Here is a 135,951-nt window from a genome sequence, read left to right as displayed (position 1 = left end):
TCCCAGCGTACTCCAGTGTCTCCCAGCGTACCCCAGTGTCCCCAGCGTACCCCAGAGGCTGAATCAAATCGTCCATTCCGGCTCTTTTGATCTCCTCTCATCTCTTCTGTCTACCTGTTATACTTTTCCTCTTCTCTCTGTTTTCTGGCCTGCTTTCTGCTGTAATGAATACTGAAGATGTCAGGCACATTTAACGTTTATGCAGTGTGCTTGTTTACTAAAATAACCTCCTTTCCCCACTATACAGACAGAAAGACGCACGCACGCACACACACATTCAACAAAAGTCTCTCTAAATTCCTAGGGTTTGGGTGGAGCTGCCTCTCTTGTTGTTTGCAGTAGCCATGAAATGATCAGCCTCAGCTAATGGCTCTGTTATCTCTGCAGCAGGACTAATCATGGCTGTTCAAAGCCCTGCTCATCCAGGTGGGACTTATCTCAGGAGGCATTACAGCTCACTCTGCCCACAGTAATGAGACCGATATGGGCTGAACGAGAACAGGCGGGGGGCATAAAGGCCAAGAGGGATGGAAGTATGAACCTACATATTAGAGAGCGATTATGCATGTCTTTGTACATGCCGAAATGGCTGGTGTGTGTGTGGTGTGTGGTGTGTGTGTGTGTGTGGTGTGTGTGTGTGTGTGTGTGTGTGTGTGTGTGTATGTGTGTGTGTGTATATCTGTCAGTACATGCATGTATATCATGTACTAATGTATGTAGGCCCTCTTGCCTGCAGTGTTTTCATAAGCTCAGTTAGACTGACCTAACTGAAAGAAGCTTTCTTTACTCAACATGTTCTAATTAATAAATTGCACTCTGCTGAACTGTGGCAATTCATTCATATTTATACAGAGGGAACAGGAAAGACAGAACCCTACGGGGAGAGAACCAGTCACGCTACACAGCAATGGAACACGGCAACGGAACTCGGAACAAAGGCTCTGGCCAGAGCATTCCAAATGGTTTGAACCACATCTCACAAAGAACCAGAGAAGGAGAAAATATATTAGAAGAGACCTGAAGGAAAGAGAAACACAGAGACAGAATTCAACAGAGAGAGACAGAGGGAGAGAGACAGAGAGAGAGAAACTGAAATACACAAAGGAAGAGAGAGAGAAATTAGATGGAGACAGAAAGAGCACAAAGAGACAAACAGCAAAAAAAGAGCGGGAGAGATGAGGCCTCTCTTTCAGCGAACGGCACGCGCCCTCCTTTCATCCCTCCATCCTGATTGGAAGAGGAAGACAGGAGCAGAACCAAGGGCCACCGGCCACAGCTCTCTACCATCATGGGCCTGGGGGGCCAGAGAACACAGAATGCCCGTCTGAGTAATCTAACCGCACTCTGCATTAGAATATTAAAACACAAACATGGTTCAACTGTTCATGCACAGGGCAAGCATCGACCCAGCAGGGCTTTAATCAAGCACACACACGCCCCAACACCCCACCTCTCATACACAGACTGACAAAAAGGTAGACATGCACAAACACACACACACACACACACACACACACACACACACACACACACACACACACACACACACACACACACACACACACACAGGTGGCGAGATTCACAGGGTGCCAAAGGCTGGAGCAATTTTGATCAGAAAGACCAGAGAGAGTCAACATGAAAAATAAAGATGAGGAGAAGAAATACATTTGGAGAAGGTTTGGATGAGGAGTCAGAGTTGGGACAGGAGGAAGTGGGGGGAGGGAGGGGAGGGACTGTTCTGGCACCAGAGTGGCATTGGCAGTAGGACGGACCCAGAAATGAGAGGAACAGGAAAGAGAAGCCGTGTTCGTGTTTGCAAACAGTTTCGCTTCATTAGGATGAATAGGAAAGAAAGGATTAGCAGGGGAAGAAAATGAACGAGTGAACAAAATGTGTATTCCATAAGTCAAAACTACATCCAGATGAGAGCGGGAGGGCGGCCTGGCCGGGTAACCTCTTCCAGATGACGCAGTCCTAATGTCTATTCCTCCCTCACAGTTCACTCAGGCCTTAAATCAACTGCTCCTTCCATTCAATAAACACAGATTATGGATATTAATACACACTGAGAAGGAGATAGGCTGACATAGGAGTCAGTCTTCCTCACAGGGAGATGCTGGAATGTTAACCAAATCACATAAGGACAAATACGTTATAGAGATAATGGACGAGTGGGTTGGGGATGAACTGGGCACCATAAGCTTGGCTGCTGGCACAGTAATCACAGTGCTATTCAGATTTACCAATTTAACATTAGTCATACTCAAGTATACCAACCAAACAGAGCTAGCTACAATATGGACCACGCACACTAGACAATAAACTGGGATTAGCATCTTCACTGAGCTGAGGACCTGCAGTACTCTGCTCTGGTCTTGTCTAATGTCCTCCCAGCCCAGCAGTAGCACAATGGCAGTGCTGTGTTGTTGGATGTTTGTTGTCAGGAGGATAGTTGATGTTTTGGTGTGGGGGAGCTCATCTGTATCTGCGTGAGTCCTGGCTCTTCATCACCACTCATTTCCATGGCAATCCTTCACCTCGCCGTCTCCACGACGTCTGGCTCATCTGTTACTTCAAAGGCCCTGGCAGACGCCTCGGACCTGCTCCCAGCGATAAGGCAACACCTCATCCGTAACTTCAAACACCTCCTTCAGCTCTCACCGCTATCCTTTCGCCCCATCTCCTCAACACTGGAGCGGGTGGCGCAGGGGAGTAGGGTGGGAGACTTGTTCTCAGTCCCACTAGACAAAGCTGTCAAAAGCCACAATCAAGAGCAAGGAGGTGGAAAAGAACATTAATATTGGGCTGGGATATGGCTGGGCTAATGCTCGACCCCATCTTGTTTTAGTGGCGAGGAGGGGGTAGGGGACACTCACTGTCTGGGCCTGCTTTACTGTCTGGGCCTGCTTTACTGTCTGGGCCTGCTTTACTGCCTGGACCTGCTTTACTGTCTGGGCCTGCTTTACTGCCTGGGCCTGCTTTACTGCCTGGGTCTGCTTTACTGTCTGGGCCTGCTTTACTGTCTGGGCCTGCTTACTGTCTGGGCCTGCTTTACTGTCTGGGCCTGCTTTACTGTCTGGGCCTGCTTTACTGTCTGGGCCTGCTTTACTGTCTGGGCCTGCTTTACTGTCTGGGCCTGCTTTACTGTCTGGGCCTGCTTACTGTCTGGGCCTGCTTTACTGTCTGGGCCTGCTTTACTGTCTTGGCCTGCTTTACTGTCTGGGTCTGCTTTACTGTCTTGGGCCTGCTTTACTGTCTGGGCCTGCCTTACTGTCTGGGCCTGCTTTACTGTCTGGGTCTGCTTTACTGTCTGGGCCTGCTTACTGTCTGGGTCTGCTTTACCCACATACTGTCTGGGCCTGCTTTACTGTCTGGGCCTGCTTTACTGTCTGGGTCTGCTTTACTGTCTGGGCCTGCTTTACTGTCTGGGTCTGCTTTACTGTCTGGGCCTGCTTACTGTCTGGGTCTGCTTTACTGTCTGGGCCTGCTTTACTGTCTGGGTCTGCTTTACTGTCTGGGCCTGCTTTACTGTCTGGGCCTGCTTTACTGTCTGGGCCTGCTTTACTGTCTGGGCATGTGAATGTGGATGGAGACCAACGGTTCTGTGTCTACTCTGTAAGGGGATCTGAAATGTCCAAGCCGTTCCATCTCCCCATCCCTAAATAATCCTGATTCAACACAAAAGCTATACGGTAATAGAAATATTTCCACCACGACATCCCACTCCCACACCTGGGCTGCCGTGGGGGCTATCCTGTCTGTCCCCCAAATCATTCCCAAACTTCAGTTAGTACCCCCCCCCCCGCAAAAAAGGAAAAATAAAGGAGATAAATAAATAAATCATAAAATCTAATGGCTCATTTCCATGGGACACTACCCTGAAGCTCTGAGACTGACTGTAGTGGAGACCCAGTTTAACCCACTCCACAGCGCCCCCCTCCTTCAAAGCCCCCAGTCTGTCCATCTTCCCCCAGTCCCCCCGTCCCCCCCCCCCCCGGTATGGAACGAGAATCTGAGTTGGGAGTGTGACTAATCTGATTTCCTCATTGAATTTCCCTTCCCGAAGAACGAACACGCAGTCTGACCTGGCTGTATAAAACACACTAAGGTGAGGCTGGATCCAGTTCACAATATTGATATGAATCTGTATCAATATACACCATCAAAAACAAGAGAGGAGGAAGATGGGATGTGTTTCTCCTACATCATCACTCACTGTCTTCTGCTCAATGTCTCCCTCCTCCTCCTCGCCGTTGTCTCTGCCATCCCTCGCTCCCTCTGTGTGCCCACACGCGATAAAGCTGTGCACACACACCTGATTAAGATGCAGAGATGAAGCGAGGGAAGGAAAAAAGAACAGAGGGAGAGAGAAAAGAAAAACAGAGAGCGAGAAAAAGGACTTCTCAGCAAAGTAAACACTGAGTGAATGAACCTATCAGAACATTGACACAAGCGGGCGCGTTTAGAAAACAGGTGGGGAGAGGAGAGAGGGAACGAGAGAAGGAGAGACAGAGAGGTGCAAGGAGAAGACGGAGAGCTCACACTAAGTAAGAGCAGTGCTAGTAGACTGTGTGTGTGTGTGTGTGTGTGTGTGTGTGTGTGTGTGTGTGTGTGTGTGTGTGTGTGTGTGTGTGTGTGTGTGCGTGCGTGCGTGCGTGCGTGCGTGCGTGCGTGCGTGTGTGTGCCTGTGCGCTTCCTGTGTGTCCACAGAGAGAACAGTCAGCGAGCCATGCCAATCAAACAGGATTGTAATTAAAAGTTGCTGTGAGAGGGAGATGATTGGGAGGGAATCACTATCAGTCCATTTTCACATGAATGAGCTTTTAATTAAACTGAACAGCTAATGAGAGGCCTGTATCACAAACGATGGAGTGTTTTACCAGACAATGGGCCATTTACAGGAAATTAAAACATGAGAGAAGATGATGACATAGTGTAGACAGAGAGAAACCAAAAGGGAGAGACAGAGTTAACAGCAGAGAAGGATTAATTATAAAAAGTAAAACATGTCTATTCTTGAACCTGTTATGGTTGTTCTGTTCTGACAGAAGTTCAAAGAATCAGTGAAAGGACTCACAAAGACTAGATGGAATTACAGACCACTGTTCATAAAGAGAGGAGAGCGAGAGAGAGAACATGTTTGTAATAGAGTTTGCAGACAGAAAATAAAAACAGCAGGAGGGATATGTCAGATCAAAAACTGAAAAACGTTCATCAGTTCTACGTCTGTGTGTGTGTACTGTAACAGTGTGTGTGTGTGTACTGTGTGTGTGTGCCTGTAACAGTATGTGTGTGTACTGTGTGTGTGTACTGTGTGTGTGTACTGTGTGTGTGTACTGTGTGTGTGTACTGTATGTGTGCCTTTAACAGTATGTGTGTGTGTACTGTGTGTGTGTACTGTGTGTGTGTACTGTGTGTGTGTACTGTAACAGTATGTGTGTGTACTGTGTGTGTGTGTACTGTAACAGTATGTGTGTGTACTGTATATGTGCCTGTAACAGTGTGTGTGTGTACTGTGTGTGTGTACTGTAACAGTATGTGTGTGTACTGTGTGTGTGTACTGTGTGTGTGTACTGTAACAGTATGTGTGTGTACTGTGTGTGTGTACTGTATATGTGCCTGTAACAGTATGTGTGTACTGCATGTGTGCCTGTACAGTGTGTGTGTGTTCTGTGTGTGTGTACTGTGTGTGTGTACTGTGTGTGTGTACTGTAACAGTATGTGTGTGTACTGTGTGTGTGTACTGTATGTGTGCCTGTAACAGTATGTGCCTCCCTGCTAATTTTCCAACTGAAGGTTAATTAACGCTAGCAGTAAAAAGCCAAAGGATTCCAAATCAAAGGAAGTAAACAGTATTTCGCCACAAAGCAGCTTCAGGGATTCTGCATATTACAGATATAAATAAAAGAAGCACAAAACAATTAGGGACATTTGAAACACGCTCTTGAACTACATATTGCAGTCATTTCACTTTACTTTTCCCTCACCTCTGTCCTGTTGTACGCACTACTAGAATTTCATGTGACTAAAACAAAGTAGAGAAATAGTAAGGTGGCCTCTGTGGACCTATAAACACAAATACACAGGCCTCTGTGGACCTATAAACACAAATACACAGGCCTCTGTGGACCTATAAACACAAATACACAGGCCTCTGTGGACCTATAAACACAAATACACAGGCCTCTGTGGACCTATAAACACAAATACACAGGCCTCTGTGGACCTATACACAAATACACAGGCCTCTGTGGACCTATAACACAAATACACAGGCCTCTGTGGACCTATAAACACAAATACACAGGCCTCTGTGGACCTATAAACACAAATACACAGGCCTCTGTGGACCTATAAACACAAATACACAGGCCTCTGTGGACCTATAAACACAAATACACAAGCCTCTGTGGACCTATAAACACAAATACACAGGCCTCTGTGGACCTATAAACACAAATACACAGGCCTCTGTGGACCTATAAACACAAATACACAGGCCTCTGTGGACCTATAAACACAAATACACAGGCCTCTGTGGACCTATAAACACAAATACACAGGCCTCTGTGGACCTATAAACACAAATACACAGGCCTCTGTGGACCTATAAACACAAATACACAGGCCTCTGTGGACCTATAAACACAAATACACAGGCCTCTGTGGACCTATAAACACAAATACACAGGCCTCTGTGGACCTATAAACACAAATACACAGGCCTCTGTGGACCTATAAACACAAATACACAGGCCTCTGTGGACCTATAAACACAAATACACAGGCCTCTGTGGACCTATAACACAAATACACAGGCCTCTGTGGACCTATAAACACAAATACACAGGCCTCTGTGGACTATAAACACAAATACACAGGCCTCTGTGGACCTATAAACACAAATACACAGGCCTCTGTGGACCTATAACACAAATACACAGGCCTCTGTGGACCTATAAACAAATACCAGGCCTCTGTGGACCTATAAACACAAATACACAGGCGCAATGCAGACAGACAAGACCATACACAGAGGAAATATCATGGACACAAGATGTGTCTGATGAACCCAGTAAGTGGCATGTAAATTGAAGTGGCAGGTACTTAGCGGTTAGAACGTTGGGCCAGTAAGCGAAAGGTTCAATCTGTCGATGTGCCCTTGAGCAAGGCACCTAACCCTAATTCCCTCCTAGTACTATGGCTACTAGTACTATGGCTACTAGTACTATGGCTGACCTGTAAAACAAAACATTTCACTGCACGTATCTAGAGTGTTCGACAATAAAACATCACTTTTTTTAAACACAGATACATGATTCTAACGATTGTAGTACATTTGTCAATATACAGTACATTGACAAAATATGCCATTGATTACAGAAAGTATAAAAGTATTTCGAAAGAATATACACATTCACCACCCACCCACCACCCACCCACACACCACACACACGCCACACACACCGCACACACACACACACACGCACACACACCACACACGCACGCACACACACACATGCACACGCACCGCACACACACACCCACCCACCCACCCACCCCACGCACGCACACACACACACACACACACACAGAGACAAATAAACGTTCTCAAATAAACATCTCATGCACACAGGAACGGTTATGGGCTGTGAATGCGACTCCTTTTCAGCGATCTGCACACTGCGGTCTGTGGGCTATAGCAGAGGGCACGGAGCAGGGCATAACAACCACAGAATCTCCATTCTGCATGTGCCACTTCAAAGACAAGGGAACTCAGTCAATTGCAGCCAGTGGGCAAGCAATGTAGGAGTTGGGGAGGGGGGGGGGGGGCGTGTCGGGACAACAACGCTATTCTGGCTCCCGGAGAGCCAGGGAAGCAGGATGGATGGGGAGGTAGAAAGAGAGGGGTGGAGCGGGAGAAGTATTGAGAGGAGGTAGATATGGTTGATTTGGGGCAGCGCCGTGTGCGAGTCAACGCTCCCAATCTGTGAAACCAGAGGGAGACCGAGAGGATCTAATTACAGAGGAGAGACGAATCAAATTAGAGGCAGGAGAGGATTAGTGAAACAGACAAAGTTGTGTTACTTCTGTAAGAGAGTTGAGCTTGGCTGACACAGGGAGGGAAGAGGAGAGAGTAGAAACTTGGGAGAGGGAAGGTGATAAAGAGATTGCTACAGAGAATGGATTAGGAAAGGTTTGTCTGGCGCTGCAGAGGGGATATACTTTAGAATAGATTCGCTACACCGAACATGATATATATATTCTCTTTATCTAGTCTCTCATCCTTTGCATTTACCATCTACTCTCTCTGATCTTCTTACCATCCTTTACTATCCCGCTCTTTCCTCCCCACCTCTCTCACTCCCTTTCTCTCTCTCTCCCATTCTCTCCGGTTTCCCGCAGTCCCCATCCAGCCCTATCTGATTGGCAGCGGGCCGCTGTTTTCATAAACACAGGTTTGGAGGGCCAGCATACATAAACAGCTCTCCAGTCTGCCATGTCAAGTCCCCTCTAAACTTCCGTCACTCACTCTGCCTGCCGCTCTAAAAGCCCGCCCCCCCCTTCCCGAGCCCCCCCGAACCTCCTCCTTGGGCCTGCCTGACAGCCCTAGACGGGTCGCGACGGTGCAGAACAGCCCAGATCCAGCCCCATGTTTAGGTCCCCAGTACAGCCTCCTCATACCATAGCCCCCCCTCCCACAAGAACCCTGGCTGGTCTGAGCCTGTCAGGCCAGGATTAACTCTGTATACAGTCTGCTGCTATTACAGTCCATACAGCACAGCCTCTAGGCCACAATAAATATCCTCTACAGCCCTGATCTGATAACCTTCCTGTAGAGTTTCAAACAAAGTCTCTTTCACTATGATACAGTACTGTATCAGGAACACTGTTAATACACACGTACATACTGAACATATACACATAACATGCTATTATATAAATAGCATCTCAGTTGTAGTTTAGAGAGATACATGCAACAGAATATAAAACCCAGGAGGTTGTGGCACCTTAATTGGGGGAGAACAGGCTTGTGGTAACGACTGGAGCAGAATCCATTCAGCCACAAGAGCATTAGTGAGGTTGGGTACTGATGTTGGGCGATTAGGCCTGGCTCGCAGTCGGCGATCCAATTAATTCCAAAGGTGTTCGATAGGGTTGAGGTCAGGGGTCTGTGCAGGCCAGTCAAGTTCTTCCACACTGATCCTCGACAAACCATTCTGTATGGTTTGCTGAATCCACTAATTTGAATGGGTGTCCACATACTTTTGGGTGATGTAGTGTATCTATGGTGCTGCTCTTTTCATGACAGTATTTCACTGCAGGAACATATGAACATATCTCTCTATCCGACAGTTAACTTTGACATGTGGCATAGTAAAGATTATACATTTTTTCTATTTAAAGGACTAATCCTAAAACACCCTCCAGGGTTGCAGCAGGTCAAGAGGAAAGTTGAACAACAACTCTCGATGGAGCATCCATGAGCTACATCTTTCAGAGAGATGCACGTCTAGTAAAAATAATAACAATAGCATGAAGCACATATCTAGAAATGCTGTCATTCTGAGTAAAAGGTTCAAATGAAAGCGAGGTTTTCATGGAGAAGGAGTAAGCGACCCCTAGACGACACTGACGAGCTCTGTGACATCACGTGCGGGTCACAGTGTGCAGCCTACTCCTCTAGGTCATCCAGTGAGGAAGGCGAATTTTCACACAACCTTTCACATCCCATTCTAAGCAGAAGTCTTGCTCCAACTTCACAGCCTTTTGACCACCCCCACTCCCACCCTTCAACCTCAGACCCCCACCCACATCTTGTAGCCTCATCTCCCTCCCCATCACCCACCCAGCTAAACACAGAATACCTTAGGGGCATACATAACACAGCCAGCAAAAGCCCCTCTGTCCACCACCTAACCCCTGACCCAAACCCTGCAGTTTGAACATGGTCAAATAACCTCCACACAGAGTTAATGATGATGATGATGATGAAGATGATGATTATGTTGGGTTAGTAGTTCATTTACTGATAGAGAGGAGGGAGGAGAGCGAGAGAGAAAGAGCTAACACAAACTGCCAACTGTTATATTCTGAACCTTCAATCTGTGACAATGGCAGTCCAGGAGCCATGATGTCACCATGCTGTCATGATACCCAACTGGCCCCCGATCAAAGGTGACATTGACTGATCAGCATGGTGGGTTGCCAGATTGGGCCACAGAATTCCCCCCACATCCCCCCCCCCCCCCTCCCTGAGGCCTGGTCACAGTCTACTACACAGAGCATTCACGGTTAAACTGTGACACTTTGTGCAGTCAATGTGGCATAGGCAAAATTAGGGACAGGAAAGTCAAGAGTTAATGGTTCTGTGGTTAACGAATTTGAATAAAAAACACGAACCGCAGAGGGAAAAAGGAAATCCATCTCTTGTTGTCTTCCTGACAACTGTGCGTAGGGAGGGAAATAATACTTTAATCGGAACTGTGCACACAAACGGCTTAGTGGACTCTGTCAGCAGCTTGTTCTGAAACTAAGTTTGGCTTTAACATTTTTTCATCCCTGTTTCTCTTCTCTTTCATCCATTCCCCCTTTATCTAGCCGCTCCATAACTCTACCTCCCCACAGATCTCTGTCTTCATCTCTCCCCATTTCTCTCTCCCATCACTGTGAGTGGGTAGTGTGCAGTAGTTGGCCCAGGGGAGAGAATTGGTGTTGCATGTCCATGACACATTAACGACATCTCTCTCTACTTGGACAACAAAGAGCTATTTCTTTAGTATGCACACAACAGGGCTAGTGTAGGTGAGACGGGTGGGAGGTGCAAGGCCTCAAGGGGAAGGACAGACATGTGCACCCGGATAGCCAAGGGCCAGAAACGATGGAGGGATGGAGTAGATAGACCAGGAGAGAGGGCGGGAGCAGCATGACGAGTGAATCCTTTTAGCATTCATTGCAGTCAGGATTACATGAAACTTGCATTCTGAAACTTGGTGCCCATTCACTTTGGGTCAGATACACAACAGCACAGTAAACTCCAGACATTAAAAGAGAAAATTCTCTGCACTAAAACACTCAACACTGATAACAGACTTGAAGACTTCACACGCTCTCCATATTGCCCTCATTACACTCAGTAAACACAAACACTCTGTACTCTTAGTCTACGTTCCCTTACCATTAATCTATAATTCTCTCTCTCTCTCTCTCTTGCCCAAACTTCAATTACTCTCTGACTAGCAGTCCTAAGCGGTCAGCAGGCCTTTCCAATGCAGAGTGAGGGTAAAAGATGGGAGAGAGCGAGAGGGAGATATGACAGAGAGAGTTAGGGATGAAGCAGGCATGGTAAGGGAAGAGAAGACAAGCAGAAGAGTCTGACAGAAGGCTACCCTCATCCCCTCCATCCTCAAGTTCGACCCCCCGCAAGTCTGCCAGACTCCACCACCCTGTCACAGAGGTCCCAATCTCGGCTCACAAGCTGCAGACAGATGGGGGGGGTGGGGGGGGGTGGCAGTGTCCATGCAGCCAATCATAAATCACCCAGGGCCAGTTTGGGCGTTCTGGTGGGGTGGTGGATAGGGGGTCTAGGATGGACAGGATGACACAGTGACGCTGGTACAGTGGGGCTGCCTGGCATTTCTCAATGTGCGCTGCCCCCTGACCTCAGTGGCTGGGTCTGCTGCGCTCTGTTCAGTCGCCATGATTGCCGGTATTCTTTAGCTGTCCAGCCCCCCCACCCAAAACCACACACACTCTCTCTCTTTCTCTAAGGCCATCCTCTTCTAAAGCGACGTGGAGAGCTTGGGAATGACAGGGCCGGTAAACACAAAGACAGCAGTAACACAATAACTGGACCTTTGGGTGGGGGAGTTGGTTCTGTTTGTGCATGTGTGCGTGCGTCAGGGATATAGAAACAGTATATCAATACATTGCTGTGCTGGGTGCTAGCACTAATTTGCATGAATGTCTTCTCTGTGTGAGTAATGAGACTGGATAGATATGCAAAACAGCAGGCGGTGATGGGAGAACAATGGTGGCTTGAAGGGTCATTTGCTTTTCTTTCATAAGGGTGTTCTGCTTTTTACCTTGCACCAGTTTTACTGAGGGATCAGCTAATGGGTTTATTATGTATGTAAATAAAACAGAAATGTGGAATTGGTAACTGAACTTCTGAGGGATTCATGCATATGTTATCGCCACAGCCGATTGGAGCATGTGCGATCCAGTATTGTTGAACTCAGTAGCACATGAAAAGCCATCTTTTCCTTTTGCTATTTACATCTAATGATGATATTAAAACACATCAACTCAAATCAGGTACATAAGGAAGGTGATCAAGATGGTTACCATGAATCAGTGAATGTTTAAGCCTATAGGGATAACTGTAGAGGTCGTTCTACCAATTCAGTGCCTTTTGAGATGTGTAAACGCATTAGATTTCACCTCATTTTAACATTCTGTCACAAAGAGTGCATGTTCAAACTTCACAATTTAATCCCGAGGTATAGTAAGTGCCAGGGTTGATCGTAACAGCCATCCCTGAGTCCGGGTCTGCTAACTTGTACGTCTGAAGGTTAACAATGAGGTAAGATGTGGGAGAGGTTAATGCAAGAGGGCTTTATAGACAAAAATATTGCAATGTATCAATCTATGAGACTTCAAGGAGGGCTAGCCTACTTTCTGATACAAAATGCAATGATGTGTACTGAACCTACTTATAATAAAGAGTAACACGTTATGCTAAACTGCATCCAATGGCTTCAATACAGTACAGTGGGGAGCTGCATTCATATAGGCGATATTGCCATAGTCAATAACCGGAATGAATGTTGACTGAATAATTTGTTTTCTGCTATTTAACGAAAGACAGGACCAGTTTCAATAGAAGAAACCTATTGTCACGTTCTGACCTGTAAAGGTGTTATTTGTTAGTGTTTAGTTTGGTCAGGACGTGGCAGGGGGTATTTGTTTTATGTGGTTCAGGGTGGTTGTGTGTATGTGTCCATGTAGAGAGGGGTATTTGATTTATTAGTCCAGGGTTTTGGTTATTGTTCTATGTTAGTTTATTTCTATGTTCTGTCTAGTCATTTGTATTTCTATGTTTAGTTAATCGGTGTTGGGGCCTTCAGTTGGAGGCAGCTGTCTATCGTTGCCTCTGATCGAAGGTCCTATAATTAGGGTGTGTTTGTATTGTGGATTGTGGGTAGTTGTATTCTGTTTTGTCCTTGTCACATTGACAGATCTGTTAGTGTTGTTTCTGTTAATCGTATACGTGTTTAGTTTGTTTCTCCTTCGTATATATTAACAAAGAGAAGATGCAGTATACGCTTCCCTGTGCGTCTTGGTCCTCCACACACGACAATTGTTACACCCTATGTTATTTCTTAATTTCTTAACTCAACACTGCTTTTTGAAAGTGAGCTTTCGTCAATCCAGATGCAGAGATATTTATAAGCGGGGGCTATGATCAGTGAGGGCACCATCCAAAGTATTGTATGCTACAATCATCGACACATATTTTAGTTTTTTTAAAGTGTGGATCAGCTATAATACTGCAATAGATTGTGGCTTCTATCAATGTAATTGTCTGCATCATTTACAATTACCCTTCTATCTTTTTAATAAATATATATCATTTTAAATATATATATATTATTTCCTTTAACCCTACAACCCCTCCCCTAATTGGAGTAAACTAATGGACGACAACACTTAGGCTTCTACTTCCAGAATATATGTTCTATATACATTTTACTTACACAGTATATTTTACATTACTTGTCTTTTTGTTTTTGGTCCCATTCCTTCTGATACATTTTACTTGATTTGGAAAAATAACAACTTGCTATACCTGCAAAATACCAATTTCAGTTCAATAAAGGCTTTCTGCAGGGCAACAAAGGCAAATTGAAACTCTGACAGAGCCTGGTCAGCTGTGGGGGCAATAGCAAGCACCACAATGTCATCAGGCATACAAAGTGAACCCATATTGTAATGTAAATAGTGAAAAGAACCGGACCATGAATCAATCCCTGTGGGACACCTTTTGTTATGTTCAGAAAACCTGATTTAACCATCATCTGTAAATACACACTGCATTTTGTACTTTAACATGCAGCCTGGGCCAGGCCTATTGACGAAAGTCTCTGAATAAGTAATGAGTGATCCACAGTGTCAAAGGCTTTAAACAGGTCAATAAAAGAGACAAGGTGTTTCTTCTTACCCAAACAATTACATGATTTAAAAACCAAAGAAGTAGCAGAGATGGTGCTACACACTGAGTGTACACCTTCCTAATATTGAGTTACCTCTGCTGCAGAGGATAAGTTCATTAGTGTTACCAGCCTCAGAAATTGCAGCACAAATAAATGCTTCGCAGAGTTTCAAGGAACAGACACATCTCAACATCAACTGTTCAGGAGGAGACTGCGTGAATCAGGTTGAATTGCAGGTCGATTGCTGCAAAGAACAACTACTAAAGGACACCAATAATAAGAAAAGACTTGCTTGGGCCAAGAACACGAGCATGGACATTAGACCCGGTGGAAATCTGTCCTTTGGTCTGATGAGTTCAAAGTTTTGATTTTTGGTTCCAACCACCGGGTCTTTACGAGACGCAGAGGTAGGTGAACGGATGATCTCTGCATGTGTGGTTCCCACCGTGAAGCATGGAGGAGGTAGTGTGATGGTGTGGGGTTTGTTTTGCTGGTGACACTGTCGTGACTTATTATAATTCAAGGCACACAGCATTCTGCAGCGATATGCAATCCCATCTGGTTTGTTGCTTAGTGGGACTATCATTTGTTTTTCAACAGGACATTGACCCAACACACCTCCAGGCTTTGTTAGGGGTATTTGACCAAGAAGGAGAGTGATGCAGCGCTGCATCAGATGACCTGGCATCCACAATCACTTGATCTCAACCCAATTTAGATGGTTTGGAAGAGTTGACCCACAGAGTGATGGAAAGCAGCCAACAAGTTGCTCAGCATATTTGGAACTCCTTCAAGACTGTTGGAAAAGCATTCCAGGTGAAGCTGGTTGAGAGAACGCCAAGAGTGTGCAAAGAATCTCAAATATAAAATATATTTTGATTTGTTTAACACTTTTTTGGTTACTACATGATTCAATATGTGTTATTTCATAGTGGTGACGTCATTAATATTTATTTCTACAATGTAGAAAATAGTAAAAATTATGAAAAACCCTTGAAATGAGTAGGTGTGTCCAACTTTTGACTGGTACTGTATTTGTATTCTCGTGTCTTTAACTCTCATCTTAGTTCTTGTGTAGTATTTTTTTCTTACTGTATTTATAGCATGTTCTTATTATCACTGCATTGTTGAGAAAGAGCTGTCAAGGTAAGAATTTCACTGTACTGAGTATACACCTGTTGTATCCTGTGCACGTGGCGAATAAACTTTGAAACTATGACCTGGTCTGAATCTGACTGTTGTACATTTAGAATACATTTTGAAGTTTTAGCAAGGATCCTAGAATTTTGCTAGGCAAGAGAGTTTGGAAATGGGGCAATTATTTAAATCACATGTCCCACCTTTGTGTAGGGGGAGTCTATGTGCTGCCTTCCAGACCTGGAGATGTTACCAGAAATTATATGTAATGTCAAATACGTGTTATGGGCAACAGGGTTGACGTGTTATGATCGACTCACTCAGTCTTTCCCACCACAAAGCAACAGAAAAATGGCCATAAAGACTAGAACCAGCTCACCTGTTTTTATACTATGATTTGACTATTAGATGCTCAATGTTCTTTAGAAAAAATATTGAAAAAGGAATAATTTCACCATTTCAAAACAAGAGTTTAGTTCACATAACAGGGTTGACCTTAAAATGAGGGACAAATGTAATGAATCACCATGAAATAATCATCTTCAGAAATGACTGTCAAAGCAACGATGTAAAGTAGGACTTTAGAATGGTGAAATTTAGAGACATTTTGGGATTAAGTGGGTTAAAAATCTTCCTAGAAGGATATAGGGTTGACGGAGGGACACTTCAGCAAATAAAATCAAAGTTGTAACCTGGTTGTGCACACAGTTTTAACAGATGTTATAGCGGGTGCAGTGAAATGCTTGAGTTACTAACGCCTTAACAGTACGACAGTCAAAACGTCAGAAAAGTATACAAAAAAATAGCAAAAACAAGAAACCACGAATGTCAGGACGAATCAACCACAAAAAACACAAAAAAACACTCCAATAAAGCAAGCCTTTCTTCATATTAAAAATCGGATTTATTTAATTCTCCATGTGGTCTACATTAAAGGGCCCTTTGTTTACAATACAGGATTTTAAAAATGAAATATTGGTGCACAATTCCTACTTAAAATATCAAAGAGATGCAAAAGGCACTCTTTTCGTAGAACAAGCCGTAGAGCTGTAAAAAGCCTCATGGACTGTGAAGATGCATCACCCTTAGAATGGCTTATATGAAGTTATGTTAGTTATAATACAATATTGAAAGTTCTCATATGAAGTTATGTTAGTTATAATACAATATTGAAAGTTCTCATATGAAGTTATGTTAGTTATAATACAATACTGAAGTTCTCATATGAAGTTATGTTAGTTATAATACAATACTGAAAGTTCTCATATGAAGTTATGTTAGTTATAATACATACTGAACGTTCTTGCCTCCCCCACCTGTCATTCTTCCCATTCAACTTGGACCAAATCCTAAACCCCTCCCTTCTCTTCCTATCCCCCATTTAAGGCACTCTGAGACCAGGATTTAGAGGAGGGAGGGTGAAAAAGGCAGCATGCTGGATCCCATGACGACCAGTGCTCTGCTTTATTGAAACCATACTCAGTTCTCATGTTCCCGAAGAAAGCTAATCCAAAACAACATAGTTTCCATATGCATGTATACATTCAGTCAGAAGGACTTACTTTTCTGCCCCATTCTGCTTAGACAGTAACATTATGGGCATTAGGCCTGTTAGCGGGGCAGAGGCCATGGCAACACACGTTATTTGTTAAAACAATCCTATGAGCCCATCATTTAAATGTTTCCCATATGCTACAGTACAACAGTATACATATGTATTTAGATCCATCCTTTGGCCAATAGCAGTATAAACGAATGAACATAAAAGAGAGAACAGAGATGGAGGATTCCGACTTTCCTAAGCTCTTTACTGTTAGTGTCCTTTTGACGGCAAAATAAGACCATTAAGCAAAACAATGAAGAAATTGCTGAATCTGCACATGTGCATTAATGTTCACAATTCACATCAATCAATGTTGAGGGTGACACAAGCAGTAGAGGGAGAGAAGGAGAGAACAAAACAGCAGCTAAAAGGGGAAAGAAAAGGCAGATGGACGGATGAGAAATAGGAGAGACAGGAAATGGAGAGGTAGAGAGAAAAGAGGCGGTGTGGCATTTATTTAAGAATGGCCATTTTAAATCATAGTTAATTACATTTGAAGGCGAGGGAAAGGCGAGAGAGAAGGAGAGGGTGATTTTATCTGCACTCGCATTATTTGATCACTCAGGCTCATCTACACAATGCGGGGGTTTTCTTTTAGATAGAAACAGCAGCCATGTTTCCTTCTTCACATCATCAATAACATAAACATGGAGGACTTCATGTGAATACAGCGCTGTGAGAACAGGACTTTGAGAATAGGCTCATGTACTATAGGCCTGCCATGGCACTTGACAACAAATTCTATCTTCTGAGCGAACCTTTCACAAGCCATGATCGAAAGACGCAGCGAGTGACAGAGAAGAATCCACACATGATCAAAACAAATCATGGAGTTAAAAGACAGATACCAGCGCTACAAAAGTAAATGAGAGAGATTGAGGAAGAGTTAGGAGAAACAGAGGACGTTAGTAGCCTAACCACATCCACACTGTTAAAAGGCTGTTAATTAACCACATGCTCATTTATCAGTCAAACGCCTGCTAATTATTATTTTAATCTCCTTCCTCTGCCTCCCGCCACTTTCTCCTTTCTCTCTCTCTCTCTCTCTCTTTCCCTTGCCAATTACCCTCCTACCATCCCCCTCCCTTCAGCTCCCTTTCTTTTACAACTCCTCTATAGCCTCTCTCTCTCTGTCTCCTTCTCCATCCCTCTCTCTCTCTCTCTCCTCTCTCTCTCTCTCTGTCTCCTTTCTCCATCCCTCTCTCTCTCTCTCTCTCTCTCTCTCTCTCTCTCTGTCTCCTTCTCCATCCCTCTCTCTCTATGTCTCACTTCTCCATACCCTCTCTCTCTCTCTATGTCTCCTTCTCCATCCCTCTCTCTCTCTCTCTGTCTCCTTCTCCATCCCTCTCTCTCTCTATGTCTCCTTCTCCATCCATCCCTCTCTCTCTCTCTCTCTGTCTCCTTCTCCATCCCTCTCTCTCTCTCTCTCTGTCTCCTTCTCCATCCCTCTCTCTCTCTCTATGTCTCCTTCTCCATCCCTCTCTCTCTCTCTGTCTCATTCCATCCATCCATCTCTCTCTCTCTCCCTCCCTCTCTCTCTCTCTCCTCCTCTCTCTCTCTCTCCCCTTCTCCCTCCCTCTCTCTCTCTCTATCTCTCCTTCTCCATCCCCTCTCTCTCTCTATGTCTCCTCTCCATCCCTCTCACCTGTCTGTAAACATGTTGCTCAGCGGTTGACCCTTGGCCCCGTCGTGACCCTGAGGTGGACAGAGAAGATACCAGATACGGAAGACGAAGTGAGACACGTAATTCACTGTTTTTTCTGGTTCAATGAAAGTCAATAAACTAAGTAGACCAGACCAAGCTGCTATTGCATTGGTGTCTATGGGGGAGACACCCATTTAAGTAGACTAGAACTTACCTTTTTTTTAATGGTAAATGGCCTGAGTGAAATATCTTCATTATCCACCATCTTTGACTATACTAGGGTGATTGGAGACCTAAATTTGAAACACGCCCTGTTATCTTTGTGTGGAGAGGAGGACCTGGCAAAAACCTCTCCATCAGATTGATTGTCTCAGTCACTGGATTAAATGTGGTTAAATACAGATGTGGGCATAGATTTACACATACACATCTAGTAATATCACTTATTGAGTGTGGGCGTCTGTGTGCTGATCTGAGAGATAAGGAAAGGGAAAGGTGTGATCGCTCTGTCTGGTGTCTCTCTTCTCCCGTCTGTCCACCTGTCTGTCTGTCTGTCTGGTGTATTAAGAGGGTACTGATCTGGGGCGAGAACGCACCCATAGCCCAAGTCACATCGCCTCCCTGTCTGGCTCCTCTCCTCCTCTTGCCACAATCAGCCATGGCTCTAAAACCAGATTATACCCCCACCCCCTCTAACCCTCCTCACCTAAGCCTAGATGCTCCCAGCACCACACACACGCAATCAGCCAAGCACACACACACAGGCCAAGTTGGCCAACAGGATTAGCATGCATCTTATAACACACACACACATACAGGGAAGAAAGCAGTCAGCCCACACTGGCTTGTCTGTCTTAATGAAGCGCGAAAAGATCTTTATCACGGCGGGAGAAAAGAATGAAGAGAGGGATTGAAACAAGAGGATCACTTCTCCATTTTCTCTCCATCTCTAACTGTTCCTCTGTTCCCCAACAAACGCTGCCTCAATTCTCTACGTTCTGTAGGGTTTCTGTCTTGCTTTGCAAAAACAGAATAGACACACTAAAAAACAGATTAGGTGGTATGAGTATTTAAGATCTATACAGTATGACAGATTCTACAGGGAAAAACCCCTGTTCGTTATTGATGTAATTGACTGATAAATCTGTGTGATAAGCAGAACTACAGAGACCAGCTAAAATGGATGGATGCTGATGACAGTCTGGCGGCCAATGACAATGGTTTATTACTCCTGTAACACTGTTATTCCCCGTCTGGTTGGTGTGCTCATATCTGAGGCGTGTATACAAATGAACACCTAGTCACATTTGTCACATTACCGCACAGATCAACACCAACACAATAAAGCAATATATGTAAAGATTTCCACATTCCCACAATCCTCATTGAGCCGCACTGTCTCCATCTGAGGAAATGTTATTGGGTTCACATACAAACACATACATTAGCTTGCACATGCATCTGTGTACAAACACGCACATATGCACTACATATACACAGTTGTGCAAATAATGTGTATATGAACATACACGCATCCATGTTCTGGTAAATCCTTCTAGTTAACTCTAAAATCTATGTGAGGAGAGAGGTTTCACACAAAGAGCTGTGAGGTGCTACTGAGGAAAAATAGACAGAATGCGAGAGTGGGAAATTAGGAAGACAAAATGTGAAAGGGGGTTGAGAGAGTGACATACAGGCAGAAATAACAAGCTGGATGGAGAGACATGAGCAAGGGAGAAATTGGAGAAAGAGAGGAGTAAGGAGAGGCACAGGGAGAGGTTTTTTTTTACCCTTCGTCTGGTTTTCTATAAGAGGAACAGGAGGAGATAAGACTAAAAGGACTGTCAGTCAGAGGAACAATCCTGGTAGTGTCCCCTTCTCTTTCTCCCTCCCTCCTATTTCCACTGATTCCAGCTCAGATACAGGAAGGGTCCACAGAGACAGTTTGCTGACATCACACACTACATCCTCAATACCCCGCTGGCATACCGCCAAGGCCTGGCGGAAGTAAACACACACACACACACACACACCACACACACACACAGCTGAAATAAAACAGAATTAACCCACGCTAACTCTGTCACCTTTCTATCATGATGATGTCATTGGGCAGGAGTATGGCTGTTACAGTGACCGTATTACCGCCACACTGGCAGTCACGAATCATGACGACAGTCAAATTCCACGTGACCACACAGTCACGGTAATTAGGCTTCTCCAAGCTCTGATGCTGCTGCTGGTCATTAGTAGTCTACCAAACTTGCTAACTGCCTGGTACTCAGCACTCTATTGTCCCTCTAATCACTCTGACATCAATGCAAATGTAATTGAAAATCTAATCAAACACTTCATGAGAGCCCATGAGCTCATGTTGCACAACATTTCTATAGGCTATGCAATTGTGTGAGAAAACAGAGTGATGGCTTCTACTAAAAAGAGGAGGATCCCATCAGCTTTCTATAGGCTAGGCCAACTATATTTATTTCTCAACTTTCCGAATATTAAGCACGTTGCTTCTCTTTACAACAGGAGTATAGCCTACCTGGCTGGCATGAAAATGAACCACGTGAAAAGCGTCCTCCATTTGCTATTTAAGTGCATAGATGACATGTATTTTTTTCTGCTGCCCCTGTTGAGACAAGTGCATGACAATGGTCCATTCTAAAATTGAAACAAATTTCACACATCATTTAAGACAGTGCCTTGGGGTATTAGACTGGGTTTCTGTACAGCTCTTTGAGATATCAGCTGATGTAAGAAGGGCTTTATAAATAAATTTGATTTGAAAAGTATTCATCCCCCTTGGCGTTTCTCCTGTTTTGTTGCATTACAACCTGTAATTTAAATGGATTTTTATTTGGATTTCATGTAATGGACATACACAAAATAGTCCAAATTGGTGAAATAAATAAATAAAATGGAAAAGTGGTGTGTGCATATGTATTCACCTCCTTTGCTATAAAGCCCCTAAATAAGATCTGGGTGCAAACCAATTACCTTCAGAAGTCACATAATTAGTTAAATAAAGTCAAAATAAGGTGTCACATGATCTGTCACATGATCTCAGTATATATACACCTGTTCTGAAGGCCCCAGAGTCTGCAACACCACTAAGCAAGGGGCACCACCAAGCAAGTGGCACAATGAAGACCAAGGAGCTCTCCAAACAGGTCAGGGACAAGTTGTGGAGAAGTACAGATCAGGGTTGGGTTATAAAAAAATATCAGAAACTTTGAACATCCCACGGAGCACCATTAAATCCAGCCTTCCCTGTAGCTCAGTTGGTAGAGCATGGTGTTTGCAATGCCAGGGTTGTGGGTTCGATTCCCACGGGGGGCCAGCACAGAAAAATAATATATTAAAAAATGAAATGAAATGTATGCATTCACTACTGTAAGTCGCTCTGGATAAGAGCGTCTGCTAAATGACTAAAATGTAAAATGTAAATGTAATTATTCAAAAATGGAAAGAATATAGCACCACAACAACCTGCCAAGAGAGGGCCCGCCCACCAAAACCCATGGACCAGGCAAGGAGGGCATTAATCAGAGAGGCAACAAAGAGACCAAAGATAACCCTGAAGGAGCTGCAAAGCTCCACAGCGGAGATTGGAGTATCTGTCCGTATGACCACTTTAAGCCCTACACTCCACAGAGGTGGGCTTTACGGAAGAGTGGCCAGAAAAAAAACATTGCTTAAAGAAAATAATAAGCAAACACATTTGGTGTTCGCCAAAAGGCATGTTGGAGACTCCCCAAACATATGGAAGAAGGTACTCTGGTCAGGAAAATGCTATGTCTGGCGCAAACCCAACACCTCTCATCACCCTGAGAACCTATCCCCAGGTGGTGGCAGCATCATGCTGTGGGGATGTTTTTCCATCGGCAGGGACTGGGAAACTGGTCAGAATTGAAGGAATGATGGATGGCGCTAAATACAGGGAAATTCTTGAGGGAAACCTGTTTGTCTTCCAGAGATTTGAGACTGGGACGGAGGTTCACCTTCCAGCAGGACAATGACCCTAAGCATACTACTAAAGCAACACAAGTGGTTTAAGGGGAAACATTTAAATGTCTTGGAATGGCCTAGTCAAAGCCCAGACCTCAATCCAATTGAGAATCTGTGGTATGACTTAAAGATTGCTGTACACCAGCAGAACCCATCTAACTTGAAGGAGCTGGAATAGTTTTGCCTTGAAGAATGGACAAAAATCCCGTGGCTAGATGTGCCAAGCTTATAGAGACATACCCTAAGAGACTTGCAGCTATAATTGCTGCAAAAGGTGGCTCTACAAAGTATTGACTTTGGGGGGGTGAATAGTTATGCATGCTCAAGTTCAGTTTTTTTTGTCTTATTTCTTGTTTGTTTCACAATAAAACATATTTTGCATCTTCAAAGTGGTAGGCATGTTGTATAAATCAAATGATACAAACCCCCCAAAATCTATTTTAATTGCAGGTTGTAATGCAACAAAATAGAAAAATGCCAAGGGGGTGAATACTTTCGCAAAGCCACTGTATAAGTAAAGACAAGATTAAATCAAGAATAGTGTGATGGGTGACAATGTTAGTCTATTAGAGCTTAAGGCATGGGCATCAAAGTCGCACACCTCATCAACTAAAGTGGCCAAATAACTTCTTAAAATAAAGCACATTAATCCGCTTTACAACGGGTTTAGGGCCTAAATGGCATACATATGCAGCGCGTGAGTTTCAAGTTTGGAGAAGATCATTTTCACCATAAAAATGCACCTTCATGATAAAAGCATTACATGCATAATCACATTTGGGAATGGTGTTTTACATTTACAATTTAGTAGACACTCTTATCCAGAGCTACTTACAGTAGTGAATGCATACATTTCATACATTTTTTCTCCGTACTTGTCCCCTGTGGGAATCGAACCCACAACCCTGGCGTTGCAAACACCATGCTCTACCAACTGAGCCTCACGGGACATGTTGATGAAACATTCACACTTAACTTACTGCCATGTGCGCATTGCTATGCGTATAATGTGAAGAAATAGCCTAATAGTTTATCAACATTTTAAGCAAAAATGTTCTCATCTGTTGCGTCAGGCTCATTGCTTAAAACAGGTTTTTTTATGTTAATTTGGGATCTATCGCATTCCACAACTGTCCCAGACTATGTTTGGAATGTTTATTTCTCCCACAGAATAAGAATAGGTCAACCTTTGTACTACGGGGGACAGTAGATTGACATAGGCTAGTGCTTTTGCTGTTCGTTAGGCCTACTCATCAGGTGTATATATACTGACGAAAAGTAAATGTGGACAGTTCTTCCAATATCTTCAATATGCGCCTTGGAATTGGAAAATGACGCGCGCAGTTGCAAAAAACTCGTTATTAACCACTGACAAATGCACACACACACACAAGTATGCACACATCAATAAGAAGCGGAAGTGGACTTTCAGCATGTGTTTGCTTTATTGAAATCACATGGAGTGAATGGGTCCAAACCCAGAAAGAGATGACCTTTCACCCCAACATGAGCATGAGATCAGGGCAGAGAGAGAGCAGAGAGGTGGTCATGTGTTATGTTTGTAAAACTGATGATTGCTTTGATGACAATATCTCATTTGGTCATTCCCATTAAGACAGTTGTAAGAGACAGAGCAAAAAAAGCAGAAATAGATAGGGGAGGAACGAGAGAGCGAGAGAGAGACTCCGGATATTCTCTTGACATTTGCCACATCATACATGAGCAACTTTCAGGTCAGCCAACAAAACGACGAGGGAGTGGTGTCGGCCATATCTCTGGGCTGCCTAAGTTGACACTACTGTCACAGGGAAAGTGTGGTTTAAACAGACGCATATCATACAGTCTCTGCTTTTCTCTCAGGCTTCTCAGCAGGCCACTATGATGGAGATTCAGGTGAAACCTTTGGGTCCTCAGTCCGAGTGTGGAAGAGGAAGGGTGGAAGCTTACAGTGCCTTCAGAAAGTATTCACACCCCTTGACTTATTCCACATTTGTGACCGACCGCCTTGATTAGGTCGAATGTAGCAAAATTTGAAATTGTGTTTTTTTTTTTACATTGGATGCAGTTGATAAACTTGTAACCCCACACCTACTGGAGAGCTCTTCTTTGTCTTCACCTATTCAGCATAATTTACACCCTCTTAAAACTTAGCTCCACCCATCTCTTTAATGATTCACATGTGAGGCCATGTGTGAGTAAGGTCGTGTAGTAAACAACCAAAGATTTCAAGACTAAAAGTGGTGTAAGTAGTAGCCTACATAAATGAAAATCTCCAGGTAACAATACACTTTATCTCGTCCGTGAGCCTATATCCTAATCTTACCTTGAAAGTGTCCAGCTAAAAATATTGTATAAATATTTCAGAATTATTAGATGATGCTTACCCAGACCCTAAATTGATGGGTCATGTTAAATAAATGCTATAACCACCCCCCAGCCACATCTAGCTAAGTGGATGGATCACTATTGTCTAGACATGTTCATGAACTACAATAGACGGCCGTAATCACCCCCAGACACACCTGGCTAAATTGATGGGTCACGTAAACATTCTCTTGCGAAGTGGAGTATTTTGTTGAGACATGTAGCTAGCTAGCAGAAATAAAGTTATATGTTAGTTAGCTAGCTAAACAATTAACCATAATCCCAACCCATAGCTACAGTACAATATGGATTGTCATAGCTAGCCACCATGCATGAAATGCTGGAGTATGAATCTGCAGGCAGCTAAAGCTAACCAACTAGATTAAATGTTAGTTAGCTAGCTAACATTAGGCTATAACTAGCATTGCTATGGCTTTCTGGTTTATTAATTACATTTGGACGGTGTATCAATACACCCAGTCACTACAAAGATAAAGGCGTCCTTCCTAACTCAGTTGCCGGAGAGGAAGGAAACCGCTCAGGGATTTCACCATGAGGCCAATGGTGACTTTAAAACAGTTACGGCAAGACCTGAAAATGACTGTCTAGCAAAGAATTTTGAAATAAATAAATGGGCAAATGTTGCACAATCCAGGTATGGAAAGCTCATAGAGACTTACCCAGAAAGACTCACAGCTATAGTCACTGCCAAAGGTGCTTCTACAAAGTATTGACTCAGGGGTGTGAATACTTATGTAAATGAGATATTTCTGTATTTAATTTTCAATAAATTTGCAAACATTTCTAAAAACATTTTCACTTTGTCATTATTTTGAAATCAGGCTGTAACACAACAAAATGTGGAATAAGTCAAGAGGTATGAATACTTTCTGAAGGCACTATGTATTCCAGATACAGAGGCCAGCCTTTACACCGTCTCTGAACCACTCTCTCCTCTTTCCATCATTACTGTAACACAGCTGACACACCTTTTTTTATTTTGTGCAAGCATTTACTCACCTATCATGGAAAAATGTATTGAAAATATAGTAATCGTTACTTTCAACTCGAAAAGGAGAACAGTGTAGCCACTTTTCTTTTAACCACTCTATCTCTGTTCTCATTCTCTAGCTGCTGCTGCAAAGGTCAGGGCTGCGGTCAGTACGTTTTTACGTTCTGGAACATTAAATTGAACGGAAACAGTGCTGTAATGAACAACCAGTTTAAAAATGGGGAGGGGTTGTGGGTTTGGGAACGCTGTCAGCATGACCACTGCCCTTTAAATACATCACTCATTGCTTCAAGCCACACCTCGCCACACCCACCAAACGTAGCACAAAGTCTGTTCAAGAACATACAAGAACGTTTTGGGGAAACGTGTTGTTCAGTACAAACCACTCCACAACGTAGCAAACGTTCAAGTGAACTGAACGCACCTCAAGACTGAACCATCTTCTTGTGGGGGTCAAAAATGTATCTCTTGAATCGGAGGCTGATGTTGATTGGCTGAGTGTCCATCTTGGCATCTTCCTCTTTGGCTAGTTCCCCCTTAGCCCCACCCTTTCCTTTCTTCTTGGAGGTGGAGGAGAGGAGCTGCTTAGTCTCTAGACTGAGACCCTCTGAAGAGAAGAAAGAGGGAATGGGGAAGAGATAGGGAGAGATAAAGAGAAATCATATGAGCATTAGAATTGCTGGTAGTTTATACAAGTCACATAGGTATTTAACAAATACAAAAAATAAATCATTTAAATGATCAAAATTGAACAAAGGATTGGACAGAGGTAGAGAGAAAATATAGAAGAGCGAGTGTGCTGAAATAGCAGTGGGCCGGATTCGTACCCATGCTGTAGCGTTATATGTGATCTGGAGGCAATGGCTTAGACCACCCTAGGCCACACCACTAGACCTGTTCTGACTGCTCTCAGTTGGTGAATCAGGGTCAACGGTATATATCTGCTCTTTAGAGTGTTGATGACAGAGATGGAGGAGATGGGAGAGAGAACCTGCTTGTTGAACATCTCATTCCAAAATCATGGGCATTAATATTGAGTTGATCCCCCCTTTGCTGCTATAACAGCCTCCATTGATTTGGGAAGGCTTTCCACTAGACTAGAACATTGCTGCGGGGACTTGCTTCCATTCAGCCACAAGAGCAGCTGAGGCTCTGTGCAGGCCAGTCAAGTTCTTCCACACCGATCTCGATAAACCATTTCTGTATGGACCTCACTTTGTGCATGGCGGCATTGCCATGATGAAACAGGAAAGGGCGTTCCCCCAAACTGTTGCTACAAAAAGTTGGAAGCACAGAATCGTCCAGAATGTCATTGTATGCTGAAATGTAAAGATTTCCCTTCACTGGATCTAAGAGGTCTAGCCTAAACCATGAAAAACAGCCACAGACCATTATTCCTCTTCAACCAAACTTTACAGTTGGCACGATGCATTTGGGCAGGTAGCGTTCTTTTACAGCATTCTTGCAGCAATCGGCAGTCCCGTTCTGTGAGCTTGTGTGACCTACCACTTTGAGGCTGAGCTGGTGTTGCTCCTAGACGTTTCCACTTCACAATAACAGCACTTCAACTTTTACAGTTTACTAGGGCAGCTCCAGCAGAGCAGAAATTTGACAAACTGACTTGTTGGAAAGGTGGCATCCTATGACGGTGCCATGCTGAAAGTCACTGAGCTCTTCAGTGAGGCCCTTCTACTGCCAATGTTTGTCTATGGAGATTGCATGGCTGAGTGCTCCATTTTATACACCTGTCAGCAATGGGTGTGGCTGAAATAGCCGAATCCATTCATTTGAATGGATGTCCACATACTTTGTATATATAGTGTAGATCTGTTGTGCTGGTCTTGTCTCACGGTTCCTATAGTTGTAGAAGAACCGTGTCTCTGTCAGGGTTCTCTGTGGCGGTCCTGTCCTGGCTGACATTTACACTGGTGTCTGACAGTCGTCAGGCGGTTGTGGGCATGCCGTGGATTCCTCTGGGGCATCTATTCCTGTGTGTGTGTGCGTGTGTGTGTGTGTGTGTGTGGTGTGTGTGTGTGTGTGTGTGTGTGTGTGTGTGTGTGTGTGTGTGTGTGTGTGTTTGTTTTTCTGCTCACGTGGAGCTGAGAAATGTTCCCTGAGCAAACCTCTGCATTGGCTGACCTCGCCTACCCGCGTCACACGGCGCCACCGAGGAGATTGTTATGGTTATGCCAGCATGAGGGTTGTTAGGATTACGGGGATGGATATCTCCGATCTATTCGCTTGGCCTTACCCCACTTCTCTCTCTCGCTTTCTCTCATTCACTTACTCACACAAACACTCACGCAAACAATCACACAAAGGGAAGCACTTAGATAAATAGCAGTAAATACAAACTAGAATGAATCATGTGATAGTGTCCAATAAAACGGTCAAATCTAGTTCAAGTTTTGAGTAAAATGCAACTAATTTGCAAACACGCACACACAGTGAATTAGCCTCCTGAAGCCACCTTCACACATGTATAACAAGCTGTGGTATTGATTTAAACCACATAATGAAAACATTTGTTCTATCCAAGCGGACATCACGTACACAAACCACACTACTCCCCTATCTTTCTCTGCTCCTTTCCCTCCATCTATCCCTCCATCTATCCCTCCATCTCTCTCTGGAGAGACAGAATAACTGTCTGGTGCCAGGCTGGTGGCCTTTAGGGGCTTGTAGGGGATGAGTTTGGGGTCAGGTCCAGGGGAGGGCGGATAGCGGGGGGATTGGACAGTAGTGACTGTGTGAGAGGGGGGAGGTTGTGGAGAGGTCTGGAGGGCTAGCCCTCCTCTTTCCATTTCTCCCTCTCTCCGTGGCTTTCTCTGTCTTTAATCATGTGCCATGAAGGGGTCTGAGGGGAGACGAAAAGAACAACAACGAGAGAAAGGGAGCACACACAACACACAACACAACACACCTGGGGTAGCTAGAGGTCAAAGGATCACACAGCACCGTCATACTATGAGTATGTATGAGTATGAGCAATGAGCATACTGAATGTCTTAAGTGACTAGCCAAGTATGTCAGTGTGTATGTAAGAGCATGTGTGTGAGTGTGTACGTGAATGTGAGTGAGTTGAGAGGATATAGGTAGGCTTCTCTTTCTAAATGTTTTTGGTTTCTCTTCCTGCCCGGCCCGGTGTGGATCCTAGCTGTGGGTCGGAGGGGAGCGGAGAGACACAAGGTAAAATAAACAGGGAGCAGACTTCCCTCGGACCCAGAGCTACTCCCAGAGGAATCCTGGGAATGCTGGAGTGGGATTCCCAGCCCACAACTCTAACCACATCCTGATCCTGATAACGAATGTACTGCGAGCACGGGAACCAGAGAGAGAGATGCAGGAAAAACAGAGAAGGCCCCTTTCATGCTTTGGTTGTACTATAAATGTAATTGCATAATTCTGACTAATAAACAGATGGAATATGCATTGGCAACAAACGCAGTAAGAAACTCAAACGATACAGTCCTTATCTTGACTGTTAATGGAGCTTACGAAGGAGAGACACCATAAGGAACGTTGGCCGTGCACAGTAGATCACCTGCTGTCAACGAACAGTGGCAAATCAACATGTAGAATCGCAAGGAAATTAATAGAAAATGATGGGTGGTATCGGATGGTCAGATGTGATAGGACGCCCATCCACTGCAATATCTGATGGTAAAATGTGATAGGACGCCCATGGGTCTGCGGATTTTAATCAACCGTCGGCGTGGTCCTTTTCTTCCTAAACAGATTCATACACCACCTCTACCTTTACCTCCAGCCCCACCACTACTTACCTGGCACCCGGATCTTAAACTTGCCACTTTGTCCGAAGCCGCCCTCGATGATCTCTGCCTCGCCGGTTGAGAGTGACCTTTAACCCCAAAAACAACTGCAGGTTGGTCTACTTCTTAAACAGGTTTCGCCCAATCACAGTGTAGTCATCTGTTACCTGACCAAATCAAATCAGATGTTATTGGTCAAATTCACGTGTTTGGCAAATGTTATTGATCACATTCATGTGTTTGGCAGATGTTATTGGTCCCATTCACGTGTTTGGCAGATGTTATTGATCACATTCATGTGTTTGGCAGATGTTATTGAGGGTGTAGCGAAATTATTGTGTTTCTAGCTCCATCAGTGAAGTATTATCTAACAATTCACAACAAAACACACAGTACACACAAACCTAAAAGTAAAAGAACGGAATTAAGGAAAATATAAATATTAGAGATGAGTAAAGAGACATGAGGGGAACCAATGACAGATACAAAGAAATCATATAAGAAAATATAAAATATAATTATTCTAATGTAATAAGCTTAAATAATATTATTATTCAACGAACAGCTTCCAGTTACTGATAAAAGCAAATAACACACGTGGAAAATATCCTAAAATTATCCAGCATATCCTTGAATTATTTATTGAGTCTGACAGTATAAACTTCCTCCAGCACAGAGAGGTCAGTGTGTGTTTGTTTTCTATGTTCCTCTCTCTGATTTAACAGACACTGGTACATGACCTCGTGTTAACATGCTGCCACTCTGTCGCCATAGTGGGGGGTGGCTGACCCCACCATGACACTGTTCTGTACCCCATCCCAACCCAACGAGCCACATTGCCCTAGGCCTGCCACCAGTTTGTCTGTATCTCCTCTTTCATTCCTCTACACATTCTTCTTCTGTTTGTTGTTTGTATTTTCTCTCCATCACTGAGACTCTCTCAACCGTCACTGATCCGATAAAGGGAGGGCACCGCTCTGTCTCTCTCTCTCTACTTCTCCCCCTCACTCTTTCCTGAACCCTCCCCCTTCGCTCCCTTTCTCTCTCTCTGACGTTGGGTTCTGACTGAAGCGTGACCACAGATAAGCTACAGTTGGTACACATGTCAGACAACACTGTGACAAAGGCATGACTTAAAGACACAGTCATATCTCAAACATTCCAACATCTCAGGTATATGTCCTCTTAGAAAACAAAAAACAAACAGCACTTCCTCATTATGTGAGGGGAACCCACACACACCCACATGAACAGAGTCTGACCTCACAGGGAGAGGGTCAAGGACTGAAGTGTAACTGTGGGGTTGGCTGTCAACAGCCTGAGGTGCTAACAGCAGTAAAACTTGTCCACACACTTGACCTCTGACCTGTTAGCGACCCTGACTGAGGGCGTGTACACACAGACACACTGCTGGCTGCTGCTGGGTGGCAGACAACACTCAAACAGACAGAGACAGACAGGAGCAACGAGAGGCAGATAAGACTCTTATGAGCCAAAAGGGGAAAGACAAACTGAGGAACATAGAAATATATTACAAGAGTGAGATGGAGCCAGGGAGAAAGAGGGTGAAGGTGAGAGACAAAAAAAACATGACGGATCGAGTACACAAAGAGAGAAAGAAAAAAAAGAGCAGAGAGAGAGAACAGAGAGAGAGAACAGAGAGAGAGATCAGAGAGAGAGATCAGAGAGAGAGAGCAGAGAGAGCAGAGGCTAGAGTGAGAGAGAGAACAGAGTGAGAGAACAGAGAGAGAGCAGAGAGAGCAGAGGCTAGAGTGAGAGAACAGAGTGAGAGAACAGAGTGAGAGATCAGAGAGAGCAGAGGCTAGAGTGAGAGAGAACAGAGTGAGAGAACAGAGAGAGAGAGAGCAGAGAGAGCAGAGGCTAGAGTGAGAGAGAGAGAGAGAGAGAACAGAGTGAGAGAACAGAGTGAGAGAACAGAGTGAGAGATCAGAGAGAGAGCAGAGAGTGAGAGAACAGAGAGAGAGAGAGAGCAGAGAGAGAGAGCAGAGAGAGCAGAGGCTAGAGTGAGAGAGAGAGAGAGAACAGAGTGAGAGAACAGAGAGAGAGAGAGAGCAGAGAGAGCAGAGGCTAGAGTGAGAGAGAGAGAGAGAGAACAGAGTGAGAGAACAGAGAGAGAGAGCAGAGAGAGCAGAGGCTAGAGTGAGAGAGAGAGCGAGAGAACAGAGTGAGAGATCAGAGAGAGAGAGCAGAGAGAGCAGAGGCTAGAGTGAGAGAGAGAGAGAGAGAGAACAGAGTGAGAGAACAGAGAGAGAGAGCAGAGAGAGCAGAGGCTAGAGTGAGAGAGAGAGAGAACAGAGTGAGAGAACAGAGAGAGAGAGCAGAGAGAGCAGAGGCTAGAGTGAGAGAGAGAGAGAGAACAGAGTGAGAGATCAGAGAGAGAGAGCAGAGAGAGCAGAGGCTAGAGTGAGAGAGAGAGAGAACAGAGTGAGAGAACAGAGAGAGAGAGAGCAGAGAGAGCAGAGGCTAGAGTGAGAGAGAGAGAGAGAGAGAGAGAGAGAGAGAGAGAGAGAGAGAACAGAGTGAGAGAGCAGAGAGAGCAGAGGCTAGAGTGAGAGAGAGAGAGAGAGAGAGAGAGAGAGAGAGAGAGAGAGAGAGAGAGAGAGAGAGAGAGAGAACAGAGTGAGAGAGCAGAGAGAGCAGAGGCTAGAGTGCGGGTCGTGAGGAATGCAGAGAGCCATGTGGGTATATTCCTGTGCCACTCAGGTGTGTCCAAACAGCACCAGTCTGTCTGGATGGGGCCTCTGGCATCAGGGGACCACACGCCTGTGTCACAGCCCAGCACAGGTCAAGGCCCCACATACCTCTCCACGCTGCCCTCCCGCACCGCCCCAGGGACTCTGTGTGTGTGCGCACAATGGGAGCTCAGTCCCTGCAACACGCTCCAGCACCACCAGCAATGAAAAATCCAAACAAAGACTAGAGAGAGAGAGAAAGAGGGAGAAGAGGGGTGAGAGAGAGGGCAAAGGAGCAAGGACAGAGATCCATGAAGGGTGATGGGAGGGCAGGGTGTCAGAGAGAGGCGAGCAGGGCGTCCACTCACCCTCTCCACCGCTCCCTCCTTGCGTTTGTTCTTGTAGATGCGTAGTCTGGGTAGTGTAGTCTCAGAGTAGCTCTTCTCCTCAAAGCCCTCCAGCAGACGCCCCTGGAACGCCAGCCGGCATGCGTTGGCGTTGATGTCTGTGTCCAGCTTGGAGCCAATCACCAGGCAGAGAGAGCGACACGTGACCGGACGCTCAAACTCCAGCAGCGCCCACTGCTCCGAGTCTGGCCCAGACCCTCCGGCCTCCCGCTGGCCAATCACATACTCGTCCTGGTGGAAGTACTCCGGGTCAACGGAGAAGGGTGTGCTCAGGGGGCTGGGTTCTGGCTGAGGGGAGTGGGGGTCGGAGGGGGATGGCTGGGGGTCCGTGGTAGGGGTCTGGGGGTTCTCCCCAGGGGGCAGACCGAAGAAGGTGACCCTGGCCATGACGGTCTCGTGCCCCACGGTGATATGGAACTTGGCATGGGTGGCCAATCTTTAGCCAATCTTTCTGACGGAGATGAGGGCAGCGGGGAGGGTGTGTAGGGAACCAGTGGTACACACCACCCCCGTTCTAGCAATTTGGGGTCAAACTGGGTCACACACACCCACACGGTCACCCTGCATGGCCCCACACACCGGCTGACGGAACATCTGGGTCAACTTGACTTTCTTGGTCACCTAGGGGTTAAAAGACAAACACAGAGAGACAATCAAACTAACCAACTCTTGTATGTTTGTTCAAGGTTAGTTATGCAATTGGCAAATTACGAGGTATTACCATGTACAATATACAACAGAACAGGGAAAGGGGGTTACCTAGTCAGTTGTACAACTGAATGCATTCAACTGAAATGTGTCTTCCGCATTTAACCCAGCCCCTCTGAATCAGAGAGGTGCTGGGGGCTGCCTTAATCGACGTCCACATCATCGGTGCCCGGGGAGCAATTGTCGTTGGGGGTTAACTGCCTTGCTCAAGAGCAGAGCGGCAGATTTTTACCTTGTCGGCTCAGGGATTTGACCCAGCAGCCATTCGGTTACAGGGCCAATTATCCTACCCATCACTGAGTGTTGTTTTTGTTGTGAGTCCATTGTTGTGTTGTGACTGAGAGTATGGTCGTTGTGGCCTAACCACGATTCTTCTATGCCACTGAATGCTGAGACAAAAGCCTGTTTTTTTCAGGCTTTTGCTGCCACCTGATGGAGGATGTTATAATGACACCAGTTGATAGTAAGGTTGAATACAATAAGCTGGTGTTTAGACTAGGCTGGCCTACAAACAAATGTGAGTGACTGCATCTGGTCTAAATTAGTCAGCTCCTGTACTGTCAACCTCCACCCCTCCTCCCCAGTCTCCCCATCCTGCCCTTTCCAAAACACACACACATCCTCCACCCCCACACTACCATCCCTCTTTCCCCTCCCTCCTCTTCCAGTCAACTTATGAACTCTGTAACTTCTACTCCAGCCTTGTGCTGTCCAGGTCATCTGAATCAGGGTTCTTCTACTGCAACAACGATTCTCCACCTTTCTGGAAGCAGGGACTAAGAGCATGCCATGAAACTAATTCAACTGACTAACGTACTCTAATAAATCAGCAATATCACAAATAATTTTTGTTGGTCAATAGACTTAGCGGGTTGAGAACCACTGACCAGGACTTCTTTCAGTGGTCATGCAAATCAACGTTCTGTGGTCAGTGACCGTAGCTCGAGCGCTGGGATCTCCACGGTGTCATTGACAGCTAGCGCCCCCTGTAGGATGGTTCCGGTCATGAGCATGCCCCGACCGCGGATGGAGAAGCAGTGGTCCACCGCCATCAGCAGGCTCCCCCCGGGTCTCTGTGGTCCACCGCCATCAGCAGGCTCCCCCCGGGTCTCTGTGGTCCACCTCCATCAGCAGGGCTCCCCCCGGGTCTCTGTGGTCCACCGCCATCAGCAGGGCTCCCCCCGGGTCTCAGTGGTCCACCGCCATCAGCAGGGCTCCCCCCGGGTCTCTGTGGTCCACCGCCATCAGCAGGGCTCCCCCCGGGTCTCTGTGGTCCACCGCCATCAGCAGGGCTCCCCCCGGGTCTCAGTGGTCCACCTCCATCAGCAGGGCTCACCCCGGGTCTCAGTGGTCCACCTCCATCAGCAGGGCTCCCCCCGGGTCTCAGTGGTCCACCTCCATCAGCAGGGCTCACCCCGGGTCTCAGTGGTCCACCTCCATCAGCAGGGCTCCCCCCGGGTCTCTGTGAGGGAGGCACGTCTGGCTCCTCAACAGCTCGGGGAGACGTGCATACAGAGCAAAGTCAAAACTGCTGTCATAACATTGTACGGTCATCGTAGGCATGAGTGTGATTCAGGCTAGTCACACACACACACACACACACAGACTAGAGGGCCAGTCCTAATCAGAAGCATATCTTAGTGTTGAGTCTGTGCATCCTGTGGTTTCATAAAGACTTCCTGACAGCGGCTCTTGTGTTTTAATCATAGGGCAGAACCCCCTGACCTATGCCTCTTTGTTCTATGGTATCTACCTTTTACTGTACCGTTTCAATTAAAGGATACTGTAGGTATCATTGAAGCGGTCTTCACACCAGTAAGAAAAGTGGCGTCGAACGTTGAGGCTGCTGCACAGACACTATGGAAGCTATAGTCTAGAGCACCCGGTTCAAATGTGTTTGAGAGCACTTAACTCTCTAAATAGTTAAACTAGTGACAAATATATGGTGATTATTGTAAAAACTGTGAGTTAACTAACTATAACTATAATCCTAAATTAAAATATTGCATTTTTTATGCCACATTTAATTAATTTACATTACGCTACTTTCCATGATGTGGACAGTATGTGTTACTACATTACACAAGCTCACGTTCTGACCACAGGGCAATTCCAAGTTAACCAAATTACTCTTATTTTTCATGACTCCAATTTTTCACTTCAAAATGTATACCAAACCCAAACCATTGATTTCAAAGTTTAACAAACCGTACAACTCTATGCACAAGGACTACTTTAACAATCTCCACTGAAAATTGTACAAAAACACATCTACTGGAAAAACTGTGCAGATGGAAAGTTTGGTTACAGAATTACGGTCAAACCTAAGTTTTATTCTATTACCAAACTTTGTATCAGCACAGTTCTTCCTGTAAATGTGTTTTGGTACAATTTTCAGTAATTCCATTACCGTGGAATTTCCCTACATCAAATTGGGGGGAATTACACATGCTTTTTACCTCAGATGGGTGATGTTAGTATAAAAGTTTATAGTCAGCATGATGGTACAAGATCATTTGCTTAAAACAGTTCAATCTCTTTGGTTTTGTCCTGTGATTAAGACATAAGCACTGTGGGTCACAGGAGTTAGAACTGTGCTCTCATTTTCGAACTCAAACAGCATGGAGAATTTGGGGTGGTCTATATAAAAGTTGCTAGCCTCACACCAGATTCAAACTATCACTGAAATAACAGCCAAACTTTGTCAGTGTTGATATCATATGCAGGGGCGTGATTCATGTAAGTTAAATAACAAAGCAATATGTAGACCGCTGTCTTTAGCAAATTAACTTCTAACCGGTGATATAAAGAAATATCCTCAGACTCAGTGTGGCCTTTGAATAGTTTTAGTTCAAACAGCGCCTACCATCCAAACGTTTGCCTCACTCTACTGATTTCAATGTGATATTGATATGAGTGATTAAAGGGATACTTCGGGCTGTTGACAACTCATCTACTTCCCCAGAGATTTACTGGAAATCTATGGGTATCGACTAGCATGCTATCCACCAGTTCATCTGACTCTGGGGTAGTACATAAAGGACCTCATTGACAAAATCCCGAAGTATCCCTTTAACAAAATAGTGCTGCGTTTACCTTTCCCCATTGGCGATCCACTTGAAACAAAATGCAACAATCGAAAATGTAGCTGGATGTTTTTTTTACAAGTTGTCCTCTAACCAGTGATACAGTATACATACTATCCCAGATTCAGTGTGGTTTTTCAGTAGTGTTCGAACAGGACATGCAACCTGACTCCCCCCTCTCGTTCTATTGATTTCAACGCGATATCGATCATGAGTGATTGGCAAATAAGTGCTGTGTTTCTCTTTCTGTTTTGGCGAGCCCCAAATCAAAATGCATCACTCCAAAACGTAGCAGGCTGTCCTTAACAGCTTGTCCTCTAACCAGTGATGTAAACAATATTTACAGTTCCTGTGTGTTTTTTATTGTGCATATAACCTGATCTCCCCCCCAATCAATATGAGGGATTTATTGCCACTTGTCAAACCAAAAGGGTTTTTGGTGCATATGCAGTTTATAAGGTGCTCACAAACAATGATAATACAAGTAATATATTACTATTGGGCTCATGTACAGTTGAAGTCGGAAGTTTACATACACCTTAGCCAAATACCTTTAAACTCAGCTTATCACAATTCCTGACATTTAATCCTCTTAAAAATTCCCTTTCTTAGGTTAGTTAGGATCATCACTATTTTAAGAATGTGAAATGTCAGAATAATGGTAGAGAATGATTTATTTTAGCTTTTATTTTTTTCATCACATTGCCAGAAGTTTACATACACTCAATTAGTATTTGGGTGCATTGCCTTTAAATTGTTTAACTTGGGTCAAACCTTTCGGGTAGCCTTCCACAAGCTTCCCACAATAAGTTGGGTGAATTTTGGCCCATTCCTCCTGACAGAGCTGGTGTAACTGAGTCAGGTTTGTAGGCCTCTTTGCTCGCACACGCCTTTTCAGTTCTGCCCACAAGTTTTCTGTAGGGTTGAGGTCAGGGCTTTGTGATGGTCACTTCAATAGCTTGACTTTGTTGTCCTTAAGCCATTTTGCCACAACTTTGGAAGTATGCTTGGGGTCATTGTCCATTTAGAAGACCCATTTACGACCAAGATTTAACTTCCTGACTGATGTCTTGAGATGTTGCTTCAATATCCACATAATTTTTCTACCTCATGATGCCATCTATTTTGTGAAGTGCACCAGTCCCTCCTGCAGCAAAGCACCCCCACAACATGATGCTGCCACCCCGTGCTTCACGGTTGGGATGGTGTTCTTCGGCTTGCAAGTCTCCCCCTTTTTCCTCCAAACATAACGATGGTCATTATGGCCAAACAGTTCTATTTTTGTTTCATCAGACCAGAGGACATTTCTCCAAAAAGTCCGATCTTTGTCCCCATGTGCAGTTGCAAACCGTAGTCTGGCTTTTTTATGCCGGTTTTAGAGCAGTGGCTTCTTCCTTGCTGAGCGGTCTTTCAGGTTATGTCGATATAGGACTCGTTTTACTGTGGATATAGATACTTTTATACCTGTTTCCTCCAGCATCTTCACAAGGTCCTTTGCTGTTGTTCTGGGATTGATTTGCACTTTTCGCACCAAAGTACGTTCATCTCTAGGAGACAGAACGCGTCTCCTTCCTGAGTGGTATGACGGCTGCGTGGTCCTGTGGTGTTTATACTTGCGTACTATTGTTTGTACAGATGAACGTGGTACCTTCAGGCGTTTGGAAATTGCTCCCAAGGATGAACCAGACTTGTGGAGGTCTACAATTTTTTTCTCTGAGGTCTTGGCTGATTTCTTTTGATTTTCCCATGATGTCAGGCAAAGAGACACTGAGTTTGACAGTAGACCTTGAAATACATCCACAGGTACACCTCCAATTGACTCAAATGATGTCAATTAGCCTATCAGAAGCTTCTAAAGCCATGACATCATTTTCTGGAATTTTCCAAGCTGTTTAAAGGCACAGTCAAGTATGTAAACTTCTGACCCACTGGAATTGGGATACCTTGAATTATAAGTGAAATAATCTGTCTGTAAACAATTGTTGGAAAAATTACTTGTGTCATGCACAAAGTAGATGTCCTAACCGACTGGCCAAAACTATAGTTTGTTAACAAGAAATTTAAAAAATTAGTTTTAGTGAGTGTAATAAGTGTATGTAAACTTCCGACTTCAACTGTATATGTAGGTAGTACATTTTTTGTTTAGGTTTTCAATATCACAAATAGTTTTTGTATCTATTGATTATTGATTTGGACACTTCAAAACTGTGTTTTGACATTGGCCCATTTATGAAAAGTTCTTGTCAACAGGAATCAGCGATAGCATAATTTTCAATGTATGTTTTAGGAATACAAAATGTTTGCTTTCAACATTAATTTCCAAAAACATTCTAATTAACCAGGTACAAACTGCTGAATGACTCCAAAAACGTGCTGTGATTAATTTATCTTGATGATATACCAGAAATTGGGAAAACGGGTTTGTCCTGTCTAGTCAGAATATTAACCCATACCGCTAATAGTGCAGGCACATCCTGGGGCACCAGTGTGTTCAGGGTCTTTACCTCCATTAGGTCAGGCACTCCCTAGGGTTCCTCTGTTTCAGGGGCCTCAGGACCCCCAGGCTTCGCTGCCACGGCAATCACAAGACAGTCTTTAAATCTGGCCAACAGGGGATGAAACAGGGGTTAGAATGACTGTGTGTGTGTGTGTGTGTGTGTGTGTGGGTGTGTGTGTGGGTGTGTGTGTGTATGTGTGTGTGTATGTGTGTGTGTGTGTGTGTGTGTGTGTGTGTGTGTGTGTGTGTGTGTGTGTGTGTGTGTGTGTGTGTGTGTGTGTGTGGTACCTGGTGTTCTCCAGGGTCTTGTGCAGTCTCTTGGTCATCTTGTTGATGGCGGTCTGTCTCTTGTTGGGCGGCAGCAGGTCAGTCTTGTTGAGAATGACCACCATGCGGGTTGCAGGTCAGCTCTCCTATCAGCAGACACTCTGCTGTCTGGGTCTGGACCCCCTTCACCACGTCTACCACCAGCATCATCAGGTCTATGATCTGAGCCCCTGGAACACACACGCACCATTATACTTTCATTTATGCTATATGACTTGTCAATAATAAACACCGCAGTCCAAAACTACTGTAGTGAAATGATTGTGCACACTCAGCACTGCATGGTTACAGCTCCTCTACACAGGACTCCTGGAGGGCCATATGACCAAATTCATAAGTTGAGCAACCAATGGAGCAACAGGAACAGAAACAGACAACCAAGAATAACAACAGAACAAGAAGAGAGGGAAAGAGGGAGGGAGGGTACAAAGGGATGTAAAGAAGGGAGAAGGGCTAGAGGGCTGAAATTAGAGACCCAGCTCGCTTGGTTGTCTTTCCTCCCTCTTTCTTTCCCTCACTTTGGCAGTCTTTCTTTCCTGTGCTCCCCTCTTTGCTCTGCCTCTCTTTGGCTCCCTTTCTTTCCTGTGCTCTCCCCATTGGGGATAGGAGGGGAAGCTTAGTACATACCCCGTTCCCCACACCTTCCTTCCGCCCTAATCCACAGCATGTGCCATCCACAGAGACACACTGGCTTTATATAGCAAACTACCAGCCATATACACTGACTCAGGCTGCACTCCTGTGTGTGTGTGTGTGTATTCCCCTTATCCTACTTTCCTTCTACTGCGACTCCCCCTGTTCTCTTCTCCCACCAATGCCCAGTTTGCTCACCCTCACCTCTCAGGCCTGTCAAAGCAGTCTCCTCTTACAGGATACATATTGTCAACTCCTGATATGAATAGAAATAATTAAACAAAGTGGATCAATCCTACAAACACTCATTGGAGGGGGGGGGGGTAGTAGCAAGAAAGAAGAGAGGGGAAATGAGTGAGCAGAGTTCAACTGAGCCGTAAGGATAAGGAAATCTTTCTCGTCCTCCTGGAGAGTTCTGCCCATTCCACCTCTCTCCTTGCAAAGCCACAGGATAGTGGAGGGGCCAGTCAGTCAGTGTGCGTTAACCATGTAATGGCTGCTTTGCATGGTTGATTTGAGAAATAAATTATACAGTACCAGTCAAAAGTTTGGACACACCTACTCATTCAAGGGTTTTTCTTTATTTGTACTATTTCTCTACATTGTAGAATAATAGTGAAGACATCAAACCTATGAAATAACACATATGGAATCATGTAGTAACCAAAAAAGTGTTAAATCAAAATAGATTTTAGATTCTTCAAAGTAGCCACCCTATGCCTTGATGACAGCTTTGCACACTCTTGGCATTCTCTCAACCAGCTTCATGAGGAATGCTTTTCCAACCGTCTTGAAGGAGTTTCCACATATGCTCAGCACTTGTTGGCTGCTTTTCCATCACTCTGCAGTCCAACTCATCCCAAACCATCTCAATTGGGTTGAGGTCAGGTGATTGTGGAGGCCAGGTCATCTGATGCAGCACTTCATCACTCTCCTTGGTCAAATAGCCCTTACACAACCTGGAGGTGTGTTGGGTCATCGTCCTGTTGAAAAACAAATGATAGTTCCACTAAGCGCAAACCACATGGGATGGTATAATGCTGCAGAATGCTGTGGTAGCCTTGAATTCTAAATAAATCACTGACAGTGTCACCAGCAAAGCACCCCCACACCTCCTCCACCATGCTTCACGGTGGGACCCACACATGCAGAGATCATCCGTTAACCTACTCTGCGTCTCACAAAGACATGGCGGTTGGAAACTAAAATCTCAAATTTGGACTCAACAGACCAAAGAACAGATTTCCACCGGTCTAATGTCCATTGCTTGTGTTTCTTGGCCCAAGCAAGTCTCTTCTTATTATTGGTGTCCTTTAGTAGTGGTGGTTTCTATGCAGCAATTCAACCATGAAGGCCTGATTCACACAGTCTCCTCTGAACAGTTGATGTTGAGATGTGTCTGTTACTTGAACTCTGTGAAGCATTTATTTGGGCTGCAATCTGAGGTGCAGTTAACTCTAATGAAATTATCCTTTGCAGCAGAGGAAACTCTGGGTCTTCCTTTCCTGTGGCGGTCCTCATGAGAGCCAGTTTCATCATAGCACTTGATGGTTTTTGCGATTGCAATTTTCCGAGTTCACAGACCTTCATGCCTTAAAGTAATGAGGACTTGACTTTTACCAAATAGGGCCATCTTCTGTATACCTCCCCTACCTTGTCACAACACAACTGATTGGCTCAAACTCATTAAGGAAAGAAAGTCCACAAATGAACTTTTTACAAGGCACACCTGTTAATTGAAATGCATTCCAGGTGACTACCTCATGAAACTGGTTGAGAGAATGCCAAGAGTGTGCAAAGCTGTCATCAAGGCAAAGGGTGGCTACTTTGAAGACTCTAAAATATATTTGTATTTGGTTATTTTTGGTTATTACATGATTCCATGTTATTTCATAGTTTTGATGTCTTGACTATTATTCTACAATGTATAAAATAGTAAAAATCAAGAAAAACACTTGAATGAGTAGATGTGTCCAAACTTTTGACTGGTACTGTATTTGTATGGGTGTTTGTGTAGTCTATATTCTGCAGTCCTCATTCGCCCTCTGCTGGCTGGATCGGGAGTTGAACTCTGACAGCACTTCCATGAGTTCACAGGCAATACAGTAAGCTCTACAGTATCGGAAGTTACCACCCTCAATCAATTATCCATGAACATGTTGTCCTTATCTGATAAAGTAATTGTATGTTGCCACTTGCTATTCCTGTACCTGACCGTCAAACTTCAGGGCTAGAGTGCCAGCTGTCAGACAGTTGACTGGCCCGTTTCATTTCCCAACCAAAAGCCATGGATTACAAGGAACATTCACACTGAGCGAAAGCTTCCGCTTTCAACGAGTAGGAAACTAATATGGACGCCTATAATAAATCCCGCTATGACCTCCGACGAGCCAGAAAAAAAAGGCAAAGCGTCAATACAAGACTAAGATTGAATCCTACTAAGTCAGCTCTGTCACTCATCTGATGTGTCAGGGCTTGCAAACTATGACGGATTACAAAAAGAAACCCAGCTGTTCAACAACATAGTGCCCTCCAAGTTCATCACTAAGCTCAGAACCCTGGGACTGAACACCTCCCTCTGCAACGGGATGCTGGACATCCTGACGGGCAACAGCTTGGCGTCCGACCGCAAGCCGCTATAGAGGGTAGTTCGTACGGCCCAGTACATCACTAGGGCTGATCTCCCTGCCATCCAGGACCTCTATACAAGGCGGTGTCAGAGGGTAGCTCGTACGGCCCAGTACATCACTAGGGCTGATCTCCCTGCCATCCAGGAACTCTATACAAGGCGGTGTCAGAGGAAGGTTCTACAACTTTTCAAAGACTCCAGCCACCCAAGTCACAGTCTGTTCTCTTTGCTACCGCACGGCAAGCGGTACTGATGCACCAACACTCGAACCAGCACGACCATGAACAGCTTCTACCCCCAAGCCATAAGACAACTAAATAATTAACCAAATAGCTACCCGGACTATCTGCATTGACCCTCTTTGCAATAATTATTTTGACTCATCACACACGGATCTGCTACTGTTTATTACTTATCCTATTGCCTAGTCACTTTACCCCTACACTGTACATACAGTGCATTCAGAAAGTATTCAGACTCCTTGACTTTTTCCACATTTTGTTACGTTAAAGCATTATTCTAAAATGGCTTAAATTGTTTTTGTCCCCCTCATCAATCTATACACAATACCTCATAATGACAAAGCAAAAACAGGTTTTTAGAAATGTTCAGACCCTTTACTCAGTACTTTGTTGAAGCGCCTTTGGCAGCGATTACAGCCTTGAGTCTTCTTGGGTATGATGCTACAATCTTGGCACACCTGTATTTGGCAAGTTTCTCAGATTCTTCTCTGCAGATCCTCTCAAGTTCTGTCAGGTTGGATGGGGAGCGTCGCTGCACAGCTATTTTCATCTCCAGAGATGATCGATCAGGTTCAGTTCCAGGCTCTGGCTGGGCCACTCAAGAACATTCAGAGACCTGTCCCAAAGCCACTCCTGCATTGTCTTGGCTGTGTGCTTAGGGTCGTTGTCCTGTTGGAAGGTGAATCTTCACCCCAGTCTGTGGCCCGAGCGTTCTGGGACAGGTTTTCAAAAAGGATTTCTCTGTCCTTTGCTCCGTTCATCTTCCCTCGATCCTGACTAGTCTCCCAGTCCCTGCAGCTGAAAAACATCCCCACAGCATGATGCTGGCACCACCAAGCTTCACCATAGGGATGGTGCAATGTTTCCTCCAGACGTGATGCTTGGCATTCAGGCCAAATAGTTCAATCTTGGTTTCATCAGACCAGAGAATCTTGTTTCACATAGGCTGTGTCCTTTATGTACCTTTTTCAAACTCCAAGCGAGCTGTCATGTGCCTTTTACTGAGGAGTGGCTTCCGTCTGGCCAATCTACCATAAAGGCCTGATTGGTGAAGTGCTGCAGAGATGGTTGACCTTCTGGAAGGTTCTCCCATCTCCACAGAGGAACTCTGGAGCTCTGTCAGAGTGATGATCGGGTTCTTGGTCACCAAGGCCCTTTCCCCCCGATTGCTCAGTTTGGCTGGGCGGACAGCTCTAGGAAGGGTCTTGGTGGTTCCAAACTTCTTCCATTTTAGAATGATGGAGGCTACTGTGTTCTTGGGGACCTTCAATGCTGCAGAACATTTTTTGTACCCTTCCCTAGATCTGTGCCTCGACACAATCCTGTTCCGGAGCGCTACAGACAATTCCTTCGACCTCATGGCTTGGTTTTTGCTCTGACATGCACTGTCAACTGTGGGACCTTATATAGACAGGTGTGTGCCTTTCCAAATCATGTCTAATCAATTGGATTTACCACAGAATGATCAAGGATGATCAATGGAAACAGGATTCACCTGAGCTCAATTTTGAGTCTCATAGCAAAGGGTCTGAATACTTATGTAAATAAGGTTCTATTTTAAAAATGTGAATGTTTGTCTTTTTTTTCACTTTGTCATTATGGGGTATTGTTTGTAGATTGATGAAGAAAAAAACAATTTAATCAATTTTAGAACAAAGTCGTAACGTAACAAAATGTGGAATAAGTCAAGGGGTCTGAATACTTTCCGAATGCACTGTATCCACCTCAATTACCTCGTACCCCTGCATATTGACTCGGTACCGGTACCCCGTGTATATAGCCAAGTTATCGTTACTAATTGTGTATTTATTCTTCATGTTTATATATAAATAAAAGTACGTGGCCCCCCCTTCAAAATAGTGGATTTGGCTATTTCAGCCACACCCATTGCTGACAGGTGTATAAAATCGAGCACACCGCCATGCAATCTCCATAGACCAACATTGGTAGTAGAATGGCCTTACTGAAAAGCTTAGTGACTATCAACATAAGAAGTCATTGTGTCACTGTTTTTAATGGTTTGGGGCTAGGCCCCTTAGTTCCAGTGAAGGGACATCTTAACACTACAGCATACAATGACATTCTAGACGAGTCTGTGCTTCCAACTTAGTGGCAAATGTTTGGGGAAGGCTCTTTCCTGTTTCAGCCTGACAATATCCCTGTGCAGAAAGTTTGTCGAAATCGGTGTGGAAGAACTTCACAGGCCAAAACAGAGCCCTGACCTCAACCACATCTGACACCTTTGGGATGAATTGGAACACCGACTGCAAGCCAGGCCTAATCGCCCAACATCAGTGTCCGACCTCACTAATGCTCTTGTGGCAGCAATGTTCCAACAACTAGTGGAAAGCCTTCCCAGATAAGTGGAGGCTGTTAAAGCAGCAAAGGGGGGACCAACTCTATATTAAAGTCCATTATTTTGTAATGCGATGTTCAACGAGGATACTTTTGGCCATGTAGTGTGTGTGTAATATATATTTTTTTACCCAGCATTGTTGGGATGGGCCAGTAAGTAAGCATTCCACTGTTAGTCTACACTTGTTTACAAAGCATGTGACACATTTATTTCACTACATGTCATTAGTGTGAGTGATGGGATCTCCACTATCACACAAATGTCAACACCTGAGCATTTGCTGTCCTGCCACTGTTGTTAGGGAATAGATGTATTTATGCAGTTAAAACAGTAACACGATCCTCATTCGCTTCCTTTTCCCCCAATGAGGGTGCGAATGAGGGACGCGTGTCCAGGACAGTCCACCAGCGTGAACTGCAGATTGTCATAGCCCCGGCACCCGGACACCGCCCGCAGCTGCTCTGGGAGGTCCATGGTGAAGGAGAAGATCCAGGGTGATGCCTCTCTCGGGACTGCGGGTTCTTGTCAAAGGCAGCCGTGGACGCTGTGCTGCTGAGAGCCCTGGCAAGCGACGTCTTCCCGCTGTCGACATGCCCAAGTACCCCCACGTTAAAATTGTGGGTCTTCGGGTGGTTGTTGCTCGAGTCTACCATGACTGGTAGTTTTGACTAACTAGCTATATGTTCCTGTCGCAACCAGTCTCAGCACGTAGCGTGGCTGGTAGCGCGGCTGGACCTTGAACTCTAGTTTACTTTCCGTAATTACACGTAACACAATTGACTACTTTTACGTTAAACTAACCGTCATTCATTAAACTCTTAATCTTACAATTCATTCATATTTTTATGAAATATAGTTTACGTTAGCTGTCGAATTACACGAAACTTTACTGTAAACTGTGTATCAATAAAAACAGTAATTTGGAAAATATGCCGGTTGGAGTAACGTTTTAGTCCCTCTCGCAAGCATAGGCTACAAAATAAATGTGATATGTGAAGAAATATCCGTCTAGAACTTGGATAAGAGATTGTAGGCGATGGAACGCACATCGGGCGGAACCAATCTCAAAGTCTGTACCATTTTCCGTAACGTCAATGTGACGTAAACACAAGCGGAAATAAAAGCCAAAGAGAGGCGTGGTGTTTTCTTATGAGTGAGAGTGACAGTGCTTCTATCCAATCGCTTTATAACAGAAGAGCATAATTGTCCAATAGTGTACCCCCAGAACAAAAAACTTTACGGTTGTACTTCCTTGGTAACCCACATGGAAACAGACCGGCTCTATGTGTGTTTGGAGTTAACGCGCCGATTATAACAGATTCAAACATTGAAGAAATAACGAGTAAGGGGGCATTATTGTTAGATGGTATTGGTTACTTATAATAGTTTAATAAACATAACACAGTCATGAAGATCGAGGAAGTGAAAAGCACCACGAAAACGCAGCGCGTCGCTTCTCACAGCCATGTGAAAGGACTCGGGCTAGACGAGGCCGGGAATGCAAAGCAAAATGCGTCAGGTCTTGTGGGGCAGGAGGCTGCAAGAGAGGTAAGTTAGCCTAGCTAGCTAGTTGCGTGAACGTAAGTATTGGAGTTGGCTACTTTAGTTATTTAGCCACGGTATTTCTGATATCACGTGACTTTGCAGGTCTTTGTCCTTTGGAATGTTCTTTATTCTATGTCTTTCAATATTTTATGTTAATTATGTTTTTTCTGTCAACAGGCTTGTGGTATTATTGTGGAACTGATCCGCTCAAAGAAGATGTCAGGAAGGGCAGTTTTACTGGCTGGACCTCCAGGTACAGGAAAGGTAGACAAAATGTTACTTCAGTACTTCAATGATACCCGAAAGTAATTGTGAAATGTCTAATATGCTTGCTGTGTCTCCAGGGGTGTATTCACTAGGAACCAACTAGAACCAAATGGAAGTGAACAAAATGGGGAGGGACCTACCTGAGTTTGTCCAATAGAAACTTGTTTTTTGTTGCAAAACATACTTTTGGACTGATGATTATACCTTTGGCCTCCACATGAATAGAAATAATATGAGACTTGAGACTTTAACCAACCCTACTTTGCACCATCTCTCTCCCCCTTGCAGACTGCCCTGGCTTTGGCTATGGCACAGGAACTGGGCAACAAGGTGCCATTCTGCCCCATGGTGGGTAGTGAGGTCTACTCTTCAGAGATCAAGAAAACAGAGGTGCTGATGGAGAACTTCAGGAGGGCAATAGGTGAGGGACCACACACAAACACGGGCCACTGGGAATGGATTACACACACACACACACACACACACACACACACACACACACATATATACCTGGGTCAATTGGAGACCAGATAATGCTGCACCCTTCATTCACCAACTACACCACCATCAGAATAGACTCCAGAGCCAGGGGTTCTCCTCCACGCCCCTCCTACTAGGCTGACTAGGGTAGGGGATCAGTGTGGCTGTTGACACTGGGGAAAACGCTTGAAAGGGGCATTGGGGGAAGGGGTTTGTTCGAGTGTTAACATTATGGCAGGTAGCCTCGAGGTTAGAGCGTTGGGCCAGTAACCAAGAGGTCGCTGGTTCGAATACTGGAGCCGACAAGGTGAAAAATGTATTGCTGTGCCCTTGAACAAAGCACTTAACTTGGTGGCCATGGCCGTCACCCCACTCCCTGCAGGTGTCTCGGGGAGAGTTGGAATATGCAAAAAAACTAATTTACATTACACAATTGTGTGTAGCAGGACACATATAAGCACCACGCCAAATTATTATTATTCACTGTCACAGAGAAGGGAATGGAGCCAGGACACAGAACATGAGTGTTACGATGGAGGGAAAGGGCAGGGTACATTCTGAGCATGTCGACACCCCCCTGATAAGTGCACTCTGAAAAACAGCCTTTCCCTCAGAAGCGTGGAGCTCACCCCCCCCAGTCACCTGTAGCCCACTCACACACCGAGAGGCTGTATGCAGAAGGAACAAGGGCTACATTGTGATCACATTACACAGAAAGAGGACCATGCACTGTACACACACTCACTCTCCTCTCACAGTCTCACATTCTCCAATAAATGATCTGCCAGGTAGAATAAAGGATGGTTTTATTGGTTCAAGAGAATAAAGGCTTTACAGAGTCTTCATTCAGTATGTGTGACCCTGTCCTCCCTCCTCCAGGGCTGCGTATCAAGGAAACCAAGGAGGTGTATGAGGGGGAGGTTACAGAGCTGACCCCCTGTGAGACGGAGAACCCCATGGGTGGTTACGGGAAGACCATCAGCCATGTCATCATCGGACTGAAGACAGGCAAGGGCACCAAGCAGCTCAAGGTCAGGCACCTGTCGGAGGCTAGACCAGTCCATGTAGAAGTTGGCCTTAGACACAGATCTAGGATCAGCTTAGCCTCTCCAAATCCCAGCTATAACAGTTAGGGAGAGTGGGGGACACAACTGGCCCTAGCTCAGTGTCTAGGGACAACTTCATTCTACTCTTGAAGGGGCATGACGCGCTCTGTAAAAACACTCATTTTTATCTAACTGTCTGTGTTTGTGTGTAGCTGGATCCCAGTATTTATGAGAGCCTGCAGAAGGAGCGTGTGGAGGCAGGAGACGTCATCTACATTGAATCAAACAGTGGAGCTGTCAAGGTATCAATACACTTCCACCTATTTAATACACTTCTATACAAACGCTCACCTTGAAAAGGCTCCCATACACAAATTACACATTTACAGTGGCTCAAACAATTCAAAGTCAAAGTAATTGACATAGTACAAAAACTAACTAACAAGTACACAAACGAAGAATATTCTTACAAACTACACTAAACGCTGTGCCCTTATGCCCCAGTCCTCCATGCCGGCTCTGTTTCATCTCCGTCAGTCCTCCGGCTCTGTTTCATCTCTCAACTGTACACTGGAATTCTTCCAGCTCTTCATCGGCCCTGGGTTTTATTCCCCCTATCTCTCCATCTCTCCCTCTGTTCTGGTGGACGGGCCTCGTGGCCTGTGTTGACGCGTGTGTTGACGGCTTCTTTAATTGGTGCAGGTGGGCCGAGGTTGCAGGTGGGCCGGGGGGAGGGGTGGTCCTTACATTTGTTGCTGTTGACAGCCCTTGTAGGACCCTCCCTGAATCTTACTCTTTCATCCCCCCGCCTCTTTCATGCCCTCCTCGAGTTGGCATTGAGTCCAATCATACCCCTGCTTTCCCCCTCCTCCCTTCATCTTATTCCCCTATGAAGTGATGGGCCTAGTTTCAGCCACCAGACCACCTCTGATGGGATTGAGCTAGTACACTGAACAAAACATATAAAAGCAACAATTTCAAAGATTTTACATAGTTCAGGTCATATAAGGATATCAGTCAATTAAAATACATACATACATTAGGCCCTAATCTGGATTTCGCATGACTGGGAATACAGATACCTTATAAAAAAAAGTAGGGGGGTGTGGATCAGAAAAGCAGTGAGTATCTGGTGTGACTATGGATGGTCCTGTATTACCGTCACACCGGCGGTCATGAGTCACGAACGCAGTCAAATTCTACGTGACCGTTTAGTCACAGTAATTAGGCTTTTCCAAGCTCTGATGCTGTTATTGTCCCGCTAATCACTCTCCCATCAATGCAAATGTGATCAAAAATCTAATCAAACACTTCATGAGCTCATGTTGCACAACATTTTTATAGGCTATGCAATTGTGTGAGAAAAGATGGCCTCTATTAAAAATAGGAGGATCCCATCAGCTTTCTATGGGCTAGGTCTACTATATTTATTCATCAACTTCCCTAATATTAAGGACATTGCTTTTTTTTGTACAACAGGAGCATAGCCTACCTGGCTGGCATGAAAATGAACCATGGGAAAAGTGTCCTCCATTCGCTTTTTAAGTGCATAGATGACATATTTTTTTTTTTTCGTGCCCCTGTTATGAGACAGGTGCATTATAATGGCCCATTCTAAATCACAACTCAAATATTATACTATATGTAAAGACAACATTACGTTAAGAATAGTCTGATGGGTGATACTATTAGCCTATCACTTGTGAATTATGTATTATCACTTGTGAATGATGCCCAGCTTCTGCATTAAAGCAAGAAACAGCTCATACTTTTTTTTGCTACTTTTTGAAATCATAGTCGCATGCCTCATGTATCCTAGCCCATAGGCCTATATGTTTTGTTAGGTTTGTATCACAACTAAAGTGGCCAAATAACTTTAAAAAATGATGCACTTTAATCCGCTTTCTAACCGGTTTAGAGCCTAACTTGCACATAGGCTGCGCATGAGTTTCAAGTTTGGGGAAGATCATTTTCACCATTAAAAATATACCTTTAAAATAAAGCATTGCATGCATAATCGCATTTGCCGTCACTTTCGAGAACGGTGTTTTCCCGCTAAGTGATTGCATTTTGGAACATTCGCGCTAATAGCCTACTGCCGTATTCGCATTGCTGCGCTTATAATGTGAAAAAAAAATGGCCTAATAGTTTATCAACATTTTAACCTAAACGATCAGCCTCATTGATTTTAAACGTTTTTTTTTTATGCAAGTGGTGGTATTAATTTGGGCTATCGCGCCTCACCCCTGCTGTCCCAGAGTATGTTTGGAATATATATTCCTTGCAGAGGCCAAGTTGACCAATAGAATAGGTCAACTTTTGTACTATACTACTATATTAGATTGACAGGCCAGTGCTTTTGCTGTTCGTTAGCCTACTCATCTTGATGGCTGACGAAAAGTAGGCTAAATGTGGACAGTTCTAACATCTTCAATATGTGCCTGGGAATTCGATAAGAGGGACGCGAGCAGTTGCATCCCGGATGCGTCGGTAGCCTACTTAGCTGAAATGCCTGTGAGAAGGATCCGATCACGTGACTGGCATTGGCTACATCTGAGAGCACCATGTGAGCGAGGGGTGCTGTGGAGCACGGCAGCCGGGAGAAGGGAAATATAATTAGCCTATTATATTCAGCCCAAGGGCACAAGTGGCCGCAAATTTCATGTTTTTTTTAGGAGGCATTTTGGCCACCCAAGGTGGGCCGCCGGGAAATTCGAGGCTTGGTAAGAATATGATCAAGTGTTTGTCAAATTGTGAACGAGAGACTGAAGTATGTGCAGCTTGTGACTTTTCTCAAATCATCATTAGTCTCATCGTGCAGCCTTAGAATGTATTAAACATCAAAACATTTAGCCCAATGTTTGTATTACAACTAAAGTTACATTAATAACTCTAAATTAAGCATGTCGGAGGACCAGTTCTATCTTAACCGCTCAACACAGAATGGCTGCATGTGCACACTTCCTATTGAAATTGTTTGGAGAAAATATCCTTTCTATTTTATTAAGCTATGTTCGATTGTATTCGTCATGCTATAAAATAATGCCACGGAATTCTAAGCAAATCGTGTCTGCTAAATGAACTAGTGTAGCCCACAGTCATATGGCATAGCCAGATCAGGGCCTAACATAAGGACAAGTCAGTATGCTATTCTGTTCTGAAATAGACTACATTTTCTTCATATCCTGTTTCTTTAGAGCTGTCTAAAATAGTAATGGATTTATTGTGCAGGTGTAGGCTGTATTACATGGATTTATTAGACTTTTTAAAATGGAGATGTTCCAAAGGTCTGCATCAGTGGCTTGTAGGCTGTGTGTGGAAGCCAGGAGATTTAAATGTGTTTATGTTAATGGTCAATTACCGTTGAGACAAGCAGTTATCTGCTTGACAATCACCTGCTGACAAATGTCCTGACCACCACAGCCCTAGGTGTGACCACCATTTCCCTCAGGCAGCGTGACACATCTCCTTCACATAGACTTGATCAGGCTGTTGATTGTGGTATGTTGTCCCACACCTCTTCAATGGCTGCAAAGTTGCTAGATATTGATGGGAACTGGAACACTCTGTTGTACACGTCGATCTAGAGCATTTCAAACATGCTCAATGGGTGACATGTCTGGTGAGTGTGTAGGCCATGGAAGAACTGGGACATTTTCAGCTTCCAGGAATTGTGTACAGATCCTTGCAACATGGCCATACATTATCATGCTGAAACATGAGGTGATAGCAGCAGCTTAATAGCATGACAATGGGCCTCAGGATCTCGTCACGTTATCTCTGCATTCAAATTGCCTTCGTTAAAATGCAATTGTGTCTAACTTATGCTTTCCCATAACCCCACCGCCATCATGGGGCACTCTGTTCACAACGTTGACATAAGCAAACCACTCGCCCACTCGACGCCATCTGCCAGGTACAGTTGAAACCGGGATTCATCCGTGAAGAGCACACTTCTCCAGCGTGCTAGTGGCCATCGAAGGTGAGCATTTGCCCACTGAAGTCGTCACAATGCCAAACTGCAGTCAGGTCAAGACCATGGTGAGGACGACGAGCACACAGATGAGCTTCCCTGAGATGGTTTCTGACAGTTTCTGCAGAAATTCTTCGGTTGTGCAAACCCACAGTTTCATCAGCTGTCTGGGTGGCTGGTCTCCGATGATCCTGCAGGTGAAGAAGCCAGATGTGGAGTTCCTGGGCTGGCGTGGTTACACGTGGTCTGTGGTTGAGACCGGTTGGGCGTACTGCCAAATTCTCTAAAAATACATAGGCGGTCAACAGTAGAGAAATTAACATTCAATTATCTGGCAACAGCTCTGGTGGACATTCCTGCAGTCAGCATGCCAATTGCACACTCCCTCAAAACTTGACATCTATGGCATTGTGTTGTGTGACAAAATATGATTTCCCTTTTATTGTCCCCAGCACAATGTGCACCTGTGTAATGATAATGCTGTTTATTATTATTTTTCCAAAGGAGAAATGCTCACTAACAGGGATGTAAACATTTGTGCACAAAATTTGAGAGCAATAATCTTTTTGTGCGTATTAAACATTTCTGGGGTCTTTTATTTCAACTGATGAAGCATGGGACCAAGACTTTACATGTTGCATTTATATATTTGTTCAGTATGCTTGTGTTCTGTGTTTAACCATTCCATCTGTGTGTGGCGTGTGCGCAGAGACAAGGTCGGTGTGACACATTTGCCACGGAGTTTGACCTGGAGGCTGAGGAGTACGTGCCGCTGCCCAAGGGGGACGTCCACAAGAAGAAAGAGATAATCCAAGACGTCACGCTACACGACCTGGATATTGCCAACGCTAGACCACAGGTACACACACACACACAGTCTCCTAGAGCCTGGTTAAAGTGAATAAGACTGCACTGTAGATCTACACTTCGGGAAAATAACTCTTGCTCTGAAAACAATTATGCGCAACAACAACAAAAAACACACTTGATCTTTGGTTGTTAACCACCTATAGTCTATTTCTGCGCCCAATGGAAATCTAAATGATCGTTGGTATGACCCCCACACCCCCCCCAACGCCTTACTCTTAAGGAATAAAGTGTGGTTGCTCTCCTCAGGGAGGTCAAGATATCCTGTCTATGATGGGACAACTGATGAAGCCCAAGAAGACAGAGATCACAGGTAAGACCTGAACAACTAGTCTAACTTGTTAAAAACCCACGTCCCATATCCTTGTTGTACTTTCAAAACCCCAACCCCCTCCCAATAAACATCACTCAAAAGAAACCCATTCTTTCTGCTCTCTCCTTACCTTTTGATTGGCTCCCATGCCTGACCCCTGGCTCTTCATTGGCTCTTCCTGCTGTCCATTAGACAAGCTGCGAGCTGAGATCAACAAGGTGGTAAACCGTTACATTGACCAGGGTGTGGCTGAGCTGGTCCCTGGGGTGCTGTTTGTGGACGAGGTGCACATGCTGGACATTGAGTGTTTCACCTACCTGCACCGAGCCCTGGAGAGCACCATCGCACCCATCGTAGTGTTCGCCTCCAACAGGGGCAACTGCCTCATCAGGTGGGCGTGCTAATGTGCATGCACGTGATTGCAACTCAGTCAGTTTGAATATGAGTCACTGTGACAATCTGTTTGTTTTGGAAGCCAACTTTGCTCTGTTCACTGACCCTTCTGTGTGGTTGGTTTCTCAGGGGGACAGAGGACATCAGCTCTCCTCATGGCATTCCTCTGGACCTGCTGGACAGAGTCATGATCATCCGCACCATGCTCTACACACCACAGGAGATGAAGCAGGTGTGTGTGTGTGTGCGCCTCATGTCTGAGATGGCATTCCTATATATGAAGTGTGTGTTTAAGAGATGCTGTGTTTAGATGTAAAGTGTGTGGTCACTGGTGTAATGCTGACGGCGTGTGTGGTCTCTAGATCATTAAAATCCGTGCTCAGACTGAGGGGATCAACATCAGCGAGGAGGCCCTCAGTCACCTGGGAGAGATTGGAACCAAGACCACCCTCAGGTAACACTCACCAATCTGTTACTCTGCGCATGTGTGCACACACTCCACCTGTCTCGCGTGTGTGTGTGTATTGACTCACCTACCCCTCCTCTGTCAGGTATGCGGCGCAGCTGCTGACCCCAGCCAGTCTATTAGGCAGAGTCCAGGGGAAGGAGGGAGTAGAGAGGGAGCAGGTGGAGGAGATCAACGAACTCTTCTACGATGCCAAGTCCTCCGCTAAGATCCTCCAGGACCAGCAGCACAAGTACATGAAATAAAGAACCAACACCCCTTCTCCAGTTCATCTACCCTTCTCTACATCCCTCAGCTGCAGTTTCTACCACAGGGCTAAGCATCATGTTTGCCCTGGCAGTTGTTTTATCTCCCAGTTCTCCATGTAAAGTTTATCCCGCTTCTTTCTTTTGTCCTGTATTACATCCTTTCTCTTGTTCAACACCCCCCTCAAGCTGCCCCATCTGTGACTCAGACTGTAATGGTTTGTACCGTTCTGATAAAAAAATGTAGGTTCTTTGCTTGTTAATACATTTTTTTCAATAAAGGAAAACATGGAAAATTAGATTTGTCATTGTTGCTCGCAGACTTATTCTCAGATACACTGCTAGATTAACTAGTCTGCACTAGCTAGAGCTAACTGATACTGTAAGGACTGGGAATGACAGATGCTTCTTACATAGCACAATGATGAACATTCTCTTCTAAATGAACACAAGGTAAATACACTGAACAAATATAAACAACATGTAAAGTGTTGGTTTCATGAGCTGAAAAAGAAGATCCCAGAAATGTTCAGAACACACAAAAAGCTTATTTCTCTCAAACTGCACACATTTGTTTACTTCCCTGTTAGTGAGCATTTCTGCTTTGCCAAGATGATCCTTTCACCTGTCATATCAAGAAGCTGATTAAACAGAATGATCATTAACAGTGGTGGGACCAAGTCACTGTCATTTTGAGTCGCCAGCAAGTCCAAGTCTCAAGTCGAGTACCAAGTAGAACAGGTCAAGACTCCAGTCATGCATTCTAAGAGCAAGTCAAGCCTCAAGTCAAGTAAAAAAAAAGAACGACTTGTTTAACTACAAATCTTTGTCTATTTATTGAGGCTGCAGACAGCCCTTTCATTATTTTGTCAACACATGTTATACACCATTTTTTAAAATATCTTTCTGGTCACCCCCAAAGCCAATTCTTCCAGTTCTCTGCTGCCAATGACTGGAACGAACTGCAGAAATCACTAAAGCTGGAGACTTATCTCCCTCACTAACTTTAAGCACCAGTTGTCAGAGCAGCTCACAGATCACTGCACCTGTACAAAGCCCATCTGTAAATAGCCCATCCAACTACCTCATCCCCATACTGTATTTAGTTATTTATCTTGCTCCTTTGCACCCCAGCATCTCTACTTGCACATTCATCTTCTGCACATTCTACCATTCCAGTGTTTAATTGCTATATTGTAATTACTTCACCACCATGGCCTATTTATTGCCTTACCTCCCTTATCCTACCTCATTTTCACACACTGTATATAGTTTTTTTCTACTGTATTATTGATTGTATGTTTGTTAATTCCATGTGTAACTCTGTGTTGTTGTATGTGTCGAACTGCTTTGCTTTATCTTGGCCAGGTCGCAGTTGCAAATGAGAACTTGTTCTCAACTAGCCTACCTGGTTAAATAAAGGTGAAATAAAATAAATAAAAAAAATGTTGATTAGCCTATGTAATTGTAATGGGAACCTTGTAGCAGATTAAGGGTGTGAAATCAGCAGAAGGCAAGGCAGGTTGACATGCTCAGAGTGTACATTTATTTACAGGTCTTGGTGATCCAATAGTGAAAACGCAAATCATGCTAAATATACACGGACAATAGCCCAAAATAAATAGCCTGTGTATAAGGCTTAACCTGTCCTATCTGAACGGACACAGGTAGAGGGCAAGAATGCACAGCCTCCCCTTGAGAAACCAAATGGAATCTGTCTAGCAGGAGCTCAAACAGGTAAGCCTAGATAATATAAGCACAGGATCCCCAGAACCATACAATTACCCAATTGGCAACTATAACCAATAAACTGGTTCTACAATATAAAAGGTAATTTCCACATCCACTGTTACATCGGTACCTTCGTCTTAATCGGACTTAATGATTTTTAAACACCATGGATACATGGAACAATCATGTTCTCCTATTCAACGTTCGGACTCCAACGCGTGTCGCGCCGGCCAAGTATCCTATTTCAATGAGCACTAACGCGCGCGCTCTCCAATTAAGCGCAACAAAAACGACAAAGCGATAGGACACAGACACACGGAACGTTGGATAGCCCTACATAGACATTTCTGTTTCATGTTCGATAAGCCTACAGATACATTTCCATTTAGCAAACCATTTCATTCATGCATGGTTTCCTTTGTTCATATGTCTTGGGTTATGTCAGAGTTCCAACTTGGAAGAGAAATGTCTACCTGCTGCAATAAACGGTACGTTGATGTAATAATGAAACGCTAGAAATTGTCATATTATATGGAATATAGATTTACCACATAGGGCCTATCCATGTGCAAGCAGCAGCAAACGTTTCAAGAATAGAAAAAAACACCCTCCACTGGCGGGAGTTTGGATATCGCATGTGAAGAACCACACGTTTTCTCCACAGTAATAATTAACTTTAACAACAAATTCCAAATGGAAGTTTTATAAGTAAATTGTGTTGATTGACAATTAGTTGGTCCAATCAGAGTGCCAAATGTGCGTTTCACTAGCCAAATTAGTTGCAGGTTTTTGGCAAGAGTGACGCTGCGACTACTGTCTCTGGCTGCGTGTAGAGTAATCCACCTAGACTCTGTGCCACAAAATGAGTGACAAACCGTTACAAAACCTGGACAAATAATCAAATCAAATCACATTTTATTGGTCACACACACATGGTTAGCAGATGTTAATGCCAGTGTAGCGAAATGCTTGTGCTTCTAGTACCCGACCGTGCAGTAATATCTAACAAGTGTAAAGGAATGAATACGAATATGTACATATAAATAAATCATCAGTCTCAAGTCAAAGTCGAGCCTTGAGGCTCCAAGTCAAGTCATCAAATTTGTGACTTGAGTCAGACTCAAGTCCAATTCATGTGACTGGAGTCCACAACTCGGATCATTACACAGGTACACCTTGTGCTTGGACAATAAAAGGCTACTAAAATGTGCACTTGTGTCACAACGCAATGCCATAAATGCCTCACATTTTGAGGGAGTGTGCAATTGGCATGCTGACTGCAACAATGTCCACCAGAGCTGTTGCCAGATAATTGAATGTACATTTTTCTACCAATGTTTTCGAGAATTTGGCAGTACGTGCAACCGGTTTCAGAATCACAGACCATGTGTAACCACACCAGCCCAGTTTCTCCACATCCTGCTTCTTCTCCACATCCTGCTTCTTCTACCAGCCACCCGGACAGCTGATGAAACTGTGGATTTGCACAACAGTCAGAAATCATCTCAGGGAAGCTCATCTGTGTGCTCGTCGTCCTGACCAGGGTCTTGACCTGACTGCAGTTCGGCATTGTAACCGACTTCAGTGGGTAAATGCTCACCTTAGATGGCCACTGCCACACTGGAGAAGTGTGCTCTTCACAGATGAATTCTGGTTTCAACTACCGGGCAGATGGCAGACAGCTTAGCGTGTATGGCATGTCAACGTTGTGAACAGAGTGCCCCATGGTGGCGGTGGGGTTATGGTATGGGCAGGCATAAGGAACGGACAACGAACACAATTGCGTTTTATCAATAGAAGTTTGAATGAACAGAGATACCGTGATGAGATCCTGAAACCCATTGTCAAGTCATTCATCTGCCGCTATCACCTCAAGTTTCAGCATGATAATGCACGACCCCACGTCGCAAGGATTTGTACATAATTCCTGGAAGCTGAAAATGTCCCAATTCTTCTATGGCCTGCATACTTACCAGACATATCACCCACTGATCATGTTTGGGATGCTCTGGATCAACAGCGTGTTCCAGTTCCCGCCAATATCCAGCAGCTTCGCACAGCCATTGAGTAGGAGTGGGACAACATTCCATAGGCCACAATCAACAGCCTGATCAACTCTATGCGAAGGACATGTCGCACTGTATGAAGCAAATGGTGGTCATACCAGCTACTGACAGGTTTTCTGATCCATCCCCCTACTTTTTTTTAAGTATCTGTGACCAACAGATGCATATCTGTATTCCCAGTCATACAATCCATAGATTAGGGCCTAATGACATTATTTAAATTGACTGATTTCCTGATAGGAACTGTAACTCAATAAAATCTTTGAAATTGTTGCATGTTGCATTTATATTTTTGTTCTGTGTATATTTATAAAGAACTAATACTGCCTACTCAACTTGACACCCAGTTAATGCCCACTTAAAGTCATTTCTTGACATTCAGACTCCTTACAGAATGAGGGTTCAAGCTTTTAATAAAAAAGTTAAGAAATACTTGACCAAAACAAGACACATTGTCACACCAGTGTAGTTTTCGATGTAGGCCAGGCTGAAGTATAAGAAGTGGCTTTGCTGCCTCTGCTACTTCCTGGTTAGTCGACCCTGGAGATGGTGGAAGGCGTTCTCTCGCCCTGAATGTGCTCCATTGAACACAGACGGGGCAACTTTACAAGCTCGCTCTGTCAATACAACATACTGTAGATCCATCACCCACTCACACTGAAGTCAAGTAGCTCCAGTCAAATAATGTTAGACTGTGGATATGTACTGTATGAACATCTATAGTTCATGCAGCAGGGAGAGGGGAGGGAGGCACAGTGTTTGACAGTAAAGTGCGTCTCCCTCTGGTCTTTGACCATCCTCAACTGTGCTGTATATGGAGTGGAAATGTAATCATGGTAAGGAACTCTACTCACATTAACTTCTTCTTGTTTTATAACACTTCTCCATACTGTGCATTCGGAAAGTATTCAGACCCCTTGACTTTCTACATTTTGTTAAGTTAGTCTTATTCTAAAATTGAATTGAATCCATCTACACCCAACACACCATAATGACAAAGCAAAAACAGATTTAGAAATTTTAGCAAATTTATTACAAATAAAAAACAGATACCTTATTTACATAAGTATTCAGACCCTTTACTATAGGACTTGAAATTGAGAAACATCAAGGCTGATCAATGGATGCACCTGTTTCCATTGACCATTGTTGAGATGTTTCTACAACTTGGAGTCCTCCTGTGGTAAATCCAATTGAATGTAAAGGTACACACCTGTCTATATAAAAAGATTGAACAGTTGACAGTGCATGTCAGAGCAAAAATCCAGCCATGAGGTCGAAGGAATCGTAGAACTCTGAGACAGGATTGTGTGGAGGTACAGATCTGGGGAAGGGTACCAAAAAATGTCTGCAGAATTGAAGGTCCCCAAGAACACAGTGGCCTCCATCATTCTTAAATGGAAGAAGTTTGGAACCACCAAGACTCTTCCTAGAGCTGGCCGCCTGGCCAAACTGAGCAATCGGGGCAAAGGGCCTTGGTCAGGGTGGTGAGCTCCAGAGTTCCTCTCCACTCTGGAGATGAAAGAATCTTCCAGAAGGACAACCATCTCTGCAACACTCCACCAATCAGGCCTTTATGGTAGAGTGTTCAGACGGAAGCCACTCCTCAGTAAAAGGCACATGACAGCCCGCTTGGAGTTTGGGCACCTAAAGACCATGAGAAACAAGATTTTCTGAACTCTTTGGCCTGAATGCCAAGCGTCATGTATGGAGGAAACCTGGCACCATCCCTACGGTGAAGCGTGGTGGTGGCAGCATCGTGCTGTGGGGATGTTTTTCAGCGGCAGGGACTGGGAGGCCAGTCAGGTCAAGGGAAAGTACAATCAGAGCTCAGGACCTCAGACTGGGGCGAAGGTTCACCTTCCAACGGGACAATGACCCTAAGCACACAGCCATGACAACGCAGGAGTGGCTTCGGGACAAGTCTCTGAATGTCCTTGAGTGGCCCAGCCAAAGCCCAGACTTTAACCCGATCAAACATCTCTGGAGAGACCTGAAAATAGCTGTCCTCCGCTGCTCCCCATCCAGCCTGACAGAGCTTGAGAGGATCTGTAGGGAAGAATGGGAGAAACGTCCCAAATACAGGTGTGCCAAGCTTGTAGCATCATACCCAAGAAGACTCAAGGCTGTAATCGCTGCCAAAGGTGCTTCAACGAAGTACTGAGTAAAGGGTCTGAATACTTATGTAAATGTGATATCAGTTTATTTTTAATACATTTGCTAAAAAAACTAATAATTAAAGGGAATTAAACAATTGAATACATTTTAGAACAAGGCTGTAATGTAACAAAATGTGGAAAAAGTCAAGGGGTCTGAATACTTTCCCGAATGCACTGTATCCACTGGGATTCTCTGCCTCTAACTCTATTACAGGGGCTGAGTCACTGGCTTACTGGTGCTCTTCTATGCCGTCCCTAGGAGGGGTGTGTCACTTGAGTGGGTTGAGTCACTGACGTGATCTTCCTGTTCGGGTTGGCGCCCCCCTTGGGTTGTGCCATGGAGGAGATCTTCGTGGGCTATACTCGGCCTTGTCTTAGGATGGTAAGTTGGTGTTTGAAGATATCTCTCTATTGGTGTGGGGGCTGTGCTTTGGCAAAATGGGTGGGGTTATATCCTGCCTTTTTGGCCCTGTCCAGGGGTATCGTCAGACAGGGCCACAGTGTCTCCTGACCCCTCCTGTCTCAGCCTCCAGTATTTATGCTGCAGTAGTTTGTGTCGGTGGGCTAGGGTCAGTCTGTTATATCGGGAGTATTTCTCCTGTCTTATCCGGTGTCCTGCATGAATTTTAGTATGCTCTCTCTAATTCTCTCTCTAGGAGGACCTGAGCCCTAGGACCATGCCTCAGGACTACCTGGCATGATGACTCCTTGCTGTCCCCAGTCCACCTGGTCGTGCTGCTGCTCCAGTTTCAACTGTTCTGCCTGCGGCTATGGAATCCTAAACTGTTCACCAAACGTGCTACCTGTCCCAGACCTGCTGTTTTCAACTCTCTAGAGACAGCAGGAGCGGTAGAGTGAATGATCGGCTATGAAAAGCCAACTGACATTTACTCCTGAGGTGCTGACCTGTTGCACCCTCGACAACCACTGTGATTATTATTATTTGAACCTGCTGGTCATCTATGAACATTTTAACATCTTGGCCATGTTCTGTTATAATCTCCACTCGGCCCAGCCAGAAGAGGACTGGCCACCCCTCATAGCCTGGTTCCTCTCTAGGTTTCTTCCTAGGTTCTGGCCTTTCTAGGGAGTTTTCCTAGCCACCGTGCTTCTACACCTGCATTTCTTGCTGTTTGGGGTTTAGGCTGGGTTTCTGTACAGCACTTTGAGATATCAGCTGATGTAAGAAGGGCTTTATAAATACATTTGAAAAGTATTCATCCCCTTTGGGGTTTTTCCTTTTTGTTGCATTGCAACATGTAATTTAAATAGATTTGTTTGGATTTCATGTAATGGACACATTCCAAATTAGTGAAGTGAAAAAAATTACTTGTATCAAAAATTTGAAAAATGGAAAAGTGGTGCGTGCATATGTATTCACCCCCTTTGCTATGAAGCCCCTAAATAAGATCTGGTGCAACCAATTACCTTCAGAAGTCACATAGTTAAAGTACACCTGTGCGCAATCTCAGTATATATACACACACAGCTGTTCTGAAAGGCCCCAATGTCTGCAAAACCACTAAGCAAGCAGCACCATGAAGACCAAGGAGCTCTCCAAACAGGTCAGGGACAAAGTTGGAGAACTACAGATCAGGGTTGAGTTATAAAAAAAATATCCAAAACTTTGAACATCCCACGGAGCACTATTAAATCCATTATTTAAAAAAAATGGAAAGAATATGGCACCACAACAAACCTGCCAAGAGAGGGCTGCCCACCAACACTCACAGACCAGGCAAGAAGAGCATTAATCAGAGAGGCAACAAAGAGACCAAAGATAACACTGAAGGAGCTGCAAACCTCCCCCATCGCCAAAAGGCATGTGGGAGACTCCCCAAATATATGGAAGAATGGTACTCCGGTCAGATGAGACTAAAATTGAGCTTTTTGGCCATCAAGGAAAACAATGTCTGGCGCAAACCCAACACCCCATCACCCCGAGAACAACATGTGGGGATGATCATTGGGGAGTGAATGACGTGATCTCGTCTACAGTTGGAATGGTCTTGCATTCTTTTAAAGCAACTCCTCACAGACTAATAGAATATCACAAATCAAAGTCTAAAACTCAACTCCTTCACTATGATCACATTCTCTCATGGCCCTCCTCGTCCTCTACTTGTCACTAGGCCAAAAATTAAATGAGTTCAAGACACATCTTTCTGTCCTCAACAGTAACAACTGAAGAGACCAATCTAACGGTTACGCTCAACACTCGACAGTCAAACAAGTAACTTACATGGCAACGGAGATGTGTCGTACCCCCCTTCCTGTTCTGTTATTATTCTGTTCCTCTGGATTTTGGATGAGGGGGGCTGAGAGAAGTCCAATATAAAACCTTGTAGGTAGGACCTTTAACACTGAATCATGGAGAGAACAGCTGGAGCGACAAAATACATTTTCCACCTTACATCTGAGAGCCAATACAATCTTCATATTATCATTCAGTGCTGCTAGGAAATGGTTTTCGAAGGTGGACCCTAATTTCACTAAATATGAATGAGATCATTCAGTGAAGATAGCTTCCTGGGATAAAAAAACAACACTGGTAAGAAGATAAGATGATAAAATTGCAGTTTATTACTTTTAAAAGCAATAACAATCATTCTGTAAACATATTCACATTGGAAATCCACAAACTATCTACATTTTAGATTGTTTCATGAGAAACCCCTTTAGTTGACTTATCTACCCAAACCTATTTTCAACATGAGCAACAGGAACGTAAAATCTAGTAATCGATAAAGTGAACGGGAATAGAAACATGAAGACTGTCAATGACAGCCCTGAATGAAACGACAAGCTGATGTGGAAGGTGATAACGAGCATAAATAACAGGGAATGTCTCAAACATGGCATAGTTCTGCCTTGAGTACAGTTCATTTTTTAGCGATAGCATGAGTATTATCCTACATTATTATTTTTTTAGTCACTTACTGTACATTTTTTATATATAAATCAATAAATGTTTTACTCAAAGCAATCTGCAAAATGCTTTAAAACATAGTTGACATTGAATCTTTAGAAATACTTTAAAAATGGTTCAGTTTATACTTTGATCAAGTTGCAATATACAAGAGGTAAAATGAGGCCAAACAGGTCCTCAATAATAAAATACTTTTTGATCGGAGATGCCCATAATTGTCAGGACCATCTTATAACCCTGTCGACCACCCCATGAACACCCATAACTAGTGACTGACTTGCTATAGTACACACAACTAGTGACTGACTTGCTATAGTACACACAACTAAAGTGGTCATAGTCATCATAAAGACAAAAAGGTCAAGAACAGCCTAACCCGTTGAGAATCTGCATTTAAGATTCATTGCATTTCACAGACAGAGATTAAGACTATTCCTGGACTAAGAACCATTTTCAATGGAGAATCTCCACTGAAGATACTTTTTAGTCTAGGACCAGGCTTAATCTGTATGGGAAACCGTCCCCAAAAGTCAGTGAAATCGATTACCCTAACCTTGTAGACCGATGTAAAAACCTGGTGATGATAGTGCAAATATGTCTCCCCACATAAGGTGCTGTTATTCACATTATACAGATTCAACATGTCTAGTGTTTCACAATGATGGGGCTTTGCATTAATAAGAGGTGAACTAGTACCTAAACAGGTATCCAGATCTCTTTTGTTTATATGCTTTACCTTGGGTTTTCATTTCAACCAAAGTATTAAGTGATGAATGGATGGAAAATAATTCCATCATGACTTTGTACAATTATCTTGTGCTTTTCAATTCCCCTCCACTGTGTACAAACAAACATGAAATCCCTGAAAGATACAGAATTCAGTCACATATTCCAGGGGTGAACAGCTGAGGCTATAAGCTGTGTCCATCCTGGAGCAGCATATAATGTACATAACAACCAATGATGTATATAAACCCTGGATTGCTGATGCTATGTATTGGCCACATGTCAAAAACAATTCTATAGCTTTCAACATCTTTTGGACAATGGAGATGTACAGAGATGGCTGTGTGGTGGCTTCAACACGACACCCCCTATCAGTCATCCAGGGTTTATACACATCATTGAAAACAACAGTGTGCATAATGCGTGCGCACAGACACACACACTCATCAGCCGGCAAAGTGCTGGTAAAAGGCCAGTTTGACCCTCTCTATAAGGTGACACAGTTTGATGGCAGGGCCCAGCTTCAGCCCCATACACTCCTGTACTGTGGGCAGGCTCAGCAACAGCAGGGCCTGGCCGTCTATCTCCTGTCAACACACACAACAACATGGCTCAGTGCACTGTGCGTGTGTATGTGTGTACACTTGTGTATGGCCTTCTCCACACCGAAGTGTGTGTGTGTGTGTGTCACTCCTACTTGGTCCCTGAATATGCGTGCCAGCGGGGAACAGTCAGTGGTTCTGATGAAGTGAGTCACGTCAGTGATGCTCCAGCCCAGAGGACTGCTGTCCAGATGCAGCTTCTCCTGCACCTCCACCCGCCCACTCTGAGACAGAACACAAAAATAAAGAGTTCCACATATATATACTGCTCAAAAAAATAAAGGGAACACTTAAACAACACAATGTAACTCCAAGTCAATCACACTTCTGTGAAATCAAACTGTCCACTTAGGAAGCAACACTGATTGACAATACATTTCACATGCTGTTGTGCAAATGGAATAGACAACAGGTGGAAATTATAGGCAATTAGCAAGACACCCCCAATAAAGGAGTAGTTCTGCAGGTGGTGACCACAGACCACTTCTCAGTTCCTATGCTTCCTGGCTGATGTTTTGGTCACTTTTGAATGCTGGCGGTGCTTTCACTCTAGTGGTAGCATGAGACGGAGTCTACAACCCACACAAGTGGCTCAGGTAGTGCAGCTCATCCAGGATGGCACATCAATGCGAGCTGAGGCAAGAAGGTTTGCTGTGTCTGTCAGCGTAGTGTCCAGAGCATGGAGGCGCTACCAGGAGACAGGCCAGTACATCAGGAGACGTGGAGGAGGCCGTAGGAGGGCAACAACCCAGCAGCAGGACCGCTACCTCAGGAGAAGCAAGTCTGCTCAAACGGTCAGAAACAGACTCCATGAGGGTGGTATGAGGGCCCGACGTCCACAGGTGGGGGTTGTGCTTACAGCCCAACACCGTGCAGGACGTTTGGCATTTGCCAGAGAAAACCAAGATTGGCAAATTCGCCACTGGCGCCCTGTGCTCTTAACAGATGAAAGCAGGTTCACACTGAGCACGTGACAGACGTGACAGAGTCTGGAGACGCCGTGGAGAACGTTCTGCTGCCTGCAACATCCTCCAGCATGACCGGTTTGGCGGTGGGTCAGTCATGGTGTGGGGTGGCATTTCTTTGGGGGGCCGCACAGCCCTCCATGTGCTCGCCAGAGGTAGCCTGACTGCCATTAGGTACCGAGATGAGATCCTCAGACCCCTTGTGAGACCATCTGCTGGTGCGGTTGGCCCTGGGTTCTTCCTAATGCAAGACAGTGCTAGACCTCATGTGGCTGGAGTGTGTCAGCAGTTCCTGCAAGAGGAAGGCATTGATGCTATGGACTGGCCCGCCCGTTCCCCAGACCTGAATCCAATTGAGCACATCTGGGACATCATGTCTCGCTCCATCCACCAACGCCACGTTGCACCACAGACTGTCCAGGAGTTGGTGGATGCTTTAGTCCAGGTCTGGGAGGAGATCCCTCAGGAGACCATCCGCCACCTCATCAGGAGCATGCCCAGGCATTGTAGGGAGGTCATACAGGCACGTAGAGGCCACACACACTACTGAGCCTCATTTTGAGTTGTTTTAAGGACATTACATCAAAGTTGGATCAGCCTGTAGTGTGGTTTTCCACTTTAATTTTGAGTGTGACTCCAAATCCAGACCTCCATGGGTTGATAAATTGGATTTCCATTGATTATTTTTGTGTGATTTTGTTGTCAGCACATTCAACTATGTAAAGAAAAAAGTATTTAATAAGATTATTTCATTCATTCAGATCTAGGGTGTGTTATTTTAGTGTTCCCTTTATATTTTTGAGCAGTGTAGTTCTAGGATCAGTGTGTGTGTGTAATTATGCAACAGCCACTACCGTAGGTGAGGGGGGCTGGTTCTCATCATCTGAGTAGGAGGTTAATTGTTTTTTTTTTCTGCACTGGCGGCGGGGTCCTTCCCGAGGGCGAGGTTCTGTAGGGGTGGGACGGGGAGAGGCAGGCTGGGACTTCCTCTCTAACACCTCAGAGTCACCCTGCTGCTCCGGCCCTGAGTCCTCCTCACTCAGAGAGTAGTCCTCATCTAGGTCCTCCTCCTCCTCTCCACTACCCTGGGGTACAAAGCAAGAGTACAGTTATGAGTTTAATTACTTCCCATATAAAAGTTGCCCATAAGATCAGATGTAAAGTCAGATTGCACTGCGTTCTACCCCAAATCCTAACCTTAATTATTCAAAAATCTCTGACCTTGGACCAGTGGTTGGGGGAAACTAAACTTATTGCTTCTCTTCCAAAAATGTACAGCTAGGACAGCTACAAAACCTAGAAGGCTCATGGTTCTCACACCCTTCCATAGACTTACACAGTAATTATGACAACTTCCGGAGGACGTCCTCCAACCTATCAGAACTCTTACAGCATGAACTGACATATTGTCCACCCAATCAAAGGATCAGAGAATGAATCTAGTACTGAAAGCACAAGCTACAGCTAGCTAGCACTGCATAAAATGTGGTGAGTAGTTGACTCAAAGAGAAAGAGTTTTGAACAAATTAATTTCTTCAAAAATGAAGGAGAAGCAAGAGATGGCGAGAGATATTTTGAGAAAAAAAAATCTATTTAAGTTTCACTTACTTAGCTAGCAAATGCAGCTAGCTAGTTTAGCCTACTCGAACACCAGGCTCAAACAGAGGGATGCTATGACTATCCAATACAACACTGGAACTCTTCCAAGTCAAGGTAAGCTTTTGGTTTTACTAATTTATTGCCACCGGGGCCCGCTGGTGTAACTGCTAAACTGCTTACTGACTGTACACTAACATTACTGCATGATTGTAGTGGGTTTACTAATGCGTTATTAGCTATGTTGATTATGACGTTACTTTAGCTAATATGGTGACAACAATGTAGGCTGTGTGTAGCTGTTCTAATATGGTTTGGCTTGGAAAGGTTCTTGCCTGGTCACATACAGTTGATGTGTTGTGCATTGAAGTCCACAAGCAAAGGGACAAGGTGAGAGGAGGAGAGCGCAAAGAAGTGAGAAGGAATACAACGTGGCTGCTATGAAAGTGAACTGTGTTCACGTGTGATCAGGGATGTATTCACTCCGCTAATTCTGTTGTAAAACGTTTCTCAAACGCACACAGAACAAAACAGGGATAAACAAACCTGGATTTGTCCAATAGAAACTCTTGTTTGCAACTGTTGGATTAATGATTACACCCTATATCAGCTAGATGCAGTCAAGAGTGTGCAAGGCGGAATTGAATGTCACCTCAAATTTGTCTCTCGACCTGTGTGCACCTACGTTGTAAACTTTCATTCATAGGAAAAGTTGTAGCAACCTCATGATGGGTATAGGGAAAATTAGAGTATCATGTAGCAGCCTAATTCCGAATATGAATGACAGTCAGCCAATATGCTGTAATAGAAATAAGGCTCATGAAAAAACATTAAACAGCATCAATGCCACTTGTCAACAGAATATAATCTTTTAAAAGTGAGATTTTCACTGGACAGTTACTTTAATGTGTTGAATGTCAGTATATGCAGTACCAGTGGGGAGCAAGCAGGGGTGCTGTCCACCGAGGTAAACAGGCGTGTTTTGCAGACAGACAGGGGCTTCCTCTTCTTCCTCCTGCTCCCCTCTTTGGTGCTGATATCCAGGTTAGTGTGACCGCCAGGGGGACGGCCAATGCGCTTGGTCTTCTTCTTACCGTAGTAATGAGCTATAGAGTACATAGACAGACACCAAGGAAACTATCTTAGAAAAATAATAACAGGTGTTATTCATGATTGTATAGCTAAATATTGATAAGTACATTGTAAATACAATCTGTGTGTCTGTCTATACATGCATACGTGTGTGTGTGTAAGGTAGCACGTACTGTATTTAGTCTTGGTGAACAGGGAACAGTTCTCCGAGCAGTGTTCCCGCACCATGTGAGGTGTGATCAGGTTGGGGCAGCACTCCAGCCTCACACACGTCTTCCTGCAGAACTCAGCCACCTGGTCAGCCGTACGGGAAATCCCCACAGTGGCCCGGTAACTCTTTCCTTTGTACCTACACACCACAACACCGTCCAGAGCAGGATAGGTACACCCATTAATACGGTCTGTCAGAGACCAATGTGGCAGAGAGCATCTCTCCCAGGTCCTGCATCCAGTATGATGTTCATGGAGCAGGGAGAATGTATATCCTCAGTGTCACGCAACTACTACCATATACAAGCATTTCGCTACACCCGCAATAACATCTGCTAAATGTGACCAATAAAATTAGAATCGATATACAGTGGTGTTATGGTGTATACATAGTGACCCAGGTCCCAGAGCAAATCTACCTCGTACAGAAAACTCTGTACGGATTAGTGCGTGTACCGTTTCTCATTTTATCCCAATACTGTACAATCTAAACCGTCATGGTATCACTACCATGTTAGTGTGTTATGGTGTATACTGTGGTCTGTCTATTGGTTGGGTAGACTGACTTGGCCTTGAGAGTCTCTCCCTGGCCGTGCCCCCTCAGCTCTGGGTCCTGCTGCAGCTCCCTCAGCACCCGGCTGGGCTTGTAGGCCGAGCTGATCAGCAGCGTCAACACCTGGACCACAGGGCAGGAGGAGACGGGGGTTAGAAGTACACACTGTAGGATACAGCACAGAATTAAAACAGGACACTAGAATGGATTATGTATCTGTATGGTGATGTCAGTGAGAAGCCATCTACAGTAGTGCGTGTGTTAATAATAATTAAATTACATTTGTAAAGCGCTTTTCATTATACAGAATTATTTAAAAGTGCATAAAATAAAAAAATGAAACAAATGAATAAAAATAAAAAACGGACACAACTAGACAGGGAAACGGACACAAAGAACACAGCTGACGCTACAAGAGACACGAACACCAAGAAGCACAGCTATCAACTGAAATCCTTCCTAAAGAGAAAGTTCTTTCGGCCCCTTTTAAAGTGTGTTGTCTACAGGTGGTCCGGGAGGACATTATAGAGGCCGAGATGAAAGCCTAATCCCCCCAGGAGTGGAGATTAATCCTGGGGGCGTGTAGGAGCAGGCTATGGCTTGACCTGAGGGTACGGGTGGGGTTTTGGAGGGAGAGCAGTTCTTTGAGATAAGGAGGGGCATTGCCATGAACACACCGGAAAGTCAATCCGGAATAAGACGGGGAGCGAGTGCAGAGATGCCATGTTGGGGGTGATGTGATGGTGTTTCCACACACTGACCAGGATCCTGGCAGCACTGTTCTGGATGTATTGGAGCTTCTGAAGACTCCTGCCAGGGCTCCTGATGAAGAGTCTGTTGCGGTAGTCCAGCCCTGAGGAGATAAAGGCATGGATGAGCTTCTCTGCATCAGACTGAGTGAGGGTGGGACGGAGTTGGGCAATGTTCTTGAGGTGATAGAATGACGCTTTACGTGGCTGTCAAAGGTCAGGGAGGAATCAAGCGTTACACCCAGATTGGAAACTGAGGGGGAGAGAGGGATGTGCTGTCCTGCAATGTTGAGGTGTGTTATTGGTGCTGGACCTGGAGGGAGGTGCCAACATGTCGGGCCTCGGTTTTGCTGCTGTTCAGTTGAAGGACGTCTTTCTTCAAGGCATTTGTTCATCAGCATAACAGTGGAATGAGATTCCATGCCGGGTAATGACACGACCCAGGGGGAGCATGTACAGGACGAACAGGATGCGTCCAATAACAGATCTTTGTGGTACACCGCAGGTGACATGGTGGGTCCGGGACCTGGGCCCACCTAGCAACACATACTCAAGTCCTGTGAGAGGTAGGAGTGGAACCAGCTCAAAGCTGGTCCAGACAGTCCAGTGGCGTCCAGGAAGCATTCCAGTAGGATGGGGTGGGCGACAGTGTCAAACCCTGCACTCAAGTCCAGGGGGATCAGGGGACAGGGGGAGCCTGCACCAGCAGGTCGTTGGTGACCCTGAGTAGGGCCGTTTGGGTGCTGTGGGCCGGCCAGAAACCTGACTGGAACTTCTCAAATCCTGTAGGTTGTTCAGACTGAGATGGTCCTGGAGCTGTACAGCAGCCACTTTTTCTAAAACCTTGGAGAGGAAGGGGAGATTGGATGTTGGCCTGATATTTTTTAGATTGAGAGGAGCTTGTAGATGTGTCGCTCTCTCTCTCACCTCTTTCAGCACCAGGACACAGTTGCCGGGGCCGATGCTCTGGGGCAGCTCTGCGATGCGGCCCTTGTTCAGGTAGGGGCCAGAGAAACAGAGGTGGTTGAAGAAGATCTTTGGGCAGCTGTACTTTCCGTTACCCTGAGCTGCTGACAGACACAGACGTGAGATTCTCATACGCATTATTTTTGCACAAATTATTTTTCACAAGGTATTACACTCACCGCTCTCTGATTGGCTCAGATCCTGCTGCCTCGCTGCATGGGGCGTGGCTTTAAGTTGAGATCTGCCATCGGATCAAACCCAAATACACATACAGTTAGAAATAAAAACTGACAAGTCAAAGTTGGGTAAGAGTAGAGGAAGTAAGTTCAGCTTTTTCATTTCGATTCCCACGCTCTCTCTGTAATATGCAGTCTGCAAAAACTCACTGCTTCTCTGGTTGCACCACGACCAGACAGCTCTTCCTCGGAGCTGCAACAGAAGAGGTCAAAAGTCGAACTACATTTGCCAGTAAACGTCAGATAAAACACTGACATAGACCAATCCCCAAAATGGACAGGAGGGTCTTGTTTGGAGCCTGACCTGTAGCTTTGGAGGGGTGCTGGAGGGGGTAGCCGTGACTCTCACACCAGCTGACTGGAAAGATGTCCAGGGAGTCCACATGCGTGATGACGTCAGGCAGAGTCTGCTTCAACCCTGGAGAGAACACAGAGAGCAGAGGGAGGAGGTTATAAGTGGCTGAACACATAAACACTATGTAAATAGAACACTGAGAATTCAGGTAGCTGAAATTACCACCCAAAACTGACTTGGTCGTAGTGATAATATTCACAAGATCAACATCCTTCCCCCAAAACCCTTACATCTCTCCGACCCAGCACTTCCTCTCCCTCCTACAGCTGTTCTGTTCTCACCTTCTAGACCCAGCCAGATGTGCTGACCTCTGACCCTGGTTACAGTTGCCATGTGGATGTATTTAGGAGAGATGGGATTCACCGCCTCCAGCCTCATGAACTCAACAAAGTCATGATCACTCTGCTCCTGGAGGAAAAACACCTGTCATCAGTATAATATATGTATGTGTGTGTGTGTGTGTGTGTGTGTGTGTGTATGTATGTATGTATGTATGTATGTATGTATGTATGTATGTATGTATGTATGTATGTATGTATGTATGTATGTATGTATGTATGTATGTATGTATGTGTGTGTGGGTGTGTATGTGTGTGTGTGTGTGTCTCACCACAGGAAAACAGCTCTCTGGCGCTCCCTCTGCGCCACACTGTTTCAGGTAATACGCCCAGTCAAAGTCCTGACCCTGGTAACCTACACACCCACATACCCAGGAACACAGTAAATTTCACTGGTGACTGCAGTACAGTGCATGAGATGAGTGTATTCCAGAGGTGGGACCAAGTCACAAGGTCCGAGTCTCAAGTCAAGTCCAAGTTGTGCATTCTAAGGGCAAGTCAAGTCACAAGTCAAAAACAAATCAAATCTTTATTAAAGAAAATAGGCTACCAGACAGCCCTTTTCATTATTTGGTCTACAGCATATTTTGATTATGCAATAGTTAACTTAACAACAAATACCAAATGCAAGCTTTGTGAGTAAATTATCAATTTCAAGCAATTTTGACATACCAAAAGACCAGTAGACCTGTGTTAGTCATTGTTGATTGATGCCCCATTACTGTTGAGCTTGCAAAGTAAACCGTTAATATTCTTGATCAAACTATTTTTGGAGCTGCATGTTTATTATGGCAATCCTCTCTCCCTACGAAGTGCAGTTTGTGCTGCACATATCCTTCAGCTGGCCAGGATATCAGCCATCTGTTCGCTAGCTTAGTGGTTCTCAAACGGAGTGTTTCAAAGCTTGCGACACCCCCGCGCCTGCACGTGCACACAATTGCTGTTCAGATGTCGCCTGTCATTTCAGATATAAACGGTGTGGGATTTTCAAAAACACACGATACACCTGCACTTGGAGCTGAAAGTCATTCACGTTAGCAGTCAATATCAACTAGGGATATCGTACAGCCTACCTGTATCCAGCGGAGGTTGCAGGATCGTACGGCCTACCTGTATCCAGCGGAGGTTGCAGGATCGTACGGCCTACCTGTATCCAGCGGAGGTTGCAGGATCGTACGGCCTACCTGTATCCAGCGGAGGTTGCAGGATCGTACGGCCTACCTGTATCCAGCGGAGGTTGCAGGATCGGATGGAAAGCACGGTTTGTCTGTAGACTGTTTCTTCCTCACAAATATCATAATTAATTAGCCAGAATATGTTGCATCTTCATCCCACTATCTGTAGCCAGAAGTCCTACCCACCGCTGAGGTATATAACTAACCCATCCAAACTGTTCCCATCTGAAATACCCAGCCAGTCTATTGTTCTGGTAAAGATGCGTGGGTAGCAGATTGCTAAACGGTATTTTATATGAAGAAAAAAGAAAGTTCTGTCTGGTCATTAATCTGGAAGTGTGAGCCCGTCTTCGCGTGCCAATGCTGATGACTGGTCAACAGTCAAGATGCTCCACTTTTTGGTTCTGAAGCACAGATTAGATGTTTTTGAAAGAGGAATTTTGTGCAATGCTGTAGGTCTATGTTAGTGGCCAGATTGAATAAGCAAAGGAATAAATATATAATCCAAACGGTAGACTATACAGCGCCTTCAGAAAGTATTCACACCCCTTGACTTTTCCCACTTTGTTGTGTTACAGCCTGAATTTTAAATGGATTAAATTGAGATTGTGTCTCTGGCCTACACACACAATCCCCCGTACTGTCAAAGTGTAATTACGCTTAGACATTTTGGCAAATTAATTAAAAATGAAACCCTGAAATGTCTTGAGTCAATAAGTATTCAACACCCCTTGTTATGGCAAGCCTAAATACGTTCAGGAGTAAAGATTTGCTTAACAAGTCACATAATGGGCTCCCGAGCGGCACAGCAGTCTAAGGCACTGCATCTCAGTGCAACAGGCATCCCTACAGGACCTGGTTCGAATCCAGGCAGCATCACACCCGGGCCGTGATTGGAAGTCCCATAGGGCAGCGCACAATTGGCCCAGCGTAGTCTGGGTTTGGCCAAGAATTTGTTCTTAAATGACTTGGCTGCATGGACTCACTCTGTATGTATGCAATAATAGTGTTTAACATGATTTTTAAATGACTACCTCATCTCTGTACCCCACACATACAGATAATTGTAAGGTCCTTCAGTCGATCAGTGAATTTCAAACACATATTCAACCACAAAGACCAGGAAGGTTTTCCAATGCCTCGCAACAAAGAGCACCTATTGCTAGATGGGTAAAAAAAATTAAAAAGCACATATTGAATATCCGGAGACAAAACCCTGGCCAGATAAGTTCAGTCTCAAGTCAAAGTCGAGTCACGAGTCTTGATGCTCCAAGTCTGAAGTTATTTCATTTTCTATCAAGTCGAGTCTCAAGTCATGTGACTCGAGTCCACACCTCTGGTTTATTCTGCCTTACCTGGAGGGGGACTGAGGGGTACCCCATTTTTAAGGCTCCACTGGACAGGGAAGATATCAGTGCTTCCATGGTGACAGAGGAAGGATGAGCCAGGCCCCGCCCCCTCACTGTCTCCCTGTAGGCTGTCCATCTGCACCAGGAAGTACTGTTCGCTCAACACCTAGGAAAGACAATGATGACATCACTGTTACAGCCCCATACAACTTGGTGCAACCTATCACACACTATATGTAATTGATAAATACGGAAGAAGCTGTGTGGGTGTTACCGTGGTGACCGGGGCCTCATTTATAACCATTGTGCAAATGTAACACTAAATAGCTGTGTGCCATTTCTGAAAAGACAGTGCACGCACAAAAATATTGAGATTTATAAACTTGGCAGCACGCCATACATACACATGTTCCCCGTTATAAATCAAACCTGTCGTGAAACTGTGCGTGAACGAGCATTATAACTCCACCTGAAAACTGCCCATCATTCACCTTCTATGGTGACAATAATGCCCTTATTTGCTGTATACTTTGGAAGTATTGGAATTAGGCCAAGACAGTATCTAAGGAAATAGCAATGCAAGGTGAACTTAATCAAATGTCTTTGGAGAGGTTGGCAGAATATTTTCTTTTGCAGTGACTTTTTCTGTGTCTGACCATGTCAGAAAGACAAAACCAATTGCAAATTGTTGAGGACCTGTAAAAATACTGTTTGATATATCAATAATATTTTGTATTTACTTTTACCCAAACATAAATATGCTGCACTGCCCGCGAATTCTGAAACATTGTCTAACAGTAGGCCTACTGCTTACAGTGGTAGTCTACACACTTCCAATGCCAAAAAGTGTTTAACGTCTGTTGGTGACATGGGGGTGTTACCTTGGTGACAGTAGCTGGACTGATGTTAAAAGGGGCAGCGGGGTTCACTGCCTCCAACTTCATCCCCTCAGAGAAGCAGTGAGGAGAGAGGACTGGCCTGTCCTACAAACACACAGAAGACATGTGAGAGGGAGACAGCGAGGGCAGAGAGAGGGAGATGTAAAGCATACCTTAAAGAAGTCTCGATTGAAGGCTTCTTCTTTAGGCTTTCTGATGGTCTTTCTCACCTCCTCCCACTCTGCTTCACTGCGCAAACCACGAAGCACTGAAACACAGCAGTGACATTATCACTAAGTAACTCTCATTAATACTTAAACAGACACACACACAAAGCATCCAAACAAACACACTACAAAAGTGGTCAGCAGGCAACCAGCCCAGCATTAATACACCTTATTCAAGGACCAGGGTTTGTCAGCAGTATCACAAGATGCACCACAAGGTGCAGAGGCAGTTCTGTTCCTTACCAGCAGGTGGGGTGAGAGAGCAGCTGTTCTCCTCAGCCCAGCCAGGTGGGTGCAGGAGGGGGTCCAGGTAGAATACCCATCGCCTGGCCAGTGACTGGGTGAGCCCCTCTGTCCCAGCGTAGCGCAGACACAGACGGCCCCCTATGTTGTCCTCCACCTGCGCCCCCCAGGCCACCCCTGGGTCCACACTGTCCTGCAGCTCCACACACCACCCCATGGGAAACAGGTCTGCTGGGCCTCCCCCTGTCTGAGCCTGGACATGTTGACATTTTTGATCCCCCCAAAAAATGCATAAAAATAAATGCAAAAAAGAATCAAGCTTTTCTGACATGAGTAGAATGTTGAATAGGTCCTAGCTATAGTTATGGTCCTGGTGTCCCCACTCCTCCCTCCCCCAGACTTACCCCCTGCAGTAGGTGTGCTGGTGCACTCCCTCCCTGAGCCAAAGCCTCCTCTAGGAGAGCCTCCCAGTCACCATGTTTCTCACGGACACCTGGACCCACATCACATTCATAAATTGTGTACATCTTTAGGCTGTTAATTCCTGTATACAGTTGAAGTCGGAAGTTTACATACACTTACGTTGGAGTCATTAAAACTCGTTTTTCAACAACTCCACAAATTTCTTGTTAACAAACTATAGTTTTGGCAAGTCGGTGAGGACATCTACTTTGTGTATGAAACAAGTAATTTTTCCAACAATTGGTTACAGATTATTTCACTTATAATTCACTGTACCACAATTCCAGTGGGTCAGAAGTTTACATACACTAAGTTGACTGTGCCTTTAAACAGCATGGAAATTTCCAGAAAACTGTCATGGCTTTAGAAGCTTCTGATAGGCTAATTGACATCATTTGAGTCAATTGGAGGTGTACCTGTGGATGTATTTCAAGGCCTACCGTCAAACTCAGTGCCTCTTTGCTTGACATCATGGGAAAATCAAAAGAAATCAGCCAAGACCTCAGAGAAAAAAGTAGAACTCCACAAGTCGGGTTCATCCTTCGGAGCAATTTCCAAACGCCTGAAGGTACCATGTTCATCTGTACAAACAATAGTATGCAAGTATAAACACCATGGGACCACGCAGCCGTCATACCGCTCAGGAAGGCGACATGTTGTCTCCTAGAGATGAACGTACTTTGGTGCAAAAACTGCAAATAAATCCAAGAACAACAGCAAAGGACCTTGTGAAGATGCTGGAGGAAACAGGTACAAAAGTATCTATATCCACAGTAAAACCAGTCCTATATCGACATAACCTGAAAGGCCGCTCAGCAAGGAAGAAGCCTCTGCTCCAAAACCACCATAAAAAAGCCAGACTACGGTTTGCAACTGCACATGGGGACAAAGATCATACTTTTTGGAGAAGTGTCCTCTGGTCTGATGAAACAAAAATAGAACTGTTTGGCCATAATGAACATCATTATGTTTGGAGGAAAAAGGGGGAGGCTTGCAAGCCGAACACCATCCCAACTGTGAAGCAGGGGGGTGGCAGCATCATGTTGTGGGGGTGCTTTGCTGCAGGAGGGACTGGTGCACTTCACAAAAATAGATGGCATCATGAGGAAGTAAAATTATGTGGATATATTGAAGCAACATCTCAAGACATCAGTCAGGAAGTTAAAGCTTGGTCGCAAATGGGTCTTCCAAATGGACAATGACCCCAAGCATACTTCCAAAGTTTTGTAAAAACGGCTTAAAGACAACAAAGTCAAGGAATTGGAGTGACCATCACAAAGCCCTGACTTCAATCCTATAGAAAATGTGTGGGCAGAACTGAAAAAGCGTGTGCAAGCGAGGAGGCCTACAAACCTGACTCAGTTACACCAGCTCTGTCAGGAGGAATGGGCCAAAATTCCCCCAACTTATTGTGGGAAGCTTGTGGAAGGCTACCCGAAACGTTTGACCCAAGTTAAACAATTTAAAGACAATGCAACCAAATACTAATTGAGTGCATGTAACCTTCTGACCCACTGGGAATGTGATGAAAGAAATAACATCTGAAATAAATCATTCTCTCTACTATTATTCTGACATTTCACATTCTTAAAATAAAGTGGTGATCCCAACTGACCTAAGACAGGGAATTTTTACTCGGATTAAATGTTAGGAATTGTGAAAAACTGAGTTCAAATGTATTTGGCTAAGCAACACAAACATATATTGCCATTAACCCCTATATCACTCCCTCTTCACCGTCGGGTGGTCTCATTGGTCGCCCCTGCTGCCTACCCCACCCCAGAGGGTGGAGGTCAGAGGTCATGATGTCAGACCAAAAGTCTGCTCGTCGGTCGTCGTGGTAACCCTCATAGCGCAGCAGCAGCAGTTGGCCACAGGCAGTGATGATGGTGGCCACCCAGTAGGGTTGGTCAGGCTCCGAACGCACACACACCTCCAGCATCATCCCTGGGGCCAGCCCTGTCTGCAGGCTACGGTCCACCTGACAGGGAGGGAAGGGGAAAGACAACAATAATTAATGCGAGAGTGGATATACAATAAATAGGGGCCTGACCAGGAAAAACTCTGTGCCCTAACTATAAGTACCATATCTGCAAATGGGCCCTGATGCAGTGAAATAAGACATACATGTTTGAAGGCATGATGTGGAACCGCCAATACTCCATTCTCCTCCAGATACTCATCCCAGTTGAAGTCAGACTCCAGTTCAGAGCCCCCTGCTGAAAGACACACAAACTCATTTATAAAGACAGAAAAATACACCACTGCCATTGAACCATTGTGAGACTCACCAGATTCCTGTGCCTCGGGGTTCATGATGCCCCCACTGTGTTCCCAACACCACCCAGAAGACTGTATTAGCAGTAGCTAAAACCACTTTGATCCAACTGAAAAAGATACAAAGACGACATGAAATAAACATGTCTGTGTTTAGGGCCTGGTACTCAGTGGCTACTACACACTTATACAGTTCCACTTCCAAGACAAAAAAAAAGGTTAGCACTCATGAAGATTTAGGTAGGTTGACAGGAGAGCTGCATTTGGAAAGCTGTCCGTTTTGAATGTGGAACCTTTAGGCACGGCAGGCCGGACCGCTCATTAGGCATCTGCCTACGGCGGCAGATTGACAAGGGCGGCATTTTCTGAGCTAAACTGACAAAGATGCACCTCCAACAACAAAACATCAAACCTCATTCTGCCCCAAAACAATGACAATTTCTCTCAACCAGTGGCATATGGGCTTTTTAGGTGAGCGTTGATGCCGCCCTGTGATAAGTAGTGCCCACTTTGTCAAAGGCAGGGGTGCAAAATATGTTGGTTGTCCCTTCCCAGCATGCCCCTCCAGGATGCTGTTGGAGACACATCGCTGTGGCCCTCCACCCCAACATTTTATTTCACCTTTATTTAACCAGGTAGGCCAGTTGAGAACAAGTTCTCATTTACAACTGCGAGTTGTAATAGTGGCAAAATAATTACAATATAGCAATTAAAACACTGGAGTGATAGATGTGCAGAAGATGAATGTGCAAGTAGAGATACTGGGGTGCAAAGGAGAAAAAAAATAACAGTATGGGGATGAGTTAGTTTTATGGGCTAACATTTAACATTTAAGTCATTTAGCAGACGCTCTTATCCAGAGCGACTTACAAATTGGTGCATTCACCTTAAGATATCCAGTGGAAAAACCACTTTACAATAGTGCATCTAAATCTTTTTTTTTGGGGGGGGGGGGTAGAAGGATTACTTTATCCTATCCCAGGTATTCCTTAAAGAGGTGGGGTTTCAGGTGTCTCCGGAAGTTGGTGATTGACTCCGCTGTCCTGGCGTCGTGAGGGAGCTTGTTCCACCATTGGGGTGCCAGAGCAGCGAACAGTTTTGACTGGGCTGAGCGGGAGCTGTGCTTCCTCAGAGGTAGGGAGGCGAGCAGGCCAGAGGTGGATGAACGCAGTGCCCTTGTTTGGGTGTAGGGCCTGATCAGAGCCTGAAGGTACGGAGGTGCCGTTCCCCTCACAGCTCCGTAGGCAAGCACCATGGACTTGTAGCGGACTTGTAGCTATTTACAGATGGGCTATGTACAGGTGCAGTGATCTGTGAGCTGCTCTGACAGCTGGTGCTTAAAGTTAGAGAGGGAGATACGAGTCTCCAGCTTCAGTGATTTTTGCAATTTGTTCCAGTCATTGGCAGCAGAGAACTGGAAGGAAAGGCGGCCAAAGAGGAGTTGGCTTTGGGGGTGACCTGTGAAATATACCTGCTGGAGCGCGTGCTACGGGTGGGTGCTGCTATGGTGACCACTGAACTGAGATAAGGCAGTGGGTTTGGCGAAAAATAAGAAGCGAGTGCCAGCCAACGAGAGCATACAGGTTGCAGTGGTGGGTAGTATATGGGGCTTTGGTGACAAAATGGATGCCACTGTGATAGATTATTCAGCAAATTGGATGCAGTCTAACATAAATCATGTAGCAGATACAGGATATGGTAGAAAGAGTTTATGGCCTTTTCTGTAGCCAACAGGCTGGAGATAGACTGTATTGAGACTGACTTTTTACATCATGCAGGTTTCTCCAATCACATAGCCTAACCTAAATGCTGCACAATCAAATAAAAGATATGTTAACAAAAAAACAGGCCAGGTCAAAGTAAAATGGACAATATGGAATGGCATTCACAACTGTTGTCCAGGAGTTTCACCCCATTGTCATGATCAGTGGTTTCATGTTTGTATCTGTACATTTTTGACAAGCTGATCATGCGAAAAATAAAATACTTCTGCATTTCCTGCTGTGTAAACACATTGCAAATAGGCTCACAATAACTCCTAAAAAGTTGGGTAGCTGGTATTCAGAGCTTAAAATAGCCAAATTGATTTATCACAGGAATAAGGACTAATAAAGCCAATGCAATGGCCTGTTTTACAAATGGTGCGCCTACCACATGGATGGGCATTCATAAAATTCCATTGCGGGCAGACATGATAGACTACACCCAAGTAAACAGGAACCGACGTCTTTTTTTGGTCCTGTTCGGATGTTCTTTTTTTGGTGTTTTACAAACTGTAGGCTTACCACTTACGCCGTCGCCGTTTGGAGGTCGTTTTTTTGTTGCAGTCTGGACCGGCCTTGATTTCCACCGACAATGTGAACCAATCATAGACGTCTATGTTTGCTTCAGATTTGGTGCGGTCCAGACCAACCTTGATTTCAACATCCACGGACATTGATTTTTGGTCCGTTCCGGATTTCAACGTGCGGAAAATACATATTTTAAAAGTCTGGAAAATAGGTATTTTCAGCATACGGGAAACACGTATTTAAAACTTTTATTCATAACCAGAAATGAACCTGACTTCAACATCCGGAATATATGTATTTTTCAACGTCGTGGAAAATACTTATTTTTCCCCATAATTCAGAACCTAAACTGGAAAATATTTTAGACGTCTTTTCAACGTCAAAAACCGGCCCTGCCGTTAAGCGTTCTTTCAATTCAATAGACTGTCCATCTCTGTCAGGTGTGATCAGTCTCAGGAAGGATTAGAGTCCTGCTTAAAGCAGGTCCATCTGGCCTAGACCCATTCCTACCACACACAGCCTTCGATCAGCCTTTTGAGTTGTTGACATCTTTATTCATTTAAGGAGTCATTAACTGAACTCATCCTGAGAAATCCCTGCCTGACTCCATCCTCCGATAACGTCAACGTGACAAAGCAGTGATATCAAACGATGAGTGTGTAATTTGTAGGTAATAACTGCCCTATCTATAGCATCCTCTTCCGCCTGCAGGGACAGGTGTTCCCGCCAGTCCCATCTCAGAAAAGGAGTTGGTTGACCATGGCGTGAAAAAATCTGCACAAACATGCTAAAGCCTGCCTACACATATGTTAATACTTTATGTTAGGTTGCTAAAATGGTTGTAATTAACAGTATAATTACTGTTTGCCACAGACTAGCGTGAAACGGCGTAATAGGCTACACTGTATATTATTTTACAATGTTACATTAGACGCTTGCAATGATACATCGCAAGCTAAACAACCATGAAATAAAACACATCTTGACTACAAAAAAAACTAGTCAGACTTTTCAGGGAAAGTTTGTGTCAGCATCAGCAATATGACAATCTGTTGACACAATCTTGCAGACAAGGGCGTCATTGCGCCCAGCTCAACTTTAAATTCTATGTTGTGGTCGTGATCAAAATTGAATTCGCAACATTGAAAAGAGAATAACACAACCTGGCGTGCCTCTGGCGGTTTTGCAATGTTGATCGTGGATATCAATCTGTGCAATGAAAATGGTCGGGTGCGCGAAGCTTGCACACCGTTTCCACTGTTCACGAGCAAGTTTGCAGCTGAAATGTCAAGTATTAGTATGGCGCTGCGTACTCAATCGAGCACAACACAGCTTGACACCAGGAAAAAAACACACGTGAGCCACTAAGGCAGCTGAAAATACGTTTGCCCGTTAGCTAATATTTACAATGTACTAAGTATTTTATACACTTACGTGAATCTCAGCTTTTCCTAGTTTTTCCAAGTAAATTTAAAACGTCTCCCTGGCCTGCCTCTTGTTCTCTGCTTCCTTGCAATATGTCACAAACCTCAACTGCGCATGCTCGGTCATTCACTTTCTCAACCTGGGGCTGTCAAGAGGAAAAGGCGTCCCGCACGGATGGACTTGTTCATATATTTCAGCGATTAGAGGAAAAATATGAACATACTCTGCCCAAAACGTTGTGCTGTCTTTGTTTCAATTACAACAGCATATCTAAATCAATTCAAAAACAAACAACGACAAGGATAAGCAAAAGAAAATAGACCTACACAGGCTGTCGTCGTGAGCCATGCAATAAAATGTATTTATAAAGCCCTTTCTACATCAGCCGATGTCACAAAGTGCTTATACAGAAATCCAGCCTAAGACTCCAAACAGCAAGCAATGCAGATGTAGAAACAAGGTGGCTTGGAAAAACTCCCTAGAAAGGCCAGAACCTAGGAGGAAACCTAGAGAGGAACCAGGCTCTGAGGGGTGGCCAGTCCTCTTCTGGCTGTGCCGGGCAATAAATTATACAGCACACTAACTAGCTACCTAGTTAATGCAAACAATGCAATAGCCTATCTTTTGACTTGTCTGCATCGAATTCTCTATAGACTAAAGGCAACTTTTCATTTGTATGGTATATTTCTGTAGGCCAAAAGACTACGTTGGTTTAGACTCGGCAGGTAGGACTTAGATTCCATATGACTATAGACTTTTTTTCTCTCGCAGGGTGGAGACTCAAGCAGTAATTAGGTCTGCTCCGTTTCCATGGCAACAGCACCAAAGACGCACTAAAGGATAGATGTGGGGTGGTGGGAAACTCGACGCAAATACTTTCATTGAATTTCCATTATTTCTACTAGACAATATTCGCTGCCATCATGCAGAGTAAATTGGTAGATACATTACATTACATGTGCGTTCTACAAAACTAAAAATGTACTATTTTGCTATGTTTTTGACAATATGGGACGACAAGATGCCCTAATGCACAAGTATCTAATCTGGCCTAGGTTACAACAAAACAATCAGCCAAAATCCACCTGTAGGCCGTCATTGTAAATAATAATTTGTTCTTAACTGACTTGCCTAGTTAAATAAAAAATAAAATAAATACAACATACCTCTCAAGCATTACAAAACGTGCAGGTGAAACAGTGTTTTTAGTGCTTGCTCCAATGACTGTAGACTTGCTCACACACAGGTAACTGCCAAAATAAAGGAAACACTTGAGTAAATGAGGGATACAAATTATACTGAAAGCAGGTGCTTCCACACAGGTGTGGTTCCTGAGTTAAATAAGCAATCCCATCATGCTTAGGGTCATGTATAAAAATGCCCAGTTACCGATTATTTTGGCTACCATGGCTGAAAGAGGAGATCTCAGTGACTTTGAAAGAGGGGTCTCAAAAGTGGGTGTGTATTTGAGATCTCAAGCCAATTGAACACTTATGGGAGATTCTGGAGCGGCGCCTGAGACAGCGTTTTCCACCTTCTCGTGGAAGTATGTGGCCGCATCCAATGTTCCCTCATTTTTTTTTTTACCACTGATCAAATGTCAGGTCTGTGCAACTTCCAGTGCACGTTTTCTGTGAACACAGGCTGTACCAGCTTTAAGTTACAGTGTCAGACAGTGTTGAAGTAGGCTACTTGATCATACTGTAGGCCTATCAGAGTTGCCTTCCATCAAAAACAATGGATAAATGCATACCATAACATTTGAACATGGAAATTGCTGTTCTCTCATTCAGTCTACAAGACTTTTAAAAACATGCAGGACTTGACATTAACCTGTTTATCCACTTGTCCTTCAGACAAAGTCACTGAAAATGTGTTGTTTGATGCAAGAAACCCCATTACAAAATAAAATGCATTATTATTATACCATTATTACAGATAATCAAACAAATGATGCTACCCTCTACCTATTGGCTACTTAGCTTATTCAAACCTGTCTCAAAATACAACACTGCCCCTTTAAGACAAAAAAAGCTCTTTGCCTGACTCACTTTTCAAAGATGTCTAAAAATGTACACGTTTTCAGCTCTTGTAGGAAGCAATCACTCCCCCATTGCTCACTACAAATGATCTATAACTGGGCTAATAACTCACTAACTAGCAAAGAATATGAACAAATATGCACAATGTGGCTACATGCAGCTCTCGCTTTGATCTCAAAACAAGTGCATTGCTCACGACCGCTCATGCTGTAAACAGTCCAGTTCAAAGTGAATGGCACAGGTCCATAAGCATATAGGCTGACTACAGTTCTGATTGGTTATGCCGCACCGGTCTGTGTAGAGTACGGGCTGAGTCGTACTCCATAGTCTCTATGGGGGTGCCACAGGATTCAATTCACGGGATGACTCTCTTCTCTGTATACGTCAATGATGTCGCTCTTGCTGCTGGTGATTCTCTGACCCACCTCTACGTAGACGACACCATTCTGTATACCTCTGGCCCTTCTTTGGACACTGTGTTAACTAACGTCCAGACGAGCTTCAATGCCATACAACTCTCCTTCCGTGGCCTCCAATTAAATGCAAGTAAAACTAAAAGCATGCTCTTCAACCGATCGCTGCCCGCACCTGCCCACCTGTCCAGCATCACTACTCTGGACGGTTCTGACTTAGAATATGTGGACAACTACAAATACCTAGGTGTCTGGTTAGACTGTAAACTCTCCTTCCAGACTCACATTAAGCATTTCCTATCCAAAATTAAATCTAGAATCGGCTTCCTATTTCGCAACAAAGCATCCTTCACTCATGCTGCCAAACATACCCTCGTAAAACTGACCATCCTACCGATCCTCGACTTCGGCGATGTCATTTACAAAATAGCCTCCAACACTCTACTCAACAAATTGGATGCAGTCTATCACAGTGCCATCGTTTTGTCACCAAAACCTTCTCACCAAGCTGCTTGGCAATGGTCTTGTAGCCCATTCCAGCCTTGTGTAGGTCTACAATCTTGTCCCTGACATCCTTGGAGAGCTCTTTGGTCTTGGCCATGGTGGAGAGTTTGGAATCTGATTGATTGCTTCTGTGGACAGGTGTCTTGTTTACAGATAACAAGCTGCGGTTAGGAGCACTCCCTTTAAGAGTGTGCTCCTAATCTCAGCTCGTTACCTGTATAAAAGACACCTGGGAGCCAGAAATATTTCTGATTGAGATGGGGTCAAATACTTATTTCCCTCATTAAAATGCAAATCAATTTATAACATTTTTGACATGCATTTTTCTGGATATTTTTGTTGTTATTCTGTCTTTCACTGTTCAAATAAACCTACCATTAAAATTATAGACTGATCCTTTCTTTATCAGTGGGCCAACCTACAAAATCAACAGGGGATCAAATACTTTTTTCCCCCACTGTACTACCCACCACTGCGACCTGTACGCTCTCGTTGGCTGGCCCTCGCTTCATACTCGTCGCCAAACCCACTGGCTCCAGGTCATCTACAAGTCTCTGCTAGGTAAAGCCCCGCCTTATCTCAGCTCACTGGTACAATAGCAGCACTCACCCGTGGCAAGCGCTCCAGCAGGAATATCTCACTGGTCACCCCCAAAGCCAATTCTTCCTTTGGCCGCCTTTCCTTCCAGTTCTCTGCAGCCAAAGACTGGAACGAACTGCAAAAATCACTGAAGCTGGAGACTCATATCTCCCTCACTAGCTTTAAGCACCAGCTGTCAGAGCAGCTCACAGATCACTGCACCTGTATGTAACAGTATAGCTTCCATCCCTCTCCTCGCCCCTACCTGGGCTCGAACCAGGGACCCTCTGCACACATCAACAACTGCCCCCCACAAAGTATCGTTACCCATCACTCCACAAAAGCCGCGGCCCTTGCAGAGCAAGGGGAACAACTACTTCAAGGTCTCAGAGCGAGTGACGTCACCGATTGAAACGCTATTAGCGCGCACCCTGCTAACTAGCTAGCTATTTCACATCGGTTACATGTTCATAGCCCATCTGTAAATAGCCCATCCAATTATCTCATCCCCATACTGTATTTATTTATTTATCTTGCTCCTTTGCACCCCAGTATCTCTACTTGCACATTCATCTTCTGCACATCTACCATTCCAGTGTTTATTTGCTATATTGTAATTACTTCACCACCAGGGCCTATTTATTGCCTTACCTCCCTTATCCTACCTCATTTGCACATACGGTATATAGATTTTTTTTTACTGTATTATTGACTGTATATTTGTTTATTCCATGTGTAACTCTGTGTTGTTGTATGTGTCGAACTGCTTTGCTTTATCTTGGCCAGGTCGCAGTTGCAATTGAGAACTTATTCTCAACAAGCCTACCTGGTTAAATAAAGGTGAAATAAAAATTAAATAAAAAAGTTTTGCATACTAATTTATTTAATGATTATTTTTTGTTTAACTTTTACCCCTTTTTGTGGTATCCAATTGGTAGTTACAGTCTTGTCTCATCGCTGCAACTCCCGTACGGTCTCGGGAGAGGCAAAGGTCAAGAGCCGTGCGTCCTCCGAAACATGACCCAACCAAGCTGCACTGCTTCTTGACACAATGTCCACTTAACCCGGAAGCCAGCCACACCAATGTGTTGGAGGAAACACCGTACACCTGGCGACCGTGTCAGCATGCATGTGCCCGGCCTGCCACAGGAGTTGCTAGAGCACAATGTGCCAAAACCTCTCCTAACCCGGATGAAGCTGGGCCAATTGTGTGTCGCCTCATAGGCAACAGAGCCTGAACTCGAACCAGGATCTCTAGTGGCACAGCTAGCAACTGTGACGTAGTGCCTTAGACCACTGCGCCACTCGGGAGGCCACTTGCATACTAAGTCTTACATAGTTCATTTTGTTTCTGGATGTTGCACTGAAAGTGGCTAATATTGTGTTGATTCAATCACACTTCCCACAGTAAAGGGGCCTTTTGATAGTGTTAACGTGGAAAACTGTAGAAAGTTGAGTGAAGTTCAACCTTGTGCTTCTCGGCGCGGACTGATATTTCTTCTGTGCGGCAGTCCAGTGGAGCTGCGCGCCCGTGTGGAGTTTAGAGGGAACATTTGTCACATCCCTCCAATAGAGTTCCAGACACTTGTATAATATATGCCAAGGTGCCTTTATTTTGGCAGTTACCTATACATACGCACAAATACACACACTCAAGCACACTCAGGAACAATTAAATCGTTTTTGGCTAATGAGCCACTAATTCTGAATTCACCCTCAGTCCATAACAAGGTTACTTAGGATTGCAGCTGTTTCCATATTCTCTTCCAAGCTCTAACCATCCTTCTGCCATTTTGTCTCTCTTGCCTTTCCTCTCTGCCATTATAGCTGGCAAGTTAATATAGGTCCTTATCTTTCCTCTGCTGGGCAGGTTTAGCTGTATTTCTTCCCATACTGAGGTAACAACTCATTCTTAACAAATTGAACAAGTTTTGTCTCCGTAAGAAGAACGGCGACAAACACACTCAGTAGACATCCGGTCCCCACGGCGATGTGAACCAGACTTAGTAACCATCCTCCATCACAACAGAACACACCCTGAAACAACAGAGTACAAACAGATGGGAGTGAGAGGAATCTGATTCTATGGTAAAGAAATACACAAAAATAAGAATCTGGCTCAGTATAATCTCTGAGTATGTGGTAAGCATAGACATATAGTTTATATTCTAACTCCCATTTCTATGGTGGTAAGATAGACACAATAACCATTTTATTAACTGTGAAAGACAGAAGTGTGATTGGCTGATATGTGTTTGGTTGGTTTATACAGGATGTGGTGTGTACAGCAAAGCAGTGAAGAGAGCAGTTCTAGTGTGGTACCTCAGAGAGGGCGGGGAAGACTGCGCTTAGAGCAAGAGCCAGTAGCACGAAAGAGGAGGGCCTCAAGCCGCGCAGGGGCATCCACTGGCTGGACAGGAAGTAGAGAAGGCTGAGGATGATACGCAGGCCCATGTTCAGACAATTAGCTAGGGTGAAGCAAATGCCCCCTGCCCACCATGTCAGCATGTAGGACAGGAGCAGGAAGGAGATGGACAGAGGCAACATCACCAGGTTATACATGGGGACAGACAAGAGGGCAGCTTAAGCAACTTGATACACTCTCTGTGTGTGTGTGTGTGTGTGTGTGTGTGTGTGTGTGTGCGTGCGTGCGTGCGTGCGTGCGTGCGTGCGTGCATGTGTGTGTGCGTGCATGCACCTTCTCTCACCTGTCGACCTCTTCTTTGCTCATGGCAGTGAACACAAAGCACTCAGTCACTCCATTAATGGCCAGCAGGAGTACATATGAGCTGTAGCATCACAATAGACTGGGCCCTTCAATATAAACACACATATTATTACACACAAACAATCACAAAAACAACTGTAGTTTGAGGAATTGGATCATTCAAATCATTGCTGATTCCCCATAGAGGTCTAGAACCAGGTGAGAGTAGGCGTAACCAAACACTGTGATGATCAGACCAATCACAAGCACCAGCTTCAGCAGACACTCCAGAACCTCAGCTGCTATGGGAATCTCCTCCAATCAGCAAGCAGCATCAATGTACATGCATGAGCTATTAGGTGTGTAATAGCCAACTTTATAAACGGTGAAATGAGTGACAGGTATTTGATTGGCCGACTCTGCTTTCTGACCCGTTTCTGCTGCATTACATCCTGTCCCCTCTCAAGGACTTTGACGAAGAAGACATAGAAGCTCTTCGATCGTCAGGAAGATGAAGCGGCTATCATGGAGCCCAGGTTGTTGACGATGTCGTACACGCTCTGCTCCCTGAAGCTCAGCACATTGAGGAAGGTCATGACGTAACGCTCGCCCTCCGTCAGGATCTGCTTTAGGAATGACTGCTTGAAGAAGCTTCACGTCAGCCTGGCCAACGTCCAGTCAATCCCCAGCTACAAACACACACAGCGGGATGACATCACAAACACAGTTGTGACCCGACGTAGTATATGAATGAAAGAACCAAATCAATCAACACATTTATGTCAGTTATTATGGCCAATTGGTTTTGGGTATTCTGTATACTAGGTCCGTGAGGAGTGTATGCGGTGAGTGAAAGGGTTAGGGCTTAAGGTTGTTGTGGTGAATGTTACCTCTCCTTCCACTCTGGAAGGCAGCAGGTCTGCCACACGCTGCAGGTGGAAGAACTTCCTGTTGGCCTCCCCATAGCCCAGGAAACACAGGAAGTATACAATGTAGCACAGTACCAGGAACCCTGTGTACACCAGCTTCGAAGGACAGGACAGTTAATAATAGTTCGCTTAATAGACACTCTTCCACAGTTACTTATGAGGGTTGCATCATGAAATTCAATTTTCATCTATACAGATTAATATTTACTCACAACATTACTTATTATAAAGTTAATGACTACACCCTCTGCACCTATCCTCTTTCCCTGACAACACCCTCTGCACCTATCCTCTTTCCCTGACTACACCCTCTGCACCTCTCCTCTTTCCCTGACTACACCCTCTGCACCTCTCCTCTTTCCCTGACATCACCCTCTGCACCTATCCTCTTTCCCTGACATCACCCTCTGCACCTCTCCTCTTTCCCTGACTACACCCTCTGCACCTCTCCTCTTTCCCTGACAACACCCTCTGCACCTCTCCTCTTTCCCTGACTACACCCTCTGCACCTATCCTCTTTCCCTGACTACACCCTCTGCACCTATCCTCTTTCCCTGACTACACCCTCTGCACCTATCCTCTTTCCCTGACTACACCCTCTGCACCTCTCCTCTTTCCCTGACTACACCCTCTGCACCTCTCCTCTTTCCCTGACTACACCCTCTGCACCTATCCTCTTTCCCTGACTACACCCTCTGCACCTCTCTTTCCCTGACTACACCCTCTGCACCTCTCCTCTTTCCCTGACTACACCCTCTGCACCTCTCCTCTTTCCCTGACAACACCCTCTGCACCTATCCTCTTTCCCTGACTACACCCTCTGCACCTCTCCTCTTTCCCTGACAACACCCTCTGCACCTATCCTCTTTCCCTGACTACACCCTCTGCACCTCTCCTCTTTCCCTGACTACACCCTCTGCACCTATCCTCTTTCCCTGACTACACCCTCTGCACCTATCCTCTTTCCCTGACTACACCCTCTGCACCTATCCTCTTTCCCTGACAACACCCTCTGCACCTCTCTTTCCCTGACATCACCCTCTGCACCTATCCTCTTTCCCTGACTACACCCTCTGCACCTATCCTCTTTCCCTGACTACACCCTCTGCACCTATCCTCTTTCCCTGACTACACCCTCTGCACCTCTCCTCTTTCCCTGACAACACCCTCTGCACCTATCCTCTTTCCCTGACTACACCCTCTGCACCTATCCTTTTAGTTTTCTTGCACCTTACTTGTGGAACAATCTTCAAAATGCTCTTAAATGTGATGTTTTGGTGCCTCTAGGACAATTCAAAAGGCTAATTGAGGACCTTATTACTGATGAATGTGCTTGTTTTCTATTACCATGTGGTTCTTTCTGCTTGCATTTTGTATTTATATTGATGTGTGTATTTTCCTTAATTTATGTAATTCAGGGCTCATCTGTAAACAGACTTTGGTCTCAGTATGACTCCCTGATAAAATAAAGGTTAAAAATACAGTACCAGTCAAAGGTTTGGACACACCTACTGATTCAAGGGTTTTTCTTTATTTTTTACTATTTTCTACATTGTAGAAGATATCAAAACTATGAAATAACACATATGGAATCATGTACTAACCAAAAAAAGTGTTCAACAAATCAAAATATATTTATATTTGAGATTCTTCAAAGTAGCCACCCTTTGCCTTGATGACAGTTTTGCACACTCTTGGCACACTCAAAAATTCTCTCAACTAGCTTCATGAAGAATGCTTTTCCAACAGTCTTGAAGGAGTTCCCACATATGCTCAGCACTTGTTGGCTACATTTCCTTCACTCTGCGGTCCAACTCATCCCAAACCATCTCAATTGGGTTAAGGTCAGGGTATTGTGGAGGCCAGGTCATCTGATGCAGCACTCCCTCACTCTCCTAATTGGTCAAATAGCCCTTACACAGCCTGAAGGTGTGTTTGGTCATTGTCCTGTTGAAAAACAAATGATAGTCCCACTAAGCGCAAAACAGATGGGATGGCATATCGCTGCAGAATGCTGTGGTAGCCATGCTGGTTAAGTGTACCTTGAATTCAAAATAAATCACTGACAGTGTCACCAGCAAGGCACCCCCACACCGTCACACCTCCTCCTCCGTGCTTCACGGTGGAAACCACACATGCGGAGATCATCCGTTCACCTACTCTGCGTCTCACAATGACACAGAGGTTGGAACCAAAAATCCCAAATTTGGACTCATCAGAACGAAAGGACAGATTTCCACTGGTCTAATGTCCATTGCTTGTGTTTCTTGGCCCAAGAAAGTCTCTTCTTATTGGTGTCCTTTAGTAGTGGTTTCTTTGCAGCAATTGGACCATGAAGGCCTGATTCACGCATGAGAACCAGTTTCATCATAGCGCTTGATGGTTTTTATGACTGCATTTGAAGAAACGTTCAAAGTTCTTGAAAATGTCCGGCTTGACTGACCTTCATGTCTTAAAGTAATGATGGACTGCCGTTTCTCTTTGCTTATTTGAGCTGTTCTTGCCATACTATGGACTTGATATTTTACCAAATAGGGCTATCTTCTGTATACCACCCTTACTGTGTCACAACAGAACTGATTGGCTCAAACGCATTAAGAAGGAAAGAAATTCCACAAATTAACTTTTAACAAGGCACACCTGTTAATTGAAATGCATTCCAGGTGACTACCTCATGAAGCTGGTTGAGAGAATGTCATGAGTGTGCAAAGCTGTCATCAAGGCAAAGGGTGTCGCTCTACGCGGGTCGTCATCCGTCCTCCCTCTGAAGATGTTTTTTATATTGTTTCAGTTTTGAACAATGAACAATCTCAAATCTAAAATATATTTAGATTTGTTTAACACTTTTTTGGTTACTACATGATTCCATATGTGTTATTTCATAGGTTTGATGTCTTCACTATTATTCTACAAAGTAGAAAAATAGTCAAAATAAAGAAAAACCCTTGAATGAGTAGGTGTGTCCAAACTTTTGACTGGTACTGTATATATTCTCTTTCACTGTCTACAGCTTCCTCTGACTACACCCTCTGCACCTATCCTCTTTCCCTGTCCTTCCTACTCTGTACCTGAGTGCTCAACGAAGGATCAGATTACACTACCCAAAATCCTAATGTAGACAAAACTGACATGCGATCAGTGTGTAGGGGATGAGGCTGCATCATCCAACCTGTACCTGAGCAGCAGAGAAGATGTAGAGCAGATAGTGCTGATGAAAGTGCCAACAACACTGTGCAGCAGTAGCTCCCCTATAGTCCCACTCGTGGCAGCCATAGCAGGTTGATGACTTGTCTCCAGTTGTGATCTGTTCCGCCACACAAACAGGCTGTCCTGAAGGCCTCTCTGGACAAGACCAGCATGGAGTACAGCAGTGTCACACACACACACACACACACACACACACACACACACACACACACACACACACACACACACAGTATGAGGCGTTAGTATTTGTTTCACTGCAGGTTCACAGCAGCTCATATTGCAGCAGGAGTGTATCCATTATGGTAACTGTTTAAGAAACAAATGGAAGCAAAAAGAGCAAACGAACTAAACGGGGAGGGACCTACTTGAAATTTGTCCTATAGAAACTCTTGTTTTTGATGTAAAATGTTTTCTGTTTGGAGTAAACAGTTTCCCTTGCCAAACGTTTTGCAACGGAATCCGGGTAATGAATACACCCCAGGTGTAGTAAACCAGTCTTACCTGACGTTAACCACGCCAATCAGCTCTTTGGACACAAAGCGCAGCGTGAACACGTTCAGCAGAAAGGTGAGTGCACGAAACATGACCTAAATATCATCAGGAGCATATTCAGTCACACACAAATTGATATACAAAATATATAAACGTAATCAGTGAACGGTGGAATCGAGATTGCTCTTTCTGCCACTTTAATATTTTACGACTCAGTGCCTCAGGGCAACACACACACGAATCAAATCAACAACTGCTACACAATCTATGCATTCAGAAAAAGTTGCTACACAAGCCGGATCTTTCTTCTACAACACACTTAAAACTGTCCTCCACACATTACTCTGAGGGAGTGGATATAAGGAATTTCAGCAAGGACACTAGCTAGCTATCATTAAGTGCAAAAATGAGTTTGACTTCATAGCTAAATATAATAACTACATTACCTGAAGCAAGACATTGTATGATGCGAGAGTAGAGGCACTCTTCAGCACATCTTGGGAACTCATCTTGCAACTAACAGTTAACTAGTCTTCCTCCTTACTTGCCTGTATGATGAGGTTTCTCCTGAAAGTGCACCGTGAAAAGGGGCATAATCAAAGATACGGACAGTTAAAATCTGTTGCAATTTTAGTGCTATTGGTCTTTTCTGGTGGCTGATTTGAACATATCTGACTACAGCTAGTTAGTGAGATTTCTGCTTCATGCACCCAACTTCCGTATACATGGGATGTCATTACGTCGATTTCACTACATAGTGCAGTTAATTTATATCGTAACAATGTATGAAAACATTTATTTTATTTTTTTGTCTTCATTTATTAAGGATAGGGGTAAGCATAAGGTTATAAGTGTGGTTAAGGTTTAAAATCGCATTTTAAGAAGATAAATTTTATAAATATGCAGGTTTATTTTTTTTTATTGTAAAGCAATTCCAAATATATAATATAGAAAAACAAACAGAGTGTACAACAGAGTATACACACATTACAAACAACAGTCAAGGGAATAAAGACAATACATTATATGAAGACCTTGTAAAAAGGACTAACATTCAAAGTTTTTATTTATTTTATGTTATGAAAGAAGAAATTGTGTTTATATATTGTTCAATTTAATTCTCAAAAATAACAAACAAGAGGCTTTTGACACATACATTTACATTTGTGAATATGGAATTTAGCTAAAATAACAATGACTTGGATTAAAAAGAAAGGCTTTGCATAGACTTTGCTTTACTTTGTAAAACCAAATATCATATTTTTAAGGAGAAGAGAAAAATTAACATGTATATATCTAAAACAAATGTACAGATACTGTATCTTGCCACAGCTTTCGGGTGTAAGAGCAAAGCCAAACTAAATGTAAAACAGTCTCTGGTTGTTAATTATTGAATGTACAATAAATATTAATGTATTTTTCAAACTTTTCAAGATACTGTTCAGTAGGGTAGCACTTGTGGATTAATTTATATGAAATGTATTTCATATTATTAGTTAAAAGAAACTTCTGAGAGAGACCAAACATTTTTTAAATGCCTATTTCTTAAAAGCCCATTCCAGAAAGACATGGGACTGAAACAATATCACATTGAAATAAGGCACGTATTTTCCTAACGTTGTTAAAAACAGTAGGAGAGAAACATATCTTGCCTGCTGGTGAGTCAGCTAGATCAAGAGATGGTAAAGAAGAGGGCATAGATTTGGCTACGTCCTTAAAAAGTACAGTAACTTCAGAGGGGATTGCATAAAATACTACAGTAAATTCCTTTGGAGTTATCAGTATCTTATGAAAAGCTAAACAATTTGGCATAATAAAAGAAAACACCTTTATCATTGAACAGTTGACTCACCAATAGAAGATTGTTTTGGAACCATTTCTCAAAAAACAAGGACTTGCCTTTGTATAAGATGCCTAAATCTATTGTTCCAAAAAAAAAATTGTGCTTGTAGACCAAAGACCATGCTAAAAAGGATTGTTATGGAAATTAGATAAATTATTCTGGATTTTTTCAATAATATAATTACACATTAGGAACATTTTGAGGCCACCTAAATGAGAAAAAACATACAGAGAGATACAATTCCATATACAGCTAGGACTCTTCAGGAATTGCTTAATCCAATTAATGTTGAGTGTTATTCAAAGTGGGAAAATCAAGAAAATTGAGACCACCCTCTTCATAATCACAGATGTCTTGATATAATGTGTCCTGTTCTTCCATACAAGATTAAAAAGCATCTTATCAATATTCTTGCTTATCTGATTTTCGACATGCAGTATAAGTGAGCCTGGAAATACCCTCAGCCTTTGTGAGCAATATTCTACCATTCAGAGACAAATCCTTTTGTAACCAATGATTGAGTTTATTTTCAGATTTCTCTGTGAAAGGGTAAATAGGCAGGTTTATGACTTTGTGGTTGTGGTAACTAGTAACGACCAATATCTATGGTGAAGACCCATTATGTCGCCAGAACGATTTGTGTACCTAATGCAAGTGGCCCGCTAGGAAGCATGGTCACTCCAATATAGATTTTTAGATACAAGAACTAAATCAGAAATGAAGGTAAATTCTCATGGGAATTTAATTTAGATTCAACATCACATACAAATAAACATACAATTAAAAAAAGAGTTCACAATTTGCAGAAAGCAAAGGTATGTGATTGGTTAATCTTGCTAATAGGCAATTTCTTGATGAGTTCACTGAGAGTGTGGTTCATAAAACATCACTGTGTTTCGTATGTTCATCACAGAGTGAGTAACACTTGAAGAGTGACTAAAGACACTGGGAGTTGATGATTTTTTATTAAGATGTAAAATGGAGACAGTAAAAAAAGCTCATCCTTAGCGCACCAATAATATACGTAACAACAATATACATATAGATCTATATACAGAATCTCACTAAGTACCACTCAAATAAAGACATTCATATAGCATCATACACAATAAGCACTTATTCACTTACACCAACTCTGTCCCTGTCCCAGATGACGCTACATGGAATGGCAGGGATACCTGTAGTTGCTCAGTCTGAACTTGGTCTTGTTATGGCAAACAGTCCAAATGACCACAACTCCCTCGTACTTGGCTAGTAGATGCAAGGGCTCCCCATGCAGTGACAAACTGAACTTTGATTCAGTTAATCTTTCAAGAGTACGTGACACACATTCAGAGGTTGTTGAGATTGAGAGGTGGTTGGTGTTGGTATGAGGTCTTTATGCATGCAAACAGCACATTCACACAAACCCCCTGCATTTACACACACACACACACACACACACACACACACACACACACACACACACACACACACACACACACACCCTCCAACTCCAATACAAGTCTGACCATTAAAATATAAGGCCTCCAGTACACCTGGAAACTCTAGCATGCACACAAAAACAATAACACCTATCTGTACACCAGAGGCCAATTCCTGTATAAGTTTAACTCTTATCATTTCACTAAGTAAGTACCCGAAGAGGAAACTTGTGTTTCTATTACAATCACAAATACTGAACGTAGAACAGCTCACTCAAGTTGAAGGTTTGATCACATGAATGAGGACACCTTGACAAAGTGACCCTAAAACAGTAGTAATGTAATCATGGCTTCACCTTTCCCCTATGACCCCAGTGATGTCACTGAGAACTAAGAGCATGGGGATTGGTGAGAGGCCCCTCCCCTCACTTTTCCAAGAGGTGCTCCATCTCTGGGTTGATGAAGGAGAAGCCGGCGAAAGCTGATTGGTCCATGGAATCCATGAAGTTCTTGTCACCATGGGAGAGGCGGGGCTTCTCACTGAGGAACTCCCTGTCAAAGTTGCTGCAGTCATTTGGGGCTTTCTATGATTGGCAGAAGAGATATGCCAATCAGAAGAGAGAATACATGATAGATGGAGACAGTAAGTGATGAATCAAATAATAAACAGCACATGCCTGATTTCTACAGAGCATTCAGTAGTTGAATTACTGTAGATCTTTGACTTGATACACGAATGGCTGTCAGTGACAGCCTCTTCTCCCCTTTGAAACTACCCCAAATATGTTATATTATGGTAGGCCTATTACAACTGTCCTATATCATCACTATAAAACCTCATGTCTAGACCGTACCACTTTGGGTCTGAAGGGGGGTTCCACCTCCCTTTTCTCGAGGGCGGGCCAGCTGATGGTTTTGAAGAAGGGGTGAACACGGATGTTTCCCACGATGCCTAGCCTGCGAGTGGAGTCTCTCTCAAACAGCTACAGGGGCGGAGGAGAGAAACACAATGAGAAAGGGATAAAAACACACGAAGAAGGAGAGAAACAGACTCAGAGACAGAATTGGGACACTGTATGGGGGGTGGGGGGGCATACAGACCCTCTCCATCAGGTCCTTGGCTTCCTTGGTGATCCAGCGAGGGTAGTGGGGTGTGTCTGTACGGATAGACTCAAACAGCTCGTCCTCATCATCACCATGGAAGGGGGACTGGCCAATCAGCATCTCGTACAGCAGCACTCCAAACGACCACCAGTCCACAGAGAAGGAGTACTTCTGACCCAGCAGGATCTAAAAGTGACAGGAAGACACGGTGAGTGACATCATCATAGTGAGACCCTCACAGTGATTGTTTTTCAAATAATACCCTATTCCCTATTAAGTGCACTACTCTGGCTCCGGTCAAAAGCAGGGTACTAAATAAGGAATAGGGTGTCGTTCGAGATGATGCAGCCATGTATATGTCTGTGTTCCATACCTCTGGAGCGATGTAGTCAGGCGTCCCACAGAAAGTTGTAGCCTGGTTCTCCCCAAACACGTTCTCCTTACACATGCCAAAGTCTGCTATCTTTACGTGACCACTATGATCCAACATCACATTGTCCAACTTCAGGTCTCTGAGGGCAGAGAGACAAAACAAGTAAAGGAGAGTAGGAGGAAAGATAGGATGGGAAGAAAGGTGTGGATGGGAAAGGGTGAGAGGGTAACTAGAGTTATGACAGCTAATAATCACATACTCACTGTCCCACAATGTGATACTATCACTATATCAGTCCTCGGTGGAGGGGCTCTGGCCATTTTCTTTTATCTGTATGGTAATGTGATTGAGTGAGTGAAGGTTAGTGAGTGTACATTAGAGTGCCGATGGTGGTGTTTGTGACTTACCTGTAAATGATCCCTTTGGAGTGCAGAAACTGAAGGCCACAGATGATCTCAGCAGAGTAGAACCTGGAGGGAGGGAGAGAAGAAAGGAGGGAGGGAGGAAAAAGAAAGATAAACATCACTACACAGTCTAGAGGTCCAGCTAGCTGGCAGCAGAGTACTACTCTATCTATCCATCTCCCTATTGAGTTGGCCCCTGAACAATGATGTCTGTCCCTGAGGACTCCAGTCCAGTGTGTAGCTAGCTGCATTACTAAAGATGCCATTTGTATAGAGTGGTACACAGAGGAGACAGCTGAACAATGGCTTCATACTGTAAGGATGAATGAAACCTGAGAGATGTTCTTGGCCCAGTGGCCCCAGCCTAGCCACAGCTAAAGGATTGGCCTATCTCTGACCTGCTTTTCTTTTCACCTCTAGGGCGGGGGAACTGATTGGGCCTTGATATGGATGGAGAGATTAGGATTAAGAGACTGATTGATTGACAGGAAGTAGATTTTGTGCAGACAGGTTTCTCCCTTGACTCTCACTCAGCACTCACAATCACTAACAAGTACACAGCAAATTGGCCAGTGTTACTTAGTGTTGATTTTTCAGTGTAACATTCTAGTGTTGATTCAGGAGTTAAATGAACTCTAAGAGTGAAATTAACACTAGTGGTGTAAAAAAAAACAGTGTTGGTGTTAATAACTAGTGCTGAGTGTGAGATTGTGATTGTGTCAGTTTTACTCAGTGGAGAGTAAAACATTCCCATCAAAACCATGCTCATCATTATCAGATTTCCCAGCATACTCTACTGCAACTAGATTTTTAAAAGATAGTTTTTAATATCCACAAAAAAATACAGTGAATAATACAATAAAGTCTTTAAAAAAACAACAGTGAATACTATAGTATTTATACCATAGTATGCTAAATCAAATCAAATCAAATTGTATTTGTCAGATACACATGGTTAGCAGATATTAATGCGACTGTAGCGATTCCCCAACTACTACCTAATACACACAAATCTAAAGGGGTGAATGAGAATATGTACATGTAAGTATATGGATGAGCGATGGCCGAGTGGCATAGGCAAGGTGCAGTAGATGGTATAAAATATTAAAAATTTAAACTCAGCAAAAAAAGAAACGTCTCTTTTTCAGGACCTTGTCTTTCAAAGATAATTCGTTAAAATCCAAATAACCTCACCTGATCTTCATTGTAAAGGGTTTAAACACTGTTTCCCATGCTTGTTCAATGAACCATAAACAATTAATGAACATGCACCTGTGGAACGGTCGTTAAGACACTAACAGCTTACAGACGGTAGGCAATTGTCACGGTTGTCGTAGGGTAAAGACCAAGACGCAGCGGAAAAATATATACTCATCTTCTTTTTTATTAGGTGAAGAGGGAAAACACAATAAACGTATACAAAACACAAACGAACTGGACAGTCTTGTCAGGCACACAGCTAAACAAGCACAATCTCCCACAAAAACCCATGAAAAACAAACTCCTAATTATAGGACCCTCAATCAGAGGCAACAATAACCAGCTGCCTTCAATTGAAGGTCCATCCCCAATTAAGTACACATAGAAATACAAAAGACTAGATAGAACATAGAAAATATACTAACATAGAACATAGACTAACAAACCCCGAACCACATAAACCAAACACCCCTCTACCTAAATACATAGCCCAAACCACACGAAACAAACACCCCCTGCCACGTCCTGACCAAACTATAATAACAAATAACCCCTATTACTGGTCAGGACGTGACAGCAATTAAGGTCACAGGTATGAAAACTTAGGATAATAAAGAAGCCTTTCTACTGACTCTGAAAAACACCAAACGAAAGATGCCCAGGGTCCCTGCTCATCTGCGTGAAAGTGCCTTAGGCATGCTGCAAGGCGACATGAGGACTGCAGATGTGGCCAGAACAATAAATTGCAATGTCCGTACTGTGAGACGCCTAAGACAGCGCTACAGGGAGACAGGACGGACAACTGATCGTCATCGCAGTGGCAGACCACATGTAACAACACCTGCACAGGATTGGTACATCCGGACATCACACCTGCGGGACAGGTACAGGATGGCAACAACAACTGCCCGAGTTACACCAGGAACGCACAATCGCTCCATCGCCTATGCGCACAAACTCACCGTCACTGGACAAGACAGGACTGGCAAAAAGTGCTCTTCACTGACGAGTCGCGGTTTTGTCTCACCAGGGGGATGATCGGATTTGCGTTTATCGTCGAAGGAATGAGCGTTACACCGAGGCCTGTACTCTGGAGCGGGATTGATTTTGGAGGTGGAAGGTCCGTCATGGTCTGGGGTGGTGTGTCACAGCATCATCGGACTGAGCTTGTTGTGATTGCAGGCAATCTCAACGCTGTGCGTTACAGGGAAGACATCCTCCTCCCTCATGTGGTACCCTTCCTGCAGGCTCATCCTGACATGACCCTCCAGCATGACAATGCCACCAGCCATACTGCTCGTTCTGTGTGTGACTTCCTGCAAGACAGGAATGTCAGTGTTCTGCCATGGCCAGCGAAGAGCCCGGATCTCAATTTCATTGAGCACGTCTGGGACCTGTTGGATTGGAGAGTGAGGGCTAGGGCCATTCCCCCCAGAAATGTCCGGGAACTTGCAGGTGCCTTGGTGGAAGAGTGGGGTAACATCTCACAGCAAGAACTGGCAAATCTGGTGCAGTACATGAGGAGGAGATGCACTGCAGTACTTAATGCAGTTGGTGGCTACACCAGATACTGACTGTTACTTTTGATTTTGACCCCCCCTTTGTTCAGGGACACATTATTCCATTTCTGTTAGTCACATGTCTGTGGAACTTGTTCAGTTTATGTCTCAGTTGTTGAATCTTGTTATGTTCATACAAATATTTACACATGTTAAGTTTGCTGAAAATAAACGCAGTTGACAGTGAGAGGACGTTTCTTTTTTTGCTGAGTTTACATGTGACATGAGTCATGTAAGATATGTAAACATTATTAAAGTGGCATTATTTAGAGTGCATTGTATAAAGTGACTAGTGATCCATTTATTAAAGTGGCCAGTGATTGAGTCTCAATGTAGGCAGCAGTTTTTCATGTGGGCACACACACACATATACATGTAGACACACACACACACACACACACACACACACACACACACACACACACACACACACACACACACAGTGTGTCTGAGGGAACCGCACAATACATGCCAAATTGTGAAGAGGCAACTCAATAAGAAACAGTGTGTTTATTTACTGTTGTGTGTTTTGGTCGTGGCCCACTGTGTCTGTGCCAATGGGTTAAAAGGTTAGGGTCAGTCAGTGAATAGATAAACAGGTTCATTATGTTCTGAGATAGTGAAACTCATTGGAAACTCAGCAGTTTACCAATCTGTCCAAGAAACCAAACCAAGACTCCATTCTGCGCTGCCAGCTTGTGTGGTGTGCAAACATACACAAGCACAATTGGTTAATGATTAATACAGCGAGAGGGTGAATATCTCTCTCTCTCTCTCTCTCTGAAACTGTCTAGCCCATGCTGGATCAGGTATCGTTGGCAACCGTGTCGAAGTGAATGTCTCCTCTCATCTCACCTGTCCTGAGCACAGAGGCTATACAGGCTCCCGAGGACTGAACATCTTCATAATCCCAAACTGAGCACCAGCTAGTTTAACATCCAGTTTCAGATACACACTCAGAAGGGCTCAACAGCCACGAGACTCTGTACCTCCTCTGTGTTTGACCTCACTCAAACTATCTGAATCTATACACTATCAGTCTTTCTGACAGGTGAAACTCACGTTGCTCTGTAGAGGTCAAAGCGTCCCTTCTCCTGAATATGGAACATCAGGTCTCCTCCATTCAGATACTCCATGACAAAGAACAAGTGTTCCTGTGGACAACACGGTCAACGTCAGGCATCATAACACATCATGTATAGTACCTAGTACAGTAGTAGTGTAATAAGCTATGAAAGCGAGTTTGTTATGCGTTTATATCACTTCTTATTGGAGACAGCTTTTGTAGACACTTATCTTTTGCTAATGCTAATCATAAAAAAACAACGGCTAATCTTTCTGTTGTGTTTTTGCTTCTCTTCAGCACATCACAATGCTATATGTTGCTGAAATAACCAGAATGACACACAGTAAGGGGACCAAGGACTGTGTGTAGGGTTACAGTCTGTACCTTGGACTGAAAGGTGGAGTAGAGGTGTGTGAGGAAGGGGTTGTCCCAGGCCAAGGCCAGGACTCTCTTCTCCACCATGGTACACTCCACATCATCATCCATCAGCACTACGTCTTTCTTCAGAGCCTTCACCGCAAACCACTCCCCCTGACCTTTCAACTCTGCCAGCAGGACCTGGGGAGAGAAGGGTGGGGGACAGTAGGGGGAATAAAATGAGAGGATAAGAACAGAATAAAGGAAAGAAGAGAAGAAGACAAGAGAAAACAAGGGGTGAACCTGATTGAAATATTATATTGGTGGTAATATCCTCCCATAAAGCGTGTTGTGTCTACTGGTGTCCAGTATGTGAACAGTGCTGCTACAGGACCCTGACTGTCTGCTGTACCAGGCTTACCTTGCCAAAGCTGCCCTTGCCCAGGACCTTGTGAAAGACAAAGTTGTCTACGTTGATGCGTGTCAAGTGGGTGAGGCGAGATGGGGGGTGAGGGCTTGAGCCCTCCCACAGCCTGGCATAGGAGGGGCCGTCTGGGGAACCCACACAGGTCATTATAAAGTCATCATCTCAAACGTCATTATCATCAGAATTATTATAATTAACATTATCCTTACGGAAAAACCACACGAATTTCACAAGTGATCATGCGAAGTGTTCCAAAAACACGGGATCTTATGTGAAGATATTGTGATAATGCGACAACATTTAAAGCAACGTGATAACTTGAAACTGCACATGTGAAAACATGATTGCATGGGAAGTGCTCCCAAAACACGTTTTCACATGTTAAATAGTGTTTTTTCTGTAAGGGTATATATAAAAACATACTTGTCTTAAAACCATTTACACCAACTTGATTTCAGTGAATTTAACATCACGCATCATCATCAAATATGTTTTTAAAATCAGACACACACTGACCATCCAGACCACCAATGGAGTTCCTAATGACTTCCTCATAGACCCCTATATCTGGGTCAAGTAGGGTTGGGTCTGAGCGCCGAGAGGAGGATTTCTGAAAGACATACAGGCGATAGAGGAAGAGAGAATACGTTTACAAAAGGGTGATGAGATGGAGAAGCAAATAAAAACACTTTCCTTTTCACCACTGTCATATCCACACAGCAAATTCTTCAGTCTTAAATCAACACTAACCACGTTTCCATCCAACTTTTCTATGCGAGTGAAGTCTGATGGAAACAGCAAATTTGTCGGTAAACTTTCCAAACCAGCCAAGGCCAATGGACACATTCTCTACTCCCAACCCCCCTTCTTTTCTCTCTCTCTCCATTTCTCTCTACCCCTACCTCCCACTATCACTCTCACAGAACCGGCACCAGCCCACAACCAGGAACCAGCCACCACCACAAGAGGGAGGGGGGGGGGGGCTAAACATCCGACCTTCACCCAGAGCGATCGGACAACAGGGGAATGCCATCACTGACCCCTGGATCTAGGGCTCCCTTGTGTGCCTGCTTGCTCCTCAGGTTGTCATTCCTCCCCTCTGCAGATCCAGCACCAGTCCCAGAACCAATCCAGAACCAATTGGCTAGTCCCACCACCAGACGAGGAGACACCAAACACCAGACCTTCACCAGGAGCGAGCGGACCACAGGGGAGTGACACAATTGACCTCTGGGTCTCGAGCTTCCTTCCATGGCTGCTTGCTCCTCAGATTGTTGTTTGAATTGTTTATTATTTGGAATTTGATTTGAAATTTTAACATGTAATGAATTTTGAAATAACCAAATAAATGGACCTAAAATGTAACCATTTACAGCTCTGGTTTCTCTTTATTACGCCCAACCCTGTGTGGTGCGGATGTCCTGGGGTTGTATCCCTCTCTCTACCATCTTTTTCTATCTATCTCTCTTGTATTTGATTTTCTTTCGAACAGTGGCTTGACCGCGGCCCGACCTGACTCCCCAGTACACAGTCCACCCGACACCTGAAGGGCTTATGGATGAAGGAAAGGTAACAATGTCTGGACTGGGGCACGAAAATGGCTGGTCCAGTTAAGACCGGATCAAATGGAGTGGGTAGAGTCCAACACCTCCCCAGAACCATCACGCTTGGGAACAACAGGTGCTCTGTCCACTACTACGGCATGCCCAAACTATGCAGGAACTGCGGCCAAATGGGCCATTTGGCCGCAACCTGCACAGCCATCATCTGTAAGATCTGTAAAGACATCCATCCCACCTCAGACTGTATCTCTACACGCCGCTGCAACCTGTGCTAGAAAAGGGGCAGCTTCCTATACCGGCAGGGCAAGGGCCATCACCACCAACCCCAACCCCACTAACCCAAATCTCAACCCCGACACCCCACCCGTACACTAGACAACAACTCCTGAATCAACACTAGAAATGTTACACTGAAAAATCAACACTAGGTAACACTGGCCAATTTGCTGTACCAAATTTGATCTGGACATTTCTGACAAGTAATAGCTCTCTTATGGTATGAAATGACTAACATGACAAGAGAAACTGATGATGCGCTAACCAATTTCGAAACTGCACCTTGTGCATTCTACTATTTCAACTCTCGAGTAAGTTTTAAGCCGGACTGAGTTCCTTAAAGGGGGGGGACACAAAGGGAGGGTAGGGTGGGTGAATAATGTCTATGGCGGCGGCTCTGGTTCCGGGCGTAGTACCCCCACCGCCCGCTGATCCCCCCGCTTCTGTATGTCCGGAGGAACCAGACCATGGATCATCGCCGGAGGCTTCGTACCGCCAACCGCCGCTGAAGACTCTGGGCTAAAAGCCGCCGCTGAAGACTCGCCGCTGAAGGCTCTGGGCTGCAGACCACCGCTGGAGGCTCAGGGCTGAGGAGCGTCGCTGGAGGCTCCGGGCTGAGGAGCGTCGCTGGAGGCTCCGGGCTGAGGAGAGTCGCTGGAGGCTTCGGGCTGAGGAGAGTCGCTGGAGGCTTCGGGCTATGGCCGCGCACTGGAGGAATAGTGCGAGGAGCAGGAATCGGTCTCACCAGACTGGGGAGACGCACTAAGAGCCGAGTGCTCACAGCAGGCACTGGCTGTACCGGGTTATGGATGTGCACTGGAGGTCTGCTACGTGGGGCTGGCATGGGAGGCGCAAGGCTAGTAACATGCACCTTCAGGCTAGTGCGGGGAGCGCACGGCCTGCACAACCAGTCCTGGCTGGATGGTCACTGTAGCCCGGCACGGGCGGAGCGCTGGCAAAGGGCGAACTGGGCTGTGCTGGGGAATGAGGGCTGCCCTGCGTAGAGCAGGCGCAGGATAAACTGGGCAGAGGAGACGCACTGGCGGCCAGATGCGCTGAGCAGGCACACTCCTTCCTGGCTGAGTGCCAACTCTAGCATGGCAACGCTGAGGAGCTTGCACCGAGCACACCGGGCTTTGAATGCGTATGGGCGAAACATTGAGCATTTCCGCATAGCTCGGTGCTTTCCTCGTCACCCGCTCCCCACGGTAAGCACGGGGAGTTGGCTCAGGTCTCCATCCTGACTTAGCAAACCTCCCTGTGTGGCCCCCCCCCCAAAAAAAAATTGGGGGCTGCCTCTCGCACTTGCCTTTTGGTGCATATAACGCCTCATAGTATCGTCGCTCTGCCTTCGCTGCCTCAAGTTCCTCCTTCGGTCGGCGATACTCCCCAGCCTGACTCCAGGGTCCTTCTCCGTCCAAAATCTGCTCCCATGTCCATTCTTCTTGCTGCTCCTTCTTTCGCTGCTTGGTCCTTCTTTGGTGGGTTATTCTGTCATGGTTGTTATAAGGAGCGGACCAAGATGCAGCGTTTTCATTCCACATGTTTATTATAACCGTGAAACGTAATGCAATACATAAACACTTTAACTAACAAAAACAACAAACCGTGACGCAGGAGGAACATACACACTCACAAAGGATAATAACCCACAAACAACAATGAGAAACACCCCTACTAAATATGACCTCCAATTAGAGGCAACGAGGACCAGCTGCCTCCAATTGAAGGTCAACCCAATAAACCCCAACCTAGAAATAGACAAACTAGAACTACAACATAGAAATAGAAAACAGAACAAACACAAAAACACCCCCTGTCACGCCCTGACCACTCTACCATAGAAAATAACAACTTATATTGGTCAGGACGTGACAATGACTTCATTACTACTTGTATTTGTGAGAGGTATTGACATGTTGAATGCACCGAGCTGTCTGTTTAAACTACTGGCACACACCTCGGACACCCATGCATACCCCACAAGACATGCCACCAGAGGTCTCTTCACAGTCCCCAAGTCCAGAACAGACTATGGGAGGTCCACAGTACTACATAGAGCCATGACTACATGGAACTCTATTCCACATCAAGTAACTCATGCAAGCAGTAAAATCTGATTTAAAAAACAGATAAAAGTACACCTTATGAAACAGCGGGGACTCTGAAGCAACACAAACATAGGCACAGACACATGCATACACACATGATAACATACGCACTATACACACACATACACATATATTTTGTGTTATAGATAAGTGGTAGTAGAGTAGAGGCCTGAGGGCACACACTTAATATGTTGAGCAATCTGTTATGAATGTATTGTAATGTTTTTAAAATGTATAACTGCCCCAATGTTGCTGGACCCCAGGAAGAGTAGCTACTGCCTTGGCAGCAGCTAATGGGGATTGATAATAAATACAAACAATTCTTATACTTTCAGAAAGATTAAAATATCACCTTTCTGGTAAAAAAAAAATGGATACATCTCTGATGTGTAGTAACTTTTCAGGACACAAGCTCAAGTACAGTACAAATATGATAAAAAGATTATTTTCCTATTGAACAAAAGTAGGGGAATAGGGCTTGAAATGATTGAAATTCTTTCTAAATATACTAACAATCTAATTCTAAATGACTTACTATAATATTTCACATGTCTTATAACTGTATAATAAATATGATCATACTTAGTGACAGTAGAAAATTGCCACCATTTCATATAACTGACGACAGAGCATTTCCTGTCCAGCATCCTCTGAGCGACGCAGAGACGCCATTCAAATGCCTGCTGACTCGTTGCAGCTTTAAGCACACATTGATTTTGGCTGTCTGTAACCAAGAGAAAGCGGCCTTGTTCAATTCCACAAAATTATTTTGTATTTTTACATGTTGAGAGCTCTAAATCCATCTGAGAACATCACAGCGAGATGACTGCTTTTGCTGCAATCGCTTGCAAGAACGCACGTCCACACACACGGGACACACAGAACACACACACGGGACACACAGAACACACGCCTGCACTCTTTCACACATACATATATGCCTGCACGCTTGCACATACACACAACAAACTCTCGCACTTACCTGGCTGACTTGATTAAGTGCTTCAGCTAGTAGTTTCTGGTTGATTCCACAAAGGTTGGCCACTTTATCCTGACACTTATGATGCACATTCATGGCACAATCTACAAGAGAATAGAAGAGTTACAGTATACCGTATAGGTCAATACAATGACAACACAAACACAACAGACACAGCACACACACACAACTCCCTACCTTCACACTTGAGGCCCTGTTTGACAAGGCCCCACAGCAGACTGCCACAGTGGTCACAGAAGGTAGGACTCATGTAGTTGTGGTTCTTGAAGCGGTGTGGCATGTCAATCTTAAAACGCTCCTTCTGGAACTGTGATGGACACACACAGAATTCATCAACACCCAGATCCATCGGTACCAGTTGGGGGCAAAACACCCGCCTGGGAGGGTACCTTATGGCCCTGCGCACCTGTCTCATCATCCCCATTTCTCTTCCTCTTCCTCTCTCTCTCTCTGTCTCTCTCTCTCCTTCCATGCTCTCTCCCCCTCTCCTTTTGTTTTGCATCCCGTGGTGTGATGCTTCCTGTAGTAGTGTCAGTGGGGTTCCTTAGAAGGCCACAGACTGACAGACACACTTTCTCTTGGTCTCCTCTCCTGCTCTATCTCTAGTCTACAGATGGCCTTATTTAAGCCCCTCTCTCACTCAGAACATGCCCCTTCTCACCACTCCTCAGGTGTGAGTGAATGCAGAATCCCTCACTTTTGAATGTAACTAAGCTCAGTTATCTGTGCTCTTTTGTCCACTCTATTGATTAATATTGACTGGAATGTGAGGGGACCTCATCTGATTGGTTGTAGGTCTGATTGATGACTGCTAGTTTGGACTCTGACCCTATGACACTCCGACAGCATCACAGCTTCACACTAAAAACAAATGGTTTATAGTTCCAAATAAGGGTTATTAGGCTGCAACCATACCGGAACACTTTTTGGTGCTATATGGAACCTTTTGTTGAAGGTTCTATAAAGAACCATGTTTAAGGTTCTAAATATAATCTGTATGGTGCTATAAAGAACCCTTTCCTAACGTTCTATAAAGCAGGGTTTCCTAAACTCGGTCCTGGGCCCCCCTTGGTGCACATTTTTGTTTTTGCCTGTGCACTACACAGCTGATTCAAATAATTAACTAATCCTCAAGCTTTGATTATTTGAATCAGCTGTGTAATGCGAGGGCAAAAAACTAAAAGTGCACCAAGCGGGGGCCCAGGACCGAGATTGGGAAACCCCGCTATGGTTACAACCCTTTTTGGAACTATATAAAACCCTTTTTTATGGAGAATGGTTCTACAAAGAACCTTTCTCAATCTCAAAGATTCTTTGTAGAACCAGGGAGTTTTTTATTTATTTTGGTGTAATAGCCATATCATATTGTAAAAAATCCATAGGTTTTATTATTCTGTTTATTAACAAATTGAATCAGGTGTGCTAGCTCTGGAACGGCTGGGGGTCCCTGAGGAGATCATTGAGAACTACTGACTTCTCAATTGACACAAGGCCATACGTGAGTCTTTTACAGACACAGTAACTGGCCATAGTCATATACACTGAGTACACCAAACATTAGGAACACCGCCCTAATATTGAGTTGCATTCCCCCTTTTGCCCTCTGTACACCTTCAAGATGTCGAAAGCATTCCAAAGGGATGTTGGCTGGATTTCCTTTGGGTGGTGGACCATTCTTGATACACACAGGAAAATGTTGAGCATGAAAACCCCAGCCCCGTTGCAGTTCTTGACACAACCTATGAGCCTGGCACCAACCCCTCCTGTCTCAGCCTCCAGTATTTATGCTGGAATAGTGTATGTGTCGGGGGGCTAGGGTCAGTCTGTTATATCTTGAGTATTTCTCATGTCTTATCCCGTGTCCTGTGTGAATTTAAGTATGCTTCCTCTAATTCTCTCTCTCTTTTTCTTTCTCTCTTTTTCTCCCTCTCTCTCTTTTCTCGGAGGACCTGAGCCCTAGGACCATGCCTCAGGACTCCCTGGCCTAATGACTCCTTGCTGTCCCCAGTCCACCTGGTCATGCTGCTGCTCCAGTTTCAACTGTTCTGCCTGCGGCTATGGAAACCTGACCTGTTCACTGGACGTGCTACCTTGTCCCGGACCTGCTGTTTTGGACTCTCTCTCTCTACCGCACCTGCGGTCTCTAACTCTGAATGATCGGCTATGAAAAGCCAACTGACATTTACTCCTGAGGTGCTGACCTGTTGCACCCTCTACAACCACTGTGATTATTATTATTTGACCATGCTGGTCATTTATGAACATTTGAACATCTTGGCCATCTTCTGTTATAATCTCCACCCGGCACAGCCAGAAGAGGACTGGCCACTCCTCAAAGCCTGGTTCCTCTCTAGGTTTCCTCCTAGGTTCTGGCCTTTCTAGGGAGTTTTTCCTAGCCACCGTGCTTCTACATCTGCATTGCTTGCTGTTTGGGGTTTTAGGCTGGGTTTCTGTATAGCACTTTGTGACATCGGCTGACGTAGAAAGGGCTTTATAATACATTTTATTGATTGAAATTTGATTACTACCATACCCCGTTCAAAGGCACTTACATTTCTTTGTTTTTCCCATTCACTCTCTGAATGGCACACACACAATCCATGTCTCAACTGTCTCAAGGCTTAAGAATCCATCTTTAACCTGTCTTCTCCCTTTCATCTACACTGAAATAGATTTACCAAGTGACATCAATAAGGGATCATAGCTTTCACCTGGTCAGTCTATGTCATGGAAAGCGCAGGTGTAGTTAATGTTTTGTATAATCAGTGTGTAACATGTAGTAGCCTAACTAAACAGATTAGATCAACTGGAATGACACTCACACTCACGGTTGCAGGGAGAGGGAGAAAACTCCACGTTGGACTGACACAGGATAAGTAAATAAGGAAATTAATAAATGTCCTAATTAATGAATGAATAAGTAGTCCCGACGTACCACAGTGTCCCGGCTGTTGGCGGCCGTGCCAGTACACCTGCCAATGATCTTGTCGATGCATTTCTTGTGGATGGCTGCATTGCATTCTGGGAGAGAAGGGATATGGAGTACATTGATGGCAGGTGAGCACGTTCATACAGCCAGATATGAAAGTCACTGGTAGTGCTGTATAGTCTGCTCTGCATTGTGGGAGTGTTCATAACTACAGTGTTTATAATGTGTATCTATGATGTTGTGTGCATTGGTTTGTATAGCAGTAGGTTGTCCATGTTATTGTACACTTACGTCTGCACTTGTAGCCTTGCTTGTTGAGGCCCCTGTAGAATACAAAGGTATAGGAGTGAGAGATTATGGAGGGCCAGTGAAGATAATGATCACCTTATGATTAGGTGCTGTGCAGATGATGATCACCTAATGATTAGGTGCTGTGCAGATGATGATCACCTAATGATTAGGTGCTGTGCAGATGATGATCACCTAATGATTAGGTGCTGTGCAGATGATGAAAGGAGATTAAGTGAGAACGGACTACATACTGTACAGTCACGACCAAAATTATTGGCACCCTTGATAAAGACGAGCAAAGACTGTATAAAATAAAGAACATAAATACTGAGCTATTTTGTATGCAAAACATATGGGGAAATTATATTATTTCATACTAATACAATTGCTCAGAGAAAAACATTTTTTTAGTCATAAAAGAAAATCTAAAAAAGATACTTGGCAGAATTATTGGCACCCCTAACGATTCTTATGAATAAAATCTAACAAAATTGAATCTGCATTAACATTCAGCTTTGTTTTAAGTTAATTCCTGCTTAAGGAACTGTATTGTGGCCTTTCAGGGCTTCCTGTTTCACTGGGGTTAAACAAGTTGGTCCATTTGTCATCCATCACCATGGGGGAGAGGCAAAGAACTCGCTAATGAAAAGAGACAAATGGTTTTTGACTTTCATAAATCAGGCAATGTGTACCAAAAAAACAAATATACCGCTTACCACTATTAGGGCAACAATGAAGAAGTTTAAAACCACTGGAACAGTGGTAAACTTGCCTGGAAGAGAACCCACATGTATCTTGTCCCCACACACAGTGAGGAAGATGGTTTGGGAGGCAAAGAAAAGACCAATGGCCACAGTTGGAGAATTACAGAACCTGGTCGCATCCTGGGGTTGCCAAGGCTCCAAATCTAGAATTAGACGCCACCTCCATGCCAATAGACTATTTGGAAGGGTTGCCATAGAAAAGCCTTTATTGAGAGCAACCAACAAGTGTAAATGCCTAGAGTTTGGTAAATGTCATTGGCACTTGGATTAGAACCGAGTGTTGTGGTCAGATGAGACACAAATAGATCTATTTGGCCACACACAGCAGTGGTGGGTTTGGCCTTGAAAGAAGGATGCATATGCAGAAAATAACCTCATGCCTACTGTAAAATATGGTATATTGATGTTATGGGGCTGTTTTGCTTCCAAATGAAGCTGTTTTGCTTCCACTGGTCATGGGGCCCTTGTTGGGCAGTCCATAAGCGCAGACCGAAGGATATGGTCTAAGATCCCTCCCAATGTATTCTTCAATCTCATAAAACATTATAGAAAAAGGCTCAGTGCCGTTATTTTTGCCAGGGGAGGGTGCACAATGTATTGAAAACAGGGGTGCCAATAATTTGGATACCTATCTTTTTCTCAGAGCAGTTGTATTAGTATTTTGTTGAGCATACAATATAGCTCAGTATTTGTATACTGTTTATTTTATTACCTCTTAGAAAAAAAAGGTGCTGTCTACAACCTACTGTAAAAGGGTGAACCCTTTAAAGTTCCCTTTTGGTTTCCACATAGAACCCTTTCCACATCGGGTTCCACATGAAACCCAAAAGGGTTCTACTTGGAACAAAAAAAGGGTTCTCCTATGGAGACAAGAACTCTTTTGGAACCCTTTTTTCTAAGAGTGTACAGTATTTTTTGCTAATCTTTATCAAGGTTGCCAATAATTGTGGTTGTGACCGTAGCTGACAGGTGAGCACTGTTTATACAGCAGCAAACAGAGACTCTGTCACCGTCTCTACAGACACCAGCTATTCTAGTAGAACACAACACACTACAGCACTAGAAAATAAATGGCTAGCAGTGGAAGCTGTGCTGATTTTGCAAATACACTGCTAAATGTTGTGCTGGTATTTCCACACAATGCAGCATTTCTGACCCGCTTCCTGAGCCACCAACTCTAGGTCTAAAGTTAGATAGATAGGAGGAGATTACTAAGACATTGTCTAATCTTATCTCCCCACTCAGTCTCTCAGCATAAAGTAGACCGACCAAGACGTTGCCACTTAAATTAGATGAATGGAACTGATAATAAAACGTGTAAATATTGAATCACTTCTGTTAGCATAAAGCTAACAGATAATAGAGCTAGGAGTAAAGAGCCAGATGGCTGGACAGACTGAATAACTGACCAGACAAACTCTCTGCAGACGGAGCAGAAGGTGGGCTGTCTGAAGAAGGTGGCGATGAACTCATGACATTTGACCTCGTGGATCTTGGCCTGTTTGATGGCTCCTCGCCTGCGGTTTATGGTGGGCCCCCCTTCCTCCTCCTTCATGGGCAGCTTGCCCTCTATGGGTGACAGGGAGAGAAGCGTCAGTGGAGCGCTACAGTTTAGAAACATTAATGTAGCGTTAGGAAAAGTAGGGACAACATTTGGAGTGCTTGGTCCACTGTTGGTATGAGAAAACAGGCAAAACCTTATATAGGAAAGCCAAGTATAGAGAACTATGTTTAGAAAACCAGGATTCATATACAAGACCTGTACATGTCTGCAAGAATGTGTGTGCTGTGCAGTCTGCTCTGTCTGTATTCAAGAAGCAAGTGCAGTGAACAGATGAGAACCAAGGGAACAGACAGAAGGCTTCAGTGTGACAAACATGACACATAAAAGATACATCCAAAACAGGCCAGGTAGGAAGGGAAAAGTGGAGGATGAGAAGAAGAGAGGTGGGCTTTGTCCTCCTGACTCTCACCTGTATCAGTTGCTCCCTCCAAGAAGAACTGCACTGCCATCATCACCTTCCCTGAGGGCTGCAGGTCCACCTGAACAAACAATCATCTGTAAATTAGACACATAATTCAGCCAGGACAGTAGAGAATCAGACTGCAGCCCTCTTACCCAAAATTCAGCACGGCCGTTGCCCTTTTTGCAGCGCTCGGCAAGGACGGACACGCCCACTGTGACCTCGGCCAATGGCTCCTCGGCAGTCTTCATCAGCAGCACCTGCAGGACACGCCCCTCGTAGATGTGGGCGTCGAAGCTGGCCTTCCAGGCTGGGAACATGGTGGGCTTCCTCTGAACCAGGGTCTTACCACGCTCTGGAGAGGAGGGAGAGAGGGAAAGAGGGGGAAGGAGAGAGACGGGTTAGATAGAGGTTAAAAATAGAAGTCAGATAGAGACTGATTTTTCATACTCTTGTGTAACAATCAAAAAATGTGCATATCTGTACCACACTGGTTACAGGTTACAATGTGATTCTATGGGACAATGGGACTAAAATAGTCCTACTATAACACAGTAATATGTACAGTAATAGCCAGATTATCACCGGTGGTGAGGGCCTCCTTCATCTTGATGGCACAGAAGGGGGGATCAGAAGGGGCCAGCGGAGACAGCACACCGAGGTCGTAGGAGTTGAAGGCGATCCGCAAGAAGGGCGCCATGGTGATGTGTCACTGGGCCACCTGTTCAAAGACATGGCAGGGCAGAATGTAACCACGGCAACATATTTGTAGTGACATGTCCGTCACTCAACCTCCTGTTCATACGCACATGACAGCCGTGATTCAGTAACATCACCATCTGTTATGAGGGGTATGCACACATGACCACACGCACGTAGGCACGCGCATGCATACACACACATCCACCAGCATCAGTCACATGCTACTAATATGGATAATTGTTTCATTGATTGTTTCATTCTTAATTAAGTATAAGCGAAGCTTAAAGTACCCCTCTGTGATACAGTATGAGTCAAAAGTTTGGACACACCTACTCATTTGAGTGTTTTTCTTTATTTTACAATTTTCTACATTGTAGAAGACATCAAAACTATGAAATAACACTTATGGAATCATGTAGTAACCAAAAAAGTGTTAAACAAATCAAAATATATTTTATATTTGAGATTCTTCAAAGTAGCCACCCTTTGCCTTGATGACAGCTTTGCACACTCATGACATTCTCTCAACCAGCTTCATGTGGGGTGCTTTGATAAAAGTTAATTTGGGGAATTTCTTTCCTTCTTAATGCGTTTGAGCTAATCAGTTGTGTTTTGACAAGGTAGGGGTGGTATACAGATGATAGCCCTGTTTGGTAAAAGTGTCACACCCTGATCTGTTTCAACCGACCCCTCCAGGTGTCGCCCATCTTCCCCATTATTCCCTGTGTATTTATACCTGTGTTTAATGTCTGTCTGTGCCAGTTTTTATTGTGTGTCAAGTCAACCACCGTTTTTTCTCCTAGCTCCTGTTTTTTCCCAGTCTGTTTTTCTCGTCCTCCTGGTTCTGACCCTTGCCTGTCCTGACTCTGAGCCCGCCTGCCTGACCATTCTACCTGCCCTTGACCTCGAGCCTGCCTGCTGCTCTGTAACGTTTTGGACTCTGACCTGGTTATGAACTCTGCCTGTCCCCGACCTGCCTTTTGCCTACTCCTTGGATTATAATAAATATCAGAGTTCAAACCATCTGCCTCCCAGGCCTCCATCTGGGTCTCGCCTTGTGTCGTTATAAAAAGACCAAGTCCATATGATGGCAAGAACAGCACAAATAAGCAAAGGAAAATGACAGTCCATCATTACTTTAAGACATGAAGGTCAGAAAATCCGGAAAATTTCAAGAACTTTGAAAGTTTCTTCAAGTGCAGTCGCAAAAACCATCAAGCGCTATGGTGAAACTGGCTCTCATGAGGACCACCACAGGAAAGGAAGACCCAGAGTTACCTCTGCTGCAGAGGATAAGTTCATTAGAGTACCAGCCTCAGAAATTGCAGCCCAAATAAATGCGTCACAGAGTTCAAGTAACAGACACATTTCAACATCAACTGTTCAGAGGAGACTGCATGAATCAGGCCTTCATGGTCGAATTGCTGCATAGAAACCACTACTAAAGGACACCAATAATAAGAAGAGACTTGCTTGGGCCAAGAAACATGAGTATGGACATTAGACCGGTGGAAATCTGTCCTTTGGTCTGATGAGACCAAATTGGAGATTTTTGGTTCCAACCACCGTGTGTTTGTGAGACGCAGAGTAGGTGAACGGATGATCTCAACATGTGTGGTTCCCACTCTGAAGCATGGAGGAGGAGGTGTGATGGTTGGGGCTGCTTTGCTGGTGACACTGTCAGTGATTTATTTAGAATTTACGGCACACTTAACCAGCATGGCTATCAGAGCATTCTACAGCGATACACCATTCCATCTGGTTAGCGCTTGACCCAAAACACACCTCCAGGCTGTGTAAGGGCTATTTGACCAAGAAGGATAGTGATGGAGTGCTGCATCAGATGACCTGGCCTCCACAATCATCCGACCTTAACCCAATTGAGATGGTTTGGGATGAGTTGGACCGCAGAGTGAAAGAAAAGTAGCCAACAAGTGCTGAGGATATGTGGGAACTCCATCAAGACTGTTGGAAAAGCATTGCAGGTGAAGCTGGTTGAAAGAATGTCAAGAGTGTGCAAAGCTGTCATAAAGGCAAAGGGTGGCTACTTTGAAGAATCTCAAATATAAAATATATTTTGATTTGTTGAACACTTTTTTGGTTACTACATGATTCCATATGTGAAATTTCAAAGTTTTGATGTCTTCATTATTATTCTACTATGTAGAAAATAATAATAAATAAAGAACAACCCTTGAATGAGTAGGTGTGTCCAAACCTTTGACTGGTACTGTACGTATCCATATGTGTGTATATTACAGGAGGCTGCTGAGGGGAGGACGGCACATAATAATGTCTGGAATGGAGTCAATGGAATGGTATCAACCACATAGAGCTATTCATTTTACAATAATGGTTCTATGTTATAACAGTTAACAAGTTATAACTGGTTAATAGTGAATAACAGTTCATTTAACTCAACTATGGAAATAAAATGTATTTGCTTTATCTAGGATGGGAAAATTTTAAGTAGATTTTGTTTTCTTAGCGAAGGTAAAACTATGTATGTCCTCATGTGTTTGATACCATTCCATTAATTCCATTCCTGTCACATCCTGACCAGTAATAGGGGTTATTTGTTATTGTAGTTTGGTCAGGACGTGGCAGGGGTTGTTTGTTTTATGTGGTTCGGGCTATGTATTTAGGTAGAGGGGTGTTTGGTTTATGTGGTCCGGGGTTTGTTAGTCTATGTTCTATGTTAGTGTATTTCTATGTTCTGTCTAGTCTATTGTAGTTCTTTGTTTAGTTAATTGGGGTTGGACCTTCAATTGGAGGCAGCTGGTTATCATTGCCTCTGATTGAAGGTCCTATATTTAGGAGGGTGTTTGTCATGGGATTTTGTGGGAGATTGTTGCTGTGTATAGCTTTGTGCCTTACCGGCCTGTTCTTGGTCGTCGTGTTTTTGTATACGTGTTTGTTTTGGTTTTCCTTCTTTGTCCTTTAATAAAAGAAGATGAGTATACATTTTCCCGCTGCGTTTTGGTCTAAACCCTACAACACCCATGACAGAATCTCCCACCAAACACGGACCAAGCAGCGGAGGAGGGAGCAGCAACAGAGCCCAGTGGAATCATGGACATGGGAGGAAATTCTGGACGGGGCTTGACCATGGCACCAGGCTGGGGAATATCGTCGCCCACCAGAGGAGATAGAGGCAGCCAAGGCGGAGCGGCGCCGGTATGAAGCTTTGTACGCGCCGATGGGGAAGCACGAGAGGCACACCCAATAATTATTTTGGGGGGGGGCACACGGGTAGTTTGGCTGGGCCAAGGGTGAGCCCTAAGCCAGCTCCCCGTGCTTATTATGGGAAGCATTTGGAGTGGAGAGCGCCGGAGTATGCGGTAGTGCGCACGATCTCGCCCATGCGCACGCACAGTCCGGTGCGAGCGATCCCAGCCCCTCGCAAGTGCCGTGCTAGAGTAGGCATCCAGCCTGGAAGGAGGATGCCTGCACAGCGCATCTGGCCACCAGTGCGCCTCCTAGGCCCAGGCTACCCTACGCCTGCTCTACGCACGGCAACCATCAGGCCTCTGCACAGCCCAGTTCGCCCTGTACCAGCACTCTGCTTGTGCAGGGCTGCTATTTCCATCCAGCCAGGACGGGTTGTGCAGGAGGTGCGCTCCAGACCTCCAGTACTTACCCATGTCCCGGTGTATCCAGTTCCTGCTTCTCGTGCTGACCCTGAGGTGCGTAGTCTGGCGTCTCCTAAACCAGCACCACGCACCAGGCTTCCAGTGCGTCAGCCCAGTCCAACTCGTCCTGTTCCTGCTCCCTGCACTAGCCCTGAGGTGCGTGTCCCAGTCTGGTACCTCCACTACCAGCCCCACGCATCAGGCTTTCAGTGCGTCAGCCCAGTCCCGAGCTTCCGATGACAGTACCTCGTCCAGATTGTCCGGCAACAGTGCCTCGTCCAGAACTTCCGGCAACAGTGCCTCATCCAGAACTTCCGGCAACAGTGCCTCGTCCAGAGTGTCCGGTAACAGTGCCTCGTCCAGAGTGTCCGGTAACAGTGCCTCGTCCAGAGTGTCCGGTAACAGTGCCTCGTCCAGAGTGTCCGGCAACAGTGCCTTGTCCAGAGTGTCCAGAACCAAGAGAGACGGCCCACTGTCCGGAACCAGGAGAGACGGCCCACTGTCCGGAACCAGGAGAGACGGCCCACTGTCCGGAACCAGGAGAGACGCCCTACGGTCCGGAGCTCCCAGAGTCGCCCTACGGTCCGGAGCTCCCAGAGTCGCCCTACAGTCTGGGGTCGACGGAGAGGGACATCGCTGTAGAGACGTTATGTGAGTGGAGTGAGCCAGGGGTGGAGCGGGGTCTGCGTCCAGCTCCTGAGCCACCTCCTGAGGGGGGAGTATTGGGGAAAGGGGGGGTGTTGCAGGAGCACCGTCGGTGACGGTGGCCACCCTCCCTTCCCTCGCATGTAGTTTTGGGATTTATTTTGTTTTGGGGGTTATTTTTGGTTATTTGTGTGAGGTGCATCCGGGGTCTGCACCTTTGCAGACCCCGGATGGGGGGGGGGGGGTGTACTGTCACGTCCTGACCAGTAATAGGGGTTATTTGTTATTGTAGTTTGGTCAGGACGTGGCAGGGGTTGTTTGTTTTATGTGGTTCGGGCTATGTATTTAGGTAGAGGGGTGTTTGGTTTATGTGGTCTGGGGTTTGTTAGTCTGTTCTATGTTAGTGTATTTCTATGTTCTGTCTAGTATATTGTAGTTCTTTGTTTAGTTAATTGGGGTTGGACCTTCAATTGGAGGCAGCTGGTTATCGTTGCCTCTGATTGAAGGTCCTATATTTAGGAGGGTGTTTGTCATGGGATTTTGTGGGAGATTGTTGCTGTGTATAGCTTTGTGCCTTACCGGCCTGTTCTTTGTCGTCGTGTTTTTGTATACGTGTTTGTTTTGGTTTTCCTTCTTTGTCCTTTAATAAAAAGATGAGTATACATTTCCCGCTGCGTTTTGGTCTAAACCCTACGACACCCGTGACAATTCCAGCCATTACTATGAGCCCGTCCTCCCCAATTAAGGTGCCACCAGCCACCCGTGGTGCAACCAGCCACTATTCATGTGAGTGAGGTTATTCATGTGTGTGAGTGAGTGTGTGAGTGACTCTAGTTAGCGAGTGAGTGAGTGACTCTAGTTAGCGAATGAGAGTATGGGTGTGTATGAGAAATAAAGATATTCTGAGTCACCTAAACAAACAGAAACTCTTTCTGTGATACAGGCCTAAACCAACTAATGAGAAACAACGCCCTTCTCACATATCTCACATCCACATGTGACTTTAACTTTACTGATACTGTAAACCAAAGTTTAAACTTAAACTCTGATGTTTCAATCTCACATTAAAATAACCCTAATCCAAACCAACACACACATAGCCTACAATAGGAACACAGAAAACATGGCATTTAAGCACTTCTGTCAAGAACAGCTTCATTTATAATTTTGTCAGCGAGAATGTGTGTATGGTGTGAAATTATAGTAGCAGGTGTTGAAGAATGTGTTTGTGTGTGTGTGTGTGTGTGTGTGTGATTCTCTCTGAGTGTACTGTAGCTCTGGTAGTGAAGATATTTCCCTGCATCCTGGGAGGGAGCAAGTCTCAACAAGTCCAAAGTCTAAAGAGGGCTCCTCAACAACATTCTTGTGTTTCTGTTCCCCAGCTTTACACCCCCACCCATACACGTCAAAAATATGTCAGGAGACAAAGAAATGATGCCAAAAACAAGGAAAGAAAAAAGCAAAAAAGTAAGAGGACAGAAAAGAGGCAGAAGAATGACAGACAGAGGAATGACATTCAGCATGTATTAAAGCAGGAGTCGATGTGTTCACGCTTTGAGCTGTGATGATTCCGGGTGTTGATCAATAATAAACTGTGTGTGTGTGTGTGTGTGTGTCTGTGTTACCAGGCAATCACAGAGATTGGTGCCAGCCGCACCAATGTATCGGAAGGAAACACCATTCAACTGACAACCAAGGTCAACCTGCAGGCACCCAGCCTGCCACAAGGAGTCACTAGCGCACGATGAGCCAAGTAAAGCCCCCCCTCCCCGGCCAAACCCTCCCCTAACCTGGACGACGCTGGGCCAATTGTGCACCGCCCTATAGGACTCCCGATCACCGCCAGTTATGATACAGCCTGGGATCGAACCCAGGTCTGTAGTGATGCCTCTAGCACTGTGACACAGTGCCTTAGACCGCTGTGCCACTCAGAAGGCCCGATCATTTTTTTAAACATGAAACGCTTTATGCATTATGTGGGTTGAACGCTGTAACAACAGAGAATAAAACTATGAATAAAAGACCCATGATGGTAGTGACTGTCCATTACTGCTTATCACTTATTAACCATCAATTATTCACATGAATTTATTTTAATAAAATATTTCAGTTGTTGTATATATTACATTTGTTTTATTTGCTGACTTTATTATTTCATTCCAAGTCATCATCTCATCTCTATACACCAGCTGTCTATGCTGTCTGACAAAATCACTATTTTATTAGTTCTTCAAAGTAAATAAAGCATACTTTTATGACTGCTGAATACCTACTAGCAATCACTTAGATCATGTATTTTCAGGTAGAGACACCTCACCAAGAAACTGCTCTGTACATTAGTAGCATGTGAGTGATGGGTGAGCGTGTGTAAACTGCTCTGTACATTAGTAGCATGTGAGTGATGGGTGAGCGTGTGTAAACTGCTCTGTACATTAGTAGCATGTGAGTGATGGGTGAGCGTGTGTAAACTGCTCTGTACATTAGTAGCATGTGAGTGATGGGTGAGCGTGTGTAAACTGCTCTGCTATGTTTCCTCCTGATCGCACATTCTTCCGTCTCTTACGTAGCAGGAGTAAAATAAACACAAGTAGATGCAAAATGGATAATGGTCATTGTAGTTAATTATCATGTTTTCTGCGCTGAACTATGTAAAACATTGGCCTGTTGGAAACTACAACTCACTACTACATCGCACAGTTCTGGCATGATCTAATTTATCTCCAGAGAAAGTGCAGCGCAGTGGGCACATTGAGCTCACATTAAAAAAACACAACGAAATGGAATTCAAATAGGTTGGTCAATTAGTTGTTTAAAAAACGAAAAAGAACTGACATTTCGGTTAATCGCTCAGAACTATAATCTTGTCCACCAGCCGGTTCTCTCTCTCTCTCTGTATGTGGTAGCAATGAGCCTGGGGACGAGGTTATGGCTGTGACCTCATACTCCTTTCCATATCGTTTTCTTTCTTCCTCCTCTCCCATCGCCTGTGTCCACTGTCCACCTCCCTCGCCAAACACTTTGTTTGTTTATAGTGTGACAATCTAGTGAATCACAGCAACTGTGTTTCACAGTAGGACAGCTGAATAAACGTATGCGTATTGTCCCAATGCAGTCGTGCATTCACACATCATCCCCTCCTGACTCACAGACAGCTGACTGACAGCACCTCAGACAATGACATCACACAGCTGTGCTACAGTACACTGGCCATCTTTAGCCTGGCAAACGGTGGCAGAGCTTTTTAGTAAATGACTAGCGCAGACTGGAAACGTGTTAGTTACTATTGGCGCTGTTTCACCTAATGCGGATTCCTTTAAACCGAACACTATTAGTGTGCGTGTGTGCGCGCGTGCCCGCGTGTGTGGGTGGAGTGTGAAACTGTGTGTTGGTCCAAACTTTTATGTAGAGAATACAGATCTGGACAGGGAAGTGAAGCATCACTGCATCATCACCCTGTGGAGATCAAACAAAGCAACAACGGTAGACTCCTGCTAGTAGACATGCAAGCACACACACCGTACACAGAGACAAACACTTATAATAGCTGAGAGACCGTCACACACGTGTAAGCATAAAGAAGCACATACAACCCCTCTGACACACACACACACTAGTGAGACAGCAGTCCTGGAACAAGCCCCTACTATCTATGGCACTCCTGGTTATTTCTTTCACAGCAGACCACTTCTAGTAGACCCTGCAGGAGACATGACCTGTAGTAGACTGTAGAGGACCTGGACTCTAATCTCCTCCTTCGTAACTCAAGGCTACTGGGCCACTAGTGTACTGTACAATTCAGGGATGCAACTTTCACTTGGGACATGTCCCCCCCACATTCTGAAATTGCATTTGTGTCCCCCCCCAGGTTTATCATTGAAATGTGATACAAAACGAGGCAAGGGAGTGCTTTAGGACCATGCGGACGCCTCAGAGCGGTCTGGTAGGCTGTTTGGAGTGTTCATCTGACCTGATAAAAATATATATATATGTCCCTGTCCACTTTTTTTGTTACTATCTATAGTGCAATTTATCCTATAAAGTTGAAGTCTGTTACCAAACCAACGGGCGAGAACAAATACTTATGATCTAACAGAGAGACCGAGATGAAGGGAGAGAGGGAAAGATGGATGAACGGAGAGCGAGCGGTAATGACTACACGCCTTCTTACACAGACTCATAACTCAAACTCTAATGGGGCCATTCAAAGTGACCACTATTCAGCCTGTTACTCTATGACATAACATCTCCAGTGCAGTCACAGCCGAAGCCATGCAGCTAGTGAGCTGAACAATGTTCCAGTGGGGGTATGATCTTCTGATCGTTGAGCAGCGCAAATAAACACGCACGCACACTCACACAATGGGCTACACTCCAGGCAATGAAAGCGAAGCGTATGGATAAAGCTGATCACTCTCTGTGATGGAGGATGCAACACAATGATCAGTCCAGTCTTTATAGTGGGACACAACGGAATAGGAGATTAAAGGGTCACTTTACTCCATGCGCCAGAACACACACACACACACACACACTTCCTTTTGAGAAGAATGAGATCAGTGTCTTCAACATCATCATCTGATCAGTTCAAGTTGGTCAACAGCTGGGTGTGCAGAGATCATGTCTTCTTCTTGCTTCATCTTTGCACTGTTAGTTGGATGTGGTTCACCAAATTCAGTTGGCATTATGATTAGGCACAGCGGTGACTCACAATGCAATGCAACATGAAAGGGGATTCCCTTAGCAGGCAAACTTGCATACAAAAGGGCCCTGGGGACCAAAGTTTCACAGTCAAGTACCTTTGTTGTTTTCAACCCAGTTATTAGCCGACAACAAACATGCAGAATTGGTCATGAAATGTAAAGTAATTGGGAAATGAACTGAACAGTGATGATAAGTGGAAGCCTTTAAAACGGTTTCTCCATCAATGCCTTCCCACCGGGCACAGACGTCAATTCAACGTGTAGTGATCTTGAGAAACCCCAGAGCGCTTTGGAAGCAAGGTAGGCTATTATGTACAGTATCATCACTCTTTTCTACAAATAGAAAATAATAGTTTCCTGATGTCTCATAATTGAGAAAAGTCTGGATTTATATGACAGTCTGTTCATAAAAAGACCCCGGCGTTTACAGTTTAGAAACATTTGAAGTATTCGTCAAGGCCAACGTTCTCTTGAAGGATTCATTCGTCTCTTGCACGTCATGAAACTGTAGGCTACAGTGCAATTTCTTTTTATCTGGAATGTGCCCGCCATAATCAACAGATAACATTACAATTGTAGGCTAGTACCCGAAATACTAGTACGCTATTCGCGCAAGCGCAACTACTAGTAAAAACTATAAAAGCTATTTAAGCATTCAATAATCAACCCTGAAAAACTTCTCCAAGTAGTTTGCAAAACGCAACAAAACCCCAAAAAGTTACAAAAATATATTTTCTTAGTTGGCCGAAAGTCATTTTCCGTTGACTTACCTCGTCTTGCAAACGTGTGGATTATTTATTGTTTCGTGAGTTTTCTTGTTCTTGTCTTCCCTTCAGTTTCTCGTCTGTGATTCCGTCGATCGAGGAAGTAAGCTACTGCTCGCTTGCTCTCAGGCTTCTCCGCAGACTGTAGCGAAGTGACGTCGACCATACACGCACACACACACATACACACACACACATACACACATACATACACACGCACGCACTGTACTGCACTGCACTGCGGATGCAGAAGTCTTTGCGGCAACTCAGAATACACGGGTCCATGTCCTCTTTTGGTTTCAGTGATTATTGGTCATCTCCTGACTCCTGTGTGACATTGAAGGATCCATTGTAAAGGTATCATAAAACATTTGTGCCAATTGGTGATAATAATGAATTGCCCTCTTTTAACTCCAAGTTCTTCAACTCTTGGCTTTACAGCAGTGCTTAGTCAAGTCTGCCTCCACTCCCCTATTGAATTCTACATTTTTTTACTGTGACTTTTTTAAGCGTTTCTCAATATTGGCAGCGCTGTGAGTATGTCTGTCCTAGATCGCTGTATGGGGGATGAGTATGTCTGTTCCAGATCGCTGTATGGGGGACCGTTATGGACAAAACACTTTTCACATGTGACATTTCCACATGTTTTGCACAGGCGAAATCATCTAAAACAATGTGCTTTTGGAACACTTCACATGTGAAACCATGTGTTTTTGGAACACTTCACATGTGAAACCATGTGTTTTTGGAAAACTTCAAATGTAATGATATTTCACATGAAGTTTCACATGGGATCGCATAACCTTTCACAAGTTAATTAAACATTTTCACATTAAACATTTCACAGGTGATGCCATGCAATCAAATATAGTTGTTATGATACACACACAGTGCTTTTTAATTATTTTTTTAAACATATTTGACACACTTTGAATATGTTTACAGTAATAACTATTTAACATGTCCTTACCTGGGATTTGAACTCACAAATGCTTGGTACACTGCATTCCGATCGTCCTGCTATCCCACCATGTCTATAACTGATTTCACCTTTATTCCTACACCTTTGGACTTCAAAGTACATCCCAGCTTTGATAAAAATACACTCAAGAAAAAGTATTATTTATCGTAGGGATTCAAGTGTAACATTAAAGCAGAATAATATGCACCACCAACATTTTACAGCTAGACAGAAAACCCTCAAATTGAGGAAATAAATAAATGTAAGTGCAGAGATGTATTGAATGTGTATTCAGACTTTGTAGCGCAGCAGAAAGGTCAGTGTACCTCAAATCCAGAGGATGTGAGTTCAAATTCTAGGTGGGGTCATACTTTAGCTGAATAGCGATAACACATGAAATTGCACATGTAAAAAAAGTTACCTCCAGGCTGTGTAAGGGCTATTTGACCAAGAAGGAGAGTGATGGAGTGCTGCATCAGATGACCTGGGCACCACAATCACCCGACCTCAACCCAATTCAGATGGTTTGGGATGAGTGGGACCGCAGAGTGAAGGAAAAGCAGCCAACATGTGCTCGGCATATATGGGAACTCCTTCAAGACTGTCGGAAAAGCATTCCAGGTGAAGCTGGTTGAGAGAAAGCCAAGAGTGTGCAAAGCTGTCATCAAGGCAAAGGGTAGCTATTTTGAAGAATCTGAAATATGATTTTATTTTATTTGTTTAACCCTTTTTTGGTTACTACATGATTCCATATGTGTTATTTCATAGTTTTGATGTCTTCACTATTATTCTACAATGTAGAAAATAGTGAAAATAAAGAAAAACCCTGGAATGAGTAGGTGTGTCCAAACTTTTGACTGGTACTGTACATGTGCGGATAATCTTGCATAATAGTACATTTTTCTACCCAAAATATTCAATTTAATGCTGCATTCGTAACAATTTGGGAGGTGGGAATTTACCAGTTGTGAAGTCGTAAATACCAGTGGGATGCATTCATGTGCTTTGAACTTGTTGAGAAATGCTGATTGCCTAATGGCTAACAAGCTGCATAAACCATAAACTAAAAGTACAAATTACAGTGTTGAAAAAACATATTAATATTTTTATTAATAATGTTGTATTGTTGCATTTTACCTGCCGAAAATGACGTTATAAATGACGTCAGAGGTCAGCATGTGGGAGAAGTGGGAGCTCAGGATGATAGACAAGTTTGCCACTAGTAATTACCAGTTGGAGGGCTGTTCAAATGGATTTCTGCGTTGTATGTGTTAATTCCCACTTTCAAAAGAAAAGGAGAGCCGCACACCCAGATGCAATAATTTTATAAACTATTAACCAACGTTTCGACAGACAAGCTGTCTTCATCAGGGTATAAATTCCCACTTCCCACTTGGTTAAGAACACACGCTGAAGACCCTCAGTGAATTTTATAAAAAATTTAAATGGTAAAACATTTCAAAAGTTATCCTTTTCAGATAAAACTATACTAAACGTCACCAAATAATTGATTAAAACACACTATTTTGCAAAGAAGGTCAACAGTAGCCTCAACAGCACTCTGTTGAGTAGCACCATGGTGTAGCCGGAGGACAGCTGGCGTCAGTCCTCCTCTAGGTACATTGACTTCAATACAAAACCTAGGAGGTTCATGGTTCTCAGCCCTTCCATAGACTTGCACAGTAATTATGACAACTTCCGGAGGATGTCCTCCAATCTATCAGAGCTCTTGCAGCATGAACTGACATATTGCCCACCCAATCAAAGGATCAGAAAATTAATCTAGTACTGACAGCATAAGTTACAGCTAGCTAGCACTGCAGTGCATAAAATGTGGTGAGTATTTGACTCAAAGAGAGAGAAAGACAAAAGTTGATCAGTTTTGAATAAATACATTTTGTCCAAAATGAAGGAGAAGCAAGAGAGAAATATATAAAGTATATATAAAAATATATATTTGTTTTCACTTTCAGTTTCACTTACTTAGCTAGCAAATGCAGCTTGCGAGTTTAGCCTACTGAAACGCCCTGCTCAAACAGAGGGATGCTATGTTAGCTAGCTGGCTAAGACTATCCAACACAACACTGGAACTCTTCCAAGTCAAGGTAAGCTTTTGGTTTTACAAATGTATTGCCACCAGGCCCGCTGGTGCAACTGCTTACACTGTAATGTTACTTCATGATTGTAGCTTGTTTACTAACGCGTTAGTTCTATTAGCTATGCTGACTATGACTTTACTTTAGCTAATATGGTGACAATAATGTAGGCTGTGTGTTGTGCATTGAAGTCCACAAGGGAAAGGAAGAGGTGAGAGGAGGAGAGCGCACGTCAGAGGTAAAAAAAATAGTTTCTTAAATGGAAGCAATCGGAACAAAACGGAGATAAACATACTTGAATTTCTCCAATAGAAACTCTTGTTTGCAACTGTTGGACTAATGATTACATCCTATATCAGAAAGATGCAGGAAAGAGTGTGCAAGGCGGTATGGAATTTCACACTCAAATTTGTCTCTCGACCTGTGTACACCTACGTTATAAACTTTCAGTCATACGCTGTCAGTTCTGTAATTGTTGTAAGAACTTGTGACAATAAAGAGCTGCAGTGTGACAAGGTTGCTGTGCATTTTCCAGTAGCTTAATGCCAGCTGGTTGACAAGAAGTTAATTTTCAATAACTTACTGTAAACAAGTTGCAAGCGGGTTCTTGTAAAATTCACAGTAACTTACCTGTAGCTAACCCATTACACTCACTGACCTGAGAGTCTGGTAGGCAAGTGAGTATACTCCTGAGACCTGCAACTGTGTGGGGTGAAAAAACATGTTACCAAGATTTTATTTTATGTGCAAAATTGTCCTCCGGAGTGGTCATTAGGACGTAAATATGAAAAATTGTACATTGCAGTCAATGGGTACAGTAGGTGAAAAAAATAGTTGCGGAATCCAGGTGTCTTATTTAATGTGAAAAAAGTATTGCACGGTCCTGACAACTCACTTAACTATTCCTGAGATTTTCACTTACTAGAAACAATTTGAATACCAAACTCACAAAAATTATAATAATTACTGTACACACACTTCTTTTCAAATTTCCATAGAATGTGCTAAGTTTGACAGCCATTTTGTTAAGAACCAGGAAGATAAAGTGGCCAAGGTCTCTCCCCCACACGTGATATCATTGAAAAGCCCAGAATGTCTCTCAAAGGGACAACATGACTTAATACAGTGGCTTGTATGGCCTCTGAGATACGGACCAAGAACTGATGTCCACTAGAGATGACAACAACGAATTGCTGGGTATTACAATGACAAATTAAATATTTTATGGCTGTTTTGTAGTACTTATGTCAGCCTTTAACAAGGCTGCAGAACTGACAGTTCTGTGTTTATGAAAATAACGCAGCAGAGTACATTAACTTGGATGACACACCTTTTTAATGGGAGACCAAAAAGTGTTACCTAAAAGCTACATCTCCAATAAGCTACACCTGCAATCTTCTGCCGCTGCTACAGTATGCTGCCAATCAGCAGGTGAAGTGCATGTTGTCAACAGAAGAGTCAGTGAAGGTACAGTAGGTTACTGGCAAGGATTGTTAGTAGCAGTGTGTGTCTTGTAGGTTACTGGCAAAGTTTTGCCAGTATTAATGTGAATTTTACAATGACTTACTAGGTAAGAAATGACAAATTCACAGAAAAGATTGCCATTAATTTACTTACAAAAGTTTGCAGAAGAGGCAGTATCAAAAGAAGTGAATATTTGCATCGCCATAACCAACTGCTACAACACTTCCACTGACGGTTGGCACAAATGCACATTTATTTCACCATGCCTCGAAATATGCTAATGTACCCCCTACTAGTACATTGCCCCCACTTACAGTTGAAGTCGGAAGTTTACATACACCTTAGCCAAATACATTTAAACTCAGTTTTTCCCAATTCCTGACATTTAATCCTAGTAAAATTCCCTGTCTTAGGTCAGTTAGGATCACCACTTTATTTTAAGAATGTGAAATGTCAGAATAATAGTAGAGAGAATTATTTCAGCTTTTATTTCTTTCATCACATTCCCAGTGGGTCAGAAGTTTACATACACTCAATTAGTATTTGGTAGCATTGCTTTTAAATTGTTTAACTTGGGTCAAACGTTTTGGGTAGCATTCCACAAGCTTCCAGCAATAAGTTGGGTGAATTTTGGTCCATTCCACCTGACAGAGATGGTGTAACTGAGTCAGGTTTGTAGGCCTCCTTTCTCACACACGCCTTTTCCGTTCTGCCCACAAATTTTCTATAGGATTGAGGTCAGGGCTTTGTGATGGCCACTCCAATACCTTGACTTTGCTGTCCTTAAGCCATTTTACCACAACTTTGAAAGTATGCTTGGGGTCATTGTCCATTTGGAAGACCCATTTGCGACCAAGCTTTAACTTCCTGACTGATGTCTTGAGATGTTGCTTCAACATATCCACATAATTTTCCTACCTCATGATGCCATCTATTTTGTGAAGTGCACCAGTCCCTCCTGCAGCAAAGCACCCCCACAACATGATGCTGCCACCCCCGTGCTTCACGGTTGGGATGGTGTTCTTCGGCTTGCAAGCTTCCAGCTTTTTCCTCCAAACATAACGATGGTCATTATGCCAAACAGTTCTATTTTTGTTTCATCAGACCAGAGGACATTCCTCCAAAAAGTACGATCTTTGTCCCCATGTGCAGTTGCAAACCGTATTCTGGCTTTTTTATGGTGGTTTTGGACCAGTGGCTTCTTCCTTGCTGAGCGGCCTTTCAGGTTATGTCGATATAAGACTTGTTTTACTGTGGATATAGATACTTTTGTACCTGTTTCTTCCAGCATCTTAACAAGGTCCTTTGCTGTTGTTCTGGGATTGATTTGCACTTTTCACACCAAAGTACGTTCATCTCTAGGAGACAGAACGCGTCTCCTTCCTGAGCGGTATGATGGCTGCGGGGTCCCATGGGGTTTATACTTGCGTACTATTGTTTGTACAGATGAACGTGGTACCTTCAGGCGTTTGGAAATTGCTCCCAAGGATGAACCAGACTTGTGGAGGTCTACAATTTTTTTCTGAGGTCTTGGCTGATTTCCTTTGATTTTCCCATGATGTCAAGCAAAGAGGCACTGAGTTTGACAGTAGGCCTTGAAAAGTGAAGGTGTCTGAATACTTTCCAAATGCACTGGTGGCAGGAACTTCAGGAAGCTAGCAACCAAGAGGTTGTGAGTTCAAATCCCAAGTAATCAACATACAGCATCATACTGTCCTTTCACATTAACACCTTCATTTAGTTGTAAAAATACAGTGTCAGGGTATCACATGTGGAGATTTTGCCTCCCCATGTTGTCACATTTATTTCACATGAGATCGTGTTTTCACATGTTCACCTGTTGTCATGTTGTTTCACGGTATCACATGTTGAGATTTTGCATCCCCATGTCGTCACATGTATTTCACATTAATTTCACATGAGATCATGTTCTTACATGTGCTAACATGTTGTCACATGTGTAGTGTTATGTTATCACATATTGCTTCACATGTTATCACATTTACTTCACATTAAATCACATGAGATCACACAAGATCACGTGTAGACAATCTGGAATTTGTGTTTTTTTCTGTGTGGGAAAAAGACCTGGGCTGAGTTTTACATAAAGTCCTGGTGTGTGTGGGTTTGGATCACGCGGCTCGGCTGCGGGGGTAGTCTGGTTTGGGCAGAACTCTGAGGATGTGGAGGTGGTAGATTTGGCTGCTGCTGAGGCTACCACTGTACCTCAGGCTAAACTGGCACCAAACTGTAAAATGTTGAACATCATCCAATGTTTAGGCTTCAAGTGCAGATACTCCCCACACTCATGTGCGCACACGCAATGCAGTAGCAAGTGCACACACAGACGCATGCACGTAGACACACACACACACACACACACACACACACACACACACACACACACACACACACACACACACACACACACACACACACACACACACACACACACACACCATTAACTACTAAAGACCATCACAGAGATTAGCGCAGAGTATTTCGGCAGTATAAATGTGTCTATTAGCCCTACATAGAGGCTTAATTATAGATGGATTAATTAAACTGTGTGTATGTGTGTGTGTGTGTGGGGGGGGGGGGTCCCCTGTTGTAAGATGAGACCTCTGTGGGACAGGGAGGTACAGGTATGTGTCACTGCTCTACTCCAATCATGATTACATAACAGGGAGATCCTGACTCATGACAGAACTGGGGAATTCCTCACCTTACACAACTCTGTGGGTGTGTGGAACTCAGCTTCTGACTCTGACTCTGGGGTGCAGAACATGGAGGTAAATTTAGCATGTGGAGATTACATTGAGCGCTGGCTTCCTGATGGATCTGGCTCCACACAGCTGACTCCCCCAGCTCTGCACTGACATACATGGCTCTAATGCTCTAATAGGTCACAGCTAGCTCGAGGTCACAGAGGCGGAGGTAAATGGCACCATATTCCTTTTTAGTGCACTTCTTTTGACCAGAGCCCATAGAGCTCTGGTCAAAGGTAGTGCACTATATAGGGACTAGGGTGCCATTTGGGACATAAGCATGGTTACTGGGAACAATCACACCCAGAGGGTCCATGATGTACTTTCTGACTCCTCTGCCTCTGACTCGTGGCACTACTATCTCTTCTATAGTATTTATACCGAGTCTCTTGGGTAAGTTAATGAGAGTCGCTCTGTGGTAATGTGATCAGTGATTCATTGTTTGATTAAATTGACTGGAGAGGAAGCCCTGTCATAATGGTGCGCGTAATGACCCTTTGCGTTGTTATGAAAGCCCAGCCATTCAATTCCTAATGCTAATGACCCCCAGCCAATGGGATACTTACGTAAATCCCCACAGGGACAGTTAATACCACCCAGCACCACTACAGACAGACATAGCATGAGTCTCAAATAACAATCTATTCTCTGTATAGTGCACTACCTTTGAACAGATCCCTATGGACCCTGGTCAAAAGTAGTGCACTCGGGAATAGGGTGCCATCTGGGTCACAACCATAGACACAGGCGCCTGTCCTCAGAGCTGGGCTTTAAACTTAATGTGCGTTTGTGTGTATATCGGGGGTGTTAGATGAAAGCTGAAGACAAGTATATTTTATCTAACTTATCTGATCTTTAGTGGTGTCCATCAGCGCTGCTCGCATGTTTAGGTTTCTCTCTCTGCAGACCAACATTGCTGAAACAGAGTAAGGAAACCATGACTCACTCCATGTATAGATAACACAGGGCTGGGGAGTTGAGGGGATTCTTTTCTTCCTATTTGTCTGTTTGGTTCAGGGAGGGAGAGAGGGAGGGAGGATTCTAAAAGTGGACTGGTGAAAGGATGGCGGAATGGAGGGAGAGGAAGAGGTGTAACAGTGACTTGTCAGTGTGGGCTGCATGTAGAGTCGCTAAAGTGGGACATACAGCTTGTCCCTCTCTTCTTCCACCCTCCTCTACCTCTCCTACCCTCTCCTGTTCTCCTCTCTCTCGCCACTGCATTGCGGAGGAACATGGGACAAGGTGCAGACCCAGAAATGTCAAGCTAATGTCATGAGGATGTATTTGCTCTTTTTTTCTCAATCTCTTTCTTTCCTCTCTTTCTCTTTCACAGCTCCAGTTCTGTGACTCTTTAAGTCTCTGTAAATGGGTTAAACCACCTCCTACATCCCTACTGATGATGCTTTCTCTTTATTAACATAAAGCAGCAGAAAAAACACATTTGGGCAATACTTAACACACAGGAAGATGAGGGTGTATATGGTAACCAACGGCAATATGAGTTTCAGAACTGCATTTGAAGCTAGTGCACAGATACACACGGCTCTTTCGCCTCTCTGGTGAGTGCCTTAGAAAGCTTATCCTTGCTATCACACAGGGCAGCTCTCACTTTGTCATTCTCTAAGGTCAGAAGGAATAGTTGAATATGTCTACTTCCTTATAGATATTTGAGCAATCTTTAACAGTTTGCTGTGCATTTGAGAGACAATAGCCTGAGAGACAATTAGAGCTGAGGGCAGCTGACCTTATTGAGCTGTTCTGTTCTGTGGGATTGATGAGTCGCATGCTTCGCTCTCTGTGCCTCATGCCTGGGGCGTGTGTGTGTGTGTTTGGGTTATGACGCTGCTACAGTACCATCCCACTATAACAGCGTATCCTCCCACCCTCGACCTCCATCCTAAAGCAAGCAGTGTACTCAACACTCAGTCAGTGTCAGTAATGAGGACACAGAGAAAAACTAAGATGACTACAGACGTAGAATCTTAATTTGATCACTCTTTTGTTACTGAGAATTTTCCTGCGCCTTACATAAATTCACAAAAAACCCTCACTAACACATGGTTATGTTAACAATATTGCACTTTTCATGTAGCCTAATTTTGGCCAGCTAATAGCCTAAACACCAATCAAGCAACATAAATGTTCAAATCCTGTTTCTGCAGGCAATATTTTATATTATTTTGCTGCGACAATACAAGTCCAATTAAGAGCCTACATCTGTACTAGAACTGACCTCCCTCTTCTCTCTTTTTAGGTCTCACTTCTCCACCCCACTACTGCTTACTTGTACAGACACCACAATTGTTATATCGCCTTGTTTATTATTGTCCTGTCCCGTCTCTATTGTGATGATCACTAATCTCTCACATTCAGTGTTTACTTTGAGACAGTTTGGGCGTATGGAATACAAAAATAGCATTTTTGGTATTGATACAATACAGACACTTCCCTCTTTGATCATGTACATGCCTGCCTCATGATTGATACATCTGCTGAGAAAATGATCAGTACTGTGAATAATAACTGAAGTACAGTAACAGCATCAACAGTATCTATTAGCATAACCTAGTTGCTAATAAAGTGTTTACACAACCCCCAAGCTGGATAATAGGAACAGGGGCAGCAGGTACCAGGGGAGGGGTTTGTATCTAGAGAGGGGGAAGAACTGGAGTAGGAATGACTGGAGTGGTATGCAGTATGTGTAGAGAATGGAGTGTTTCTTGCTCAGATCTGGAAAAACCCCTGGCCCTATGTAATAGGTATGAGTAAGTATGATGAGACCTGCATGAACTAAAGAGGACCTAACCAACAGCCTTACAACTGAGAAACAGGATACGTTGTGAAACAGAAAGAGAGCTAGACAAAAAGAATGAGGAAGAGTTGAAATAATGGGGGATACTGTTGAAGAAAGTAATGAGAAAGAGAGGGACCCTGGGAGAGGGAAATAAGGAGAGCACTGGATGATGAAGGATCCAGCCTATATAGAACAAGGTGTCTGCAACTTCCAGTTACCCCAGAAAACAAACTTTCCCCCCCTCACTATTCTGGGTCAGGAAGCCTCAAGGGAGAGGTAAGGAACAGAGCAGTGCTGCCATTTCTCCTGCCCTACTCTCCTATACTGCATACTGCTGTCTGTCTGTCTGTATCACCCAGGCCCTGCTGCTCGCTCTGCTGAAGCCCTCACAGTGATCTGAAACCAGATACATTGCACTTCTGCTTTATTACTGCAGTTACAGTTATACACAGACACAGTTGAAATACGTGTGGGAGTATAAATAGCCCACAGAGACTTTCTTTTATTTTTGAGTCTTTTGTTTGGGCATGCCTTTTGTATTTTTCCTTTTTGTACATATTTACATTCTCATCATCATCTGAACAAATAATAATCCACTTGGATTGGTCGACCAAGAGTTTAAGAGAGACAGAGCTGGTCCTGGACCACGGTAAGGTTGCCGTCTCCCTGAGCACATGTACAGTACATTCAGGTGAACAGCACACTATTCTCATGCTTAAGTTTAAAGTCAGGATGCGCACAGAGAGAAATATTTGTATATTATAATTTTTTTACACACTTTTAGTTATTTTACTACTGTATGTCAATATGTCTTTGTTGCAAATGTTTTGGCGCCAAACTGGTGGGAGTTGCAGAGTTATTTGAAAATAATGCCATTGTTGATTAGATGCTTTTTTTTATGAATTAGGCAATTTTCTCTTGAACCATATGGTTTATCCACTAGAAACTCATGGACCATATGGTTTATCCACTAGAAACTCATGGACCATATGGTTTATCCACTAGAAACTCATGGACCATATGGTTTATCCACTAGAAACTCATGGACCATATGGTTTATCCACTAGAAACTCATGGACCATATGGTTTATCCACTAGAAACTCTTGAACCATATGGTTTATCCACTAGAAACTCATGGACCATATGGTTTATCCACTAGAAACTCATGGACCATATGGTTTATCCACTAGAAACTCATGGACCATATGGTTTATCCACTAGAAACTCATGGACCATATGGTTTATCCACTAGAAACTCATGGACCATATGGTTTATCCACTAGAAACTCATGGACCATATGGTTTATCCACTAGAAACTCATGGACCATATGGTTTATCCACTAGAAACTCATGGACCATATG

The 135,951-nt window shown here is 44.2% G+C and overlaps 3 protein-coding genes, 1 long non-coding RNA gene and 1 pseudogene across 8 annotated transcripts; 1 reads left to right on the top strand and 4 right to left on the bottom strand.

Moving 5' to 3' along the window:
* Positions 1 to 26,362: 26,362 nt before the first annotated feature.
* LOC115147800 (selenocysteine-specific elongation factor-like) lies at positions 26,363 to 45,992 on the bottom strand (annotated as a pseudogene).
* A 5-nt stretch (positions 45,993 to 45,997) lies between these two features.
* LOC115207856 (ruvB-like 1) lies at positions 45,998 to 55,233 on the top strand. Its single transcript, XM_029775367.1, has 11 exons — positions 45,998 to 46,887; positions 47,062 to 47,148; positions 47,440 to 47,572; positions 48,511 to 48,662; positions 48,890 to 48,979; positions 53,360 to 53,509; positions 53,767 to 53,830; positions 54,023 to 54,221; positions 54,353 to 54,455; positions 54,586 to 54,677; positions 54,775 to 55,233. Exons 1-11 carry the CDS (start codon positions 46,747 to 46,749, stop codon positions 54,932 to 54,934), a joined length of 1,371 nt encoding a protein of 456 aa, XP_029631227.1. The 5' UTR covers positions 45,998 to 46,746; the 3' UTR covers positions 54,935 to 55,233.
* An 8,217-nt stretch (positions 55,234 to 63,450) lies between these two features.
* On the bottom strand, positions 63,451 to 82,640 carry LOC115207855 (scm-like with four MBT domains protein 1). 3 transcript variants are annotated; one of them, XM_029775364.1, is made up of 21 exons: positions 82,544 to 82,640; positions 78,833 to 78,928; positions 78,669 to 78,760; positions 78,279 to 78,522; positions 76,484 to 76,572; positions 76,080 to 76,332; positions 75,783 to 75,877; positions 75,613 to 75,714; positions 74,738 to 74,897; positions 72,480 to 72,562; positions 72,151 to 72,277; positions 71,819 to 71,932; positions 71,665 to 71,707; positions 71,458 to 71,519; positions 71,240 to 71,379; positions 69,577 to 69,686; positions 68,974 to 69,149; positions 68,642 to 68,814; positions 66,967 to 67,197; positions 65,243 to 65,371; positions 63,451 to 65,132 (listed from the first exon to the last, which is right to left on the bottom strand). In XM_029775364.1, exons 2-21 carry the CDS (start codon positions 78,855 to 78,857, stop codon positions 64,992 to 64,994), a joined length of 2,589 nt encoding a protein of 862 aa, XP_029631224.1. In that variant the 5' UTR covers positions 78,858 to 78,928; positions 82,544 to 82,640; the 3' UTR covers positions 63,451 to 64,991. The 3 variants fall into 3 exon arrangements, with proteins under 3 accessions (XP_029631224.1, XP_029631226.1, XP_029631225.1); XM_029775366.1 differs by having other exon boundaries at positions 72,151 to 72,271; XM_029775365.1 differs by having other exon boundaries at positions 78,669 to 78,757.
* Positions 82,641 to 87,662: 5,022 nt separating this feature from the next.
* LOC115207854 (uncharacterized) lies at positions 87,663 to 95,403 on the bottom strand. 3 transcript variants are annotated; one of them, XR_003881067.1, is made up of 8 exons: positions 93,854 to 95,403; positions 93,417 to 93,502; positions 92,884 to 93,050; positions 89,670 to 89,804; positions 89,211 to 89,468; positions 88,781 to 88,886; positions 88,395 to 88,561; positions 87,663 to 88,109 (listed from the first exon to the last, which is right to left on the bottom strand). It is a non-coding gene; the product is annotated as an uncharacterized LOC115207854 (long non-coding RNA). The 3 variants fall into 3 exon arrangements; XR_003881066.1 differs by having other exon boundaries at positions 88,781 to 89,468; XR_003881068.1 differs by having other exon boundaries at positions 88,395 to 88,503; positions 88,781 to 89,468.
* A 793-nt stretch (positions 95,404 to 96,196) lies between these two features.
* prkcda (protein kinase C, delta a) lies at positions 96,197 to 124,709 on the bottom strand. Its single transcript, XM_029775363.1, has 18 exons — positions 124,511 to 124,709; positions 114,647 to 114,782; positions 114,217 to 114,416; positions 114,071 to 114,140; positions 113,507 to 113,666; positions 111,334 to 111,365; positions 111,049 to 111,134; positions 108,291 to 108,420; positions 108,096 to 108,196; positions 103,681 to 103,774; positions 103,159 to 103,289; positions 102,765 to 102,938; positions 102,377 to 102,468; positions 98,559 to 98,621; positions 98,152 to 98,290; positions 97,776 to 97,964; positions 97,529 to 97,657; positions 96,197 to 97,258 (listed from the first exon to the last, which is right to left on the bottom strand). Exons 2-18 carry the CDS (start codon positions 114,759 to 114,761, stop codon positions 97,100 to 97,102), a joined length of 2,064 nt encoding a protein of 687 aa, XP_029631223.1. The 5' UTR covers positions 114,762 to 114,782; positions 124,511 to 124,709; the 3' UTR covers positions 96,197 to 97,099.
* Positions 124,710 to 135,951: the final 11,242 nt, after the last annotated feature.

Source organism: Salmo trutta, chromosome 14, assembly GCF_901001165.1.
Source record: "Salmo trutta chromosome 14, fSalTru1.1, whole genome shotgun sequence".
Taxonomy (NCBI): domain Eukaryota; kingdom Metazoa; phylum Chordata; class Actinopteri; order Salmoniformes; family Salmonidae; genus Salmo; species Salmo trutta.
The sequence above is the reverse complement of the archived record's forward strand: the minus strand, read 5'-3'. Positions and strand labels throughout refer to the sequence as shown.

What these genes read in the sequence shown, in the direction of transcription:
- LOC115207856 (XM_029775367.1), top strand. Translation starts at nt 46,747, where the DNA reads ATGAAGATCGAGGAAGTGAAAAGCACCACGAAAACGCAGCGCGTCGCT. An exon ending in TTGCCAACGCTAGACCACAG is followed by an intron (nt 53,510 to 53,766) that starts GTACACACACAC and finishes TGCTCTCCTCAG; the next exon opens with GGAGGTCAAGATATCCTGTC. An exon ending in AGGGGCAACTGCCTCATCAG is followed by an intron (nt 54,222 to 54,352) that starts GTGGGCGTGCTA and finishes TTGGTTTCTCAG; the next exon opens with GGGGACAGAGGACATCAGCT.
- LOC115207855 (XM_029775364.1), bottom strand. Translation starts at nt 78,857, where the DNA reads ATGAACCCCGAGGCACAGGAATCTG. An exon ending in CACATCATGCCTTCAAACAT is followed by an intron (nt 78,523 to 78,668) that starts GTATGTCTTATT and finishes CCTCCCTGTCAG; the next exon opens with GTGGACCGTAGCCTGCAGAC. An exon ending in CATCTGGCTGGGTCTAGAAG is followed by an intron (nt 71,933 to 72,150) that starts GTGAGAACAGAA and finishes TGTTCTCTCCAG; the next exon opens with GGTTGAAGCAGACTCTGCCT.
- prkcda (XM_029775363.1), bottom strand. Translation starts at nt 114,761, where the DNA reads ATGGCGCCCTTCTTGCGGATCGCCTTCAACTCCTACGACCTCGGTGTG. An exon ending in GCAAGGCTACAAGTGCAGAC is followed by an intron (nt 111,135 to 111,333) that starts GTAAGTGTACAA and finishes CTTCTCTCCCAG; the next exon opens with AATGCAATGCAGCCATCCAC. An exon ending in CTCCATTGGTGGTCTGGATG is followed by an intron (nt 103,290 to 103,680) that starts GTCAGTGTGTGT and finishes TGGGTTCCCCAG; the next exon opens with ACGGCCCCTCCTATGCCAGG.